We start from the raw sequence: 144,179 nt of genomic DNA on the forward strand, positions 1-144,179 counted from the left end.
TCTTTGCTGATAATTTTGCCAGGTCCAATAACGAACCAATCTCTGCCTTCAGGAGCTTATAATTTAGTAGTTTTTCTTGAATTAACACTCAGTAGGCAGATCACTTGAGGCTAGGAGTTCGAGACCAGTCTGACCAACATGGCAAAACCCTGTCTCTACTAAAAACACAAAAATTACCTGGGCGTGGTGGCGCATGCCTGTAATCCCAGCTACTCAGGAGGCTGAGGCATGAGAATCGCTTGAACCAGGGATATGGAGGTTGCAGTGAGCCCAGATTGAGCAACTGCACTCCAGCCTGGGCGACAGAGCAGAATCGCTTGCATCTGGGAGGTGGAGGTTGCAGTGAGCCAAGATCGCACCACTGCACTTCAGTCTGGGTTACTACAGAGCGAGATTGTCTCAAAAAAATAAAACAAACAAAAAACCCCACAAAACTCTCACTAGATAAAGATACATAAATGACCAGGACTGTCTGATTCATACATCTGTTTAATATTTACTGAACATCTATTATGTGCCAGGCCCTGATCTAGAATCCAGGGATGGCCAGGCACAGTGGCTCATGCTTATACCCCCAGAATTTTGGGAGGCCAAGGTGACAGGATCACTTGAACCTGGGAGTTCGAGGCAGCAGTGTGCTGTGATCATGCCACTGCACTCCAGTCTAGGAGACAGAGCAAGACCCTGTCTCAAAAAAATAAAATAGACTAGAATCCAGGGGTGCAATGCTTTTGGGGAACTTAGCAATATTCTTAGGTACTGAGAAAGAAGCCCAAGTGAATCTTTCAAGTTGTTCTTCCTACCTTTTATTCTCAAGCCCTTTGTCACTTAGAAAGGAAACATCTGGTCTTTCTGCCCTTATCTAAATACTGTTGAGAGAATAATTCATGTAGATTTTCTCACCTTTGGCCTTGTCAGTGTTGTCATAGATAATGTGGCTATTTGAACAAAGGGCTAGACTCAGCCAGAGAATGTCATTTTACAAACTTTATTTCTTGATGCAGCCTGCAGTTCACAAGCAAGGCAGGAAGTGCTGCTCACAATGAACTTGGCTGGCTGTGGCTGCAAATAAAATGGGAGTCTTCAAACATTGCTGACCCAACGGCCAGGTCCTCTCCCCTGGGACCCTGGCCCTACCAGGGCGTGAGAGACCGCAGAGGACTGGGCTCCGACTTAGGACTTTGTTCACTTTGGAAGTTGAGGGATAGAATATCACCCTTACAAATGGGAATTTAAGTGTAAACAGCTCTTTACTTTCCCAGGTGGCTCTGCTTTAAAAACAAGCATATAAACATTTCATTTTTAATGAAATAAAATTATAAGACTCTTTCTACCTTTGTAGGTTTGTCTAAATTAATACAATAAATGAGTTCCTTTCTTGGCTCAGAGGGACTAGGTTGGGGAAAAAATATCATTGCTCATAAAATTTTAGAGTTGGAAGGGCTCTTGGAAATCATCTAGTCTGATGACAGGGAAACCTGGAAATGGATGTTCAAGAACAGACATAGCTGGGCACGGTGGTGCATCTGTAATCCCAGCTACTCTGTAGGCTGATGCGGGAGGGTCCCTGGAGTCCAAGAGTTTGAGACCTGCCTGGGCAACACAGCAAGACCCCTATAAGAAATATTTCAGGACGCAGTGGCAGGCACCTGTAGTTGCAGCTAATCGGGAGGCTGAGGCAGGAAGATCACTAGAGCCTGGGAGGTTGAGGCTGCAGTGAGCTAGGTTCGCCACTGCACTCCAGCCTGACAAGAGAGCTAGACACTGTATCTGAAGACAAAACAAGGCAGAACCCCAGGCCCCACCTGGGCCAGCTGTAGGGGATTCCCAGGGTACTGGCATGACACATTTTATTTACTCAAACATCAACTTCTTTCTTTAGTTTATTACCCCCCAAAAAAGGTCAGTGAAGCTGGAGGAGAAGCACTGACTGCTGAGAACTGTTTGACTCTTCGGGGGAGATGAGAGTTCAGTAAATAGATAACGGAGGCAGAAACGGCAGGCGCGAGAAGAGTCCGTGGCATAGGAGCTCCTGGCCAGGACGCCAGGAGCAGAGCGCCAGGGTTTATCTGAGCAGTGTCTTCGCTTCCTGCATTTCTCAGAGTCCTGCCCCGGGAGGAGTCCGGGCGCTGCCCCTGCCCCCACAAGCCCATATTCCTCCTCTCCCGCACTGCATTGCAGAGCTAGGACCGCACTGAGAACCCACAGAGCCCTGCCGAGCCTTGATGCAGCAGCGGATCTGACAAATCCGCCCGGTGCACAGAGCACCTGACTCATCGTAATGTGTCAGTGACTCGGTGACTGGACGCGGTTCCGCACAGAGCTCCTAGCCCCATCCCTCCCCGAGGGCGATGACAGAGGTGTAGGCTCCTAGAAGCGGCCAGGCCTTGCAGCAACGCTGCTCGCAGGAGACGCACCTACGGCAGAAGCTCAGCCAGTAGCTTCGGGCTGGCTTTTCTGCTTCATGCAGGTGAATACAAAATGCCCTTGTTTCCTTCCCTCCGTCCCACCTCCAGTGTAGTAAAGCTGATTTTTCTTAGCAGAGAAAGAGCAAACGTTAATTTTGTAAAAAAAAAAAAAAAAAACATACATTTTTAAAAAGCAAACTTAAATCCAATTCAAAGAAAGATGCATTGCTGTGACTGAATTATCCAATAAGATGCATTTATTCAATGGATATATTGACTACCTACTAAGCACTAGACATCGTTTTAGGCATTGTGGAACAAAACAGGCAAATATTCTTGCTTTCTAAAACTTACATTCTTTTTTTTTGAGACAGAGGAGTCTTGCTGTGTCGCCCAGGCTGGAGTGCAGTGGTGCGATCTCGGCCCACTACAACCTCCACCTCCCGAGTTCAAGCAATTCTCCTACCTCAGCCTCCCTAGCAACTGCGATAACAGGTGGGCACTACCACGACTGGCTAATTTTTGTGTTTTTAGTAGAAATGGGGTTTCACCATGTTGGCCAAGCTGGTCTCGAACTCCTGGCCTCAAGTGAACAGCCCACCTCTGCCTCCCAAAGTGCTGAGACTACAGGCGTGAGCCAGGGTGCCTGGCCTGGAACTTACATTCTTAAAATGCAAATCATAAATCTTGGTAATCTTGATAATTAACGAAACACACATAAATGATGGTTTCCTTTCCCTGAATTAAGAGCTTCCTAATGTTTATTTAAGTCTTCATATTTTAATATTTAAAGGAGCAGCTATTTAATTAAGTGGGAATATTTGAAATAGTGTGGCATCACAGCAAATAGGAAGAATTAAGTTAATCTCACTCTTCCATAATATAATAGAACCCCTTAAAGTCACACATTAATGTGAAAAGCAAAGTTTAATAAAATCTATGATTGAGGATCAAAATCCACAAACTGTCAAACGTCACTTTTTTTTTTTTACTCTGGAGTTAACCTAAAAACTACTGATTTATTAATATTACCAGTAGCTACCATTTATGGAACACTATATGCCAAGCACTGTGCAAATATGCATTTTTAAAAATTAAATTATTGCCATGAACCTTTGAGGCTGGTCTTGTTCTGCCCATTTTACACTGATAACTGAAACACAGAGAGGTGAAGTAATAGGTCCAAGATCACACAGCTCTAGAATGAAATTCAAACCCGGCATCTGGGATTAATGAATAAATTCTAGTGCCTCGCCAAACCTTCTTGTGAATCTATCATGGATTATAGACAGGAGAATTATAACCTAGTGGTTAAGGGCTTGGTGTCAAGCACACTCGATTTGCATCCTGGCTCTGCTGCTACAAAGCCAAATCATAAATGCCTCGTTGGGTTATCCTGGGGATTATAGGATAATTCGTGTGAAGCACATGGGACAATTCTTGGGTCTTAGCTTCCAACTAATGTTAACCATGATAATGACGGTCGAAAAGATGTTGCAAATCAAAACCACAGTGAGATACTATCTCATACCAGTTAGAATGGTGATCATTAAAAAGTCAGGAAACAACAGATGCTGGAAAGGATGTGGAGAAATAGGAACGCTTTTACATTGTTGGTGGGGGTGTAAACTAGTTCAACCATTGTGGAAGACAGAGTGGTGATTCCTCAAGGATCTAGGACTAGAAATACCATTTGGCCCAGTGATCCCATTACAGGGTATATATCCAAAGGATTATAAATCATGCTACTATAAAGACACATGCACACATGTGTTTATTGCGGCACTATTCACAATAGCAAAGACTTGGAACCAACCCAAATGTTCATCAATGATAGGCTGGATTAAGAAAATGTGGCACGTATATACCATGGAATACTATGCAGCCATAAAAAAGCATGAGTTCATGTCCTTTGTAGGGACACAAATGAAGCTGGAAACCATCATTCTGAGCAAACTATCCCAAGGACAGAAAAACAAACACTGCATGTTCTCACTCATAGGTGGGAATTGAACAATGAGAACACCTGGACACAGGGCGGGGAACATCACACACTTGGGCCTGTCGTGGGGTGGAGGGCTGGGGGAGGGATAGCATTAGGAGAAATACCAAATGTAGATGACGAGTTAATGGGTGCAGCACACCAACATGGCACATGTACACCTATGTAACAAACCTGCACATTGTGCACATGTACCCTAGAACTTAAAGTATAATAATAAAATAAATAAATAAATAAATAATGATGTTGGTTGTAGGCCAGAATCTTGACTTAGGTATAAACTCTCTTCTTATTTTAGTCTCCCAAATTTTGAAGTTTGAGTTCCTGAATCTTTAGAGGATAATGATGGTCATCAAATTGCTGTTTTATTTCTTTCTTGACTTATCATCACTGTTATCAAGTAGGTAATAGAGTGGTATGCTAAAGAGCAAGGGCTTTGAAGCCAGAATAGGGTGTAAATCTTGGTTCTGGAATGTGCTTGATGTGCAACCTGGACTCATCATTAAAGGTTTAAGCCCCTGTTTCTCAAGCTGTCTACAGTGAGGGATCAGGGTTTTTTTTTCTTAACCTTTGCGCCTTGCTTTTTTCTCCTTCCTTCACTTCTTCTGTTCTTCCTTTCTTGCTATTTCCCATCTGTTAGGGACCAATACTTTTACAAAATGCAATAAAAATATCTTAGCAATGCCAAATTGCTATGCATATTCCTCAATACTAACTCTCAAGTTTTGTTCTAAATTCATTGTGGACTGTTAACAGTTTTTTGTTTTTTGTCTTTTTTTTATTTTTTCAGAAATAGAATGGGTGGGTCGGGTGTGGTGGCTCATGCCTGTAATCCCAGCACTTTGGGAGGCCAAGGTGGGTGGATCATGAGGTCAGGAGTTTGAGACCATTCTGGCCAACACGGTGAAACCCTGTCTCTACTAAAAATGAAAAAATTACCTGGACTTGGTGGCGCATGCCTGTAATCCCAGCTACTCGGGAGGCTAAGGCAGGAGAATCGCTTGAACCAGGGAGTCAGAGGTTGCAGTGAGCTGAGATCACGCCATTGCACTCCAGCCTGGCGACAGAGTGAGACTCCATCTCAAAAAAAAAAAAAAAAGAAAAGAAAGAAAGAGAATGGGTAGCATTTGTTTCCATGAATAAGTTTTTCAATGGTGATTTGTGAGATTTTGGTGCACCCATCACCCGAGCAGTATACACAGAACCCAATTTGTGGATTGTTAACAGCTTTTAGATCACACTTTGAATGTCATTACTCTAAGCTTTTGCTTCCTGTGTTTCCTAATTTATAATGTTGGACCCTAATATTTATTTCACGTGATGATTGTCAAAAATCAAGTGAAATAATATAAATAAATTGCTTATAACATTAAGTGTCTAGTATATTGTGAACACTGAGAAATTAGGAGCCCCCTATGATGCCTATGTCAGAAACAGGGACAAAGAGACAGATTTGTAAGAAGTAGACACTCAAGTATTCATAGATGAGTTCCATCTAGGTTAATTTTCTGCCCACCCCATTGGATGCTCAGTTGTTCCTTTGGGAGACATATCCCAGAACTCCTGTTTTTTTCAGTGATGTCTTAAAAGCGGTAAGTGACTAGCCTGGGCCAAGCCACGAGTCGTCCCAAAGCTCTGCACATTCTGAACTCTCAGCCTGCTGTTCTATTTTGCTCAGTATACACATGACCCTAGGATGACACTAAAAATAAGCAGCATAGACATTAATATGCCTATCTAAAAAAAGTGAGTACCTTATGATCAGGATTTTAATTGTGGCACAGGATTGTAACTCTCCCTGTAAAGCACAGTCAAATTAAATTGAGAAAATACCACTTAAATAGTCTATTTAATAACAGTGCTATTACTGCATTGGCATCCATTTGGTTTCAGGAGTGGGATGAATAGAGGTCCCTACAAGGCTAGAAGAGGGCACAGTGATGCCCTGTAATGACACCCATCGGAATGATTCATGTAATAGACAGTGATGGGTTGTCAGGAAGTGCAGCTGCATCACAGTGAATGTCAGCATCCTTCAGGCAATATACAAAGCTGTATGAGCATCTAAGTGTTTAAATCATGGTGCTGACATGAAACAGGAAGGGTTTCCCTGCTCATGGTATTTAATTGATTCTGGCATGAGCTGCAACTAAAGCACCAACAAAACATAAAAAAGGAAGATAGCAAATATCACTAAGATGTGTCTGATTACTGTAACCCTGAGTGATAGCCTCAAAATTCTCAGCAAAAATCACCTCATAGGCCGGGTGCGGTGCTCACACCTGTAATCCCAGCACTTTAGGAGGCCGAGGTGGGCAGATCACCTGAGGTCAGGAGTTTGAGACCAGCCTGGTCAAGATGGTGAAAGCCTGTCTCTACTAATAATACAAAAATTAGCTGGACATGGTGGCACACACCTGTAATACCAGCTACTCGGGAGGCTGAGGCAGGAGAATTGCTTGAACCTGGGAGGCAGAGGTTGCAGTGAGCTGAGATCATGCCATTGCACTCCAGCATGGGCGACAAGAGTGAAACTCTGTCTCAAAAAAAAAAAAAAAAAAAAAAAAACAAAAAAATCACCTCATAAAGACAGCATGAGGCGTGAGTAAAAGCTCTCAGAATTCAGATTCATACCAAATGTAAGTGTATATCAAAGTATACCCAATAATCAGTATTAAAAACACTTCCCATAAAGTATATCAGAGAACAACGAATCCTGTTGTAAATAGTATTTAACTTTTCAGCTGTGATAGGGAAAACTATAACACGGAAACATATCCGAAAGATAATATCTGTCAAATTTCAAGCACCTGAAAAAACTTCTATAGGAAATTGTTACCGAAACACCCAGGGTTTGGTCTAGGTCCTGCTGCTATCGGCACAGAAAGCCAATGACTGAGAGAAGAGTTGCCAAGGAAGAAGGCTTTAATTGGGTGCTGCAGTTGAGGAGATGGAAGCTCAGTCTCAAATCCATCTCCCCCACCAGCTAAAACTAGGTGTTTATATAGCAGAGAAGAAATGTGACAATGTATAAGAAAATAGGAACTCAGAAGGGACAAGGAAGCAATCATGATGAATGAGGGGTCGGCATCTATCCCATTGTCTGGATGTGGTGATCTGGGGAGTTCTAGTTCTTTGGTACTTTTTTTTTTCACCAGGCCTGATGGTCATTTCTTTTGGAAGGAACTCAGATAAAACAAATACAAGTTTCAAGCTTTAAGACCAGAGGGTCAATTTCTATGTTTATATTACAAAAAATAACAATAACAACTATCTGTGGGACTATGGGTGAATTTCAAAAGTCTCAAACGTAAATAAACTGTTAGAGGAAAAAGACGTGAAAGTCAAATAAAAAGTCAATACGAGTCAATTCAATGAGAAGAAATATCAACACATTGACAGGTTATGTGGTCTAAAACAATGAAGCATATCCTAGAATTGATCATTTTCTACTAGTTGAATTGGCAACATCAGTTTCATTATCAGAGGGTACATAAAAGTAGTGGTGTAGAGCTGGAAGAAGAAAAGTTCTAGCTTCTAAAGCAACTGGAACAGAGGAAAAAGAACATTAAAGAAACGACATGGAAGGTAGCACAAGAAGAGAATAAGGCAGGCTGCCCGTAAGCAGCTAAAGTGGTTATGAGTAGGAGCTTCCAGCCGCACATACGCGGGTTGAAATTTTTCTCTAAAATCGGGTTGGTGGCTGGGCGCAGTGGCTCATGCGTGTAATCCCAGCACTTTGGGAGGCCAAGGTGAGAGGATCACTTGAGCCCAGGAGTTCAAGACCTGCGTGGGTGAAATAGTGAAATCCTGTCTCCAAAAATAATAATAATAATAATTTAAAAATAATAAAGTAAAATGGGTTTGGCAAGGTCTACCTTGAAGATTTAATGAGATAATATATGGAAAGGACTTAGCACGATCCTAACATGTGCTTGGGTAGTTCTGAAGCCATAACCACAGACCTGAAGTCTAAATGACTCTTTAAAAACTCATGCTTTTCCTTTGGTCCTTTCTTGGAGAAAGATCTTCTGTTGTTTGGCTTTTGAGCCATCCTAGATGTCATCCCTGTCTTCAGTTTTGCCTGCCATTTTCATTTCCTCTCTTTGGGATGGCTCACATACTCATTTCCCCCTTTCCAGCCTCACTTTGGACAACTTCTGTGCCCTTCCAAGGTTCATAATCAGGAAACGGAAGAGTGATTAGTACATATTTCTAGTTCAGAAGTCCTCTCAAGAAGAAAAACAACTAGAATGATACCGATGATTACACTTTCCAAGTGAACAAACAATAATATCCATGAAAGATTTTAAAAATAATTTTATGCATAACTAGAAATGCTGGGGACTAATGAGCTAAAACAGTTTGAAATTGTATATCAATGTGTACAAGGAAAACACTACCCACAATAAAATATTTTTTAATGAAATTTGGATTTGAAATTTTTTTTTTTTGAGACGGAGTCTCGCTCTTGTTGCCCGGGCTGGAGTGCAATGGTGTGATCTCAGCTCACCGCAACCTCCGCCTCCCAGGTTCAAGCGATTCTCCTGCCTCAGCCTCCCGAGTAGCTGGGATTACAGGCATGCACCGCCACGCCTGGCTAATTTTGTATTTTTTTTAGTAGAGACAGGGTTTCTCCATATTGAGGCTGGTCTCGAACTCCTAAACTCAGGTTATTCACCTGCCTCGGCCTCCCAGAGTGCTGGGATTACAGGTGTGAGCCACTGCGCCTGGCCTGAAAAAATTTTTAATTCTACACTGATACCGTCGCAAGCTCAAACCCGAGCTGCAACTCTACTTGTAAATAGTGCAATACTGACTTTCTTTTCTTTTCTTTCTTTTTCTTTTTTTTTTTCTTCCAAGACAGGGTCTCCCTCTGTCACCCAGGTTGGAATGCAGTGGCACCATCATAGCTCACTGCAGTCCAGAGCTCCTGGGCTCAAAGGATCACCTCAGCCTCCTGAGTAGCTGGGATTGATGGCATGCAGCACCACACCCAGCTAATACTTAAATTTTTTTGCAGAGACGAGGTCTCACTATGTTGCCCCAAGTGGTCTGGAACTCCTAGGCTCAAGTAAGCCTCCCAACTCAGCCTCCCAAAGTGTTGGGATTACAGGTGTGAGCTGCTGCTCCTGGCCGATATTGTCTTATTATGTAAATGACAGTAAGATTTAGATATACAGGAAGAAAAGGAAAAATAAATTTATTTTCAATGAGTTATAGTAAGTTCAAAATTTCAAAATGAAGGGCAAGTATTCAACCTGACACTGGTAACATTAGAATCTAATCAAAATGGGATAACAGCAAAAGTTATTTCCTTTCCACCTATTTTTGCATATATCCTGATTGACCACCTGCAAGACTTTTACTATGCTTGAGGTGCTGCTACTAATTTACATTTCAGGCCTGTTTTAGATGAGTCATCCTGTGAAAAAAGCTGTGGCCTCAACTATATGTAATCTTTTATGCCAAGTAATATTAAGTGTTTCTTGGAACATCTGACAAAAGGTACATTCTGTTCTGCCAGCCTAGTGCTAGCAAAAATATTTCTCCTTAATAACCCAAGGTAAAGAGCATATATATTTCTGAAAATCATAAAGTCCTGGGCAGGACGAGAAATCATTTTACATGTTCCTCAGGCTTAAAGTTTGAATTAACTATTGAGAAGCAAATAAGACTCTAGCCTGTTTGTAAACATCTCCAGAGATGATTATTGCAAAACTTCAGAGACTCGTTGCTATTCAACAATTCTTTGTCTTCTTCAAAAAGAATTCAAGGGTTGGGTTTATCCTCATTTCCTCCACTGTGAAGCGGAAGAGCTGAACACTGGCCTCACCCTCACTGCAGATACTTGACGTTGACGAAGTGGTCTAAATGCATTTAATTTTCCTCAAGTGTCTGGCGTTTTCTGTACATAGACATACAATCGCCACCTGATGAACCATCCCTAAAGCTTTATCTCTCACTTGAACAATTTCACTCTCTTTTCCTTGCTTCCCTGCAGAATTACCTCTCTCCTTCGCACACACACTAACAATTTTACCTTTCGATATTTAATTTGCTGTAAACTTCCATTTTCTGTATCAGAACTATCATTTTTAAATTATTCTCATCACAGGCACCAAAATTCAACTTTTTTTCCTCTAGAGGTGGGAGATATTTCACAAGACAATAATGCTTTTTGCCTTTTATTCAAGTGGCTGTTTTCAGTGATTAAAGGAAAACATTCCGGCTGTTTTTAGATGTCTGCTTACTAACTCAATCCTGAGGACCCGTCTGCAGAACTCCTGATCATGCCTCAGCAAAGATACCAGTTACTCCAGTTTCTACTACAGTTGCTTAATACTAGTGAAAACTGTAGCTGCTAAACTGTGAATGTCAACCAGTGATTTCTAATTCCTCTGAAAATCAAATTTCCCTCATAACTTAGGCTGGCTTCAAACAGCAACAACTACTGTTAGACTCCTAATTTAATGTTTTCCTGTCTTCTATATTGCTCCTCTCTCCTATTTTTTAGCTTCTTGATTAAATTCAAGTGTAGTCTCTTTAAAGAACTGCTCCTCCCATGCCAATTTTAATCAGCAGGGTGTGGGTCCCCAGGTGCACCCTGGCAGATTGAATATTTTTCAGAGTGCCAAAGTGAAAACGGTTGAGTGGCTTTACTATACATAGTAATAGCCTAGTATAATGTGAAGGCTCTTATCAGTAACCAGCCCTCAACCCTCCTGGTTCAGTCAGTCCACTGGCTTTAGTTTTTTCTCTTACCTTTTACTCTTTTGCCATTTGATCTCTGTGGTTCTTCTCTGAACTCTCATCACCAAGTTAAACAGGTCTAACTCTTTTGAAGGGACGAGTGCTACAGACAGCATTCTTAGAAGGCTCCGACCAGCCTGTCAGTAATGACACAACAGAGAAAATAACAACGTCTTGAGTGTTAAGGTTACTGACCAAGGCCCCGGGTTAGTTGCCACTGCCCAATCAGGCCAGTGAGACTGACCCAAGGTGCTCAAGTCGGTGGTATCCCAAGGTATTTTAAAGGAAAGGAGCTAAAATATGTACCAGCACCATCATTTCATAACATCTAGTATTTCAGTTAATTTTTGCATTACATATATTGTCTCATTTAATTTACTATCCGTAAGAACCCTGAGAAAGAGGTTCTAACTATCTCCATTTAACAGATGAAAAACCTAAGGCCCCGAGAGGAAGTGTGAAAAATCAGAAAGAGATTCCAGGCTTGTCTGACTTCAGAGTACAAGCTTTTACATCAAATCATGCTGTTCTGCAAAATACGGTGGGCTGGGAAAGGCTTCTCAGCCCACCAGGGTGCTTTGGGGTCCTATTCAAATGGTCAAAATGGTGTATGAAAAAAAGAAATGGTATATAGCTTGTGGCACGGACTATGAGGTGTTTTCACACTTACTAGAAAATTGTCCTCTATAAATATTGAATTTTCTTCTTCAATGAGTGGTTCTGAGTCAACCAGAGAGATGTAAATGTTTTACAAATGTTTTGCAGTAGCATATGAAGCCTCATAACTTTGCAGAAACCAGTAGCTTCTATTTCACTTTCCTTACCCCAGTTTAATACTGCTTGGAAGGGTGGGAAAAGGTGACGAGGGATATAAGAAAAAATAGAGAGGAAATTGATATGGTGCCAAAGATATAACATAGAAATATTTTTCTAAAATAGACTTTGGGATGCTCGAACAGGATTTCTAGGAGGCTAGATTCAAGTTAGTGGTAAGTTGTCCACACAGTTTTAGGATCTGGGAATATGCTTGATTACTACAGAAAGTTTTGGGTGCAATTTTTATATTAATGGGGTCTACAAGCATGCCCTTTTCAGACTAACATTTGTCAATGGCTCTATACTGTCAGAGTTCACCTGTCTCTATCAAATCTGTGGACAGATGGTCCCTATTTTGAGTTTATGTAAATTATTTTAGGTTAATGTTATAGTTTATCGTTTCTGGGTTTTCCATTCTGCCTTTTTTCCCCCCGACTCACTTTCCAATATACCAACATGATTTTGATACTAATTCTGTTTTCCACAATGAACTATCCATGCAGATTATCTGTAAATGAGTGAGTCTCTCAGTATCAACTAGGACTCACTCTTGTAAAACGTTTACATCTCTCTGGTTGACTCAGAGCCACTCATTCAAGAGGAAAATTCAATGTTTCTAGAGGACAATTTTCTAGTGTGAACACAACTCATAGTCTGTGCCACACACCGTATCATTTCTTTTTTCAAAAAAGTAGATTTTATAAAGATATAATTATAATCACCAAGTATTATTTAACGTCCTTAAAAGTACTATCAATACTGTGCTACATTTGTTTCATACTGAAAGTCAGGGTTCTTGGTAAAATAAGCCTTTTCCTCTGAAACTCAGAAATTGCCATATAGGATAATAATATATTGTACATAAAAAAAATAAAAAATATATATTGCACATAAACTTCTAATGATAAGCATAAGAATTTGCTTCCTTGGAAAGGGGAGTTATATTGAGGTAGGTACATTTTTCAAATATAGCCCCTAATTCATTTTCTGCTACTAAAAGTTTATGTTTGGCAGGGGGAGAGATGAAGTGATGAATTTATATTTTCATTAATGTGTAATTTTGACAACTAAAGTTAAAGTTAGAGCATGTAAATTGCCCTTCTTGTTATTTTTATTAATGTTTGTATACTCCAATAATTGTTCAATTATAATTAAACTATGCAGTGTTTCCATCAATTTAAAGAAAAACAACAGAAAAGATTAAGTGGAGTGGGCAAATTTATTTAAAGCATAAAGTTAGAGTAAGATTAGAAGGAAATTCAGGAATATGAAGGGAATTTTATTTGTTGAAATGTTGACATTATGTAGTATGTATTAATTTCTGTACATTTATTTTTATTTTTATTTCTTTTTGAGACGGGGTCTCACTGTGTCACCCAGGCTGGAGTGCAGTGTGACTCGATCTCGGCTCACTGCAACCTCCACCTCCCGGGTTCAAGCAATTCTCCTACCTCAGCCTCCCGAGTAGCTGGGACTACAGGTGCCCGCCACCACGCCCAGCTAATTTTTGTATTTTTAGTAGAGACAGAGTTTTGCCGTGTTGGCCAGGCTAGTCTCAAACTACCGACCTAAGGTGATCCGCCCGCCTTGGCTTCCCAAAGTGCTGGGATTACAGGTGTGAGCCACTGCGTGCAGCCTAATTTTTGTACATTTAAAATGCAGCATGTGTAATATATAATTTTAACTCTATATTATGAAAATTTATAAATACACAAGTAGAGTCACATGTAATGAACCATGATATGTCTATCACCCGAGATCAACAATTATTAATGTTTTATCATGGTTACTTCATTCAACTTTTTCTTCTTATCTCTCTGAGATTTCTGGTTATTTTATCATTTTTCATGTCATTTTATCCTTATTTGTCTAAAAAACTGTGACATTTTCTTACATACTCATAATACCAGCAAAAAAGTGATGATTTCTTAATATGATGTAAAACTCAGTCCATTTCCAAAATTCCCCCAATTATCTCATAAATGTCTTTTTATACTTGGTTTGTTAAAATCAGGGTCTAAATAAGTTTCACTTATTCCATTTAATAGTTGTGTCTCTTAAATCCTTTTTTCTCTTCATATTTTCATTCCTTCATTCTTTTTTTTTTTTTTTTTTTTTGAGACAGAGTCTTGCTTTGTTGTCCAGGCTGGAGTGCAGTGGCATGATCTCAGCTCACTACAAACTTCACCTCCTGGGTTCAAGTGATTCTCCTGCCTCAGCCTCCCAAGTAGCTGGGATTACAGGCATGCACCACCATGCCCAGATAATTTTTGTATTTTTTCTAGAGATGGGGTTTTACCATATTGGCCAGGCTGGTCTTGAATTCCTGGCCTCAAGTGATCCACCCACCTCAGCCTCCCAAAGCACTGGGATTACAGGTGTGAGCCACCACACTCGGCCTGTTCATTGGTTTTTAAAAAACCTTTTCTATGTGTTTTTACTTTTTAAAAATAATAAACTCATGAGTTTTTATAAATTTAGTGTGCTTGAATAAATTGCAGTCATTTTTCCTCTTAGATGTTCCATTTCTCATCTTGGACAGTGGAAGTCTTTCAAGCTGGCCCCATGTTCTTCTAATATAACCAAACTAATCTTAAAGAGTCTCTTTGTTTTCTGGTGTGTGTGCACACACACACAGACACACACACACACACACACACAATCCATCTTATTCATTTCCTATTTCAAGTTTCAAATCCATGATTTTCAAAGCACCTGGTTGGTATTTCCAATGGACCACAATTTTGATACTAGATGTGCTCCTTGCTTCTGAGTTATTAATGTTTTTAAGACTTCTCAGTGTACCAAAGTAGGAAATGGTATTTTTTAAAATTGTGGCAAAATACACATAACAAAATTTATCAACTTAACCAGTTTTAAGTATAGTACAGTTCAGTAGTGTTAAGTACAGTCATGTTGTACAACCAATCTTCAGGATGCTTTACATATTTCAAAGCTCTGTACCCATCAAATAACATTCTCCAAGTCCCTCAGTCCATGGCAATCACAATTCCATCTTTTGCCGCTATGAATGCTCTACTCTAGGTGCCTCATATTAGTGGAATCATATAGTATTTATCTTTTTCTGTGGCTGGCTTATTTCACTTAGCATAATGTCCTCAAGTTCATCTATATTGTAGCATGTGTCAGAATTTCATTCCTTTTTAAGACTGAATAATATTCCATTGAATGTGTGTGCCACATTTTGTTTATTCCATTCATCCATCCATGGACACTTGTGCTGCTTCCACCCTTTGGCTGTTGTGTATAATGCTGCTATGAACATGGGTGAACAAATACCTCTTAGAGATCCAACTTTCAATTTGTTTATGTATATATCAGAAGTGGAATTTCTGGATCATATGGTAATTCTAGTTTCAATTATTCGAGGGACCACCGTATCGTTTTCCACAGCAGTTGAGCCATTTTACACTCCCACCAAGAGGGCACAAGGGTTCCAGTTTCTCCACATCCTCACCAATGCTGGTTATTTTCTGGAATTTTGTTGTGTTGTATTTTGTTTTAATAACAGCCATCTTTATGGGTGTAAGGTGGTATCTCACTGTGGTTTCAATTTGCATTTCTCTAATGATTAGTGATGCTGAGCATTTTTTTCATGTGTTTCTTGGCCATTTGTTTATCTTCTTTGAAGAAATGTTATTCAAGTCCTTTGCTCATTTTTAAATTGAGTTGTTAGTTTTTTTTGTTGTTGAGTTCTAGATCTTTGTGTATTCTGAACATCATGCCCTTATCAGTTATATGATTTGCAAGTATATTCTCCTATTCTGCATGTTGCACTTTTCAATATATGATTATGTCTTTTCAATGTACAGAACTTTTAAATTTTTATGAAGTCTAGGCCAGGTGTGGTGGCTCATGCCTGTAATCCCAGCACTTTGGGAGGCCAAGGTGGGAGGATCACTTGAGGTCAGGAGTTCAAGACTAGCCTGGCCAACATGGTGAAACCCCATCTCTACTAAAAATACAAAAATTAGCCAGGCATGGTGGTGGGCGCCTGTAATCCCAGCTACTCGGGAGGCTGAGGCAGGAGAATCGCTTAAACCCAGGAGGCAGAGATTGCAGTGATTCAAGATTGCACCACTGCACTCCAGCCTGGGTGACAAGAGTGAGACTCCATTGCAAAACAAAAACAAAAACAAAAACAAAAAACATAGTCTATAAAGTCTAATTTGTGTATTTTTCTTTTGGTGCCTGGTTTTTGTTTTTGTTTTTGGTGTCTAGGAAATCCTTGCCAAATCCTTGCTTCCTTGCCATGAAGCTTTCTCCCTATGTTGTTTTCTAAGAGTTTTATAGTTTTTATTTTAAGTTTAGGTCTTTGATCTGTTTTGAGTTGATGTTTGTACATGATGTAAGGCAACTCATTCAACTCTTTCTTTTGCATGTGAATATCCAATGTTCCCAGCACCATTTGTTGAGGGGACTAAAATGTCTTGGCACCCTTGTTGAAAACCATTTGACCATACCACACATGTGAGGGTTTATTTTTTGGTTCGCTATTTTGTTCTATTGGTCTATATATCTATCTCTATGCCACTATCACACTGTTTTGATTACTATAGCTTTGTAATAAGTTTTGCAATCAGGAAGTGTTTTTTCTTTTTCAAGATTGTTTTGGCTATTTAGGGTCCATTCAGATTAAATATGAATTGTAGAATAAATTTTTATATTTCTGCAAAAATGCCACTGGAATTTTGATAAGGATTGCATTGAATCTGTAGATTAGTGTCAGTAATACTGACATTTTAACATTAAGTCTTTCCATCCATCAGGACAGCTTTTCCTTACTTGTCTTCTTTAATTTCTTTCAGTGACGTTTTATAGTTTTCAGTGTACAAGTTTTTCACCTCTTTGGCCTAAATATTTTATTATTTTTGATGCTATTGTAAGTGGAATTGATTTCTGAATTTCCTTTTGGGATTGTTTATTATTAGTGTATAGAAACACAACTGATTTTTGTGTGTGTTGATTTTGTATCTTGCAACTTTGCTGAACTGATTTGTTAGTTCTGACAGCTTGCATATGTGTATATGTGTGATGTTCAGGGTGTCCTACATATAAGTCATGTTGTCTTCCAGCAGACATAATTTTACTTTTTCCTTTCCAGTTTGCATGCCTTTTATTTCTTCTTGCCTAATTGCTTTGTCTAGGAATTCTAGTACTATGTTGAATAACATTGGTGAGAGTGGGCATCCTTGTCTTGTTCTTGATCTTAGAAGAAAAGTTTTTAGTCTTTTACCATTGAGTATGAGGTTAACTGTGGGTTTTTCATATATGGATTGAGTAACAGGAGTTCTACAGAGGTAATAGTCAAGTTGAGATCTGATTGACAAGAAGTAGTCATGTAAAGTGCATTTCAGACAGGGGGAATGGCAAGGACAGAAACTCCAAGATAGGAATAAATTTAATGAGGTTATGGAATAAAAAGAAGGTCAGTGTGATTAAAATATAGTAGGCAAGGAGGAGATAGTTTTAGATGAGGTCAAAGAAGAAGAGAGGTGGTGATTTTATTTTAAATGCAAAGAAGAGCAATATAATTGTATACACAAAGCACTGTGTTAGGCATACAAACACATAAGATATAGCCATTGCCCTTAGGAAAGATAGAATTGTTAAGATCTCTGATAAAAAATAGGTAGTTGACAAATTTTGGAATGACAATTGAAAAATCTTAGCCATGCCTGTTTGTAATGATATATAACTTTGATAGTGTCATATTATCCTTTCCATGTATGTATACATAGTTGTTGAGCGATCAAGGGGGCCTAATAGCACTCCCACACTACCCATTTCTGTGTCAATTAAGAGACAGACAAGGAGTAACACAGAGATGAAAACACGTTATTACTATTGAAAATATCGATATTGGAGATCATGGCTCACATATGCAGATAGATTGCATTCTCATTCTTTAAAAACAATTTTTTGGCCAGGTGCGGTGGCTTATTCCTGTAATCCCAGCACTTTGGGAGACTAAGGTGGGCAGATCACTTGAGGTCAGGAGTTCAAGACCAGCCTGGCCAACATGGTGAAACCTCGTTTCTACTAAAAATACAAAACATTAGCTGGGCATGGTGGTGGGCGCCTGTAGTCTCAGCTACTCAGGAGGTTGAGGCAGAAGAATCGCTTGAATCCGGGAGGTGGAGGTTGCAGTGAGTCAAGATTGAATCACACTGCACTCCAGCCTGGGCAACAGAACAAGACTCCATCTGAAAAATAAAAAAATAAAAAATAAAAAAAACCATATTTTTCTTTAGAGACAGGATCTCATTCTGTCACTCAGACTGAAGTGCAGGTATGCATCATAGCCTTGAACTCCTGGGCTAAAGTGATCCCCCCCATTTCGGCCTCCCTAGTAGCTGGGATTACAAGCACAAGCCACTGTGCCTGGTTTGACTTCCTATTCTTGAAACATCAGAATTACAGACTTGCTTGCCTGGTCACAGTGGAGCTAGAACAGGACAGACACTGTCTCTGCAAAATTATACAAGAGATTGGAGACAGTAAAGTGGAGAGAACAGATTCCAGACTCTGGACCCAGACTGACTGGGTTCCAATCTTGGTTCTGCAACTTACCAGTTATGCAATTTAATATCTGTTGTCTCAGTTGCCTTGCTTATAAAATGTGGGTACCTTTTTTTTTTTTTTGAGATGGAGTCTCACTCTGTCACCCGAGATGGAGTGTAGCAGCACAATGTCGTCTCACTGCAACCTCTGCCTCCCAAGTTCAAGCGATTCTTGTGTCTCACCCCCCTAAGTAGCTGGGGCTGACTACAGGCACGAACCACCATGGCCAGCTAATTTTTTGTATTTTTAGTAGAGATGGGGTTTCACCATGTTGACCAGGCTGGTCTCAAACTCCTGACCTCAGGTGATCCGTCCGCCTCGGCCTCCCAAAGTGCTGGAATTACAGGGGTGAGCCACTATGTCTGGTCAAATGTGGATACTATTAAAAATACTTTGTTGACCAGCCTGGCCAACATGGCGAAAACCCATCTCTACTAAAAATACCAAAAAAAGCCAGGCATGGTGGCGGGCGCTTGTAATCCCAGCTATTCGGGAGGCCAAGGCAGGAGTATTGTTTGAACCTGGGAGGCAGAGTGACCTGAGATCACGCTCCAGCCTGGAAGTGCAGGTATGTTATTACACTCCAGCCTGGGTGACAAGAGCAAGACTTTGTCTCAAAAACAAAACAAAACACAAAAACTTCACAAAAAGGATTATATACTGCAACGCATTGTGCATCTTGTTAAACTTGTCTAATTTTTATTTAAAACTGATGATTATTCCATTTCTTAGATGTATTTGAATTTATTTAATCAGAGGATCATTGTTTAAATGTAAGAATGCAGTTCCATCTATCCTGTAAGCTAGAGATCACACATCAACAACATTTACTGGTGAAATTTCGAATGAAGTGCTTCATTTCCACAAGCCAGTGTTCTGACTATAAGAGAAAAATTGTTTGACGTTTTTGGCATGTGGAAGCCACTGGAAAATTATAGATAATGAAGTATGTATTTTTATCATAAAAGGAGAAGAGTAATTAAGGACTTCAGTGTAAACTTAGCTAAATGAAGAGTCAGGAATACAAAAATATTCTAATATTAACTATCAAAACTCTTCAGATTAAGATTATTTCAGTTTAGTACAATAACACAAAACGCAAAATTCTTTCAACTTGAAAGTTTACCCAACGGCAGCCATAAGCAGTTCTAAATAGGGAATTCTTGTGGTCATAAAGGGAACAGCCTATGACATCAGCCAACAACAATGCAGAAATCTTAAAGTAGAAGCGTCACAGGACTTGCTCTTCCAAATGCTGCATGACAAATATTACTAGGAAATATGCTTAACATTTATTTATTTTTATTCTCAATTTAAGTAAAAATTTACAATGGTTTTAGTTACGGTGATTTTTAGACATGATTTGAAGTCACTTAAGTCCTAATACGTAAGTTGGAATTTGAAATTAAAAGTTCGTTTCTCTTTGAAGTTTATCTTACCTTGAAAAGTAGACATAAACAGCATACTCTTTAGTTGTGCGGTTCGATCACAAAAGATTCTGCTTTTTCTGTTCTACCTCTTAAAGGTTAAATAACATGCAGTGACAATCATGTTATAAGAAAATATTTGGAAGTAATATCTGATGGTTTAAATATTGTTTTAGATAAGACTAATCAATATACAACTCACAGTTCCAGGGCAACCACAGAGACATTTGTTTAGGCATTTAGTCTCTAAAAGAACTAATGGTATAAGTGCTTAAAATAGTTATTCTTAATGTTTTGTTGTTAAGATCTCATTCAAACCACAACAATGCAGATATATAAGTAAAATTCTGTCTAGAATTTTAGGGGTTTCATAGTATCCCGTTCATAGGCATGAGGCAAGAACTCGGCCTAAGATAGTATGTTGTGGGGATTAATTTGTGTGTTCTAGGGGAAGAGGGTGGGAGGGAGGTGCAGGGAAGGTGTTCTTACTTACCCCAAATGCCTTTTTTTAAGTGAAAGGTATCCTTCCTACTCCCTAATGTACCTGGCCTGAAATTGAGCTGTTCCTAACTTAAAATTGCAACTGCTAACTTTCCTCAAGATGCAGTTAAATGAGAAAAGAAATAATATTTTTTATAGTCACTAGCTGTAACACATTGGCAACACAATCATTTCCTGTAATGAGTGACCCTGGTTCCTAAAAATAACTCCAGTGCTAGTCAATTGCTTATATTGGGCATTTTTTTAATTCTTATTTGGGAAGGACATTCCCTTCCACAGCTGAAGAAACTCAGTGTTTGAAAAGAGCTGCCTAAAAGACTGTTCCCCGTAGGCTATTAAAAATGTTCAGCATCTGAATGCTGGTAAGGAATGCTCACACCCATTGGAGGCAATGCTGTGTGGACTCGAAAAGGAAAAATGGGGCCCCTATATATGGAAAACAGGAAGCAGAACTAGTTGAGGAAGCCTTACTCATCTGTGACCCATATTCAAAGCCATAGTCCAGCCACTGTTAGTTACCTAGAAAAGGAAAAGGCTGAATGGCTAGCCTAAGCTCTAAAGGACACATTGCAAATCAGGTCAGACTGTTGTGCCATTTTCCACCTTATTTTCAAATAAGCAAAGAAATGAAGCCGCAGTACAGCCTGGTGGATACACTGACACATGCCATACCTAGTTAATTGCTGGTTGCCTGATAGCAAACTTAATTTTTTACAGTTCCTCTGGCAATACTCCGTTATGAGTATAGAAGAGTGCTCACTAAATTGAAGCCCTCAAGCAAAAAAAAAAAAAAAAAAAAAAAAAGTTGCAAATTCAATACACTTCCAGTTTCTCTGCATTATATGACTATTTGCATGTTATTTATACATATGGAGACTGAAAAAGGAGGAACTGGCAGGACTGTCTCACCCCTTCTTGTTTTTCAAAATGTCAATAATTCCCAGGGCTGCTTTACACCAATACACACAGATTCACATTTTTAGAGATGGGTCTCACTGTGTTGTCCAGGCTGGACTACAGTTGCATGATCATAGCTCCTGGGCTCAAGAGATCCTCCCACCTCAGCCTCCTGAGCAGCCGGGACTACACACATGCACCACCACACCTGGGTAATTTTATTCTTCATTTTTCAGTTGGGGCCTGGGGTCGGTGGGGGCAGTGGTCTCACTATGTTGCTCAGTCTGGTCTCGAACTCCTGGTCTCCAGCAATCCTCCTGCCTGAGCCTCCTGAGTAGCAGATTCACATTTTACAACAGTGATTTTAGTTTCTCAGGTAAAGGAATGGAGTTATTCATGATTCAGAAGCACTTCTATGTTAGTATTACAGGATGTTATCAGAGACCTCTATTCCTTCCATCCCTATTCCTTCATCTTTTTCTTTAATGTTTAAAGGAGTTACATTCAAAGAAACTGGAAGTGACAGATGAGAAAAAGATATCTAGCTTAGTCTACAGAAACAGTCCTTAGAAAAGTGGCTGAAGACTTACCTAGCCGTTGTCAATCAATTTGCTCCAAAGTCATCGCATACATTTATTATACAATGGTATTTAAAATCCAAGTCCCATTGATCAGCCAGGGGACTGTCAAGACTTTTTTCTTAACAAAATCTCCTAGTAGGGCATTTTCATCACACAGCAACTGCCTAATTCTTCATACTCACCCCCATGCTGCAACTCACATTTTCCCCTTACTATCACCAATGTTGAAATTAGTCTTCCCCTATAAACCTGGAACCTGATTTGCAATATATCATGAATCCCTTTTGAATTTCTAAAATTATTCTTCTTATTCCTTATTATCTGGACACTGTTCTTTATAGAATGATCATATAAGTTATCATCTATACTAGGACATACTTTTGAGAGGGAAAAGGGGTGCTAATCAATAATAATATAAGTCAAACTAATAAAAACCTAGGCATCCAATAATGTCTTTCTTGCTGAGCAACTTTGAAACTTTACTTTGGAAAATGTTAGGTGAATAAAGATACACTTTGAAGAGCAAGTAGTAATATCACCAGTGACAAAACTAAAGGAAACATCAACTTTAATTATTTGACGTAATAATGACTTAAAAGATGGCAGAAGACAATTGATAATAATTGGGAGACAATGTAGGTAAAGTATGGATTTGTCTTGAATTCAAGACACTAATGATATTTTATTAGGTTGGTGCATGCAGCCATCTGGTTGACCTTAGACATGGGAAGGCAAGAGCCCTCTGATTGACCTTAAACATGGAAAGGTGAGAGCTATCTGGTTGATCTTACACATGGGAAGGCAAGAGACATCTGGTAGACCTTGCACCAACCTAATATGATAAGATCTAGCAATGTGGCTTGCAGTATTCCTACTTACCAGGATTTCCTGTTTAGCACGTATGCTGACCAATCTTTGCTTATTCATAAATTTCATAGTTAGCTCACTGTCCACCCATTATTTGTATGAAATCACAAGTAGACTTGTACTCTTGACTGATCACTGCTTTTCTTAGAGAACGTGTTTAATTTCTTTTTCCTCAAAACTCATGACTTCTGTACACAGATTGCTACCTCACACATCAGTTTAGTCAAGTCCCGGGAGAGCAACAGGGAGCCCCTATTATGTGTCCTCACAACAGTGCTCGACAGTGGTGTTAAAAAGGTCAGTAAATTGCCCTGGAGGAACTAATTTAGTTTAGACTTGTGCATATGTAAACCTCATAATGTTCTTGTAGCAAAGATTAGCCAGTGCCTCCACCAGTCATGTACAGGGGAAAAAATTCTGAGAATTGTAGTGCAAATCAGGCATGGACCAATTATGCTTTTGAACTATACAGTTTTCTGTGCTGAGACTGGGCCAATTCTGATGAATTCTCAACAATGGTAAAATCCATACCTTTAAAACTCAAGAATGTTGTCTTCTAATGGCAGTTTGACCATTGAGATATTAACATAGGAACATCATTTAGCCTCTTAAGCTTGAACATCCATTAAGCGGGAAAAATAGTGCTTATTTCCTGGAGGTCTGCAGACATTGGCTAACCAATAGTTTTGATTTTGCTGGTAAGTAATGTGCAAATTTTCTTAGATGTGATCGCTTCATTTTCTCTTATATTTTAGATTGGCAGCAGCCAAATGGGCGTTCCAGCCCCTCATCTCCTGCAAGATTCTTCTCAGTTTCATAAATCTGGTAATTTTTGAGCTCTTTTCCCAACAGGGTGCTGCAGCTCACCAAGTGGAACCTACAACATTTTCTGCTACCAGGATAGCAGCTTGCCAGCAGCATATACTGAAATTACTGGGTTTCAGTATGATGTTGGCTGGTACGAACTTCAATCATCGAATCGACATGCGCCCAGCCATTCTCATAATGAATGTTTCCTTCTCTTTCAAACGTTCTGTTTCCAGCCCCCATCTCCTTTTTTTTTTCTTCTTTTTTAAAGAGGTTTGAAACAGAAACTCTACTCCTTAGGAAGAAACTTTTCCTTCTCATCCCTGTTCCCCATAAAGGGACCTCCAGATAAATCTATCAAAAGCAGGACCCAATTCACCAGGTTTTCTAAAACGTTCCCCAGTCCCACCACCCTTCGTGGCACCCACGGGTTTCCCAAGTCTTCACCTTTCTCTTAGACACACGCAAGCACATTATCACTCCAGAAAAGCAGTCCTGGCTTAGCCAGTTCCCTTCCAGAACGACCACGTGGTTTTTGGCCCCATGGAGTCCTGCAGGGTATGGGGGGTTCATGGTACCGATTTGCCTCGGGACTGAGGGGGCTTCCGGGATGCAGGACCTCCCGGGCTCTAAATGGGACATCAGTGGACAAACGGGAGGGAGGGTCGGACGCGCGGATCCGAGGAAGCGGAACTTAAAGAACACGGGCCCAGCAGGCTAAACCAGGAACGCGCGGGGCTTTAGGGCGCAACCGACCCCTCCCGCCCTTCACAGAGGAGGAAACTGAGGCATGGCGACTGTCTCAGCGGAGTCCCGGCCCTGCCCTCCACGGCCTCCCTCAGGCGCGCTCCCGAGCGGGCCGGTTCCTTTGTCCCGGTCGCCCTTCCTGCCTCCTCCTGCGCCTCCTCCTCGCCCCGGGGCCGGGCTGACGCGGCGGGAGAGGAATGCGTTTCCGGAGGGAGAGGGCGGCGGCGGCCTCCGGAGCGGGATCAGACGCGCAGAGGAGGCGGGGCCGCGGCTGGTTTCCTGCCGGGGGGCGGCTCTGGGCCGCTGAGTCCCCTCCTCCCGCCCCTGAGGAGGAGGAGCCGCCGCCACCCGCCGCGCCCGAGACTCGGGAGGCCCCGCCAACCCGCAGGAGAGGCCGAGCGGGAGTCGCGGAACAGCAGGCCGGAGCCCACCGCGCCGGGGCCCGGACGCCGCGCGGAGAAGGTAGGCGCCGGCGGGCCTCGGGTGTGGGGGTGCGGGCCGCGGCCTCGGGTCTGCTGTGCGCGACAGCGCTTAACAGCCGCCGGCCCGGGCCGCGCCGGGACCTTTGTGCCAGGCGTGGGGGCGGGGGCGGGGTCGGCCGCGGGTCGGTGGGGGCTGGGGCGGGATTCCAGGCTAGTCCGGGAGGAAGTCCGCACACCGCCACCCCCCTCGGGTCCCAGGCGCTGGCAGCGTCCGGGCGCCGAGTCGGCCCAGCCGCGTTCCGAGCGCTAGGGTCGCGGGCCTGGGCGCTGTCACGTCGGGGCTGCTGGAGCTGCGGAGGACCGGGCCTGAGCGGCTCCTGACACCTGCGGTCTCCCGCCAGGCTGGGCGAGCGCAGGTGGGAGCCAGCGAGGCCACCCGGGGCTCGGCGTTTGGGACTCAGCGCGCCCCTGGACTGGTCCTGCGCCTTTGTCTCTCGCTCCCTCGCTGGCTGCTGTCTTTGGAGCAGCGTCGAGCCGGCCGTCGGCGCCCGCTGTTGGGACTGGTCTTCTCCGACTGGAACCGGGATAGAAAGTGGCCTCGCGGAGCCGCTGGGGACCGGGGGCGCGGCGGCGGCAGTGCAGTCCACTTCCCGGTGTTTATAAACGGGAATGCCAGGAAGTCAAGAGTCGCCGGCCCCTGCCGGGCACCCCGGGACCAGGACACAGGGCCACGGCCACTTTGCGCTCAGACCCGGTCCGCGAGCCTGAGAGCCCGTCCTGTGTCTAGTATCATTTTTACCGCGTGTCATTTCTTAGGCTTCATAAATTGGATTTATGAGACTCCCACTCTCTAAGTAACTTTCATTTAATCACATTCGTGCTTTTAAGTCCAAAGCTTTGCACTCATTGGTATGATCATTAGTAAGTTGCATTCTCTAAGCTTCCGTTTCCTCATCTGTGAAATAGGAACAATACTACCTACACTAATAATTCATTTTTATAACAATGACAGCGAGGGCCAGGTTTAGCTCTAGGCATTTTATGTGTATTATTTAATTCTGGAACTGCTCTAATGAGATTGCTACTGTTTCTATTTCCATTTTCCGAGTGAAGAAACGGAGGCACAGGGAGCAAAAAGTAAGTTGCGTATGGTCATCGGGAGCTCCTGGAGAAGGCATGGGGTCTAGCTCCAGAGCCTACGTTTAAACCAAAAGTAACCTTCCTAACTATAGTCGTGAAAATCAAATGCAAAATGTAAAACACTTAGCTTGAGAGTAGATGCTCAATGAATATTGACTGCTTTTCAGCCCTTCTTTTATAGTAAAAAGATTTCTCGGAAGGTAATGGGTAACATCATTAGTAAGGTTTCTTTGGGCCAACATGCCACATGGGTAACAGGTGGATAGAATTGCTAGGTTATTTTGTTTTGTTTTGAGACAGGGTCTCTGTCGCCCAGGCTGGAGTGCAGAGGAGCTATCACAGCTCACTGCAGCCTCAGCCTCTCGTGCTTAAGTTATTTTTCCACCTCAGCCTCCAGAGTAGCTGGAACGACAGGCGCCTGCCACCATGCCCGGCTAATTTTTTAATTTTTTGTAGAGACAGGATTTCACTATGCTGCCCAGGCTGGCCTCAAACTCCTAGGCTCAAGCAGTCCTCTCTCCTAGAGCTCCCAAAGTGTTGGGATTACAGACTTGAGCCCCCTGAGCCTGGCCCTTAGGTTATTATTATTTTTCTTATTGTAGTTCTGATGCTACAAAAATAACGTTCTAGAGGAATTTAGACATCTTTCTTAAACCACATATGCCCTTTACGATAGGGTATACAATAGGCCACTTTTAGAAATGATTAAGGAACTTTAGTTGGCAGTTACCTGTTCATTTGTGGACATCAAGGCCCAGAGGGGTCAGGACTTAGAGTCTCACTGTAATTCTCATATTTTTAAATAATGTTGGCTCATTGATCAGTATTATATAAGTGACTGAAGATGGTGAAGTGTTAAATAAAAAACATTGGTATTTTGATTACAGGCATTTGGGGGGAAAGCCATTTTACTTACCCCAAAATTGAGTATGAAGGTGGAAGATGTTATTAGAATACTAGCTAAAAGGACAAAGAATGTGGTTAATAGTTTAATTCTGTAAAAAGGAAGCAAATAGACTGTTTAACTCATCTATGTTGACTTCAGACCTAGACCTACAATTTTATGTGATTTTCTTAACAATGTAAAGTTCTGTATTAAAGTTATTTTTGAATACCTTCAACATTCTGTACATGAAACGCATGGAATCAACAATTCTGAAAGTCACTGCATTTAGTAATTTTAACAATTAGGCAGCTTTCTTCTTAGCTTTCTGGTCAGTATAATTTAATTTAAATCAGCCCCAAATTACCATCACGAATGAAAATGTAGTTCTACATTGGTGTTCTTCCTAACTCTGGGAGTGACACTGGGGACAAATGGTCATACTATAGTAATGAAAAGTGGTCAAACAACATGGTGCCAGTTTTTCTAAGAGTGCTTGCCACTGATTTTAATGTCTTTATTGTTTGACTTCTTGATAAGTAAGTTGTGGCTTACAGCAGGGAGTAGTACAGTGTTCTGTCCGAAAAAAATATTCATTAATATTCTGTAGCTGCTCTGGTTTGCCCTTAACCATGCTGCTAGTGTGATAAGCTGAAACATCTTGTAAAAGTTTCAGAGAGCTTTCAAGTTCCGAGAACTTAACTTTCTGAGTATGTAACAAGCTACATATATCTGAAAGGATTCATTTGGACTTCTGTCAGATTTTAGCAGATTTTCTCACTCTACGAGAGAGTTAGGATTTGTTAGGTTGTGGGTGGAATCCTAGAGATTATGCCAGGTAAATATGTAAGTGTCTGTATTGTATTAGCAGTGTTTACTCTGACTTGGTTTTAGGTTCTGAGAATTTGGCTGGTTGTTTTTTCAGAGGTGGGAAGTGTGGAGTAGAGAGGTTAAGATACAGAAAGGTACATTCGTCTTCTGAATCCTGAAGTGTCATGCTAGGGGTATCTATAGCTGTGGAAAACTGAAAGAATATTATGGTATGTACCCAAGTTAAAGGGGGTACAGTCCGTAAAAGTCAGAATATTAGCAGCCTTCCAATATGTCTGTCGGTAGGTGAAAAAAAATTTCTCTCTTTCAGGAGCTGTGTACAAAAGGATCCAAACTATACTTTATACATGTATTACTGCTTTAAAAGTGGCTGTGAGTGTTTAGAGGTCAACTGACTTTAAACTTGCCATTTGATTTGTGACTTTAGAAAGTAGAGTTAACTATATTTAGCAATATGCTTAAACATGTGCATATCACCTCATGAAACGTGTGTGTGCATGAGAAAAGCTGCCTCCAGTACATATACATATGTATATAAACACACATACACACAAGCATATATATGTATGTATTTCTTGTAGGACCAGTCTCATTGTATATAATTTCAAAGTGCAGGTTCCTGATCTCCAGGGGTGCATAAAAAGACTCACTGAAGTATGGGAAGAAAATTTTAGGTCTACTATTATGTTTGTTGATCTCATCACTTCAAAGTTTAAAATTTTGATTATGATTTATATCTTACTGTATTGCTGTAGAAGTACACGTATTTGAATTTATAAATTACATGTATTTTGGGTACATGTATGCTTAGAATTTTTTTAGTGATAAAGGTGAGTGGTCAGAAACCTTTGCAGATCCCCTCTATGGAGGATGATTTGAGTGGAGTTCAAGAACTAGTATATTTAGGAGGGAGAATTGAAAAGACTTGATAAGAGAAATGAAAGAAACCCAGTGTGACACTGGTTTCTGGCTAGGAGGTGCTGTTCACTGAGGTGAGAGGGTGACCACAAGCCGGGGCTGCTGGTTGGCTGGAGCAGAGGGGAAATGATGACCTTATGAGGCTGAGTTTTATTTTTTTAAGGTGACCGGGGACATAGCTGGAGATGTCTAAATTGCAGTTGAATACACAGGGTGAGAGCTAAAAAAAACAAAAAACAAAAAAACTGAGATATTTCAATTTGGAAATTCTCAGTCTATTAAGTACTGGTTGAAGCTATAGGCTGTGCATGCAAACACCAAAGGAGGGTGTGGAGTGAAAAACGGGCTGAAGGAGGACCTGGGAACAGTCAAGGTGGGTAGAGGAAGAGGAATCCAGAAAAGCATTTACCTTCCCCAGTTTCTTCTCTGAACTTCTAATTCCTTTGAGTGACATTTTTGTGAGTGACAAAGGTATTTCTGGGTTTTTCCAGTGATTGGCATGTTTGAGTTAAAGACAAAAAGACTTCATTGGTCACATCCCTTTGTGGTAATTTATTTTCAGGTACCTGATCAGAGAAGCAGTTTGATGTAGTAAAGGCTTCTCGATTGGGAGGCAGGAAACCTGGGTGTCAGTGCAGGGTCTGCCACTGAATTTCTGTGTGACCTTTGTCAGAGTACTATACTTCCAGGGCATTGGTTTCCACATCTACCCTATAAAGCAGTCTGCATGTTTCTGTCGTTCTCTTGTTCCAGGAGTTGGAGAATAGCTGCTGCCTGATGTAAGTAGAATGCAGGTCTCTCACCCCATGAGCAACCTTTTTTTTTTTTTTGTATCACCAGAGAGTGTAGGCGCCGTGCCGCTTACTCCTTTAAGGATGCCTGCCAGCGCTGACCAGCAACATCTGTCACAACATCTGTCACAACAGCTCTGCATCAGGATGTAGCTCGGCTGTACATTACATTTTATTCTATCAGTACATTGAGTACCAGTTACCTGAAAAATGCTTTACTCAGTGGGCATGAATCAAGAAGTCGGCATGGTCTTTGATGTTGAGTCTGTTGTCTAGTTGGAACAAGTTGTGTTCGGTTCAGGAAAACATAAATACCAAAGAGTGTTTTATACAATGTACTGTACCATAAAATATTCCCTAACAGCGTTAGAAAAATCTCAGCATTGTCTTGTGTGGTTTCGGAACACGTTGTGTAGGAGATGAGGCCTGAGCTTGGAATGGTATGAGTGAAGGTTGGATGACAGATGGGTGGCACTTTCAAGGGACAGGATAGGAAGAATCCAGTCTAATTTCACAGATAGTACTTGGCCACTTTGTTACTTATTAGGAGTTATGTATAATATCATGTATGTATCACAATGATATATGAAGGCTATATTTTAAAATGAAAGCCTGGATTCTTGCCCTCCAACACTAGCCTGATGAGAGATACAGACATGAATAAAATTAGTTATAATAGAAGTTTGAGCAGAAATAACACTATATTATTGAGCATCACTGAAGGTTTGTCATTCACTGTGCTGGCCACTATCAAGGCTATTTTGGAACCGCAAAGAAGGAGTAATTAAGTTGATTGTGATTGGTGAGGAGATGAAGAGGCAATAAAGGCGGAAAGGAAGAAGAAAAATCAGCATTCTGTTTTGTGTAGGCGGAAAGGAAGAAGAAAAATCAGCATTGTGTTTTGTGTAGGGAGTAGTTTCAGTGGAGTGATGAGGAAAATATTTACATACAAAATTAGGTATGTACCATTTGAAGTATGGAAGTCACATTTTTCTGTATAAATGTTTATTGAATGAATATGTAAATAACTTAAGCTTTCATAATTTATGAAGTTAGGAATAGTAGATTATTCTTCCCCTATGCACAGTATTTTATGGTTTATGTATGATTTTCTTCATATGATTTCAGTGCTTCTTTTAAAGGGGTGGTACGGGGTCATGTTTGATTATTGGAGGAGGAAATTGGAGTTTGAAAAAGCATATTTGATAGTGTAATGTTATATTAGAAAAATGTTACAAAAAGTATAATAGGGAGTAAGATTTATGCTTATTAAAGAAGCATGGATTAAAAAGATTGAGAAACATTTGTTAAAGAGTCACTGAGGTTCTTTTTTAGAAGGCCATGATTAATGAGTTGGAGAACAAGAAGCAAATTTGGTAATCAAGTAAATTATGAGCTGTTGACCACTTAGAAAGGTATTTGCTGATAAAAGCTTTCATATAATGATCATATTTTATCTTTCCAACAATTCTATGGTAGATACTATTTACAGCTTACTGATGAGTAAATTGAGAAACTCTTTTCTTCCTATGTTTATCATTGTTTTAAAACATTTATCATATATTTAAAATACTGTATGCACTCCACCACAGACAGGATGGAGAGGAAGATGTGACAAAAGATGTGGTCAAAATTAGTTTTAATCAAGGAAGCATTTTGGAATGATCTGCTTAAAAAGGGGATATAATTATGCAGTTTGAGAACATAATTCTCCTTAATTGAAATTACGGGGAATAAGTCTTGCTGTCAGGTGCTTATTGATATCATTGATCATGATGGTTCTTTTGCTAGCTCCACTCACAATTATCTTTGTAAACTTGCCCCAGAGTAAACTTTCTCAACCAAAACCGTTTCCAACTTCTTTCCTCCTCACAGGGAAAGGCAAAAAAGTCCACAGACATAGAGAGTGAAAAGAAGGAACAGAATACTAAGCTGGTTTGAAAAACAATCAATTGCTAGGTAATAATGTCTTACCTTTTGAGTGGAAGGAGGAGCTGGGAAGAATTAAGTTCAGACAGGTTTTTTGCTCATTTTGGATCAGCCCTTCATATTATGGCTTAATAGCTTTGTTTAAAGTGTATTTTTCTGCTTTTATTTTAAGTTCATCCTCTGAAGTCTTGAGTTAATTTGTGCCCCTTTACCCCCATTTGAATTAAATGCTTCATTTTTTTCCCATTTCTCACATAAAGCTTTTTTTTTTTTTTCAGGGCAGGGAGGGGCTGGTGGTGGTGGTGCTATACCAGTTGTCTGTTTATGAGATCACCATTAGATGACGTTTCTAATTGGCTTGAATTATTTGAGTTTTGTGTGATTTTCCTGTTATGTTGATTCTGTTCTTCATGTTTAGGAGTTCTGTAGAGGATTCCAGCCTAAATATTTTTCCTTTTACTTTTTGTGGTTTTACTTTTTGACCACTGTCAAGATCTGTTTGAGATTTTCTGACTTTCTTAAAGAGCATAATGAGTTCTAGATTTTCTCTTATTTTTAAAGAAGATTCTTCACTGACTCCCTTTCACTTTTTGTTCTGTAGAAGTCTTTCCTGGGTGTTAAGTTTCCAGGCTTTACCTCCCCTTATGCCCAATATACTGTCTTTTAGGCATTTTGTTTGCCAAAGCGTACTACATCCATTATTTTATCTTTCCATTGCACTTGTAGATTGGGTGTTGCTAAAGATCTTCCGTATTTCATTTTCCTGGAGAAGGTGGGTAAAGTCACTAGTGATGAATTTTATCTTCAATCTGTTGTATAATTTTCTTGAGGTATCTAGCCCTATTGTGAGCTGTTCTCAGATTTCAAATTGTTTTGTGAACCTATAGCTTTGGAGCAGCCAAACCTTTGTTGTTAGAGCTTCTTAGCCCAAGCTGACATCATTATGTGAGAAGGGGTTAGTGTTCTTTAAAAAGCCATTTTTCTTCTGGGTGGGAGTAGTGCAGTTTAGACAGTTTTCTAATTCAGACTACTTTTCTATTTGTCAAGGAGAGGAGAAGAGGACTTCAAATGTGGTGTTACATCTTTGTCTGGGATTCCTTAGCCTCTTCTCTTTCATGTCTTCTATTTTTTTCTTCTCTATTCTTTCTGCTAAGTTTTGTTAATCATTAATGCTAGCTTATTAATACTTGGGCCATAAACATCTCTGTAGTCACCAACACACCTCTTCCTGCCAATGGAAGGAAAAAAAGTGTTGAGTTTTAATTGTTCTTCCGGTAAGGGGAAAGGTGCCCTTTTCATGGGAGGAACTTTTCTCCACATGTCACCCTCTCAGATGGTACAGAATTCAGAAAGATTTCTCAGTTTCTTCCATTCATGTTTTTCCCGTTTTTATTACTCTCTGTGTGGGATAAGTGGAAGGAACCTCATGTCTTTCAATTTGGCTCTGTGTTCTTTTTCTGGAGTAGATTGATTTTTAAATGCTAAAATCTGTTATTGACTATTTTCCCCCCTTTTAAAAGCAGATACAGAAAATAATGATGGTAGAACAGACTTGGGATGAATCCAACTTTATTATAATTTTTAGGGGACATTTATGATATACCTCTATAGGTATCAGAATCTTTTCTACTGTTAAGGTGAAAAGATTTGAGATTTTGTGAAATCCTTTGTGTATTCTTTTTATTTGAGTTGGTGTTTAGGTGGCTTATTTTTCAACTCTGAAATGAACATAACTTGTTACATTTTTTAAGGTAATTTCTTTCTAAAGTGTAAGTGTTTAATTTCTACAAATACAGTCCATATAAAGTTTCTAAAGATTGTATCTGTAAATTTAAAAGGAAATGCCAAATGAATTATTTGTGAAATTGTTTAAAACAGTTAATAAATAATGAGTGTGTATTTAAAAGTTTGAACATGATATAAAACCATACTTTTATGGATAAAGATTAGTTTACAGTGAAGATTAAAACAATTATGCACTATTTTTGACAATAGAAACAATTGCATATATTTCGGTTAAGCACTAAAATGAGATTATTTGTGGATGGTGTTTAAGATTGTTTATATTGTTCAGGGAATGAATTATGACCCCTTAGATAAAATTGCATATGGTAGAAAATGATCTTAAGGTGAAATGCTTTTATAGGAACAAGACACAAAACCTTTGTCTGTACTTATGAAATATGGCAATTAAAATAACTTTTCTTGGCCTCTATTAAGTTCAAATGCCCAAGAAATAAACTCATAGAACATTATAAGCCCTTTTCATTTCTGTGCTCTGAGTCAGTTCTAACACTAGAAGGATGTTCTTTATTTTAAAGTAGTGATTAAGTAGGCTTTCAAAAAATTATAGTTTAATGAAGTCAGGTCATAGCTTCTGGATACAGATGGTCAGGTTTCAATTCCACCTGTGCAACTTTTGATTCCACTATTGCAAGTTGTTTAATCTTGCTGTGCTTTTGTTTCCTCATCTGTAAAACAAAGACACTATTATTCTCCACCTCATAGAGTTACCTGGAGGAGATAGATGCTATTATTTTATTATTATTATCATATCCATTTGAAGGTGCTGAAATAAAATTCTAATTTTTCAAAGTTCTAAATGAAATAACTTTTTGTTACAAATTACTTTAAATCATCAAAACTTAGTGTATTCTACTCTTCTTGCCTGTACCTAGTCTGGCCCTCTCAATTGAGAAATCAGTCTTTTTTTTTTTTTTCAGTAATCCAAAGTGAGCAGCAGTCCCTGAACAGAATCATATTGCTAGTTGTGTTTGATTAATGAAACAGAATTCGTATTCTAGTCCTTTCAGGGGGGTTTCCTTTCTCGTGATGTAAGAACCTCGTCTTAGTCTTTGTGATGCTATAACAGAATGCCACAGACTGGGTAATTTATGTCAAGGTTCTGGGGACTGGGAAGTCCATTATCAAGGTGTTGGTATCTAGTGTCTTCCTGCTGTATCATCCCATGGTAGAAGGCGGAAGGGCAAGAGAGCGAGAGATGAGGAGGAGGCCAAACTCGGTCTTCTATCTGGAACCCATTCCCCACTCCTCTGGTAATAGCATTAATCCATTCATGTGGCAGAGCAGAGCCCTCATGACCTACTTACCTCTTAAAGGTCCCACTTCTCATCACTGTTGCTTCAGGGATTAAGTTTCCAACATGTGAACCTTGGGGACACTTTCAAAGCATAGCAAACCTCAAAGGTTCCTCCTTATTTCTATTCGTATTAGGTATGTTATTACCTCCCCTCAATCTTTTTTTTAAGGGTTTCTGTGATATTAGTGTTCAGAGTATTTGTATTTTGTCTACTATGTTAGTATAAAACATTTAAAGTTTTGCTGCTTTTATTACTTTATGAACACATTTGTCAGGAATCTGATTGTTAGAAAGCACATTAAATAGAATTCTACTTGGATGTGGAATCTGTAAAGAGTACAAAAAGGTTTTGACGTTGAGGATGTCAGTGTATGAATGGCTATAACAATCCACATTAATCTATTTTCTGTAGTTGTGTTACTTCTAACTTTCAAACTTTATCCTTTCTTTCATATCTTGTGTCTTCCCTAAAGTGGATCCAGTCAGTTTTCTGGTTATAATTACAACTGAAAAAAGCAAAGCATTCAACCGTGGTTACTTCTTTATTCAATTACATTGTTATTGAGCGCCTCCTATAACATTTGTTAATAATCATAACAAGTAACACCCAGGTACTTACAATTGGCCAGACATTGTTTTAAATGTTTTATGCTTATCGACTTATTTAAATTTCACAAAACCCCTACAAGGTAAATACTACTGTCCCCATTTTAAAGGTGAGGAAACTGAGACACAGATTAATTTGCCAGTATAACTCTGCACTACACAATGTTGTACAATGGTAGATGCCACAAATGTCTGCTGTCGTGAAGTTCAGTGTTTTATTTTTTGATACCTCAATGTATCTCCAGTTGTTTTTATCGTTAGTTTCTTCGTTTATTAAATATTAAGACATTGCGCTAGATACAGAAAACATGGAGAAATTTCTAGAAGATGACAATTTTTAAGGCAAGTCAACCATACATATCATTAGTAGATGTATAAAAGCTACATATGCCCCAAACAGGAAACCTTTTAAATGAAGATTATTATATATGTTTTAACATACATATGTGTATGTACACACACACACACACACACACACACGGCTATATGTGAATCACCTGACTTAGTCTTTCTTTCCTCCCCAGTTCTTGCCATGATTTGAGGGCTTCAAGAGTTCATGCAGATGATACTTCTCATACCTTAGTCAAGCAGTTTTCTTCCTTTTTTTTATTTAATGAAATTTCAGTTTATTCAGCTAAAGACTAATGTATGCCTGATAACCTAGTGGTAACCCATAAGTTATGATAACCCACAACCTTTTTATAAAGCACATAACATTAACATTCAGATGAGGCATTATAAAAAGTTCTTTAAAGAATGAAGTGGATCGGGCACGGTGCCTCATGACTGTAATCCCAGCACTTTGGGAGGCAGAGGTGGGTGGATTGCTTGAGGTCAGGAGTTTGAGACCAGCCTGGCCAACATAACAAAACCCCTTCTCTACTAAAAATACAAAAGTTAGCCAGCCGTGGTGGCACACGCCTGTAATCACAGCTACTCGGAGGCTGAGGCAGGAGAATTGCTTGAACCCAGGAGGCAGAGGTTGCAGTGAGCCAAGATCACGCCACCGCACTCCAGCCTGGGCGACCAAGAAGTGAAACTGTCTTAAAAAAAAAAAAAAAAAGGCTTTACTATAATTCTTTTAAAAAACCTTGGTTCGTCTTGAAAGGTTGATGAATTTTTTGAAATATCTGCAGAAAAGGAAAATAAATCCCCCCCCCAAAAAAAATACGTAAGAACCGCTTACTGGCACTTATGTTTTAAGTATCTGGAGAAAAACAGGATAGATTTTTAAAGGCAATTAATAACAGCTATACAAGGACTTGTTTCATTTGCTTTCGCACCAAGTAAAGTAAGAGCAAATATGCTGTGGAAGACAGAGTTGGGTTTTTCCTCCTTCTCTCATATGCCCCACTTCTCCTACCAGGTCACAGTACATCAGCAGCCATCCTTGTTGCCCCACTGAGCAATCACTTTAGATTCCAGTTTTTAAATGCCTGCTCAGATGAAACCAGTAGAGTTCTTTCCCCTTAAGATAAGGTGGCAGTGAATGTTAGCAGGTATCAATTTCTTTGATCAGGAACAAAGAACTCCTTCAGAAAACTCACTTTTTTGGTCTTTGTTAACCTATCATGTAAATTCTTTTTATTGGCACACCTTGTTTACTAATTGTGATTGATTGCTATTTATGCCAAGGGAACATTCCCCAGGCATGCCTGATCTGTTTACTAATGACAAAGTATGCTTACTTTACGTAATTCCATAGGTTTTCTCTTTTATTTTTGGGAGGAGGGGTATAATAACTTGTTATTTATCAGGGCAGATCATATATTTGGATAAAAAAGAGAAACTGGCAGGTAGATCCTAAAGTACATTTCTTAACCCAAGTAACATCTGAAAACATAGATTTCAATTATATTTTGTTGAAAATTCATTCAACTTTGATGCTTATCCAGGAACTTATAATGTCAATTTCTCACGAAAATTATAACCCTCAATACATATGTATTTTCAAAAGAAAAGTCATCTTAAAGTAATATTTTTCTGTATGTTAATTGATACATTTTTTATAGCAAATTGAAAATTCTGAGTAAATTGAAAGTATGTTTAACAACAAAATAAATACAGCATATATGTGTATGGTTAGCTTATACATTTATTAGTGTAAAGGCAGCAGTGAATTTGTATCTTACAACAAATCTGTAAATCCAGTTGCTTTTTTTCTGGAATTTTATGTAGTATCACTATGTTCCACAATGCTAGAAATGTCTTTTTTGGCATTAATCTATGCAGAAATTTCTGATGAGATATTTTCCCCAAATGACATGGAACGTTTTAAAACTTTTCCAAAATATATGGACATTTTATCAACCACTTATTCTTAATGAACAAAAAGTTAGATTACTACCAATTGTTCTTTTAATTTTACTCTAATGTGTTTTAAAAGTTTAGACATCTCTGATGGTTTTGCAGATAACTGGATAAAACACGCTAGATGATTTCAAAAGATTAATCTTAGTATCTGACTCGTTTGGCACATCCTCAGTATCCAGAATAAAATCAGTAGAAATAAGAGTAATATAATTTTCAAAGAATTCATACATACTGAAAGTCTTAGGAAAAGCAGTTTTTAAATGCAAGGACTAGGAGGTTTCCTCATCTTGCTAGTTACACGCATTTCTCCTCATGAAGTAATGGCAGCTTTCTGGCTTCTTTGTGGAACTTTAGTTTGCAGAAGAGCTAGGTAATATTCCAGGACTGGCTTTGTTTGGGCTTCATAAGCCTTTAGTCTTTTGATAACCGTCTCCGGTTTATCATCCTCACACTGAGTGAGAGGATCCCCAGTCACATCATCAGTGCCCACAGTTTTGGGAAGGTTGAATTCAATGTTGTAGACTCGGCCACTGGCAGGATGAATCTAGTGAGCAGTAAGGCATTGTTTAATGACCTCAAAGGGCACATTTGGGCTAATCACTGTGTCTGTCTAAGAAGCTCTATCTAGGGCTTCTGCCTGTGGAAGTGCCCTTGGAAAACCTTCCAGCAGCTAGCTATACTAGGTGAGATTTTTCAGCTCATGTAGGGCCAGCCGAATCATGAGATCATCTGGGATGAGTTTCCTTTGGTCAATGAAAGCGTTAGCTAACACATCAATTTCTGTGCCCCGCAGCATGCTGTCCCGGAGCAGGTCTCCACTGGAGAGGTGCTTCACAGTGTTTGACAACTAGTGCTGTTGCCTGAGCCCAGGGCCCCCATGATCATGGCTGCTGCCACGTGGACGCCCCCTTACAGACCAAGGTCCACACCGCGCCCACACAAGGGCTTTGGCCCAGCTTTCGAGCTTACCTGCTCTGCAGCCCAGACCCAGCTGGCTGGCAGCAGTGCTAGTGAGTGGGGACTGTGGCTCCCAGGCCTTCCCTGAACTCTGGTCTAGCAGTTTTCTTGTCTCTCAACTTTAGTGGCCATTGGCCACTGTACTGGAAACCTCGTGTGTCTTTCATCCTCTTGGCGTCCGCTCTGATTCCAGCTGGTGCTGCTGGGAACAGTCTGTGGCTCACTCCTGGCTGACTGCATGCTGCTTCAGGTGCCTCTCTTTTGCTTAACCCTGTAACTCCTCTAACCAGCTTTGTTGTCTGTTCCTTGTTGTCTGTTCCCTCTTCTCTGTCCCTGGGCACGTGCACTGTAGTTCTTAGAAGTGTTAGGGGAGTTAATGCCCCTTGAGGCGACCTTACCTGTGCAACTGGAGTTGATACATTTCCCTGTTGACTTTCATTGGACAGACTTTCTAAGTACTTCTCAAAAGTTTTCCACAAGATCAAGTCCTCAGGTACTCAGTATGTTAAAGATAGTATCTTTGTATTGGCTTTTTCTCTTTTTCTTGGTTCACCATGTTCAAAGTGTCTCTCTCTTTTCCTGGGGTCACCTTCCAGTAAACTGCCTGCACGCAAGTTCTGGTCCCAGGCTCTGCTTTGGCAGAACCCTAGCTAAAACAGTGACCTAGTACTGTATTTTTAATACAGGCTTCCCCCCTCCCCACAAGACTGCCTGTCTCTGAAATTGTAAATTCTTAACTGTCTTAGGTTCCAGCTCTTTTCACTTCCTTGTTTCCGTGGTCCCCTCTCCTCTCACCTCCCTGGTGTGATGTCTGGTCTTTTGACTTTTTCCTCTTATTTGTTAACTTTTTGTTAGCACCGCACCTTCTTTGCCCCCCACCCCTACCTTTCCTCTTGCACCTGCCCTGCAAACCAGGAAGTAAATTTAGTGATTCCAAATTGGAGTCTGAGGGACCATGGGAGGTATTCTCAGAGATTTGGGCATTTCTACAAGAATTGAAAACAAATTGTACTTTCATGTTAATAATAAACATGTAGTTTATCTGGTTGACCATCTTATAACCCAGTTAATATAACTTCAGCGTCTATGTTTGTACTTGGAAGTTAATTTTGGTTTCATAATGTATAAGAGCCATGAGCATGAGACATTTTATATCTATCTTTAAGTTGGCTTATATATTTGAAGTAATAGAAAATTTAAATTGTCATTTGGATATCTATAGTAACACTTTTCTGTTTAGAGAAGTTCTGCACATTAAGTAATTCTGAGACATTCTTCTGAGTAATGTCAGAGAAAAATGTCACACAATTCAGTATAGTTCAGCAAATATATTTTTACCTTTTAAAATCTTTTGAGACAGGGTCTCACTCCATTGCCCAGCCTGGAGTGCAGTGGTGTGATCATAGCTTACTGCAGCTTCCACTCCGGGACTCATGGCCCTCTCCCCTGGTCCCCACCCCCACCAAGTTTTGCTGTGTTGCCCAGGCTAATTTATTTTCTTATAGAGCCAGGATCTTTAGCTGGGCATGGTGGCTCATACCTGTAGTCCCAGTTACTTGGGAGGCTGAGGTGGGAGGATTGCCTGAGCCCAGGAGGTTGAGGCTGCAGTGAGATGTGATCACACCACACCACTGCATTCCAGCCGAGGCGACACAGCAAGATCCTGTCTCCAGAAAAAAAAAAAAAAAGAGAGAGAGACAGGGTCTCGCTCTGTAACCCAGGCTAGTCTTGAACTCCTGCCTCAGGCAGTCCTCTTACCTCAGCCGCTCAAAGTGCTGAGATTGCAGGCATGAGCCACCATGCCTAACAGCAGAGTTTTTGAGCATAGACTTTGTGCCAAGTATTTCTAGTTGTGATTGCTATAAATAAGATACACCCAGGCCCTATTTTCTTGGAGCCTAGAATCAGGGAAGACATGTTAGCAGATAGAAGTGAAATGAGTGTTACAAATATGCCTGTATAAATTAGGGTGTCCAATACCTGGTGGGCTTTCACCATTGCAGGCTCTCACTGTAATGCTATTGTGTTTTCCTAATTTTCTGCAACCCCTAAGCCCTACCTTTTTTCCTAGGAGTTGTTCTTCCTATTTCAGAAAAAAACAGTCATACATGAACGAACTCTGTTTGCTTTCTCACCTCCTGCTCTGCCTTAGAAGAAAGGCACCATGTCTCTGTTTAGGGTGATCCATCCCCTTGGGCTCCAGATGCCATCCCTCTTTGCTCCAAGGAGGTCTGGCTTCATCACTTTTCTCTTTCTTGTGTCTTCACCTCTTCAAGTTTGCCCCCAGCTCTCCTTTCTTCGTAAGTATTCTTTTCATCCCAATCGCATCCATGTTCATAAGTTCAGTTAGCACCTAGGTTATGACAACTCTGATGTCTGTGTCTCTAACTCTTGACTTATCTCCTGAGATCCATACTCATGTCCTAGCTTCCCAATAGGCATCTTCCCTAGATTTCACAGTAAACCTCATTTTCTCCCCTAACCCCATTCTCCCTCCTACATCTTCTTTATTTAAAAGTGACGATTATTCTAAATTCCTTTATTTCTCCCATCCTTTCTTCTCCAAGTAAACAGCAGATCCCTCATAGCTGCCTTCTAATCATTGTTCGTCTTCTTGTTTGTTGCTGTTATCTGAATTTAGACATTTGTCATCTCTCACTTGAACCTTTACAGTAAATTCTGTATTTGTCTTCCAACTCCTGTCTTGCCCCCTATCCTTTTCTCCACTGAGTTTCTGCCATGTATATGTAGACGTGTTACTAGCCTGCCCAAATTTTTTCGGTTCCCCTCCTATTTATAGAATGGAATCCAAACTCTTTTAGCATGGATGGTATTTGGCTCTCTGTAACGTAGCTCCTCCTGCCTGCTTGGTCTTCGTTCCTGTTATTTCTAACTCATAAGTCTCAGAAATATTTCAAAATTCCCTTTGGCCTTTTTGATATTTTAAGATTTTAATATAATATAATTTATACTTACAATAGAAAATTATAAGGAGAAAATAATAACTCATTCCACCAACAAGATATAGCTACAAAAACATACGTTTTTCTAGTCTTTTTTTCTATAAAGAGAGAAAAAGTGAGACAGTTCCAATTTTGGGTTGCAGGGAGCTGCCCAAATGCATATGCTTAGAAATAAGATTAAGAAGGAGTTTCGCCTTGGGACTGCATGGCTTTGCATGTGCAGACCTTTTGCCTGGAATATCTTCTCTCCACTTTTCTCCACATCCGTCTCCTGTGTGCCTTCAAGTCTAACTGAAACACTGCCATGTCCCTGACGCCTCTGAACTTGTCCAGGCAGATTTCGGTGTCCTCAGTGCACTGCGTCCCTGTTTATTACTGAAACCATCATATCATAATAATTTGTATTTTTGTCCTTGAACTGAAAGTTCCTTGAAACAGTGAGTCTTGTATTTCCTGATATGGCTCAAAACCTGACACAGCTGCCTGAAGAGGAACCTCCAGAAAGGCGGGGGAAACCAGTAGAGTTCAAGGGAGTAGAGTATGTTAAAGCATGGTGAATAGTCTTACATGTTGCTTTGTGTAAATTCTTTGGTAGTAAACTGATATACTTCTTCAAGTACATATTGTAGTGAGTCAAAAAACATGTGAATGAATGAATGAATGATGAATGAATGAATGCAGAGTAAGGTAAGGCCTGGAAAGAGTTATTTTGCAAGAGTAGTTTCACATATATGGTTGGGCATGGACATCAGTTATACAGTTATGTGCCACATAATGACGTTTTGGTCAATGATGGACCACATACACGGCAGTGGTCCTATAAGATTATAACGGAGCTGAAAAACACCTCTTGCCTAGTAATGTGGTGTCGTAGTACAACACATTTCTCACATGTTTGTGGTGATGCTGATGTAAACAAATCGACTATGCTGCCAGTCATGTAAAAGTATAGCATGTAAATTACAGTGCATAATACTTGATAATAAACAGCTGTGTTACTGCTTTATATATTTACTGCACTGTATTGTTCTTTGTTTTTTTTAAAGATGGAGTCTAGCTCTGTCGCCAGGCTGGAGTGCAGTGGCACAATCTCGGCTCGCTGTAACATCCGTCTCCTGGGTTCAAGCGATCCTCCTGCCTCAGCCTCTTGAGTAGCTGGGACTACAGGTGTGCGCCACCACACCCAGCTAATTTTTGTATTTTTTGTAGTGACGGGGTTTCACCACGTTGGCCAGAATGGTCTCGATTTCTTGACTTTGTGATCTGCCCATCTTGGCCTCCCAAAGTGCTGAGATTACAGGCGTGAGCCACCACCACCAGCCTGTTGTTATTTGAGAGAGTATTTCTCCTTATATAAAAAAAGTTAAAACAGCCTCAGGCAGGTCCAGGTCCTTCAGGAAGTAGTCCCGAAGAGGGAGATCTTTTAGGAGATGACAGCTCCATGTGTCATTGGAGACAGGATATGTAGGTGCAGGACAGCAACATTGATGATCCTGACCCACGCCACTGTGCAGGCCTATGCTAATGTAGTGTGTGTGTGTTTGTGTCCACAGTACCGTGTATAGTAATATCAGTGATGTCCTGTTCAGTGAGTGTTTTGTGCAGTGTACTCACTTGCCCCACTCACTCACCCAGCCACCCACCCAGCCACCCACCCAGAGCAGCTTCCAGTCCTGCAAGCTCTATTAATGGTAATAGTGGTGTATCAATTTTAAAATCTTTTGTACCATACTTTTGCTGTAGTTTTTCTGTGTCTAGCTGAGTGTAGATACACACATGCTTACTGCAGTATTCTAGTTGCCTGTAGTGTTCAGGACAGTTGTGTAGCCCAGGGGCAATAGGCTATACCGTAGAGCCTGGGTGTGTGGGAGACCACACCATCTCGGTTTGTGTAAGTGTACTCTGATGGTTGCACAAAGATGAAATTGCCTTCGCATTTCTCAGAGCTCTTTCTTCATTAAGTGACATGTGAAGGTACTGGCTTGAGGAGAGGGAAAGTAGGTAGGAAATGGAGACCAGTGTAGACAACTGTTTCTAGGTCTTTGACTGTGGAGAGGAGACAAGCATTAGAATTAGGCCAGCATCTGAAAGGCATCTTTCCCTGTTATGCCCTCATACTCTGTTTCATATGGAATGCCATTGGGAGGAAACCCCTTTGGGTCCTTTTCTCAGCATAAGAATCACCTGGAGTCCAGGCCCCATGCTCAGAGATTGTGGATTTTAGGCCTAGGGTGGGCATCCAGGTAAACCCAATGCGGTTGTTCCCTAGGCCAACTTAGAAAAGTGCTGTTCTGGGGGCTTTGTGGCATAGGACTTGGGTGCCTGTTCCGTCCCCTTCCACGCACATGTGCAGGGGGCACCCACTACTGGTAGAAGGGAAGACCAGCAGCGTTGAGAGACCAGCAGCGTTGAAAGCGAGGCTCCCTGGCCCTCTGCCTCTCGTTTCCTGTCCAGGTCTCTGTGGCTTGCCTCTCTCAGGCCACTTCTAACTGTGGTCTCCGCTCTACCTCCTGGTCCTGTAGGTCTTCAGGGTTCTTAATCGGCCTCATCCTCTAGCCTTTCCGTTTCCTGGAGAGAAAGCCTGGCCTTTTACAGACATCACTAGCCAATGGCAGTGCCTCTCTATTTCTTGCCAGTGCCCTGCCAGTCGCAGGATCGTTGACATCTGTCTTTAAACTGTTTCCAGCTGCTGGCCTTGTTCTCTCAGCTGTTCTTTAACACTGAAGCCTTGTTTTGCCTGCTTCTGGGTTTGGAGCTCTTCTGGAGGTATGAGGGTTTCAGATGGTTGATTTTTGCCTTGTCAAGGTTTATAGAACGAAAAGGACAGTGACATTTAAAGTAGTGTGGCTTTGAATATTAGGAATCATTTTTTGTTACCTAATAACTTCATCTTAGTGGTGATTGTCTGAATTGTATGATATGTTGACAGATTTCTCAAAGCAGTCTCTAGCGATCATTAAACAGCCTGAGTTGTATCCTGAAGAAACATGTATCTGTCCATATATGGAACAAATAGTTGTTCCATTCCCTTTGTGTGGAAACTGCCTGCATGCTTCATTCATCACAGTAATGCATTTCCTCAGGAACTTTTAATGTTCCAGGTGTCTGTTGTCATAGCTTTGGAATCATTGATAACATTATTTGACTTGCTTAGAATTATAGTCTCATGGATTTATTACACATTAAACCTTTTAGGCAGGCCTTGGAAGATGAATTTGGTAGGCATTTCACACTTTTGTGACACTGAGATTTTGCTGGTCTCTTGAATACAGTCACAAGTAATACGTAAGCAAAACTGCACACTCAGGCGTAACAACCTGCTGGGCTGAGTGCAATTGCAGAAGTGGATGACTTTTCACGTTACTCTTAACTCTTTTCTCTCGGGTGCTCAGAGCACAACTTAAAGCATTCTGTCTGAGCTAGGGGAATAACATTCTGGAATGTAAAGCCCTTGAAGATGGAGGTCTATAAAAGAAATATTCAGTGTTAACTTGGAATTCAGTGAACTTTTTTCATATTAAAGGAAATTTATCAAGAAAAAGAACTGCACAGTTAAACTGTGCTACAGTTGTTTTCATTTAAGAAAGTAGAAAGAAGACTCTTAACAGTTTAAAAAACAAATGACCCTCATTGTTTTTATATTGTGCATGTAACTCTTCAGATTATATGAAACTATTAGTATTTTTTTTTTATATTCCTCGCATCTTTTTTTCTTCTGCCTTGAGAAAGTCAGGTTCTTCTCATCTTATTGTGTACTTTATATCCAAAATTATTTTGTAACTCTTTTTTTTTTTGAGACAGAGTCTTGCTCTTTCGCCAGGCTAGAGTACAGTGGCGCGATCTCAGCTCACTGCAACCTCCGCCTCCGGGGTCCAAGTGATTCTCCTGCCTCAGCCTCCTGAGAAGCTGGGATTACAGGAGTGTGCCACCACGCCCAGCTAATTTTTGCATTTTTAGTAGAGACAGAGTTTCACTATGTTGGCTAGGATGGACCTCGTGATCCACCCGCCTTGGCCTCCCAAAGTGCTGGGATTACAGACGTAAGCCACTGCGCCTGGCCCTCTATAACTCTAAATGTTGCTGCATTTTATTATTGTAATGACTAATGGTCCATAAACTTGATGCAGTTAGATTTTCCTGTTATTGGATATAGGATATTTACATTTTTGCTCTTGTGAATATACTGGAGTACTATACTGAATGTGTGTGTGTATGTGTGTATCACCTTTTATGTATTTAATTATTTCCTTAGGGTAAATTCCGAGTAACTGGATTATTAGAGGGTAGAAATTTTCTTTATGGTTTTTGGTATAAATTGTCAAATTATTTCCCAAAAAGTTGTATCAGTTCACAGAGCTACCAGTTGGTTTCTCGCAGCCATCTGCTATAGGTTTGTTGGGTTGAAAAACTTTCCGTTTTTGCTAGTTCATCTTATGTTGCTTTAATGTACATTTTTCAATAATGATTAAACCTAAACTTTTTTTGTATAAATTTGCTTTTTTGAGTATTTCTTCTTGTGAAGGGACCGATATTTATATATAATTATTAGATTGGCTGCTAGTCCAAGAGCATTAAGTAGTTAAGGGATCAAGTGAGCAACCAGTGGCCATAGCCATCTTTGACCAATCAAAGATATAGATTCATATCGTCGTGAAAGCTTTGATTCTGAGAAAATAGTTTTATATGTGTGTATATATATACACACACACACACACCCACACACCCCCCTAATGGTAGGAGATTGGGGTAGTTGTATTTAATATATAGAATATTACCTAATTTTTTTGTTAGAGGTTCTAGAAGATGAGACTTTTTCAGTTTGTCTTATACCGTCCTTGTTTTAATAGGGGAGACGTGGGGGTTTTGGACACTCTAGGAAGTTAAAACTGAATATTTTACTAATTGCATGCATAGAAGTTGATTTTCTCTTCTTTTCTTTTCTTTTCTTTCTTTTTCTTTCTCTTTCTCTTTTTCTTTTTTTTTTTTTTTTTTGAGATGGAGTCCTGCTCTCACCCAGGCTGGAGTGCAGTGGCACGATTTTGGCTCACTGAAACCTTTGCCTCCCAGGTTCAAGTGATTCTCCTGCCTCAGCCTCCCGAGTAGCTGGGACTGCAGGCACCCACCACCAGGCCTGGCTAGTTTTTAGTAGAGCGGGGGTTTCTCCATGTTGGCTGGGTTGGTCTCAAACTCCTGACCTCAGGTGATCTGCCTGCCTCAGCCTCCCAAAGTGCTGGGATTCCAGGTGTGAGCCACCGCTCCTGGCAGAAGTTGATTTTCTTAAAAAAGAGAGATAATAGGAAAACAAGCTCAAAAATCTATTTGGAGCCTTATACAGGATGTTGGCCTTAGCTTGAGGAGAAATAAAAACTGGTGAAGCGCATTGTTAGCAGGGGGATGACTTGATCAGGTTTTTGAAAATGAATGTTCAGCATTGAGGTAACTGAGACATCTGGATATGCCGGTCTGGGCCCCTGGGAGTTGCAGGAGATAATGGAGATAGAGATTCCGTGAACTGAGTACTGTTGGTAGCTTTTATGGTGTTGAGGAATACCTAACACTGATTTTTTTTTCTTTTTTGAGCCCTGTTAATTAAATGTTAAAATATATTTAGTTTGCTTTAGAGAAAGGCACGAATGGATTCTGGGGCTCTGGTATGGAAGCTATTTTCGCAGCGTAGGTGCAAGGTGAGGGAACCAGCTAGGGAGGGAGATGGGTGAGGGTCTGTGGAGAGGGGCTGGAGTGAAATGGTTTGAGAGACAACATGTTTATAAAAGCAATAGAAGGTACAGTGGGGGAATACTTTCTATTTAATGCATTTTTCATTTTACTTCTTTCTAATTAATACAAGGCACATTTTACATTTCAGATGAATTTACAACTGATTTTCTGGATTGGACTGATCAGTTCAATTTGCTGTGTGTTTGGTCAAACAGGTAAAAAAAAAAAAAGTTTTCTTAGTTGTCCTTTCATTTCTGTATCTTGTATTGCTCTTTGACCAGTTAGGTTCATGTGAGAACCTAAGTCATAATCATGCTGCTCCTTCTGGAAGCCCTGCAGTTATCCCTCTCACTCAGAGAAAGGTCAAGATCCTTCATGGTCAGGCTCCCCTCACCCCTGTCACCCGGGATAATGGGAAACAGGTTGGCTGGTGAAGTACTAAAATGCTAGGGGTTGAACACACTGCAGGAAAATCTTTTGAGAACACGAGAGTGTATAAGTGAACAGAAGGCAAAGGCAAGTAGTATATTTAGAAGCAAATGAAGTAGATGTATAGAATGGAGGATTATGAACTATCCATTATTATCTACAAAGACTTTCTAGAAGACATTCTCACTCTTTGATAAAAAAGTCTTGCAAAATGTTGGCATCATCTAGGAGAGCAGTGAAAATAAAACTGAAAATGTATTTAACACTTCTATGAAGATATGGCTCCACATCTGGAATAATGGATATCCAGTTCTATCGTCTAAATCTTGAAAAACTACACTGCATAGAGCAGTTTGAGATCAGGATTGGAAGGTAGTAAAAATGAAGCAGGAGACCGTAAAAGTATCGATACATTTAAATTACATAAGATCAACAATAGCAAAAAAATTCTGTCAGAACACTGTAAACAAGATGAGAAACTAAACACAGGTTCAACTTCATTAATGTGTGTAGAAATCCAGTAAAAACTGAGGAACATAAAAAAATTTGCGAAAGACATATAAAAGACATGGTTAGTAAAAATATGAAACAATGTAAAACCTAAAATTGGTAGGCTTGACCACTGAATTGATATTCTATTTTACACTTATTAAATGAGCAACAGTTTTTGAATATTAAAGCACTTTGTTTTCTTGGGAATGTGATAAAATGGTATTTGTACACTGCCATTTTGTGGGAGCTTATATTAGTAGTGTTGCTCTATGGTATCCATGGGGAATTGGTTCCAGGACCTCCTTCAGATACCAAAATCCACAAATGCTCATTGACCCTGATATAAAATGGCATGATATTTGCATATACCCTACACATATCCTCCTGTATACTTTAAATCTTCTCTAGATTACCTATAATACCTAATATAATGTAAATACTATGTAAATAGCTTTTGTACTGTATTGTTTAGGGAATAATGACATGAAGAAAAGTCTGTACATGTTCAGTACAGACACTTTTTTCCCCCAAACATTTTTGATTTGTGGTTGCTTGAATCCACTGATTTGGAAACCACAGATACAGAGGGTCAACTGCATATTACTTTTGGGTAGAAATTAGTGTGTATAGAGAATTTTAGAAGTGTTAATATACTCTTCAACTTAGTAGTCAGTTATTCTTTTGGGATGTTTGAAAAGGAAATAGATGGGTACTAAGGTTTATATATAAGACTGGTCATCAGCATGTGTATATGCGTGTAGTACAGTATGTGTATATGTGTACTTGGGGTATTTATGTGTGCATGTGAGCAAGCATGTGTGAACTGTGCACACTTACATTTGGAAACAATCTAAATTTATCCGCATTAAATAGAGTACACTCATATTGAAATATTACATAATCATTAAAAGCTTTTTAATTCTTTTTAAAAAGAATTTGTAATAAGAATAAAGCACTTAGGATAAGGTATAAAAAACAGTATACAAAACTGTACAACTGTATATATAAAGTGTATCCTCAGTTTCATGTAAATAATACGTCTATTTATATATATATATATATGCTTGCTTCCCCTTGCTATTTATCTGCATAGGAAAAAGACTGGAAAGAAATAGGCAAAAATGTTAGCAACAGTCCTCTCTTAGTTAACAGATTCAGTGAGTTTTAGTTTTTTCTTTATGCTCTTATGTGTTTTCCAGATTTTCTGTAAGAAGCATGTGCTGGGTTTATAATCAGAAAAGATACATTGGAGACAGTCTGTATTAGTGCTTACCATGTAGAAGGCATACTCTTCCTTAGGTGGATGCAAAGAAACCTAAAACATACTTTGAACATAGGGCCTGAGAAATTCTGGGATTATGGATTAGATGAATATGGACTTTTCAGTTATTTAACATACTGAAAGCAAAGGGAAAGCCCTGAAGATTCTTGTGGGTATGGTAGTATGAGTTAAATAAAGAAATAATGCTTGACCCAGTTGTAAGAAAACTCATGAGATTTATGACAATCAAGAATGATAAATTCTGAATTACGCCTTTGAAAAAAAGAATGTTGTCTTTGATATAGAAGACAAGGAAGATAACTTATGTCTCTCTGTGGCTTTCAGGGTCAAGGTGATCAAAAATCATGGTCTTAAATTTCGCATTGTTCTCACTGGTTTGTGGGAGCTAAAAATTAAAACAATTGAACTCATGAAGATAGTAGAAGGATGGTTACCAGAGGCTGGGAAGGGTAGTGAGAGGATGGGGAAGTCTAGAGTGTTACTGGTTACAAAAAAATAGAAAGAATGAGTGACCTAGTATTTGGTAGCACAGCAGGGTGACTGTAGTCAATAATAATATAGTTGTATATTTTAAAGTAACTAAAAGAGTATAATTGGATTCTTTGTAACACAAAGGATAAAGCCTTGAGAGGATGAACACCCCGTTTACCACTATATGACTGTTATGCATTGTATGCCTGTATCAAAATATCTCATGTACCCCATACATGTGTACACCTACTATTTACCCACAAAAGTTAAAAATTAAATTTAAAAAATCCTGCTGTCTTTGGGGAAGGTCTAGTTTAGATGGTAACTACGTGATAGTATTTATATTTAACATATATATTGCATTGTCATTGTGATTTTGATTTTTCATTATTTTCTCTCTGACACTTGACATAAAATGTTCTTTCTTCTTTCTGACAGATGAAAATAGATGTTTAAAAGCAAATGCCAAATCATGTGGAGAATGTATACAAGCAGGGCCAAATTGTGGGTGGTGCACAAATTCAGTAAGTAAGGTTGCCCAAGTCCTTTCCATTTCTTCTCTGGTCATTTAGTGTGACTCAGTGCTATATCCTTGGGAAGCACATATTAATTTTTGTGTAAATCAATACTTATTGAATAACCTAATGGTCTGGAGCTATGTGGTTCAACACAGCAGCCACTAGGCATATGTGGCTATCGAGCACTTTCATACAGATTAGAATTGCTCTGAGTTTCAAAGATATGCACGATTTCAAGGACTTAGTATTAAATAAATAATAATGGTGAAATGATAATTTTTGTATATTTAAAAATAATGTTATACCTGTTAAAATTAATGTTCTCTTTTTCTTTTTTTAGTGTGGCTACTAAACTGTTTTAAAATACATTTATTCATAGCTCATCTTTGTGGCAAGTATTGTATTTTTACTGGAGAACCTTCAAAAAAATCCTAGTCATTTAGTTTGACTGTTTTAGATTTCCCCCTTTTTGATGGGGAGGTATGAATTAACCTTCCTAATTATATTTGAGTTAAAACTACTAGAATTGATTTGCATCCCAATATAAGCTCATTGAGGTCAATTAGGGTTTGGATTTTATTCACTTTTGTCATCTCTGTGCTTTTGCTAATACGGTACCTTCCACAAAGCCTACTAAACGTTCAATGAGTCAATGAATGAATGAATGAATAAATCAAAAGAGATGGTAAGGAGAAGTCATTTTGAGGTTGTATAATTTATTCACAGACTGAATAACTAATATCAGAAGGTCAAGGGGTTATTGATTGTGTTTTCATGCAGGCATTTGGGTCCAAATTTCAAGTACCTGTATTTGTACGCCTAAGTGGTCAAGTGTCAGATATGTCGTATGATTTGACCACATGAAAGAAAAAATGAGAAGTTTTGGGTTTTTTTTTTCAAAAATTTTCTAATGGTACTTTCAAAAAGTGGTGTGTTGGGATTACATTGGCAACAGTGGAGGAAATAAGGAGTGTTGTGAGTTTGTCTCAGGGAAGGCTTATGTAACTGAAGCTCTCGGTTTTCATACCTGAAAATGAGGGTGAAAATATCCGCTTTATCTATTGTTACAATAATTAGAATTGATGAACTTAAAGCAGTTTCACTTAAAAAGTTCTAAATAAGTGGTAGCTGCTATTATTGTTAACATATCCGTTTTATGGGGACTATAGTTTATCTGTAATTGAGGATTATCTTGGCTTTTGAACTTTGGAGCATAATTCTTAAAATTTTAAAGGCTTTCTGAATATATTCAGTGAAATTTTATTTGGGTGTCATGATTGTAAAGTTTCCTGGATTGATTAGTATTTAGAAATATGTAATTCACTAGGATCTTGTGCTTTGGTAGGTAGTAGTTTAGGTTTAATAAATGAAAGTAGTGCAGCTTTGAATTATCTGATTTTGGTATTCCCCTCCAGTTGTTGATTACGTAAATACTCTAATTACTGTGATGTTTCTCTTAAATATCCCTGTAAAAACCATTGTGTTCTTTAAATTTAAATATCTTCACTTACTATTCTTTATACAGCACCATTAAATTGATACTTGATAAATAAATACCATATATAATGTCACTGATCCCCCTCCCCATTTTCACATTTCATGAAACACCTCTATTCACAGTCTTTATATAGATCTTTAACAGCAGTGTTTTTGAATTCACTAAGGTACTTTTCAGTTATCTGATTAAATTTTTATTTGTGTCTAAGTTGTTTAAGGTATAGCACATTTAAAATCTTTGTCATTACTAGAAATTTTACTGCTGCAAATATCCATTCTCCTGCCATTAGGACCTTTTTTTCCTTTTTTGAAATTTACCTGGCATTAGGACCTTTACCGTTGTCATATACTTACTATTTTGCTTTTTAAAAAATTTTAAAAAATGTATTTACAGTAATAGCTAACACTTGAAGTTTTTTCAAACCTGTGGGAATACTTATTTAATCTGTGCTAAATTTCGTGTTCTCCTTTTAAAAAATGCCATAATTAATTGAGATGCTTTTAAGCTCATCTGTTTTCCCTAAACGTTGGGTCGTTCAGCATATTGTGGTGGGGAGAGTGCCACATGAGAGGCTTTGTAAGGACTTTTCAAAGGGAAATTTTGGAGAAATGATCTGATATTTGAGTGTATGTGTATACATTATTAGTAGCCATTAACCATGCTCAATTAGTGATTTCACTAAAGAAATTGTTTTTGATTAGATACTCTGAATTACAAGATAGAGCATTTACTATGTACACTTGGGTCAGTTCTGGGAAAGGTATTACTTTCTTGGAAATGATTGTTTTTTAACAAGAACCCTTACCACAGTTTGGATGAAGGGAGCATTTTGTTAAAAAGCCAGAATTGAGGTACAGTAGATGTGATTTGATGTTTTGCAACTTAATTGCTTATTTGCAATCATTGTGTAAAAAGGTTTGACCATTACACTTTTCATTTATACCTGTATTTTATGTCATTTAGACATTTTTACAGGAAGGAATGCCCACTTCTGCACGATGTGATGATTTAGAAGCCTTAAAAAAGAAGGGTTGCCCTCCAGATGACATAGAAAATCCCAGAGGCTCCAAAGATATAAAGAAAAATAAAAATGTAACCAACCGTAGCAAAGGAACAGCAGAGAAGCTCAAGCCAGAGGATATTACTCAGATCCAACCACAACAGTTGGTTTTGCGATTAAGATCAGGTATGGAATATGGAAGCCCAACTCTGTGAATACCGTGTGTTTACTTGAAGCATTTGACACCAGCTTTATGCAAACTCTGACCGTTTTCTGTTGAAGGCTCGTTTTTACATGTGGACTGGCACTCAAAAATGTGGAATTGGTTAAATTTTAGAAAAGTTTTGCAGATACAACAATTGTAAAACATATATACTTGGAATAATATTAAATGTTGCCTTATGTTCAAAGTAAATTTTGTTAAAGATTCAGAAAATATTAATTAGCTTTAGTGAGTTTTAAAAATGAAAGTGTTCATCCTCTGGTCTAATTATGTAATATATTATAAAAGCAACAATTTAACCTGTTCTTTTCCTTTGCATTTGTTTAGTATTATTAAACTGTGAAGGTTTTTGTAATTATGTCTGTCAGTCCCACATCTAAACATGAAGGAAAAGACAAGCCCTCTTTCTCCCTTTTCTGGTTTCCAACCTTCTTGTCAGGAGAATGGTAGAGTGGCCCTGTCCCCTGACTTCTCTCCCGGAGCCCTTCCTCCCCTCCCAGCGCCCTTCCTCAACCAGGTCAGCCCTCTCCTCATCCTGCTCTGGCAAAGCTCGACCATCGCATTCAGCCTGCAGACCCAGGGGACCCTTGTCAGGGCTTTTTTTTTTTTAAACACTTCTGTACCAAGTAACACTTTGTACTTTTTGAAATGCTCTCCCCTTGATCAGTGATACTACTCCTCGGTTTTTCCTTGTGTCTCTTACCTTTGCCTTCCAGGCCTCTTTTTGTGTCTTTTTTCTTCCTCCCTTTTTGTAGTCCACCTGAATGTCAGTTTTGCTCTCATGGCTTTAAAACCAGTTGTATGCTGCAGCAACAGAGACTTTTTTCTTGAGCTCCAAACCCATTTCTCCAACTGCCTATTAGAAATTTTTATAGAGAAAACTACAAGTTAAAATTTTAATTACATTTTCATCCAAACCTTCTTTCTCATGTATTTCCTAAGTAAATTACATTAACATCTCTTGCATCTCTCTCTTCTCCTCCTCCATCATCTCTCTCTGGGTTTGTTTTGTAGATTAGCTAGTCTCTTTGCCTCAGTAATTTATTTTTAAAGCTTTCTGCCAGGTTTTCTAAAGTAAAAATTGGATCATGTTATTCACTTGCAGGGAGTGGCTTCCCATTACACACAGAATGGAGTTCACAACTTCAGTGTCTAAAAAGTTGCACCCTATCACGTGTTCTGCCTTGCTCTCCCCAGACTAATTTATGGTGTTCTATTTGTTTCCTTCTCTTGTAAACTGACTTTTTGTCTGTTTTGTCCACTGTGGATTGGGAATGTCTTTTTTTATCGTTGCATCCTGAAGGCCTGGTGTTTTAAGTATTTGTTGAATGAAATTGAATTCATACCCATTGAGTTACTTATGGAATTCCCAGGTTTTTGTAAAAATTATGACAGCATGTTTTATTTTATTGTGTTTACCATGTAAATCACATTTATTTGTTTCTTCTCGTTTGCCAACAGGCAAGTTTCATTTTCTAATCTCTTGTCTAATTAGGGGAGCCACAGACATTTACATTAAAATTCAAGAGAGCTGAAGACTATCCCATTGACCTCTACTACCTTATGGACCTGTCTTACTCAATGAAAGACGATTTGGAGAATGTAAAAAGTCTTGGAACAGATCTGATGAATGAAATGAGGAGGATTACGTCTGACTTCAGAATTGGTAGGAATGTTGGAAACATTGATCATTTTCATTATAAAGTCTTGGCAATTCTCAAATGTTGTTTTATGTTTTCTTCCTTTGTTACTCTCTACATACTTGTGAGATAAACAGGCCAGTTTTTTAGCCTTTTCTGAGTGGAAATTGATATTCCAGTCACACGTTTAATAATCTTTTCTGCCACCTTGTTCCTCTGTCACTGGATGCTACTGTTTAACACAGATTGTACCTTATAATGACTTGCATGCTTGTTTTCACACTAACTTGATCATTTATCTTATGACTTATTTTATTTTATTTTTATTTTTATTTTAAGAGTTTCGCTCTTGTTGCCCAGGCTGGAGTGCAATGGTGTGATCTCGGTCACTGCAATCTCTGCCTCCTGGGTTCAAGTGATTCTCCTGCCGCAGCCCCCGGAGTAGCTGGGATTATAGGCGTCTGCCACCACGCCCAGCTAATTTTTTGTAACTTAGTAGAGATGGGGTTTCACCATGTTGGCCAGGCTGGTCTCGAACTCCTGACCTCAGGTAATCCACCTGCCTTGGCCTCCCAGAGTTTTGGGATTACAGGCGAGAGCCCCCACGCCTGGCCCTTAGGACTTATTTTATAAACATGTATTGAGTACCCAGATTTTATCTAATTACTAGTTAGTATGGCTGTACCTGCCTGTACAGCCTGATCTCACCTTAGACCTGGATTTTTCATATGGTGATGATCTGTTTTCCAAACCTTATTTTTCCCATTTCATACGTCCCCAGCTTAACCTCTTTTTTGCCTGCTTCTCTCCACTCCTGTTGCTGCAGAGGTTTAGCAACAGAAAATTAGAAAGATTTGACAATCATGAGGCCTAAGAGCTGCCTTTCAAAAATTAGCCCTATTTTAGTGGAAACTTTAAAAAAGAGCACTTGCTTAAAATGTTCTTTTATTCAGTAAGCATAATTCAAGGACCATGGCATTAGGGAACTCCTACCAAATTAGTCTTTTTTAAAATGGCCAGAATTCTAGAATAGTTATTCTTTTGTTCAGCATGCCATTATTGAGAGCTGGTGTGCCAAGAAAATGAATGTGAGTTATTTTTAAAGTAGGGAGGCAAAATAAAAAGATTGACTTAGGTCTTAGTCCATTTGCGCTGCTTTAAGAAAATACTATAAACTGGGTGGCTTATGAACAACAGAAATTTATTTCTCACAGCTCTGGAGGTGAGAAGTCCAAGATCAAGGCAGATTGAGCATCTGGTGAGGGCCCTCTTCTGGGTTCATAGATGATACCTTCTTGCCATGTACTCACATAGCAGCAGGGGACAGCAGCTCTCTGGGGCTTCTTTGATGAGGTCACTGTAGGAGTCTATTCTTACGTTGCTATAAAGAAATATCTGAGACTGGGTAATTTATAAAGAAAAGAGATTTAATTGGTTTACAGTCCTGCAGGCTCTACAGGAAGCATGGCGCTAGCATCAGCAAGGCCTCTGGGAGGCCTCAGGAAGCTTCCAATCATGGCAGAAGGCAAAGTGGGGAGCAGGCTTCTCACATGGTGGGAGCAGGAACAAGAGGTGGGGGGAGGTGCCACACAATTTTAAATACCAGATTTCATGAGAACTCCCTCACTATGTCACTCACTCACTATGTCTGACCATGGCTTGGTCAGAATAGCACCAAGCCATGAGGGATTGATCTGCCCCCTTGAGCCAAATACCTCCCACCAGGCCGCACCTTCAACATTGGGGATCACGTTTCAACATGAGACTTGGGTGGGGACAAATACCCAGACTGTGTCAGTCACTAATCCCATTCATGAGGGCTCTGCCTGAATGGACAGACATTCAGTCTGTAGTAACCAATATGTGGTAACATAGGTGAATTTTTTAAAGAATGCAAATCTCTGTCTTTCCATCTATCCTTCCATTCATTCATTTATATACCATTTTTTTCTTTACAGGATTTGGTTCATTTGTGGAAAAGACTGTGATGCCTTACATTAGCACAACACCAGCTAAGCTCAGGAACCCTTGCACAAGTGAACAGAACTGCACCAGCCCATTTAGCTACAAAAATGTGCTCAGTCTTACTAATAAAGGAGAAGTATTTAATGAACTTGTTGGAAAACAGCGCATATCTGGAAATTTGGATTCTCCAGAAGGTGGTTTTGATGCCATCATGCAAGTTGCAGTTTGTGGAGTAAGCACATTCATTTCCTATAAGGGGATATTGTTTCTATTATGTGTGTGAATTTTAAGTGTGATTTTACTATGTTAATAGAAAAATTGATCTTAATTTTCATACATTTGATTATCTTAGAGAAGTAATTTAAGTGAATCCTTAAATTGCCTGTATACAGGTGCCTTTATAAAAGCATATTTAATCTTTATGCAAACCAGGCAATTAGTTTATTCATGCACGCTTTTAAAAGCCAGAATGCTAACGATTTGAAACAGTGGGGCAACCTCCCTGTACTGTAGCTGGTGGTCTGGATTTTAGAAAAGCCCTTGTGTCTTAACTTTCTGGTTTTGTACCAGAGATAGAATTGATGGTATTACCTGAGGCATCACCAGGAACCTTGAAATTGCTCAAAGGGAGGGTGTCTTGTATCATTTTCCTTTGGTCAGTTTTCTTCTCACTGTCTTTGAAAGACACATCTTTCACATCTTTTGAATTAGTAATTCAAAAAGAAATAACTTTTTAAGCTCTAGTTTTTAAGCTATATGAATAGATGTATTTTGAGAAGTGGTATAGTATTTGTAATTTTAATTGTAAGATTTTTAGTAGCAAGCCCATCCCTATTGGATCAGTAATTGGCATTTTATGATCCATGTAGCAGCAGCATATTTTGAGATGACACTTTAATGGTGTGGCTGAGGCTGAAACTAGAAAACATTGTGAGGTCAGGTTTGTCCTGTGTACCTACTCTTGTCTCATTTTTGTTCCATCCAGTGCCCCCATTCTCTAGATGACCTTCTTTGATTTTAGAGGCCTCTTAATGGTTATTTTTCAGTCAATTTTTGCTAAGGTGCTAATTGATGCCCAAAATAATAAGTGAAGGAATATGGATAGGAATACAAATTTTTCTATCACCACTGATGCTGGGCAATTTACTTAGTCTCTCCAGGGCTGTTTTCTTTTCTTTAAGAAGGGATGATAATAGTTATCTACCTCATAGGGCTCTTGTGAAGTTAAAATGCATCAATCTCTAAAAGTACCAGTGAGCATTCGGCAAATACCAATTCCTATATTGTTGTTACTTTCGAGTTTTCACTAGAGTGTTTGCAATTTAAGGTTAGTCCCTGCTATTGTAGCCGAAGCAGGTAGCATTCCAGGTAGTGCCTAGCCTTACACCTCTTTTCTTGCTAGCCAGTGACATATGAACCTGTTAGCATCTCCTTGTGGAGAGAGCATTCTCTGGGCTGCCTCTAACTAGGCCTTAACCTGTGAGATTAAACAAGCCATAGCACCCTTGGTTGTGGCTATTTTTCTGTGTTGGTCATGCTGATCCACTCCTCTAGATGCAAAATGATTCATCACTCCACTTTTGAAAGATTGCCAGTATTAATTAATGTGATTACCACTTTAAAGGATTTTACAGTCTTATAAAGATCTAAACAGATGTATTAAATAAATTAACTAAGGCAAGTAAATTCCTGTAGTCATAAGATTTTATAATTATAAATTACCATAGTGACAAAAAGATTTTACAGTTACTTTAGATTCTTATTGGAAAGGTCAAGAATAAAGTAAATGAGCAGATAAACAGTACTGATTGAGGAGTTAGAATGGGTGAAATTATCCTTAAACAAGATAATTATTTCTGTTATAAAAAAGGGAAGCCTCATATGGTGGGCTGATAAGGTGTATGGCATAGAATATAGAGCAGATGGGTGGATGGGGACAAGACAGCAGCAGTGGGGTAAAGTAAGAATAGGCTGAGACACTTTCATTTATTCAGCAAATGTTCATCGAGCGCTTACTGCTTGCCAGGCAGTGTGCTGGCTTGCTAGCTGCTGGAGATACGATGATAAGCAGAACCAAACCAAACCAAACAACAACAACAAAAAAAAACAGTTTTTAAAAAGAACTGAGAGAGATGGATGGTCAGGCAAGATATGGTTGTACATGGGATGGAAGAGCTTCATTCACTGGGCTTTGTGCATTTCTCAGCAAGATAATTAGCATTGTATAAAGAGAAGACACAGAAAAAACAGAATTAGGTTAAAATACAATGGTGGCCTGTATGAAAATTAAAGGATTTTTGTTGAATTACTGTGAATAGTGTTTTAAAATTGAAATCCTTTTCTTTTCAAGTCACTGATTGGCTGGAGGAATGTTACACGGCTGCTGGTGTTTTCCACAGATGCCGGGTTTCACTTTGCTGGAGATGGGAAACTTGGTGGCATTGTTTTACCAAATGATGGACAGTGTCACCTGGAAAATAATATGTACACAATGAGTCATTATTATGTAAGTGCTTAGTTCCTTACATAGCAAATGTGTTTATGTTGGATTTTAATGTTTAATACTAAGAGTTTGTGGGTGACTGGCTTGGGGTTTCTCAGGGTTTGAGGTTTGCTATTTTGGTAAGTAGGGGTCCTGATTGAAAGTGCAGGAAAGCTAGTGTTGCTGTTTGTGAAGATGTGGCTTTGTATTTGCTTCCTTCTGCTCAGACAAGGGCCTCACTGGGGTGGGAAAGGGATGCCCAGATGCCACTTTCACTCTTTGCCTCAACTCCCTGCCTACAGCATTTGGTAGCACAGTCAGTACTATTTCTAAATAAATAATTTATCTAGTCTCATACTCTTTGTCTTATATGATTTTTAAAAGCGGTCACTCTGCCTTTATTGAAAAGAAATATTGGCAAAAGCATTCAGGTTCTAGAAGAAATCCAAATGGGAAATCTTGGTCTTTTTCTTAAGTTGTAGATAGTAGAATATTTGATTACTGACTATTCTTTAATTTCATTGTCCCTATATTTAATATACATAGATAATCTTACTATTTAAAACCTTTTGAATATGGAATTTTTTGTTCATACATGAAAGAGGATTAGCAATTCATGTATACACACTACTCACTTCAGCAGTTTATATTTGATACTATTATTTGAAAGCAGTCTTGTAATCTAGTTATATGTATGCAAGAGATTTACTCTAACTATATATAAATTACATATGTAATCTAGTTATCTAAAGCAGTCTTGTAATCGAGTTATGTATAATCTTGCATGTATGACTAGATTGAAAAATTAGAATAGATTATAAGGGTGTATTTACATACTAAAATATATTACTTGATTTCTTAGGATTATCCTTCTATTGCTCACCTTGTCCAGAAACTGAGTGAAAATAATATTCAGACAATTTTTGCAGTTACTGAAGAATTTCAGCCCGTTTACAAGGTAAATGTGTGAGATAAAAAGAACAAAATTCTAAATATTTTTGGTTGAGTTGTTAGAGGCAAATCATGTCTGAATTGAAATGTGGGAAAATGCCACCAGATAGGCAAACCAAATTTTACAAAAGTTGTTTATATTAACTTTTAATTACATATTATAAAACTGGTTTCTAGGTTTGACTCCTAAAGTTAGTTAGGCTGAGACATATGGGAACTGGCATTTAAAGATAAAAGTTGCTCAGTAGATGCTAATTGGTTGAATGAATAGTAGATGTATTTTACGTGTTTTATCTTTTAATTGCAGGAACTGAAAAACTTGATCCCTAAGTCAGCAGTAGGAACATTATCTGCAAATTCTAGTAATGTAATTCAGTTGATCATTGATGCATACAATGTGAGTACATCTTAAATAAGATCAGTTTTGGACAATACCCTGTTGAGAATACTTTGTTCAAAGAAAGTGAAACTTCCTTCATACACACTTTAGCGAGCCCAAAGTACTACAGAAATCTTAAATCTTAAAGGCATATTCTGATAGAATAGATGACTTTTCTGATAGAAAAGTTGTTTTTTTTTTTTTTTGGCCAATTCTTTTCCCATATATTCAGAGGATATAGGTTTCTATTCAGGAGGTATACATACACTCATATATACATATACCATAAAATACATAAAAATGTAAATATACGTGTGATTTGCCTATTTCAAAAAGATTTATAGTGTTGTTTTCTCCTCACAGATGGGAGGAAGTTGAATTGAAATTAAAGAGGAATTGGCTTCTCCTTTTTGAGCATAATTCAGTGTACTTCAGTCACACTGAGTTAGCCTTAATTAGTGATCATTTAAATAATCTGAAGGCAATTGTAATATTATGGTAACCCTTGTGTGCCTCGTGCACCGCTTTCAGCCCCCATCCCCCTAACCCTTTGGCAGCTTGAATTTTAGACAGTTTTACCTCATGTCATGGGGGTACCATAATACTTTGGAAAGGCCTGACTCGGAGGGGTTTTTACAAAGGTTTTTAAGGTTTTACTGGTTCCACAGCTTTTCCATTCTCCCCTGTTAGATAATTTTCCTAACCCCTGTTCTTTCAGGGGTGTGAACAAGAGATAGCTTGCCATTTTACCCTTCTCCATTTGTCCTGAATAGTCTCATAGGTTAAACAAGCACTGGTTTGAATCCTTGGGGGATTTTGGGTTTTTTTGTTTGTTTGTTTGTTTTGGCTGGGCTACAATGGTTCCTTAAGCAAATTTGTTCCTAGACTGCATAGTTGATTGTTTACCCTAGTCTGTAGTTAGCTGGAGAGGTAGAACTGCAGAAATGCCTTTTTGCCAATGGGGAAGACAGCATTTATTTCACTTTTTTTTTTTTTTTTTTTTTAGATGGAGTCTCGCTCCTGTCTCACCCTCCCGAGTAGTTGGGATTACAGGTGCATGCTGCCACGCCTGCTTATTATTTTTTTTTATTTTTTATTTTTGTATTTTGGCAGAGATGGGGTTTCACTGTGTTGGCCAGGCTGGTCTCCAACTCCTGAGCCCAGGCAGTCCACCTACCTCTGCCTCCCAAAGTGCTGGGATTATAGGCGTGAGTTACCACGCCCAGCCTGTTGCACATTCCTAAGACTTCTTCTGATCAGCAGCGGCCCTCCACACTGTGTGATCCTGAGTATTTTAACTCAGCGGTTAAAACACGAATACTCTTTTCAGTTGTGTATTTTATTTTACAGATTGGATCCTTATTAATTAAAACCTGTTTCTCTGGCCTCTGTGTTTTCTAGTTGCTCAATTGGATTTGGCTTGTAAATATTTTATTGAAATATATTTTTTTCTGAATAGTTTATTTATCCATTGGTTTTATGCATTCAAGTAGATTTTGTTTGACTTTTGCTGTGTATAATTAGGCATTCTTTTAGTCCCTTTCCTCAGAAGTCATTTTGGAAAATGGCAAATTGTCAGAAGGAGTAACAATAAGTTACAAATCTTACTGCAAGAACGGGGTGAATGGAACAGGGGAAAATGGAAGAAAATGTTCCAATATTTCCATTGGAGATGAGGTATGTTGTATTTCCATTGGAGATGAGGTATGTTGTATAATATAATGTACGAGGTATATATTTTCTGTAGAAAACATTGGTTATTTATAAGCAAAGTTAGTTTGTACTTTGAGAAACATTAAAATAAGTGAGCAACTTTTTGAAATATTTTTTAGTAGATTTAAATTGCTTAGTTGTTAATCTTTTTTTTCCCTTCAAGGTTCAATTTGAAATTAGCATAACTTCAAATAAGTGTCCAAAAAAGGATTCTGACAGCTTTAAAATTAGGCCTCTGGGCTTTACGGAGGAAGTAGAGGTTATTCTTCAGTACATCTGTGAATGTGAATGCCAAAGCGAAGGCATCCCTGAAAGTCCCAAGTGTCATGAAGGAAATGGGACGTTTGAGTGTGGCGCGTGCAGGTAAGCTGGGCATTGTCAGACAGTGACATAGCTACATTGGTTTAGAGAGTACAGGCAGGTCATATTTTGGGACATCCAGAGAATATCTCTCTATTTGGAGCAAATATTTTTTCCAACCACGGTTGCTCACCACAAGATCAGTTTGATGATCTTGTGTGTGATATTTATATAAAGTTCCTTCCTGCCTTTTTTTCTTAAAGTGATTACTCTTTAAAATAAAAGATTTTATAGCCATGAAAGAAGTATATTCAACAAGTTGTCAAGGTAGTGTTTCTCTCATGTGAGAGCAATCTGAATTTATTAGAACAAAATAAGCTTATGTAAAATATGTTTATAGAAAAATAAAAACATCAAACCGGTGATGGTGATTTTGTTGGGGAAATGGAATTATGAAGCAATAGAAGATGTTTGTCTTGTACTACATGTACTTCTGCATTGTTGGAATTTAAAAAAAAATAAATATGTGTTGTAAAATAAAAAAGAGAAAATGGTATTTTCAGCATGTAGTGTCTAATACTAAAAAACTAACAAAATTACTTCAGATTTTATTTTCACACTGTGGTTATTTTTTGTAATTGAAAATTAAAAACTGAGTATACTTTGAATACAGCTTTCTCCGTAAAAGAATAGGAAGAGGGGAGAGTGTTGAATCCAGTGTCAGCCCCAAATGACTAGGCTTAGAAGGCTGTTGACCGTGAAAGAAATACATGGCTGTAGCTCACTATCAGTTTTTAATTGTCTGTGCTAAGTAATAATTTTAAATGTTAGAATTTTTTTTATCTTCCATGTTGTACATATCCTGTTTTAATCATGTAGGCCCATTTTTAGTAAATGTCATTTAACCAAAAAGATTATCTTGAAAATACTTTGCCTTTCTTTCCTTTATATTTTTACCAGATACAGAATCAGTGCAGTCAGTGTCCGTGAGCATTATGTGTTCTAAAAATACACAGGGAACCTGAAAAGTCTGCACCTGTAGGATAAATTTGTTTTAAAATAGTATACTAGTTATATTTTTAAGTGGTATGCACGGTATGTTTTTCTTCAACTTCCATACACTTTTTTGCATGTGTAATTGTATTTTTTTAGGCTAACAGACCATTGCTTTAAATTTAGACAGTTCATCTGGAATAGTAAATGTAATAGCATATACTATTTGAAAATGTAACTAATGTACTCTTTAAGTTTATTCTGCCTTTCCACATGTGTCATTCACTATTTATTGCTAGATTACATTTTCATCTTGACCAAAATGGTTACTTTCCTGAATAAATTTTTTTCCTAGACTCTTGCACATATTCCGTATGAACTCAAGTTCATACGGAACTGAAATGTACATGTGTGCCTGTGTATATTTGTCCATGCTGGCACATGTGTGTACACTTTACTACATGTCTGTGACATGTGGCATGGACACTCCCACCTAATAGATTGGTAGCTTGAAGAGATTTTTTATAGTTTTATTTCCTTTCCCAGTTTTTCTCTTTTAAATTATTTTCCCCTCCAAGATTATTCTTCTTCTTCTTCTTCTTTTTTTTTTTATTATACTTTAAGTTCTAGGGTACATGTGCACAACTTGCAGGTTTGTTACATGTGTATACATATGCCATGTTGGTGTGCTGTACCCGTTAACTTGTCATTTACATTAGGTGTATCTCCTAATGCTATCCCTCCCCCCTCCCCCCTCCCCACCACAGGCCCTGGTGTGTGATGTTCCCCAGCCCATGTCCAAGTGTTCTCACTGTTCAATTCCCACCTATGAGTGAGAACATGCGGTGTTTGGTTTTCTGTTCTTGCGATAATAGTTTGCTGAGAGTGATGGTTTCCAGCTGCATCCATGTCCCTACAGAGGACATGAACTCATCCTTTTTTATGGCTGCATAGTATTCTATGGTGTATATGTGCCACATTTTCTTAATGCAGTCTGTCATTGATGGACATTTGGGTTGGTTCCAAGTCTTTGCTATTGTGAATAGTGCCGCAATAAACATACATGTGCATGTGTCTTTATAGCAGCATGATTTATAATCCTTTGGGTATATACCCAGTAATGGGATGGCTGAGTCAAATGGTATTTCTAGTTGTAGATCCTTGAGGAATCACCACACTGTCTTCCACAATGGTTGAACTAGTTTACAGTCCCACCAACAGTGTAAAAGTGTTCCTATTTCTCCACATCCTTTCTAGCACCTGTTGTTTCCTGACTTTTTAATGATCGCCATTCTAACTGGTGTGAGATGGTATCTCATTGTGATTTTGATTTGCGTTTCTCTGATGGTTAGTGATGATGAGCATTTTTTCATGTGTCTGTTGACTGCATGAATGTCTTCTTTTGAGAAGTGTCTGTTCATACCCTTTGCCCACTTTTTGATGGGGTTTTTTTTTCTTATAAATTTGTTTGAGTTCTTTGTAGGTTCTGGATATTAGCCCTTTGTCAGATGAGTATATTGCAATAATTTTCTCCCATTCTGTAGGTTGCCTGTTCACTCTAATGGCAGTTTCTTTTGCTGTGCTGAAGCTCTTTAGTTTAATTAGATCCCGTTTGTCAATTTTGGGTTTTGTTGCCATTGCTTTTGGTGTTTTAGTCATGAAGTCCTTGCCCATGCATGTGACCTGAATGGTATTACCTAGGTTTTCTTCTAGGGTTTTTATGGTTTTAGGTCTAACATTTAAGTCTCTAATCCATCTTGAATTAATTTTGTATAAGGTGTAAGGAATGGATCCAGTTTCAGCTTTCCATATATGTCTAGCCAGTTTTCCCAGCACCATTTATTAAATAGGGAATCCTTTCCCCACTTCTTGTTTTTGTCAGGTTTGTCAAAGATCAGATGGTTGTAGATGTGTGGTATTATTTCTGAGGGCTCTGTTCTGTTCCATTGGTCTATATCTCTGTTCTGGTACCAGTACCATGCTGTTTTGGTTACTGTAGCCTTGTAATATAGTTTGAAGTCAGGTAGTGTGATGCCTCCAGCTTTGTTCTTTTGGCTTAGGATTTTGGCAATGTGGGCTCTTTTTTGGTTCCATATGAACTTTAAAGTAGTTTTTTCCAATTCTGTGAAGAAAGTCGTTGGTAGCTAAATGGGGATGGCAGTGAATCTGTAAATTACCTTGGGCTGTATGGCCATTTTCACGATATTGATCCTACCCATGAGCATGGAATGTTCTTCCATTTGTTTATGTCCTCTTTTATTTCATAGAGCAGTTTGTAGTTCTCCTCGAAGAAGTCCTTATCCCTTGTAAGTTGGATTCCTAGGTATTTTATTCTCTTTGAAGCAATTGTGAATGGTAGTTCATTCATGATTTGGCTCTCTGTTTGTATGTTATTTGTGTATAAGAATGTTTGTGATTTTTGCACACTGATTTTGTATCCTGAGACTTTGCTGAAGTTGCTTATCAGCCTAAGGAGATTTTGGGCTGAGACAGTGGCGTTTTCTAAATACACAATCATGTCATCTGCAAACAGGGACAATTTGACTTCCTCTTTCCTAATTAAATACCTTTTATGTCTTTCTCCTGCCTGATTTCCCTGGCCAGAACTTCCAACACTGTGTTGAATAGGAGTGGTGAGAGAGTGCATCCCTGTCTTGTGCCAGTTTTCAAAGGGAATGCTTGTAGTTTTTGCCCATTCAGTGTGATATTGGCTGTGCATTTGTCATAAATAACTCTTATTATTTTGAGATACGTCCCATCAATACCTAGTTTATTGAGAGTTTTTAGCATGAAGGGCTGTTGAATTTTGTCAAAGGCCTTTTCTGTATCTATTGAGATAATCATGTGGGTTTTGTCTTAGGTTCTGTTTATATGATGGATTACATTTATTGATTTGCGTATGTTGAACCAGCCTTGCATCCCAGGGATGAAGCCAGCTTGATCATGGTGGATAAGTTTTTGATGTGCTACTGGATTCAGTTTGCCAGTATTTTATTGAGGATTTTCGCATCAATGTTCATTAGGGATATTGGTCTAATATTCTCTTTTTCTGTTGTGTCTCTGCCAGGCTTTGGTATCAGGATGATGCTGGCCTCATAAAATGAGTTAGGGAGGATTCCCTCTTTTTCTGTTGATTGGAATAGTTTCAGAAGGAATGGTACCAGCTCCTCTTTGTACCTCTGGTAGAATTTGACTGTGAATCCATCTGGTCCTGGACTTTTTTTGGTTGGTAGGCTATTAATTATTGCCTCAATTTCAGAGCCTGTGATTCGTCTATTCAGAGATTCAAGTTCTTCCTGGTTTAGTCTTGGGAGGGTGTATGTGTCCAGGAATTTATCCATTTCTTCTAGGTTTTCTAGTTTATTTGCATAGAGGTGTTTGTAGTATTCTCTGATGGTAGTTTGCATTTCTGTGGGGTCGGTGGTGACATACCCTTTATCATTTTTTATTGCATCTTTTTGATACTTCTCTCTTTTCTTCTTTATTAGTCTTGCTAGTGGTCTATCAATTTTGTTGATCTTTTCAAAAAACCAGCTGCTGGATTCATTGATTTTTTTTGGAGGTTTTTTTTTTGTCTGTCTCCTTCAGTTCTGCTCTGATCTTAGGTATTTCTTGCCTTCTACTAACTTTTGAATATGTTTGCTCTTGTTTCTCTAGTTTTAATTGTGATGTTAGGGTGTCAATTTTAGATCTTTCCTGCTTTCTCTTTTGGGCATTTAGTGCTATAAATTTCCCTCTACACACTGCTTTAAATGTGTCCCAGAGATTCTGGTATGTTGTGTCTTTGTTCTCGTTGGTTTCAAAGAATATCTTAATTTCTGCCTTCGTTTCGTTATGTACCCAGTAGCCATTCAGGAGCAGGTTGTTCAGTTTCCATGTAGTTGAGCGGTTTTGAGTATCTTAATCCTGAGTTCTAGTTTGATTGCACTGTGGTCTGAGAGACAGTTTGTTATGGTTTCTGTTCTTTTACATTTGCTGAGGAGTGCCGCACTTCCAAATATGTGGTCAATTTTGGAATAAGTGTGATGTGGTGCTGAGAAGAATGTATAGTCTGTTGACCTGGCGTGGAGAGTTCTGTAGATGTCTATTAGGTCTGCTTGGTGCAGAGCTGAGTTCATTTCCTGGATATCCTTTTTAACTTTCTGTCTCGTTGATCTGTCTAATGTTGACAGTGGAGTATTAAAGTCTCCCATTATTATTGTGTGGTGAGTCTAAGTCTTTTTGTAGGTTTCTAAGGACCTACTTTATGAATCTGGGTGCTCCTGTATTGGGTGCACATGTATTTAGGATAGTTAGCTCTTCCTGTTGAGTTGATCCCTTTTCCATTATGTAATGGCCTTCTTTGTCTCTTTTGATCTTTGTTGGTTTAAAGTCTGTTTTATCAGAGACTAGGATTGCAACCCCTGCTTTTTTTTGTTTTCCATTTGCTTGGTAGGTCTTCCTCCATCCCTTTGTTTTGAGCCTGTGTGTGCCTCTGCACGTGAGATGGGTCTCCTTTATACAGCACACTGATGGGTCTTGACTCTTTATCCAATTTGCTGATCTGTGTCTTTTAATTCGGGCGTTTCGCCCATTTACATTTAAGTTTAATATTGTTATGTGTGAGTTTGATCCTGTCATTATGATGTTAGCTGGTTATTTTGCTGGTTAGTTGATGCAGTTTCTTCCTAGCATCAATGGTGTTTCCAGTTTGGCATGTTTTTGCAGTGGCTGGTACCGGTTGTTCCTTTCCATGTTTAGTGCTTCCTTCAGTAGCTCTTGTAAGGCAGGCCCGGTGGTGACAAAATCTCTCAGCATTTGCTCGTCTGTAAAGAATTTTATTTCTCCTTCACTTATGAAGCTTTGTTTGGCTGGATATGAAATTCTGGGTTGAAAGTTCTTTTCTTTAAATATGTTGAATATTAGCCCCCACTCTCTTCTGGCTTGTAGAGTTTCTTCCGAGAGATCCGCTGTTAGTCTGATGGGCTTCCCTTTGTGGGTAACCCAACCTTTCTCTCTGGCTGCCCTTAACATTTTTTCCTTCATTTCAACTTTGATGAATGTGAAAATTGTGTGTCTTCAAGTTGCTCTTCTCGAGTATCTTTGTGGCATTCTCTGTATTTCCTGAATTTGAATGTTGGCCTGCTTTGCTGGGTTGGGGAAGTTCTCCTGGATAATGTCCTGAAGAGTGTTTTCCAACTTGGTTCCATTCTCCCCAACACTCTCAGGTACACCAATGAGACATAGATTTGTCTTTTTACATAGTCCCATATTTTTTGGAGGCTTTGTTCCTTTCTTTTTACTCTTTTTTCCTCTAAATTTCTCGCTTCATTTCATTCATTTGATCTTGAATCAATGATACCCTTTCTTCCACTTGGTCAAATCGGCTACTGATGGTTGTGCATGCGTCACGTAATTCTTGTGCCATGGTTTTCAGCTCCATCAGGTCATTTAAGGTCTTCTCTATGCTGTTTATTCTGGTTAGCCATTCGTCTAATCTTTTTTCAAAGTTTTTAGCGTCTTTGCGATGAGTTCAAACATCCTCCTTTAGCCCGGAGAAGTTTGTTATTACCGATCATTTGTAGCCTTCTCTCAACTTGTCAAAATCATTCTCCATCCAGGTTTGTTGCGTTGCTGTTGAGGAGCTGTGTCCCTTTGGAGGAGAAGAGGTGTCTGATTTTAGAATTTTCAGCGTTTCTGCTCTGGTTTCTCCCCATCTTTGTGGTTTTATCTACCATGGGTGTCTTTGATGATGGTGACGTACAAATGGGGTTTTGGTGTGGTTGTCCTTTTTGTTTGTTAGTTTTCCTTCTAACAGTCGGGACCCTCAGCTGCAGATGATGGTGACATACAAATGAGGTTTTGGTGTGGATGTCCTCTCTGTTTGTTAGTTTTCCTTCTTTGTTAGTTTTCCTTCTAACAGTCAGGACCCTCAGCTGCAGGTCTGTTGGAGTTTGCGGGAAGTCCACTCCAGATCCTGTTTGCCTGGGTGTCACCCGTGGAGGCTGCAGAACAGCAAATATTGCAGAACGGAAAATGTTGCTGCCTGATCCTTCCTCTGGAAGCTTCATCTCAGAGGGGCACCTGGCTGTATGAGGTGTCAGTCGGTCCCTACTGGGAGATGTCTCCCAGTTAGGCTACTTGGGGATCAGGGACCCACTTGAGCTGGCAGTCTGTCCGTTCTCAGATCTCAAGCTCCATGCTGGGAGAACCACTATTCTCTTCAAAGCTGTCAGACAGGGATGTTTAAGTTTGCAGAAGTTTCTGCTGCCTTTTGTTCAGCTCTGCCCTGCCTCCAGAGGTGGAGTATACAGAGGCAGGCAGGCTTCTTTGAGCCACGTTCAAGCTTCCCGGCCGCTTTCTTTGCCTAGTCAAGCCTCAGCAATGGTGGACACCCCTCCCCCAGCCTCACTGCCACCTTGCAGTTCGATCTCACTGCTGTGCTAGCAGTGAGTGAGGCTCCGTGGGCGTGGGACCCTCCAAGCCAGGCGCGGGATATAATCTCCTGGTGTGCCATTTGCTAAGATTATTGGAAAAGCACAGTATTAGGGTGGGAGTGTCCTGATTTTCCAGGTACTGTCACAGCTTCCCTTGGCTAGGAAAGGGAATTCCCCAACCCCTTGCACTTCCCTGGTGAGGCGATGCCGTACCCTCATTCGACTCACAGTCTGTGGGCTGCACCCACTGTCCGACAAGCCCCAATGAGATGAACCCAGTACCTCAGCTAGAAATGCAGAAATCACCTATCTTCTGCATTGCTCATGCTGGGAGCTGTAGACTGGAGCTCTTCCTATTCAGCCATCTTGGAACCTCTTAAATTATTTTTGTTTTGTGTGATTGCAATTTTGGAATGTTTCTTCAGGTGCAACGAAGGGCGTGTTGGTAGACATTGTGAATGCAGCACAGATGAAGTTAACAGTGAAGACATGGACGCTTACTGCAGAAAAGAAAACAGTTCAGAAATCTGCAGTAACAATGGAGAGTGCGTTTGTGGACAGTGTGTTTGTAGGAAGAGGGATAATACAAATGAAATTTATTCTGGCAAATTCTGCGAGTGTGATAATTTCAACTGTGATAGATCCAATGGCTTAATTTGTGGAGGTAAGTAAAGGACCTGAAGTGGTTGTAAGACGTGATCTCATCTAATGCCACAAAAAATCTAGAGTTTACTTGGTGCATAAGTAGAAAAGGGGTAGCTCGAGGGTCAGTTCTGCCCCAGGTATACTTTCTCACACGTTGTTGCTTATTTTACTTTTCAGTCAATACTGTGATTGTATATTTTTACCATTAGTTTGAGAAATGGTATGCTTAATTGCAGGAAATGGTGTTTGCAAGTGTCGTGTGTGTGAGTGCAACCCCAACTACACTGGCAGTGCATGTGACTGTTCTTTGGATACTAGTACTTGTGAAGCCAGCAACGGACAGATCTGTAATGGCCGGGGCATCTGCGAATGTGGTGTCTGTAAGTGTACAGATCCGAAGTTCCAAGGGCAAACATGTGAGATGTGTCAGACCTGCCTTGGTGTCTGTGCTGAGCATAAGTAAGTATTTCCTAATTGCTTGAAATAGTTGATACTTCCTCTTGGCTCTCCTAAGCCTGTATTGTTACTAGAACCGGAACAGTACCAGTATTAGAATATACTATAAATAAAATGCCTGCCACGTGGAAGCCTACTCTTTAATTCCTAAAAGTTTTTTCTCAACAGTTAGTATGTATTACATGGTATGAAGTGTGTCATGTGAGAGTTGTACTATTATTTTGATCTGAATGTGGTAGATAATTGAATTTACATGATAACCTTTATTTTGGCAATTAAGATTTAATTTAGTTTGTCATTACCAATTTCTTAATTTCTATCTTCTGACAAAACTAAGCCAAATTAAAGATTTTTCCTCTTGAAGGATTATTATACTAGTAACATATTTAAATTATTTAAATATTATGATTTTGGCCGAGGACAGTGGCTCACACCTATAATCCCAGCACTTTGGAAGGCCGAGGCAGGTGGATCACTTAAGGTCAGGAGTTTGAGACCAGTCTGGCCAATGTGGTGAAACCCCATCTCTACTAAAAATACAAAAATTAGCCAGATATGGTGGTGTGTGCCTATAATCTCAGCTACTTGGGAGGCTGAGGCATGAGAATTGCTTGAACCCGGGAGGCAGAGGTTATAGTGAGCCAAGGTTGTGCACTGCCTGGACGACAGAGCAAGACTCCATGGCAAAAAAAAATTATTATGATTTTATGTTACATATTTAATATGTGATAGGGCTAATTTATTTTACTATCTTTTATTAATAGCGTTTTAATTTGAACTGTAATAAATCTTTTATTATGGAAATTAGCATCTTTTTACATAATTTTTCTATCCACAAATGTAATGCACCTCTTCATTTATTCAGATCCTCCTTCATAGCTGTTTGTTCAATTTGGTCACAAGAGTTTAGCATGGGAAATATGTTTAAGCAAATATTTATTGAAATAATAAAATTTAAATATAATAATATGGTTTTTTTTTAACAGAGAATGTGTTCAGTGCAGAGCCTTCAATAAAGGAGAAAAGAAAGACACATGCGCACAGGAATGTTCCTATTTTAACATTACCAAGGTAGAAAGTCGGGACAAATTACCCCAGCCAGTCCAACCTGATCCTGTGTCCCATTGTAAGGAGAAGGATGTTGACGACTGTTGGTTCTATTTTACATATTCAGTGAATGGGAACAATGAGGTCATGGTTCATGTTGTGGAGAATCCAGGTAGAAATGCGATGATTGCAAACATTCTTTTCATATCTTGTATGTCTTGTTTCTGCTTATTTAGGCCTAACATCCAGAAACAGTCTCCAGCTGGAATATTTTAGGTCAAGTTGGGAAATTTTTCATCTTTCAAAGCTTTAAATATTACCTAATTAACTGTATAAGAAATAAGGAAAACAGAGTTCCACTTTTAAGTTTTCTAAGTGGAGAGTTTGAAGATTAAATGCAGTGATTTATATAAGACACTTAGAACGATGCCTGACACCAAGTGCGTAGTAAGAGTTTTTTTTTATGATTGATGATTTTAAAATTAGAGCTTGATTTAAGTTTGAATACTAGGAAAGATAATTTGTTAAAGGATATTAATATAAAGTGTTGATTTTGTTCAACTTCTCTGAAGGTGAAACTTTTTTTTTTTAAATCTTAGTTTTCTTGGTAGCCTTTTTGTAGATTCTTTAGAATTTTCTACCTTAGTGTACATGTTTTTGTGTAAACATAAGCTTTCATTTCTCTTGGGTAAATAGTAAGAATGGCATTTTGGAGCATATGGTAAGCATATGTTTAACTTTGTAAGAAGCTGCCAGGTTCTTAGAGTCCTGTAGTGTTTTAAATTATCATCTAGGTGTTTTGCAAATATTGTCTCCCAGCCTGTGCCTCCTTATCGTTTCATTTTTTTAAGTGTCTTTTGAACACCACAGGTTTTAATTTTGATTAAGTACAGTTTACCAAGTTTTTCTTTTGTGGCTCTTATTTTTACATTGTCTTTCAGAACTCTGCCTAACCCAAGATTTTAAGGATTTTTCTCCTGTGTTTTTTTCTAGAAGTTTTATAGTTTCTGGGGTTTCACATTTAGATCTGTAACTCATCTTTAGTTATTCTTAGTGTGTAACAAAATGCTCAGTTTTTTTCATATCAGTGTCCACTTGTTCTAGGGGCATTTGTTGAAAAAAGACTGTCCTTTCTCCACCTTTGTTGAAAATCAGGTGACCTTACATGTGTAGGCCTATTTCTGACTCTATTCTGTTCCATGTATCTGAGTGTCTATCTGTTAGCTATACCACGTGGTCTTGTAGCTTTCTTTATAGCTAGCCCTGAAAGCAGGTAATGAGAGTCTTCCAACTTTATTGTTTTACAAAAGTGTTTTTGAGACACTTCCCCTAGTTCACTGCCTTCCACATTAATTTTAAAATTGGCTTGCTGATTGCTACAGAAGTTCTGCTAGGAGTTTGAGTGGGATACTATTGAGTTTATAGATCAAACTGGGAAGAACTGACATCTTAACAGTATTAGGTTTTGTAACTCCTGCACATGGAGTATCTCTCCATTTATTCAGTCTGAAAGATTTCTTTTTATCAGTGTTTAGTAATTCTTAACATGCAAATTTTGCATATATTTTGTTAGACTTATATGTAAGTTTTTCATGCTTTTTCATTCTATAGTAAATATTACTGTTTAAAAATTTCTGTTTTCAATATGTGGAAATAAATTATATATATAGAAAAGTACATGATTTTTGTTCATTGATTATGTATCCTGCAAGCTTGTAAACTCACTTGTTAGTTCTAAAAGCTATTTTATAGATTCTTTGGGATAGTGTGCGTTCACTCTCTTGGGTGTTTATTCCTGTATTTTTTTTTAATAAGATATTGCCCAGCTTTGTGGTACTTATTATAACCTTCTTATTTTCCAGAGTGTCCCACTGGTCCAGACATCATTCCAATTGTAGCTGGTGTGGTTGCTGGAATTGTTCTTATTGGCCTTGCATTACTGCTGATATGGAAGCTTTTAATGATAATTCATGACAGAAGGGAGTTTGCTAAATTTGAAAAGGAGAAAATGAATGCCAAATGGGACACGGTAAGTTACAAAACATCTAAAAAGCAAAGTGGCTCATAAAGTAAATGTAATACTCCTAAGACTTATATATTAACTGTCAGGGTGATCATTAAAGTCATTTTTAAGTGTTTTATTCCCCCAAAAGTTACTCAAGGAATTTGCATTTAGTGAAAAACAGAAAGCATCCTAAATATATCCCATTGAAACAAAACATTGATTATAAGCATGCATATTCTGGTTACTGTGGCCAGTATTTTTATTTCTTTAATAGTTTTGATCCTAAATCTGCCTTTTCATCTAATGTGGGGCAGAATCCTAAATAATGTTATCTGTGTAGCAAGCTATTCAATGGAAAGCTGTTTCTTTCTTTAAAAAAAGAAACAAAAAAACAAAGAACCTTCAATGAAAGCCAGATTCAAAAGGTTGTATACCAAGTTTGACCAACTTGCAGCTTGTGGGCCAGGACATGCAGAGCAGAACAGCTTTGAATGTGGCCCCAACACAAATTTGTAAACTTTCTTAGAAATTGTAAGTTTTTTTTTTTTTTTTTTTTTTTTTGGTGACTTTTTTTTAAGCTTATCGGCTATCGTTAGTGTATTTTATGTGTGGCCCAAGACAATCATTCTTCTTCCAATGTGGCCCAGGGAAGCCAAAAGATTGGACACCCCTGCTGTATACAATATGATTCCATTTAGAAGATATTCTGGAAAAGCAAAACTGTAGGGGCAAAAATCAGTAGTTGCTAGGGGCTGGAACGGGGGAAAGGGTTGACCACAACAGGGCGTAAGGAATCTTCCTGGGGATGATCTTGATTGTGGGTAGATTTATGTATTTGAAAACTCACAGAACTATGTACTTTAAAAAGATGTGTGTTCCTCTATGAAAATTGTATCTCAGTAAACCTTAGCTTATAAAAATCTTAAAAGCCCTAAGTGACTGAAAGTTTATGTTAGCATTTTTAGAGCTTTGAAATAAGGAGTCAGAGGGTGGGGTAACCAAATGTTGGCCTTTGTGTATCCATCTTTTGATACAAGAAAGCAATGACAATCTTCAGTATTTTTAAATTGTAAATGAATTGTAGTTAGTTGCACTTTACTACAATTTCCTTGGGTTTTTTAAAATTATCAATTTTTTAAATTATAAATTGCAGAAGGGTAGAAATAGAAAAAAAATTCCCTTTATAGTGTTTGAACACTATAAATGTCCTTTTTTTTTCTGATGAAATCATTAGAAACTATTTCTTTTACTTTAGCAAGAAAATCCGATTTACAAGAGTCCTATTAATAATTTCAAGAATCCAAACTACGGACGTAAAGCTGGTCTCTAAATTGCCGTTCGTATTTTCCTTCACTTTCTGCCTTTGCATGTGAACTTTTATCTTTTTTACTGCACTGTGTGTCCTTATCACTATTGCTGGTCTTTTTTTAAGTCTGGCTTTAAATATCGCTATTGTGGCTTTTCTTTTTGTGTGTTAACTTCGCGTTTTTCTTAGAAAGACTGTAAAATAAGTCATGTGATATAGAACAGCAGCTATGTTGTAGTGAAAAGAGAATGTGCTTTGCAATTAGTTAGACATTAGGTCAAATCCCACCTCTTCCACTTAGTAAGCAGAACAGCATTGAGCCACTTCACTTCTCATCTATCACAGGGAGTCAGTACTCTGTATTGTATGGGGTGGTTGTATTTGGCAGATGCACTCCAGTATATGAAATCAGCCTGTCAGCTCTAATCCTCACAACAGTCCTATGCCTAGAATAATATTATCCTTTTTTCTTTTTCTTTTTCTTTTTTTTTGAGACAGAGTCTTGCTCTGTCGCCCAACCTGGAGTGCAGTGGTGTGATGACAGCTCACTGCAACCTCTGCTTTCCAGATTCCAGCGATTCTCCTGCCTCAGCCTCCCGAGTATCTGGGATTACAGGTGCCTGCCACCACGCTAGGCTAATATTTTTATTTTTAGTAGAGACGGGGTTTCACCATGTTGGCTGGGCTGGCCTTGAAGTCCTGACCTCTGGTGTTCCACCTGCCTTGGCCTCCCAAAGTGCTGGGATTACAAGTGTGAGCCACTGTGCCCCACCAGTATTATCCTTAAATAACAAATTTGTTATGAGTAAATTTTAGGGTCGGATAGTGAAAATTGATCATGAAATCCAAATTGCAGAATAGAAAATTAAATGTAACCTAGTGTGATATTTGTATGGTATGCAACTACAGTATCATTATTGGCTCTCAAAAGATTTGAGATCAGTTTCTTGAATATAACTTGAAATTTCATTAAAAGCCAGAAGACCATATATATGTATGTGTATTATATATATATGTGTGTGTGTCTGTGTATGTGAGAATGATTCTAATTTTCAAATGTAAGTTTATAACTTCATACCTGAATTTTCATGAAATGTTTCCAGCATATTCTAATATAATCATGCAAGCCCCTAAAACTCTGATAACAAAGGTTAACTGTGATTAGAACTAAATTCTCCTGACTGGTGATTGAGAACTCTTCCTCCTTTTCCCAACTGTCTGACTATAATAGGGCCTGGAAGATTTCCACTTTTCTCACTGCCTACCTTATTGTGCAGATAAAGACAGTGTTGGTGACACATACAGATCATTGCGTCTCAGGCATGATTCTAAACTCTTAATCTATATTTAATCTTCATAGTGAAAGTTGTAGGAATGTTTTACATATGAGAAAACTGAGACACATAAGGGTTATGTAACTTGACCAAGTTCCCATGGCTAGTCAGTCAGAGAGCTGAAATTTGAACCCAGGCAGTTGGGCTCCAGAGTCCATGTTCTTGTCTACGGCATTGTACTTCGTGGCAGTTATGTATCTTCAGAAGTCCCTGTTACCTGGTTAGGAAGAGGTAGATCACTCTTTATAGAGATTTATAGCCTTTTTACAATTTGTTGTTACTCTGTCAGAGTTAACACTGCTGCCGTTGGCAAACATCATATTAGGGACATCACTTTAATACATGGAACCCAGTGCTGCAGTTGTGCTTATTGACTGTTGAGAGAGTGCTTACAAACTGATCATGAATAAGAGCTTAAAAGACAGGAATGTTTAATAGTTACAAGTGATATGGGAAGTACTGATAACATTAGAAATCATTAACTTGTCAGATTTTTATTTCTAAGTAGATCGTAAGACTTTTTAAACTTAAATTTGTTGGCAGAAAATTATATTCAAATTTAACATACGAGCAGGTTGGTACAAATTTGTGTTAGTCTGAGACAACACATTTTTCTCGTTCTCACTTAGTACTTTACAGAAAGTCATTTTTAGAGGAAAACTGATTAGCCAATGACATTGCCAGGCTTTTTTTTTTTTTTAATAGATATTATTTTCTTTAGTTGTAGGTCAAAAATAGGCAAATGTTGACAATTTCGTGTGGTTATTTCTCACAGGAGAAAAAGTTTCTGACCTACTGAGGTGAAATTTTCACCCTTGCTGTACCTTTAATTGTATTTTGAAGGAAATAATGAGTAAATGTTACTTAAACTTAATGTTTATAATGTATATATGGCTAAAATGTTGCTAAAATAAGCATTTTATGTAATTCAAGAAGCAAAAGTTTGGTAAACATTTCTCTATGCATTATTGAAGTCCAGGCAATTTGATGGCTACAGATTATTTTAAGAGATGTTTTCTCAAGAAAAAGTAGAAATTAACAATTGAAATAAATGAAGGAGCATCAAGAAATTACATCACGGATTGTAAAAAACTTTTCTGATACGGACCAAGGTTTGCCAGTCAATTACATCATTAAACTTTTTGAAATAATGGGTAGGCACTAATTACTTTGGCACCAGACTACCATGTAGGAACATTAAAAAGAACATGTCACATTACCAGCTTCTAACTGTTGGAGTGGGTTAAAAAAAATGGTCTGTCCTCATCTGCTCTATGCAGGTTTAAATGTGGATCCCAAATCTCCCACAGTTCTGCATTACAGATTTAATACATTATAGAAATGGTTCTTTAGCTACCACTGTCAGCCATTCCAGAGTGAGCACAAAGATGACATTTTATTGAGCTTGAGGGCTTCCTTTCATAATATAACCCTGTTCTCTTGATGTGGATTTTATTGGGGTGGGGGGGTGATGCACTCTGAATGATGGAAACTAATCTGAATTATTTTAGTTCACCTTCATTTAAAATGATGCCTAATGCAGATAGTGAGCTTAATTTTACCTCTAACCTTGCATGTTAAACTTTTGTTTGAATGGACTTTGAAATAATAAATACAAATGTTTGTGTATATGACAAGACAGATTTTTCTCCAAAGGTAAGTTCTTCCATACAAATTACACTTTGGACTCATCTGTATAGGGCTTTTTTTATTTTCTGTTTTCTTTTTTTTTTTGTCCTTCCCTTATAATTCTTGAGTATTAAATACTAGATTTAGCAAATATATTATTTTAAAGAAACTTAGATGGTAATTTATTTTCCCAACATATTTGAAGGAATGCGTAGCACTTAGCCTCAAATCAGATAGGATATAAATGCGGAGTGTAATTTATTTGCACTCTGGCTTTTTAAGATGGTAGTTGCTAGAATCCAGTTTCCTGACCCCCATTTTGAAATGTCTGCTCTCAAAACTGTATAATGTATTAGCTTCAGTTGGGACTAGAGCTGAGAGTTTGATGTACACAGTTTTGTCATACACATCATATGCTGTTTGAGGGATCCTGAGCTTGTCCATGTTTCTGCAGCAACCATTCAAGGTGTATTTTGAGGAGGGGGAGTGATGAGGACTGAGGCATGTTGTCAGGTTCTGATTGGTATCACATGAGCTGCTGAGCTGAAATCACAGAGGTTTATTTGGTGTCTTGTGGGACCCAGCCTTTTATATGCTACATTTTTCCCTTGGTGGTATGGGATACCTACAGGATGAAGGTCAGACTTCATAGCAAGGCTTCTAGGGCCGTTCTTCCTTTGTCTCCTCACCTCAAAACATATGCCCCCTTAACTCTTTTTTTTTTTTTTTGAGATGGAATCTTGCTCTTTTGGCCAGGCTGGAGTGCAGTGCTGCGATCTTGGCTCACTGCAATCTCTGCCTCCGGGGTTCAAGTGATTCCCCTATCCCAGCCTCCCGAGTAGCTGGGATTACAGGCACACGCCACCACACCCAGCTAAGTTTTGTACTTTTGGTAGAGACAGGGTTTCACCATGTTGTCCCGGCTGATCTCAAACTCCTGACCTCAAGTGATCCACCCCTCGGCCTCTCACAGTTCTGGGATTACAGGCATGAGCCACTGCGCCTGCCCTCCTCTAACTCTAAAAGCTTCTGAACTATATATATTTCTATTTAAATGTCCCATTCTTTTCCCTACACCTTGACCTTGCATAGATTTCTGTTTACCAGCCAATAATTTATCTATAGTCAATTTCACAATGAAAATCTCCTTAATCTTCTTAAAGTTGATAACTTTTTTCTTATACCATTCCCAGATTATGTTCATAACTCTATTGTAAACTTTATCAGAGTGCCTTATTTTCATGTCTCTCACCCACCAAACTATACCTTCCTTGAGGGCAGAAATCGTGGCACCAAAAGGCAGATCCAAATACAGTCTGCAATGAAGTGTGAATAAAATTTAAAAACAAAATTTACTTTTAGATCAAAAAATGTTTTTAGATGCTTTCTATTTTTCAAATTTAGATCAAAAAATGTTTTTAGATGCTTTCTCTTTTTCAAAAAATCACCTGCAGTTGGTTCTATAGTGAGATACAAAACTGAACAACATTCCAAAATCTTAATTTTTTCCTGAAAAAAAAAAATTTCCTGGTAGTTAACAAGTATTTTTGATTTGTACTCACTGTAATTTGCTCTGCTAAAGTGTTATTTGGTCACACTTCTCACTTGGCTTTCAAGCCTGCTTTCAATTTATAAGAACAGGAGAAAAAAGAATGCTATAGCAAGTATTTACATGTAGCACTTGCAGTGTAAGAGAATTTTTAAGGAAAATGGTGATACAGTGATATGTTTTTTTCTGCTGAAAACATCACTGTCAGTATATTTTTGGATCTTGAAAGATCTCTTGTGTTTATGGCTTGGAGCCTGCTTACTAGCCTTGATTTCATACTGTTTACTAAATTATAACATTGCAATAGGACATTTCACCAATATGATATTGAAGAATAACAACTATTTCATAAGGAATGGTAATTATCTAACATTCTAAGCAAATTTGGCAGTGTGACTTGGTGGGGCACAGTGCTGTCCATGACACAATGGCAGCCTTACCCTCTAAATTAGTAACTTCTGTAGGAGACCCCAGAAGCACACCTCCCTCCCAGCAGTGAAAGCCAAGGATTCCCGTTTTGATTAGCAGGCGCCTTCTGTTCACAATAAAGGGATACGAATCAGGCAGTGATGGCAGCAGAGTTCAGGCTTCCTTAAGGCAGGCATTACAGACTAATTCAAAGGAGAGAATCCACGATGACAGTACATTCTGTGCCATGGAGAACATTCTTAAGCCTTCAATGGAGGGAAGGACTCAAGAATGAAATAGCACCAGATAGGGGCATCATTAGACTTGTAAAGCAAAGCTTCCATTTTCTATTTTTATATAAGCCATTATTAATACCTTTAAAACTGTGATATCTGGACAAATAAAATAGAAATGACTTCTTAAGATGATTACAACACTCAGTCTTGATTTATAAAAATTATTCTATATAATTTTAGTAGAGTGATAATTTTTCTTTTTTTTTTTTTTTAGGGTGAAAATCCTATTTATAAGAGTGCCGTGACAACTGTGGTCAATCCGAAGTATGAGGGAAAATGAGTACCGCCTGTGCAAATCCCACAACACTGAATGCAAAGTAGCAATTTCCATAGTCACAGTTAGGTAGCTTTAGGGCAATATTGCCATGGTTTGGCTCATGTGCAGGTTTTGAAAATGTACAATATGTATAATTTTTAAAATGTTTTATTATTTTGAAAATAATGTAATTCATGCCAGGGACTGACAAAAGACTTGAGACAGGATGGTTATTCTTGTCAGCTAAGGTCACATTGTGCCTTTTTGACCTTTTCTTCCTGGACTATTGAAATCAAGCTTACTGGATTAAGTGATATTTCTACAGTGATTGAAAGGGCAATAGTTAATGAGCATGATGAGAGTTTCTGTTAATCATGTATTAAAACTGATTTTTAGCTTTACAAATATGTCAGTTTGCAGTTACGCAGAATCCAAAGTAAATGTCCTGCTAGCTAGTTAAGGATTGTTTTAAATCTGTTATTTTGCTATTTGCCTGTTAGACATGACTGATGACATATCTGAAAGACAAGTACATTTAGAGTTGCTGGTGTAAAATAGGTTTGAAATAGTTGATCTCCACAGGCCATGGGAAAAATTCAGAGAGTTAGGAAGGAAGAACCAATAGCTTTAAAACCTGTGTGCCATTTTAAGAGTTACTTAATGTTTGGTAACTTTTTTGCCTTCACTTTACAAATTCAAGCCTTAGGTATAAGAACCGAGCAATTTTCTGCTAAAAAGTCCTTGATTTAGCACTATTTACATAAAGGCCATACTTTGCAAAGTATTTGCTGAATGGGGACCTTTCAAGTTGAATTTATTTTATTTTATTATTTTTATTTTGTTTAATGTCTGGTGCTTTTTATCACCTCTTCTAATCTTTTAATGTATTTGTTTGCAATTTTGGGTAAGACTTTTTTTATGAGTACTTTTTCTTTGAAGTTTTAGCAGTCAATTTGCCTTTTTAATGAACATGTGAATTTGTACCGTGGCTATGCAGCAGCTCTCACCTATGCGAGTCTTCCTTCGAATTAGTGCCATAGCAGACCACTGTATGTTTACTTCTCACCATTTGAGTTGCCCATCTTGTTTCATACTAGTCACATTCTTGTTTTAAGTGCCTTTAGTTTTAACAGTTCACTTTTTACAGTGCTATTTACTGAAGTTATTTATTAAATATGCCTAAAATACTTCAATCGGATGTCTTGACTCTGATGTATTTTATCAGGTTGTGTGCATGAAATTTTTATAGATTAAAGAAGTTGAGGAAAAGCATTTCTGGTTGGTGGGTAGTTCACTTATGAAGCTAAAACATAATTCTTTAAAAAAATGTACTAGGAACATAAGGAGAATGGTATGGTAAAATAGAGACTTGAAGACTGTCCTTGGGCTCTCTGAATAATGGTGGATAGATCCTTATGCTGCTGTGCTGGGAGACAGAGTTCATCCCAACATTAAGCAGAATTAAATTTATGAACATCTTAGAGCCATTAGTAGGTGCTGGAAACTGTATCAGTTTATTTAAGATAGGGGATTGTTAACTTTTCTGAAAAGAAAAATTAGGAAAAATTTTACTTTTATTTGGCTTTGGTTTATGTTTGAAAGGATATATCCATAAGAACTACTTGTGTAAAGCTTATTAGAAGAAATATATGCTCCTTTCTTAAGCATACAACAAATGTCAGAAATATTTGGAGGAGAAAAGGTTTCAGCCTTGCTAGCCTCTCACGTTTATACAATCCCTTCACATCCTGTTAATTGATCTTCTTTTAGTTACTCCATTTAAATGTGTTTCATAGCTTAAAGCATCTTTGAGGTGAGAATTACACATTTTTACTAATAGTTTGTAAGATCCATCAAAAAATTATATTTATTATTCTCTGTCACCCTGTTTCATCTTGTTTACCACCATCCATAATTCCACTTAATTCATTTCCCTATGCCTTAGGCATAATCAATAAAGTTGAATTGCATATTTCTGCTCCAGAACTCTGCTCTTACAATGGTATTTTAAAACTATATTAGAACAAAGTAACAAAGCATATCTTCTATATGTACATATTTTTTTTTCCCCAAACACGTGCTGGAGGCTGGAAGATGGTGAATTTTTAGATTTTATATTATAATGTATAGCAGACAAAAATATTTTCTAACTATAGGAATCCCTTTGTTGGAAGTTGGAGGAATTGCGTACAAGTTTATTTCTCATGCTGACCGTAAGATCCTAAAATACTTAAATTGGATGACTCAGTTTGACATTTGAGTAATTCTAGGCTTGAAACTGGCAATTTCAAAATATAGTCTGAGAAATTGATAATAGTATATCTATCTATATGTAGATATACACACCACACATTGAGATGCTTTGACTGAAGCCACATAGAACTTCATCACTAAAATATTTATTTTCCCAGCAACAGTACTTTTTGATCTCCAGTGAAACACTTTCCAAAAAGCAAGAGTCCAGGAAGCAAAATAACAATCAGAATTTTTTTCCATTTATACTATAGAAATTTACAAAATATTAAGTATCATGAGTACATTATTTGGCTAATGTCAAATAGTGGCATATTTTACAGTGATTCCATGACATTTTACAAAGTTTTCTTACTCTTTTCCAGTCTTACTTTATGAATTTCCTTAATACAGACACCCAGGTAAGACCTTGAGCCACAAGAACAGTTCATAATACCACTTAAAAAGTCACCTGTGGTCAGCTTTTTGTTTTTACCTGGAATTTTTCCTTTCTGTTGCCCACTGCAGTTTGAGAGAGAACCTGAAGTAGAAGCCATTTGTCTTTATCCCTTGGAGGCTTAATGTTTACATTTTTTAAACGTTCATTTTTATAGATTCCAGGGGTACATGTGCAGGTGTGTTAACATGGACATGCTGCATAATGGCTACTAGTGTACCCATCACCTTAGTAGTGGACATTATAGTCAATAGGTAATTTTCCACCTTTCACCCTCTTACTACCCTCTCTCTTTTGGAGTCCCGGGAGTCTCTTCTTTCCCTCTATATGTCCATGTGTACCCATTGTTTAGCTTCCACTTACGAGTGAGAACGTGTGATAGTTGATTTTCTGTTTCTGAATTACTTCACTTAGGGTGATGGCCTCCAGCTCCATCCGTGTCACTGCGAAAGACATGACTTCATTAAGGCCTAGATATTTCTGATCTGATATGCTCAAAGAAGTTCAGAAACAAAATGAGTATCTCCTCAGGACTCCTTTTCAACCTGTAAAGATCCTTCACTGGCTCTTTAGAATTTCTCTCATGACTCAGGATTCTTCTGAGAATTTAGGGATAGGTGGAAGTGACTTCTGAGTGATGAGTGGGAGCAGATTTTCAAGGTGGTTTAGGTCTAGATTAAGTAGCCCATCAAATCTCCACTGCTCTGAGGGTGGTATGTCATCTAAGTGTGAACCTTTAGAGTACAAAAATGGTAGGAGAACCATGAGACAAGTATTAAGTTCACTGATACGGCAATTCTTATCTTCATTTGCTTCTACAGTTAAGTCTTCACTAGACTTTTAATTAAGATTTTAAATTTTTGAGGGTATAGAGTTTCCATAAAAAGTCATCAGTGATAATAAATTTTATTTGACTTTCTACTTATTCTGGATTCTAAAACAGATGGACATATAAACAATATACTTATGGATCAGTTTGAGAGAGGAAACACTATTCAGAAGATTTAAATCCCAGAATTTAATCCATTGCTTTACTGCAAGTTTACAGAAGACACATTTGTCTTCACTTTTATCTGCAGTAGTTGATATATTGACTTTAGATGTGAAAACTTACACTAATGTTGCTTACTGACCAAAATTATTCCTGGGAGGTAAAGAAACCTTCAGATTTTCTACAGTAACCACTGACGGGCCCCCTAGCAGCCATTTTAAACATAAATTTGATGGTGTTGCCCAAACATCCACAGTCCAGTTCAACTTTCAGATCCTCAAGCCTGCCATAGTCCTTTGTGTTTGGTATTGCTTTCTTATCCTTAAATGTGGTAGCTCCATGAGCACAGGGACTTGTGTTTTGATTCACTGTGTCTGCATACTTCACTTCGCAGAACATTTTCAAGGTCCATTCATGTTGTAGCATGTATCAGAACTACACTCCTTTTGTGGCTAAATATTCCATTTCCTGTGTATAGCATATTTATCCATTCATTTTTCAGTGGACACTTGGGGTGTTTCCACCTTTTGGCTCTTACGAATAATATTGCAATAAATATTGGCATATAAGTATCTGTTCAAGTTCATACCTTCAGTTCTTTATATGCCTAAAAGTAGATTCACTGGATCATACAGTAATCGTGTTTTACTCTTTGAGGAACTGCCAAACTGTTTTCCACAGTGGCTGCACCATTTTACATTCCCACCAGCAATGTATAAGGGTTCACCAGAGAACCCTCAGAACAGAACAGATACTTCACCAGAGAAGATCAATGGCAAAAAAATCAGAAAAGAAAAAAATTGAAATGCAAATTAAAGTCACAGTGAGATATCATTAGATACCAATTAGAATGGCTAAAGTTTAAATGGCTGAAAATACCAATTGTATCCTTAGAACAATATCTGGCACAAAGTAAGGTGTAAGCAACCAATAAGTATTTGTTGAGTAGATGGATTCATTTCTGTAATTTGCTACCGTGCCCACCTACCTATTAGCATCTGCAGTGACATACTGGCCTTCCTGCCAGTTCTTCTAGATAAATTCTCCAAGGCCAGACCTTCCACTTGTATTCCTCTTCCAAACTCCATCACCTATTGCCTGCTAAGACAAGCAGTTCTCTCCTCTCCTGCATCATCAATTTTCCCCTCTTCTGGGTCATTCCCCTCAGTAACAAACATACTATAGTTACCATCTCTGTTTCTCTCTTTCCTTTTACAACTCAGGAGTTGTCTAAACCATACATCTGTGACCAAATGATTTTTGACAAGGTTTCCAAGTTTGTTCAATGAGGAAAGAAAAATCTTTTCAACAGATGATGCTGGAATAACTGGATTTCCACAAGCAAAAGAGTGAATTCAGAGCCCTAACTCACACCATATACAAATATTTACTCCAAATAGATCAGTGACATATCTAAATGTAAGAGCTGAAACCATCAGACTTTTAGAAGAAACATAGGGGTGTACTTCATGACCTTTAATTTGCCAAAGGGTTCTTAAGACACCAAAAGCATGAATAACAAAAGATAAATTGGACTTCATCAAAATTAAAATTAAAAAATTTTTATGCACAAAATTAAAAATATTTGTGCATCAAAGGACATTATCAAAAAAAGTAAGGCAACCTACAGAATGGGAGAAAATACTTGTAAGTTATATCTGATAAGGGATTAATACCAGAATATATAAAGGACTACAATTTAACAAAAAGTCCAATTAAAAATGGGCACAGCATTACTAATTTCTCTAATGAAGATACATGAATGGCTAACATATTTTGAAAAGAGACTCAGAATCGTTAGTCATCAGGGCAATGCAAATTAAAACCGTAATGAGGTACCACTTCACACTTACTAGGATGGCTCCACTTTTTAAAAAGTGGAAAGTAAGTGTTGGCAAGCATAGAACTCAGAAACCAGAATGCACTGCTGGTGGGAATGTAAAGTGGTACAACCACTGTGGAAAACAGTTCAGCACTCCCTCAGAGCTAAACATAAAATTACCATATGACCCTTCATTTATACTTTTAGATGTATAGTCAAAAGAAAGTAGGGGCTTGAACAGATACTTATATGCTCGTATTAATTGCAGCATTATTCACAGTAGCTAAAACTTGGAAACAACCTAGCTATCCATTGAAAAGTGAATGGATGAAGAAAATGCATCATATATGGGACAGTGGCATATTATACAGCCATAAAAGGAATAGAGTTTTGATACATACAACATGATGAACCTTGCAGATGTTATGCTAAGTGAAATAAATAGACACAAAAGGACAAATACGTGTTCCACTTACATGAAATACTTTGAATAGGTAAGTTCCCTACAGACAGAACAGCAGTTACTAGGTGCTGGGGGGTGGTGGAAGTGGGAAGTTACTGCTAATGGCTGTAGAGTTCTGTTTGGGATGGTTTACAATTTTGGAAATAGTGGCGATGGTCACATAACATTGTGAAGGTAATTAATGCCACTGAAACAAAGTGGCTTTAATTGCAAAAAAAAAAAAAAAAAATGAAAAGGCAAGACATAGTGGGGAAAATATTAGCAAAACGTATTGTCTGATAAAGGACTTCTAGAACACATAAAGATCACTTAAGAGTCTAAAACAAGAGTAAGAAGACCCCCCTAAAAGATTTAAACTGGGCAAAATATTTGAACAGATGCTCCACCAGAGAAGATGAATGGCAAAAAAGCAAATGGAAAGACAAAATCATGAGATGCCATTAGACACTCACTAGAGTGGCTGTAATTTAAATGGTTTCCAAGGACATGGAACAACTGGCACTGTGATTTAGCGTTACTGAGAATGTGGACTAGTGCAACCACTTTGGAAAACAAGTTGGCAGTTCTTGAAAAGTTAAACATATGACTTAACATTTGAGTCAGCCATTCTACTTTTGAGCATTTACCCAAGTGAAGTGAAAACAAGTGTCCACACAAAGAATTGTTACACAGTGTTCCTAGCAAGTCTGTTTATAATAGCCAATAATTGGAAACAACCCAATGTCCATCGACAAGTGAATGCACAGATTGTATATTCAAACAATTTAATACAACTCAACACCAAAAACTAATAAACTGGATACATGCAACAGGCTCCAGGGGAGTCAAGATTTCCCCTTAGTTATGGTTGGAGAGGGTGTTACTGGGCTTCACTGTTCACTGTAGGGGTGACTTGGGAGCAGTGAAAGGATCCAGTTGCCCAGCCCTGACTCAGACACCTGAATCCTCATGGTGCCCTGGAGGAGGCAGTGCTGAGGTAGGCACTTCCCTCGCTGCCACATTCCTTCTGCTCCTCTTCCCTCTGACCCTCAGAGGTCAAGTGGGACACCCTGGAAAGGGAAGCAGCTGCCCGCAAGGCCAGTACCCTCCCTAGTTTTTTTTAGGTAACAATCTGAAAGGACAAAGCAACAGGGGGCTACTTGGTCCTGCAGGGGCTTGTCAGGTAAAACATCCAAAGAGAGGAAAAGGACCAAAAGTTTGTAGTCACCTAGATTGCAATTTATTCTAAAGATTTTACTTAAAAGGAAAAAAAGGGACTGATTATCTTGGGGTCAGAGCAGCCATACCAGAGAGTACCCACTTCCCGCCTCCCTCGGTTGCTCTTATCAACCAGAGACTAAGAAAACTTCAGCTTCAGGAGGCTAGAAACCTAAAACAAATGAAAGAAAAATAGGAAAGAAAAAAATGGGAAAGAAAAGGAGAATGTCGGATTAGGCAGCTAGCTACAAGTCAAAAGTGGGAAAAAGAGAGGAACTTCAAGGACTAAGCAAACACCAGTGTAGCAAACATAATGCTAGCCTCAGATCACCTATTGATTTACGAACAAACCTCTGGACACAGGAGAAAGTAAAAAATAATATGTTTATAGATAATATTTTGATGTAAATATATAATAAACTAAACTACATTCCCACCAGCAGTGCATTCTGGTTTCTGATTTCTATGCTTGCCAACACTTACTTTCCGCTTTTTAAAAATTAGAACCATCCTAGTAAGTGTGAAGTGGTACCTCATTACGGTTTTAATCAAATCCAGTTAGAAATTTAAAATTAATATATTTATATACTGAAGAATTTAACAAAGGGCACTGATTGACTTTTATACTTCTACAACATAGGTTCTAACTTTAACAATGTTAATATGCACTAATTGAAAATAATTCATGAACTTAATGAGCTGGACGCTCAAATTATAAGCCGGGGGATTCCACTAAATTCCACTGCTCCCATAAGCCTGAGAAGATAACTACATATGATATTTTAAAAAATGACTATGCCTCACTTTAACTGTAGCCTTGCCTAAGTTTTCCATAGTCATATATCTATTGATGTAAAATATACTACATTGGGAATAGATGGAAGGTCTGACACAATAAATAATAATTAAGTCTTCGGCACTTAAAAACTTGGTTAAAATGCGACCCTGTGAACCTCCAGTTAAGGTAATTTATGTGACCCAATGTAAGTTGAAACAAGGCATTCAATGATTAATTCTATAAAACCTAATAAAGAGGTGATTATCCTCGCTGCTGCTTTCAACAGCCCAATTTTTCTGTTCCCAAATCTGAAAAAAATACATACATATATACAAACACACACACACACACACACATACATACAGAAAGGGCACCTCATGATGATGGATTACTGCAACCTTAATGCTGTGGTCCCATCCATTAGGCCTGCCATAGTCAATACCTAATTCATTTAAATTGCTGATTTTATTCAGTTACCTGGTAAATCCTTTGCTCTTAAGGGTTTGGCTGACGGTTCTGTTTAGTGCTCATTTCCATTGCCTCTCAGCTTCAGTTTACCTCCCCTTCTGCAGGGACCCAGTGCAGCTTTTCAGACCGCCTAGGAGGTCTCCCTGGCTCTGTTATCGCACATGACCTTTGCAGACGAGATCTTAGCATCATCCCCCTTCTCCAGGAGTGCAGGGAGGATGTCCTCCTCCAGGAGATTCATGTAATACTTTAAAGTACTTTAGTACTTTTGAGTTCTGGTGGAAATGTATTCCTCATTTACAAATTTTACTTTAAAGTCATTAGACACTCCTGTGAATGGCCTCAAAAAACTCCACTGGAGAAGCTTTGGCAGCCTTTTGCAATGCCTCCTGGAGCCTTTGGACTATTTAGGATGGCCATTAGTTGCCTGGAGCTTCTGATATAAGATATTACCCCCTTAGCCCCCTGGTATCCACCATTGGAACAACAAAGGACCGCTGCCTACTGGGCTGTCTTGGAAATGGGAGACTCTGAGAGTCCTTGAGCCTTTCACCCTCCAGATGCAGCTGCCCCTTATGCTTTGGGTCATGGAAACTGCAGCCCACAAGGTTGGCACAGCTACCTAGGCCTCCTTAAGGCAGGATGGAGCAAAACCTGGGCCCCCTGATACTTCCACCTGCCAGCGTGGGCAGCTTCCTCTGGCCCAAGTCCCTTGCCAAATACCAGGAGCTCATTCCTCCCCTAGACTCCCTGACTGCCTGGGAAGCCCCATGGGGTTAACGGAGTGAACAGTAATGGGAGTCGTAGACCATGCAAACGTCACCGCTAATCATCCTTGGTGAAGCTTATGGAAAGCTGTTGTTTTCCATCCCTTAGCCAGGATATCCCTAAAAAAGGACAGGACCCCAAAACCACCACTGGTCGAAACTTCAGGCAGTCATCTTAGCACGGGATGTCCTGGTCAACAACTGGCTTCATCTTCATATTTATTGTAAATCTGAAAACTGTCCCCTTCACATCAAACAAACCCTCCAGGAATCTCTTGCATCACAGACCCCCAAAGCATTAAATCAAAATCACATATCTCCACACAGACTAAGGTCAAAATTTAAGACCTTGCTAGGATATTCCTTGTTCCCTTCAGAGTTAACATGTTACTAATAACACCCAAGGCATATGTTTTACTTCTTAGAATACACCACCTTGGCTCTCGAAAAAGACACTGAATAGAACTTTCATGTCCCCGATAGGTCCCAAGTAACTAGTTTAATTGAAAGATGTAATGATGTCCTCAACTCCTTGAAATTCCAGTGCCACAAATACACTCCTGAAGTTTTCTAGTTTGTCCTGGGCTTTATCTATTATTATACTTTTTTTTTTTTTTAATCTTGTCCCCATCCGGTAAGGGCTGGAAGCCAGGTTGAGGATGTGTCCTGTCCTGGGGCTCGTTAACCACAGATTGTCCTGCAGGCCGGGCAGCTGCTCATTGGATATGGAATGCATTTTGGGTGATGGCAGAGCCCTCAGGAATGGGATTAATGCCCTTATTAAAGAGGGCTGAGGGAGCTTGTTTGTCCCTTCCATCATCTGAGGACACAGCAAGGAAACAGAGGATCACAGTGTCTATGAACCTGGAAATGGGTCCTTGGCAGACACCCAATGTGACAGTGCCTTGATCTTGGACTTCTCAGCCTCCAGAACTGTGAGAAATACATTTCTGTTGTTTATAGGCCACCCACTTCATGGCATTTTGTTATAGCAGCCTGAATGGCCCAAGACAGGTGTTTAGGTCAAGGTTTGGTTATTTGGCTTTTGTTTATTTTGCCTATGGATGTCCAGTTGCCCATTTGAGGGAGAGGCTGGCTTTCCTCTCATGAATTGTTTTTGTGTATTTTCAAACATCAGTTGGGCATATTTGTTTGATTGAGACAGTTCTGTCCCATTGAATAATAAGTCTATCCATTTGCCAATACCATGTGGAATTTATTAGGTATGTAGTAAGTGTTAAAGTAGAGATAGCATTCTTGTTTTTCAAAATTGCTTTAGCTGTCCTAGTTCCCTTGCTGTCCATATACATTTTTATTACAAGAGAAACGTGCACTTCTTATTATTTCAAAGTATAGTAGTAAGAAAACCTCAGAGTAGCTTCATCACAAATACCGAACTGTCGTTACTGGGAAATCCAAACAGTCCTGCATCAGAACCTGTTTTCCTGATTAACCCAATAATAAAATAGAGCAAAGGCTGGCTTTCTTGCTAAACAGGTTTCACTTTCTTATTTTCATCCTAGTCTCTGTGGCTTGGTAACAAGAAACCTTAATGTGTTCACATTTATCTCTTCATAACAAGTGTCTATGACATAGTTTGGTGGGGAGGAAATGAAAACACAAGCACAGAAATCAGGGCTTGGTGAGGTTCAAAAACTCCAAAATTTTCATTCTAACTAAATGAGTTGGGTATATATTTCCATTATCAATGAAAGGGGAAGGGATATTTTAAATGAATCATATTGGAGAAAGAATGAATGGACACAGATGCACTTATGCTTGCCTAGTTCTTGGAAATAATATTTTTGTATACAAAGAATTAGGATCATCAAATCACTATCTTCACTTTAATTTTTTTAATTTTAAACATGATGGCAGCCTCATCACTCTCCTTTAATTTGAAATTTGTTAACTGTCCTCTAATTTGAAATTCGTTAAGCATGAGCATATGCTTAAGTGGTGATATCTTTCATTTGAAATTTGTAAAATTATAACTGAGATGAGGAGGTCTTTAGAAAATACTGTAAGACTGTTAGATATTTTGTAGGAATGTGAGATTAAATTCTCTAACACAGGTGTTGAGTTAAAGAAAAAAATCCTCATTTCTTACTGAAGAATTTAAAACTAGTTTATGTATTTACATATATATATATATTTTTTTAAATTACCTACACTATGAAAAGTTACCTTTAAACTAGTAGTTAGGCATTGTTTTATGAACATAAAACAAGCAAAACTGAGTACATTGAATGAAAATTTAGAAATAAAACATCCTATTCCTGAGGAATATGAATTACTAAAGTTTTGGTCTAAAATGACTAGATGATATAATGATATATAGCTTGAGAACTGATAATAGCAAGTAAATGAAAGTCAATTTATTCAGAGAATTGAATGGGAAACTAATATTTAATCCTTTTCTATAAAAAACCATCAGCTTTATGAATCACAAAATTAAAGAATAAATAATACTAAGATAAAAGTTTCCCCATTATATTACAGAGAAAACCATGTTCTGAGCTATGGACTTTTATACCTGGATGTCTACTCTGAGGACATCAAAAGAACTCACCCATAGATCAGTGTGCCTCATTTCATGGTCTGCCTTGGATTCCCACACACCCACTGATCAAAGTCTGTGGAATAAGGAGGTATCTTTCAGCAAAGAAGGCAGACATGAAAGTGCACATTGTGATCTCTCTAATTGTTACGAAGTTGAAGAACTGGCCAAACTGATGTATGTTGACAGGAATCAAAAACAGGGGCCGCTGTGGAGGGGTGGACAGTGTTATCTGAAAAGTTGCAAGGGAGATTATCTGTGTTAATGGACATGAGTCATACATTGAGAGGGCTGCTGGCTACTGAAAGGAATATAAAATTTTAAAAATTTGTGAAATCATGCAGTTAACATCTGCACACTTCACTATATTTTAAGTTTTTATTAATATAAAAGAATAAGAAAACAGAATAGTATTCCTGTTAAACAATAATAGAGAAAAGTATGCTTTATTTACAAATTTCTCCCTCTAGCCGATCATACAATTGACCAATTCAGGGTGCCCGCTGCTGGTTGGATGCCAGGTGGAATGTCAGGGTGTTCTCTGGTGTCTGTTGTGGCTGTGGGATCCACGGTTACTGGGCGGAGCCCTATGGTGCCTGTGGTGCCATGGAGGAGCTGCGATCTTCTGTGGAGCTGGACCCTGCGCTGACTCCTGGGAAGCTGGATGAGGAGATGGTGGGGCTGCCACCCCGTGACCCGAGTCCTCAAGTCGCTTTCCACAGCCTCGATCGGAAGACAGTGGTGTGTCCACACCTCATGGGTTTACTGCTGAGTCTCTTACTTTTATTGACTTTGTCTGTCTCTTAGGAACCGACTCTGTGTAAGAGGTGAAAGGCAACTTGCAGAAACACTGCATTCACAGGTGAAGGAGGAATGCCAGCTCACTGGCAAGAAAACAGATTGTAGAGACTGAGGCATCTTTAAAAGATGTCAGGGTACAGAAAAAGTCTTTCAACACCCCCGGCTTTGTAGATGCTTACAAGAAGGTGAATAGCACCAATGCGATGCTGATGGAGAAATTCACATCCCTGATTTAAGAACTGAAAGAAGAGAGATCCAGACTCTCCAGGAAACAAGAGGAGCTGGTAGAGATGCTAACAACACTGGAGGCCCTGGGAGAGGCCATGAGAGCCACCCAGTCACAAGGAGCTTTTCCACACCTGCCAGGCAGCTGAGAGCCAAGACCTGCTGCTCCCTCCCCCATGAGGGGGCTGGGTCTTAGAGCAGCACTGTTCTCTCCCCTCCACTCAGGCCTCCCGAGCTGCCAGGCTCTGTTGCCACACTGACTCCATCTGAGCAGTCCTTGAGGTCACTGGATCCGGGGTACCCCGCCCCTGGCCTAGAGTTCCTCCTCTTCCTCCTCACTGTATAACACCGCAGCCAGCTCCTCAATGGGCGGTGCCTCCAAATCTAAAGAATACGGAGGTCCTGAAGCACACCAAGAAATGGGGGGACTTTCTCTTCACAGAAAGTTTGAATTCTGTCTTAATGAGACAGAATGCCATACTTGAGCACCTCATCTTTAGCTCAAATTGAAATGTCATCAAACTGTATTTCTCAAATCAATGATCTGTAAATATGATTTATGTATTAATCTCCTAAGTGAACAATTTATATTTTACCATCTACATAATTATTGTATTCTGCTTTAAAAATATATTTAGTTTATCAATAAAGACATTCAGTACTCAATAGCAATTTTTTTTCTGGAGTTTTATTCCCAACAGTTCTAAGTCATAAGTTAAAGTGCCAGTTTTTGGCCTGAGTATCTGGTGAAAATGTTATGCAAAGGGAGATTTATTTGGGGGATAAAGTGAAAGGAATGTTTAGAGAAAAGATTTTTTTTTTTTTTTTTTTTTGGAGATGGAGTCTTGCTCTGTCGCCCAGGCTAGAGTGCAGTACCGTGATCTCAACTCACTGCAACCTCTGCCTCCTGGGTTCAAGCAATTCTCCTGCCTCAACCTCCCGAGTAGCTGGGATTACAGGTGCACACTGCCACATCCAGCTAATTTTTTGTATTTTAGTAGAGATGGGCTTTCACCATGTTGGCCAGGCTGGCCTTGAACTCCTGAGCTCAGGTAATCCACTTGCCTTGGCCTCCCAAAGTGCTAGGATTACAGGCGTGAGCCACCGCACCCAGCCAAGAGATTTTTTTTTAAACTTTTATTTTAGGTTTGGGGGTACAGGTGAAGTTTTGTGACACAGGTAAACAGGTAACATGTGGGTTTGTTTCCTCACCAGGTATTAAGCCTAGTATCATATAGTTATTTTTTCTGCCTCTCTCCCTCCTCCCACCTTCCCCCATCAAGTAGACCCCTAGAAATTGAAAGCCTTCTAATGGACTCCAAAGTTAAAAACAGTAACATCAGGTAACTTCTTCCAGTACAATTGCTGTGTAGGTGGAGAGATGGATTTCTGGTATTTCCTACTTCTCCATCTTCACAGAATCTTTATTTCATTCTTTTAAATAATTTCTGTCTCATTGTTGATGATGCATTTTGTTCATATGTCATTTTCCCTATTTTTGTCAGTTCTTTGTGTTTTACTTTAGGTCTTAGAGCATATTTCAGATAATTGCTTTAATGTCTTCATCTAGTGAGTCCAATACTGAAAGCTAGTAGGAATTTACTTCATTCTTTTGAAGGGATGATAGTTTTTTTTGTTTTTTGTTTTAAATGCTTTGTGGTATTCATTTGAAAACTGGGCATGTGAAAAAACAAACGCCTCTCCCAGTCTTTGAAGACTGGTGTAGAAGATCTTCACTAATTAGCAGGCCCCTGAGTTTTGGGATCAGCTTGTCTTCGTGGGTATTTTCTGAGAATGTGTCCTGCTGGGGCCTTACTATGCCTTTTCCTCCCCAGTTTCTCTCATATAGATGACTGCTTAGATGTCTTAATTTTCCAGAGTCTCACCCCAGCTTCTTTTTAGGTCTCATGTTCTATTATATCCTTCTGCCCATAATTTCTGTGCCTAGACATATATATATCTGCTTTCCCCCTGCAGTTTCCATGTGGCATGGTGCCTACCACTGCCTTTCACTGTTTCCACAGCTTAAGATCCACACTGAGCCCTGAGTCCAACAAGACAGAAACCAGTCCCTGTGGGAGCCCACAAATAGGTTTGAATGTGACAAATATTCTCTATTCTGCTTCTTCTGGTTTGAAGGAGAAGACTGGGAATTGGGCTGCTTACTCCTAACTGCCTCATGCCTCATTGGTGGGGTAAGGGCAAGTGAAAATGCCATAAAATTTCCTATGTATATATTTAATGTTTCCATTAGGGAACAAGGGCTGAAGCTTCCTAGTCTTCCATCTTCTTTATGTCATTCCTCAAAACCAATGTAAATCTTGTAACTTTGTATAAAGTGTTTATTATCAAATACTACTAGTTTTCCCTTAAATCTTATCAATGGAAAGTACCTCTATAAATTCCTTAGCTTTATTTCTTGCTTCTAAGTAAGACTGTACATGATAATGATGCCTGTTAAATTAAAATCTTGGAAATCTTTGAGCAAGGGTATACAAGCATGACCCTAGGCTCTCTGAAACTTTTCTCTCTTCTTTCCAGACCTATTTGAAACCTTGTTTCTCCATACTAGTGGTGCTAACTCTAAAGGTAACCAGATGCAAATAAGAGTTTACAACCCAGCTCATAATCCACATCCATTAATCAGGACCATGCCCTATTTGGTGTTTTTCTCTATATATCTTTTAACCCCTTTAATTTCTGCTTTGAACAACTCTCTGAAGTTACACCTGTGTGGTGCATTCTTCCCTTGCCAGTAAGCAATAAATTCAGTTTGTTTTAAAACTGCTGTTTGGCCACCCTTTTTATATTGCTTCTTACGTGCCTCATATCTTCATAGCACTTTTACAATTACTCTCCAATTGATCTTATAACTGGTGGTTATAATGCTTTTTCCAAGACCTTTAGGTCAATTATCCTTCCCCTAGGAGACAAATACAGTGTGTTCTGCCAACTTTGGAAATAGAAAACCTAATCTGGCAGTACAATGGTTAAATTATAAAATCCAACATATACCCTCAAAACAGAAGCTGTTCTTCTGTCCACATCTAAAATTTAGGGCTTCTTATTCATCTTCTCATTTTGTTCTGCAAATGCTCTGTGGTTGATTAGCTTAAATGTACAGACAAGTTGCTAAAATAATTCAAAGACTTTCCACATGCCCATTACCTTGGAGCTCAATCCAGGTTTTCCATCTTGCTTATCTATACCTATTTCACACTCCAAACATGTAAAACCCTGCTCCCACTCTTCATCATACCTTTAACTTACTTATTCAACCTCAGTATATACATAAAGTGTTTTCAGAATTGTTAACCTGGACTCCTACAAGAAACAAATTTAATGACTAGAGTTCAGTTTTTACATAGAGGGTTTTTGTTTTGAATATTATAGTTTCTCATGTGATTTCAATTTTGCAGTCAATATTATGTTGTTAAAACATTTGAGGATTATTCTTAATTAAGCACATATTGATATAATATTAGGAATATGTTCTGTAATGGAATAGGATATAATATATCTCTATTCTGTCTCTTGAGTCTAAGTAGAACTTTCCTTAATGATCCCACTCAGCAACACCACTTTCAAATATACTATTTAATCTTTACAGCCGTAGAGATCATTCTCATAAAGCATTTTCAATGGATCTGTTGAAAATAAACAGATAATGTTTTTGGTGCCAAGCATTGATGCAAAGGCTACACTTTTATTATCTCATTTAATCTCCTTTAAAATTTTTTAAAGTTTCATTCTAGCTTCATCACTGTGTATAACTTATACGATGGCAGAATTAACCTCAATGTTATGAACCATTTCTAACAGTGAGAGACTTCCTACAATTGAGAGAGTAAGATCTCTGTAACCAGATATATAATTAAGTAGAGGCTGAATGATCATCTTTCAAATATTAAGTTGTAAAAAGAATCCTACAGGAAGTAGAAAATTATACATCATATATGATTTGTTATAAAGCAAACTCTGAGCTCTAGAGTTGCTTAAAGAAATATACGGAACAGAGGTAGGTGAAATGGGATAAACTGTTATCCTTTACTTAAGTCTCAAATTAAAGCCTCTCATTTTTCAAGACTAACTTGCTATCTTGATGGAGAATATATCTGTTTTTCTTTAAAATGTGTCTGTGTACTCCTGAGAGGTACCACAGATATGACAAAGAACCCATTTCGAATCTATCTCTGGGATCCACAACTACTGTCTATTATATATTGAGCTCCTCTAATAACATGTGAAAGAGTTAAACTATTAAACACAGAAATTGAAATACTTACTGGTTTTTTTTCACTGAAGCAGTAGCCTACCAATATAAGCAGGTTTTGAAATGGTGTGATAACTTTTGGATTCTGAATAAGATCTAATTAAATATATAATACTGTTCTTTCATTTTGTCGTACTCATTTGGGTTACTCAAGTAAGAAAGAAACCAAAATATTAATGCTATTTAGAAATATTAGAAGCTGATACAAATTCTAAAAATAAGACAAATTGTCACATAAAAAGAGGCATATGATTAGAGATGATGGTGACTATAATGAAAATTCATCAGTCTCAGGGCCAAAAGAGAAAATAAGACAATATGAAGATACTGGATTCCTAACATTTAATATTTATAAGAAATTTTTCGCATAATACTTTTCAATGTTCCTCTTAACTAGTGTTAGTGAAGTAATTATCATTTTAACTAGTATCAGTTAAACTTAATATTCATGAAAACATTCCCAAACAGCATAGTTGAGTTTATAAACAATATCTTTCATAGTTCACCTAAATCTGGTAAATTGCTTTGTAGCCTCACTAGGTTTAATAAATGTTATATAAATAAATACTTTGTTCTGATTTCTTCAATACATTTCTAGTTTTAATATGAAAAAAAGTAAAGCAAGATATTCTCTTTTTAAAATTAAATTCCTTTAACTGGAAGTGTAAGAAATGTATGGAGGTGACTTTTCTCTATTAGAGGATCATACAGAATAGACTTGCAAATAATATGACACTTAAAGAACCATACATTTTCAAAACATGCAGAGCACAAGTTTTGTTTAATTGATTTTACATCACACCAGAAAGCACTACAGGGACACTGGCGAATAGAAGCAAGCTGGAACCTCAACACAGAGCTCCTTTCTTACTCTCAGCCACAGAAAGGCTTGATCTTAGAAGTTCAAAATTGTTCCATATGGTAAAGAGACGTTCTGAAAATAAACCAACAAGTAATTGTAATTTTTTATGTAATTCAACTTCTAATATATACACATACAAACCTTTCTGAAATGTTCAGTCTTGTACATGTCTTGATGTTGAGGCATATTTTCCACTAATTGAAAGGCATTTTTCAAAATATTATCTAGAGCTCTTTTCAAAAGTCAATGATCTTTCAATGCTAAAATATTCTTTTTAGCTGAACATTGACAATGACTCCCTCCTTGTTCAAATTTTAGTTAGGCTTCTCTAAGCCCTCTTCTCAACTAGGCCTCATCCTTGGCCTTGGCCTTGGCCTTGGCCTGCCTTAAGCAAAAAATCCTGCTAAGTCAGTTTAGTGAGAATCTCCCATGCTTGATATCTAACCAAGTTTCTCATCCCTTGCCCTTAATGTCTAAGTCCTTAATATGCCTCTAAGAAGAATCTTGTTAGGCCAGTTAAGCGAGAATCCCTCTACACTTGATGTCTCCTCTTAATAATTTTCCATCTGCTGACCCCTTCACTCTGCTCTTTGTCTACAAATTCTTAGCTTTCTTTGTTGTGGAGTTGAGTTTCCCTCTTCTATTGCAATGGTCTTTAATAAAGTCTTCCTTACCATGTTTATCAAATGTCAAAAATTTAACAACATTATGAGACTGGCTCTTATGGACTTTGTCCTTGTGATGGAGTATATGCTAGAGGTTAAACTCATTGTCTGTAGAGTCCACTCGTCTCGTTACACATCCTTTATCTGTTACTTATGAGCTTTATGTCCTTAAGCAAGGACATAAACTTGTGTCATTGATCCTCAATGATGAATGTGTGCTCCAAACTGATAGGCTTAACTATGAGATGAGATCTCACAGGTGAGACTGTATCCACACATACCTTTTACCACTGTGACCTCTGCTCAGACTGAAGGGTTTGAGAATTCTGTGCTCTTTGCAAGCAAATTATGCCTCTAATTGTGGGGTATAAGGGGTGGGTAAAGACATGTTGACCATGAGCACCCATCCTGTAAGCTTACCATCTGCAATTTTGGTACATGACTGGCTGTCTAGGAAGGTGATAAAAGGGTTAGGAAAAGACAACAATCAAAAAACCTTCTCTAAGTTTGAATCTGTGAATTCAGAGACTGCAGTCTTTGTCTCAGTGAAACGCTGAGTGGGAGTTCCTGCCTTTAGATTTAAACAATGATAAAGAAAGTTTCAGGCTTCGTGCACCAAGATCTCACTCAGTTAAAAGTTATGAGTTCCCTCAATTTTAGTGATCAACACCACTTATTCCTTGGCCCAATGGCTCAATAATTTTGTTGAAAATTAATATCCTATAAGTTATAATTAATGCCCACAACATATTAAAAATTTAATTTTATTTGCCACCCCAGCGCTCATTGACTTAGATAAGAACACAACATATTGAGAACCGTTTTTAAAATCAGAAGTAGGGCAGTTGCCCCTGCATCATAACTATAACTCTATAATCAACTGGTACCTAGGAACTCCCCAGTGAACATACCTTTTGTCTTTGCACCTGGAATCATAGCCCCTGTGCAAAATGTTAGCCACCAACTTATAAAGGGAGAAAAGAAGTTCCTCAAACCCTCCCCAAAAGTAATCACATGCTCTTCTTGAAAAAGAAAATGGGATTTTTGTCTCTAAAAAAGTACTATGGCATCAAATGGTAACATTATCTTACTAGTCACTTCTGTTGATATCTGATCTCCTGAATGTTTAGGACACTAACAATTTGATTTAAATTAGAGATAGTGTAGCCTTAACCAAAACAGCTGGTATTGGTACAAAAATAGACACATAGACAAATGGAATAGAATAGAGAGCTCAGAACTAAGACTGCACATCTACAGCCATCTAATCTTCAGCAAACCTGACAAAAACAAGCAATGGGGAAAGGATGCCCTGTTTAATAAATGGTGCTATGATGACTGGCTAGCCATATGCAGAAAATTGAAGCGGGACTCCTTCCTTGCACCTTATACAAAAATTAACTCAAGATGGATTAAAGACTTAGATGTAAAACCCAAAACTATGCAAATCCTAGAAGAAAATCTAGGCAATACCATTCATGATATAGGCATGGGCAAAGATTTCCTGATGAAAATGTCAAAAGCAATTGCAACAAAAGCAAAAATTGATAAATGAGATCTAATTAAACTAAAGAGCTTCTGCACAGCAAAGGAAACTATTATCAGAGTGAACAGACAATCTACAGAATGGCAGAAAATTTTTGCCATCTATCCATCTGACAAAGGTCTAATACACAGAATCTACAAGGAACTTAAACAAATTTAAAGAAAAAAAAAACAACCCCATTAAAAAGCAGGCAAAAGACATGAACAGACACTTCTCAAAAGAAGACATTTATGCAGCCAACAAACATATGAAGAAAAGCTCCACATCACTAATCATTAGAGAAATGCAAATCAAACCCACAATGAGATACCATCTCACACCAGTCAGAATGGTGATTATTAAAATGTCAAGAAACAACAGATGCTGGAGATGCTATGGAGAAATAGGAACGCTTTTATACTGTTGGTGGGAGTGTAAATTAGTTCAACCATTGTGGAAGACAGTATGGCCATTCCTCAAAGATCTAGAACCAGAAATACCATTTGACCCAGCAATCCCATTACTGGGTATATACCCAAAGGAATGTAAATCATTCTATTATAAATATACATGCACATGTATGTTCATTTCAGCACTATTTATAATAGCAAAGACATGGAATCAACCCAAATGCCCATCAATGATAGGCTGGAGAAAGAAAATGTACATATACACCATGGAATACTATGTAGCCATAAAAAGGAATGAGATCATGTCGTTTGCGGGGACATGGATGGAGCTGGAAGCCATTATCCTCAGCAAACTAACGCAGGAACAGAAAACCAATCACCACAGGTTCTCACTTATAAGTGAGAGCTGAACAATGAGAACGCATGGACCACAGGGAGGGCAACAACACACACTTGGGCCTATGGGGGGTGGAGGAGGGAGAGCATCAGGAAAAATAGCTAATGCATGCGAGGCTTAATACCTAGGTATTAAGGTATTATCCTCATTCCAAAGTCTGTTAATGTACCTTCTAACCAGCAGTCCTTGCTGAGCCTCCATTAGATCAAGAAGAACTCAAAGGAGACAACTGTTTGATGTTTGTGTGGTTGGTTGGTTGATTCACTGTTTCAGGTTTGGAAGTGTTTGCACTGGGGCCACGCACTGAGCCACCCCCAAGCCCTTCCTTAAGGCTGTAGGTCTAAGAACATGCACATCGCCCTGAACAATGACCTCCAGCAGAAGAAAGCAAATGCTGTTTTACTTCAAATCATGGATGCTGCAATCATATGATATTTGCTAAGCTGCGAAACATGTTTATTTAGCAGATACTGTAAGGAATTTTCTGAACACCTCTTTAATGTATGAGGAAGGTTGTCTTGCTACGGATGCAATTCAATTGTTCGTTTTTTATTACTATTTCAAACATATATATTTATATTAAGCTTAGATGATAATAAAAATTTTAAAAGGATAAGGATGAGGATAAGGTTGATGGGTGCAGCAAACCACCATGGCACACGTTTACCTATGTAACAAACCTGCACGTCCTACACATGTATCCCAGAACTTAAAATAAATTTAAAAAAACAGAGCGACAAGTAAAGAATGGTTTGCGAGAGGGACCGTTGCCAATTTGAATGGCCTTAACAGCATGAATGGCCCCATACATTTTATGAATAAAATACTATTCTTCCACTGCTTTCTTTCTGGACAGCGCTTGTTGATAAAGATAATATCCTAATTTATATACCAAAACAGACTTCCCATTAATTTTTGGCTTCAGCAGTTCAGATTTGTCTTTAGCAGCACCATCATTAGATCAATCAAAAGAAAAATACATTCAAAAGACTAGAGAAATACTCCCTGTTGTCATTCAGTTTATTGAAAGCATTCATATGATCTCCAACAGGTTGTCAGCTATTGGGTTTCTCACAATAGAACCAAAGGAATTTTTGAATTTCCAGGGTTCATTAAGTATTCATTCTTAGATCTGACTACCTCATAATCTGGGACTAGCCTTATCTTTGATGGCAGCCAAAGTCTTCCAAAGACCCTAGACCATATTCACATTTGCCCTGATTCTGGCCTAATTTGAGCTAATTAGAGTTATTGGTTGAAACTGGCATCCCCTGCTCAATATTAAGGGTTATCCTGCTATCCTGGAAAAGTATTACATTTTTCCCCAAAGCTCAGTTGAAAGACTATTCCTGCTTCTACTTCTCCAGGAAGCTATATTTAGCTATTTCTGCTAATGACATCAGGAAGATTTCTTGTATATCCCTCTGAATAGCTCACTGTCTTCCCAGGTCCTGGTGGCTATTGGATCACTGGTAATTCTGGAGTTGCATAGTTCAATATGGGAGCCAGAAGCCACATAGGATTATTTACATTTAAACTAACAAATATATGTAAAATTAAAAATCTAGATTCCCCGTCACACTAGCCACATATGAAGAGCCCAAGAACCACATATGACTCATACCTCCCATACTGTAGGGCACAGGTGTGGAACATTTTTATATCACAAAACATTCTACTGAAAAGTGCTGCCAAGAGGAGTCATAATTGCCATGAAAAAGAGGGTCTAGGAGGAGGAATATTTAAATGAAGCCAAGATAGCTTGAATCTATTAACTGGGTCTCCTCTACCAGTAGGTACAGGACCTGGATTTAAAAAAAAAAAATCAACTGCAAACATTTGCATATGGGCTTGGGCATTAGTTTATTTCCCTTGTATCCTCTTCAAACAATAAGCTCCATGGTACTCAACTCTGGCTGCGTATTAGAATCACACAGCAAATCTGGTTTAATAGGTCTGGGGATGCGAGGCAGAAAATTGGTAGGTTTTAAAAGCCCCAGGTGAATTCTCTTTTGTATTTAGGCTTGAAAAGTACCGATTTAGAAAATACATTACCTCATTTAATCAAATAAGTATTCTATAAAGGCAGTGCTTCAGTCAAAATAAAATTTATTCAATGTTTTATAGAAAAGCCTGCTGAATCCCAGACTTAACTAATGGGAATTAAGATACAGCTGGTATTGTTATCCGGGTAGTTCATAGGGGCAAACTGAGAAGCTGGATTGGATCTAGTTTAGATAACCCTAATAATCACCATCCATTGCAGGTAGTCTTCTATACTAAACTAAAATGTACGTTGGAAAAATAATTATAGAAAGAAACATAAAATCCACTTCATTCGTACCTCATTTATCGGCAACTTGCAGTAACAATTCTGCTATTCATATTCTGCATATATTCTCTCCCAAACCCTCACTAGAGTTATTAATATAGTTCACATTCATGTTACCTCTGGGATCTTTCACAGTTTTAGAGAATAAGTGATCATTAGGGAATAATTCCTCCTTTATTTTCTCTTGACAGTTTCATTATGCTGAATTCATGAGTTTTTCTTACCATATAAATTGTTCATTTTTTGTTACTATATAAAATGTAAATAATATCTTTAAAATGGGAGATTATAAAGGATGGAAACTATTTCAGTCATTTTATTTCACTTTATTTTGTTTGAGTAGAAATCCAATTTTCTTTATTATTTTTGGCAGAAACATAACTCTAGAATATTTAGATTAATATTACTCCTCATTCCTCTGATTCTTGCTGGGGAAAAATAGGAAAATTTAATGCATAAAAGAATATTCTGCAAGTCTAAATATCTATGTCAGTGATAACCCAGATTGGGTTTAGGACAGTTTTGTAGCCAATAATATTTATGCTCTTCAGGGGATAGTAAAAATGCAGCTACAAATAATATTTTAGTGTTATAAAACATTTGATTGGTAAGAATCACATCTTTAAAATTATTAGCAGTTGTATTTTGTGCCATTACAAATTCTACAGAATATGCTTTAACACATATCAGGTTATTGTCATACATTTTTTACATCTTTTTCTTTTTCTAAGTTGGTTATGCATTGTTTAAAAAAATTAATATTTTGAATAGGGTGAGTATTTTTATTATTTGTGATTTAAAAGATAATTGCATAACTTTTTTAAATTGAAAAGAAAAGTAATAAAGTAATTTGAAACTTTCAAACTCACCACTGCCTTGTCAGGCCTCTATGATCTGGGCCTACCCTGTTTATCCACTGTATTTCCAGCTGTTTTTCAATAAGCACCATCCACACGAGTCAGTGTTATTTTCAAAAGGCTTCTATACTTGCAGTTTTCTTTCCTGCATTTCCAAATTTGTCATGTTGCTTATCTTGCTCAGAATTTCCTTCATTCTCAAAAGTATGGGTGTGGTACAGATTTTCGGGCAGCAGCATGTAACACTTTAAAGAAAAGTTATGTGTTAATTGAAAGAAAGTTTAATTTTACTTTAGTTGATATAATTTTTATTGTATATGAGCAGAAGGAAGGAAGAAAAAGAAGGAAGAAGAGGAGGTAGTGGTGAGGAAAGGAGAGAAGAAAGGGAGAAGAAAGCAGAGGGAGGAAAAAGGAAAATCTATTTTTAAAAAATAGAATGGCAGCTGATAAAGGTAAAAAGAATGATCATATTAGAAAATTGCAATAGATTTTTAAAAAAATTAATGGGTGAGTTTATGAGAAACTCACCCATAGATAAACTCACCCATAAACAGTCTCAACTTTAGAATAGTCTCACTCTTAAAGACTATTCACATGGTCTCTAAGTATCTGCCCCAAATTACCTATTACTTATAAAAGTTAAAAAATGTACTTTACAGTAGAGAAAGAAACATAATAGACACCATTACAATCTAATGATCAAAATTGCCATCACAATATTTTGAAACAATATTATCCATTGAGAAGGACACAACATTACATCTGGAATACTCCTCCCAAAGATGTATAACTTAAGCTGAAAGTAACCATGAGAAAACTTCAGATAAAACCAAATTGAAAAAATATTCTACAAACTAACTGGTGTTAAAAATATGGAGGTCAAGACACAAAAAAGAAATATAAATTAACTATTCCAGATTAAGAGATACTAAAAAAACACCACAAATTTAGAGCATGGTCCTAGATTCAATCTTAGTACAAAAAAAATCTATAAAGGACATTATTATGACAAATGTAACTTGAATATGGATTATGGAGTAGATGATAAGTTGAGTCAATGTTAAATTTCCTATTTTTGATAATTGTGTTGTGATGATATATTATCATTTCTTAAGAAATACTAAAGTTTCATGGGTAAAGAGACATTATGTCTCCAAGTTATCCCTCTACAGTTCAGAAAAAATAATATTTTATGTATTAAACATTTATAATGTTTATAAATATATGTACCTAATGTTTATAATACATACATATACATATGAAGATGAAGAACATTATAAAGCAAAAAGGACAGAATAAAACTGAATAAATTCTAGAATAGACGGGAATCCCTTCTAGAATTCTTTCAGTTTCTCTGTAAACATGAATTGATAGAAAAATCAAAATATTTTTAAAACCCTATTACACAAAAAGCTTCTATGAAACAAAAAAGATAACTAACAGGAAAATGGGCAAAGAATATAAAAGGCAATTCACAGAAGAAATTAAAATAGAAATAATAGTAAGTTTATTGTTACTAAATATAAATAATTCTCATTAAAGATAAAACTATATTGTGTTTATTTTTATTTTTAAAATTATTTAAAAATTTTTAGTAAAGCATACATTACATAAAATTTACCATTTTAACCATTTTTGAGTGTACAAGTTTAGTCATATTAAATCCATTCACACTGCTGTGCAACTATCACTACCATCTACCTCCAGAATGTTTTTTATCTTGCAAAACTGAAACTCTCCCCATTAAACATTCATTCCTTATCTCCTATCCCCAGTTCCTGGCAGCCATCATTCTACTTTAAAGACACAGGTACATGTATGTTTATTGCAGCACTACTTACAATAACAAAGACTTGGAACCAACCCAAATGCCCATCAATGACAGACTGGATAAAGAAAATGTGGCACATGTACACCATGGAATACTATGCAGCCATAAAAAAGGATAAGTTCATGTCCTTTGCAGGGACATGGATGATGCTGGAAACCATCATTCACAGCAAACTAACCCAAGAACAGAAAACCAAACACTGCATGTTCTCACTCATAAGTGGGAGCTGAACAATGAGAACACATGGACACATGGAGGGGAACACACACTGGGGCTTGTCAGGGGTTGGGGGGTTAGGGGAGGGATAGCATTAGGAGAAATACCTAATGTAGATGATGAGTTGATGGGTGCAGCAAACCACATGTATACCTATGTGACAAACCTGCACATTCTACACATGTATGACGCTGGCCTCATAAAATGAGTTAGGGAGGATTCTCTCTTTTTCTGTTGATTGGAATAGTTTCAGAAGGAATGGTATCAACTCCTCTTTGTACCTCTGGTAGAATTCGGCTGTGAATCTGTCTGGTCCTGGACTTTTTTTGGTTGGTAGGCTATTAATTGCTGCCTCAATTTCAGAACTTGTTATTGGTCTATTCAGGGATTTGACCTCTTCCTGGTTTAGTCTTGGGAGGGTGTATGTGCCCAAGAATTTATCAATTTCTTCTAGATTTTCTAATTAATTTGTGTAGAGGTGTTTGTAGTATTCTCCAATGGTAGTTTGTATTTCTGAGGGATCAGTGGTGATATCCCCTTTATCATTTTTATTGCATCTGTTTGATTCTTCTCTCTTTCCTTTTGTATTAGTCTGGCTAGTGGTCTATTTATTTTGTTGATCTTTTCAAGAAAACCAACTCCTGGATTCGTTGATTTTTTGAAGGGTTTTTCGTGTCTCTCTCTCCTTCAGTTCTGCTCTGATCTTAGTTATTTCTTGCCTTCTGCTAGCTTTTGGATTTGTTCACTCTTGCTTCTCTAGTTATTTTAATCGTGATGATAGAGTGTCATTTTAGATCTTCTCTGCCTTCTCTTGTGGGCATTTAGTGCTATACATTTTCTTCTACACACTGCTTAAATGTGTCCCAGAGGTTCTGATATGCTGTGTCTTTGTTCTCATTGGTTTCAAATAACATCTTTATTTCTGCCTTCATTTCGTTATTTACCCAATAGTCATTCAGGAGGAGGTTGTTCAGTTTCCATGTAGTTGTGCAGTTTTGAGTGAGTTTCTTAATCCTGAGTTCTAATTTGATTGCACTGTGGTCTGAGAGACTGTTATAATTTCCATTATTTTGCATTTGCTAAGGAGTGTTTTACTTCCAATTAAGTGGTCAATTTTAGAATAACTGCAGTGTGGTGCTGAGAAAATTGTATGTTCTGTTGCTTTGGGGTGGAGAGTTCTGTAGATGTCTGTTAGGTCTGCTTGGTCCAGAGCTGAGTTCAAGTCCTGGATATCCTTGTTAATTTTCCGTCTCATTGATCTGTCTAATATTGACAGTGGGATGTTAAAGTCTCCTACTATTATTGTGTGGGGAGTCCAAGTCTCTTTGTAGGTCTCTAAGAACTTGCTTTATGAATCTGGGTGCTCCTGTATTGGGTGCATATATATTTAGGATAGTTAGCTCTTCTTGTTGCATTGATCCCTTTACCATTATATAATGCCCTTGTCTCTTTTGACCTTTGTTGGTTTAAAGTCTGTTTTATCAGAGACTAAGATTGCAATCCCTGCTTTTTATTATTATTATTATTATTTGCTTTCCATTTGCTTGGAAAATATTCCTCCATCAGCTGTGGATTTTTCATAAATGGCCTTTGTTATGTTGAGGAACTTTCCTTCTATACCTAAACTATTAAAAGTTTCAGTAAAGAATGCTGAACTTTGTCAAACGCTTTTTTGTGTCAATTGAGATCATCATGGGGGATCATCTGAGATTATCCTGTGAATGTGATGTATCACATTGACTCATTTACCCATGTTCAACCAGCCCTGCATGTCAGCAATAGATTCCACTTGCTCATGATGTTCAATTTTGTTGTTGTTTTGAATTACGTTTGATAACGTTTAATTGTTATTAACACAGAGATATTGCTGTGTAGTTTTCTTCTCGTATTGTGTCTTTCTTTGGCTTACGTCTTGAGGTGATGCTGGCCTCATAAAATGTGTTTGAAAATATTCCTTCTAGTGCTATTTTTTTGGGAGAGTTTAAGAAGCATTGATAATTCTTCTGTGAATGTTTCATAGGATCCAAATGTGAAGGTGTGAAACTGTGAGGCCACCTCGAAAGGTCTGACCTTTTTTGTTGAAACGTTTTTAATTACTTCTTCAACCTTTTTATTTGGTATTGGTTTTTCTAAGCTTTCTATCTCTTCCTGATTGAATCTTGGTAGCTTATATTTTTTGAGGAATTTATTCATTTCCTTTAGGTTATCCAATTTGTTGGCATATAGTTTTTCATATTAGTCTCTTATGATCCTTTTACTTTCTTTGGTATCTACTATAATGTCTTCATTTTCATTTCTGATTTTATTTGAGTTTTTCTCTACTTTTCTTAGTTTGCCTAGCAAGGATTTTATCTATTTTTTTTTTCAAAAAAAACAACTCTTAGTTTTATTGATTTTTTTCTATAGTTTTTCTATTCTCTATTCGATTTAATTCTGGTCTAATCTTTATTATTTCTTTCCTTCTGTCAACTTTGGCTTGTTTTTCTTTTTCCAACTCCTTGAAGCATAACATTAGACTATTTATTTGGAATCTTTCTTCTTTTATAATGTGGTCATTTATTGGTGTAATCTTCCCTCTTAGAATTACTTTTGCTGCTTCCCATAGATTTTGATACATTGTGATTCTATTGTCATTTGTCTCAACATATTTTTAAGTATTGCTTTTGATTTCTTTTTTGACCTACTGGTTGGTTGTTCAGGAGCAAGTTTTTAAATTTCTACATATTTGTAAATTTTTAAGGTTCCTTTCGTTTTTAACTTCTAACTTCATACCCATTGTTTTCAGAAATAGTCTTAGGTATATTCTTGATCTTCTTGAATTTGTTGAGACTTGTTTTATGGCCTAATATGTTGTCTATCCTTAAGAATGTTCCATGTGCACTAGAAAAAAAAAAAATGTATGTTCTGCTGCTGTTGGATGGAAAGTGCTGAAGGTATTTAGTTTAATTAAGTTCCATTTGCTAATTTTTGTTTTTATAGTGGCTTCCTTGGGGAGACTGTTACCTGCAGATATTGTCTGCAGGTTTTAGCTGGGCAACGTGCAGTGGCTCTGGTTCTGGGTAGGCACAGTAGTGGAATCCATTTCTCACTGTAAAGGACTTTAAAGATCGTTCTGTTCTAATTTCCCCATAGTGGGAGATTTACCTGAAGGCATCTCTCTTGGTGTTGAGCCTGACACAGGCCAGAGGCAGCCAAGCAGTGCTGTGTTTATTACAGGGAACAGGTGCTCAGAGTGGCTGTGGAGCTGGGGTCTGGGGCTCAGTGTCTTGTTGAACTGCCATGGCACCTGTGGTGTAGGTCCAGGTTTATTCTTTCAGGTGTGGATGGTGCAGCTCTCCCACAAGGCCAAGTACTGTGACTCTGAGGCACTTCCCAGTATCTTAGGCCCAGGATCAGGCATGTTGCTGACTCATCCTGGGTGTTAGGGTGCAGCAATGGCATGGCTCTGGGAAGGAAGAGGTTTTCCAGAGGTTCAGGCCCCAATGAGCAGAGTACAGTTGCAATTCAGGTTACAGAACCAATAGCACACAGTGGCAATTCATGCACCAAGAACTCTAAGCCCCGGAGTAATGGGACACAGCAGTGACTCAGGCTCTGTGAGGTCAGGCGCAGTGACAGCAAGGGTCCAAGAATGATGGGGGCACATCTGTGGCTTTGGCCCTGGGGTGTGTGCAGCAGTGCAATGTTGGCTTCACTCCTAGGGAGGTGGGGAACCTCAGCAACTCAGGCTCTAGGGGACTATCCCGATCCAGGGAGGCAGGGTGCTGTGGGTGTTCAGTCCAGAGGGTAGGGTGATCAGATCAGACCAGTGTTTCTGTAGGAGGCTGGCCTATGCCCATTTTAAAATTGAGCTCTGTTGTTGTGGTTGAGTTGTAGGAGGTCTCCACATATTCTGGATTATTAATACCTTATCAGATATGTGATTTAAATATATTTTCTCCCATTCTGTGGTTTGCCTTTTTACTCTTGATATTTTCCATTGATGACTGGAAGTTTTTAATTTTGATAAATTCTAACATATCTATTTTTTGGACAGTGTGTTTTGTATCATCTAAGAAGTCATTGCCAAATCCAATATGAGGTTTTCTCCTATGTTTTCTTCTAAGAGTTTTAAAGTGTAGCTCTTAGTTTTAGGTTTTTGGTCCACTTTGAGTTAATTTTTGTATGTGTAAGATAAGGGTGCAACATCATTATTTTGCATGTGGATATCTAGTTTTCTCAGCATTGTATGTTGTAAAGACTATTTTTTCCATACTGATTGGTCTTAGCACTCTTGTAAAAAATCATTTGACCATATATGTGAGGGTTTATTTCTTAGCTCTCTATCCTATTCCATCAAAATATGTGTTTGTCTTTAGACCAATACCATATCATTTTGGTTATTGTAGCTTTGCAGTAAGTTTTGAAATTATGAAGTGTAAGTCTTTCAATTTTGTCCTTTATCAAGATTATTCTGACTATCAGGTCCCTTATAGGGACAGGGTCTCTAACCCCTAGTCCGTGGCCTGTTAGGAACTGGGCCACACAGCAGGAGACGAGCAGTGGGTGAGCAAGGGAAGCTTCATCTGTATTTACAGCTGTTCCTCATTGCTGGCATTACCACTGGAGCTCTGCCTCCTGTCAGATCAGTGGCAGCATTAGATTCTCATAGGAGTGCAAACCCTATTGTGAACTGTACATGTGAGGGATCTAGATTGTGTGCTTCTTATGAGAATCTAATACCTGATAATCTACCACTGTCTCCCATCACCCCCAGATGGGACTACCTAGTTGCAGAAAAACAAGCTTAGGGCTACCACTGATTCTACATTATGGTGAATTGTATAATTATTTCATTATATATTACAGTGTAATAATAATAGAAATAAAGTACACAATAAATGTAATGCACCTGAATCATCCTAAAATAATTCCCCCACCACCATTCTGTGGAAAAATTGTCTTCCATGAAACCGGTCCCTGCTGCCAAAAAGGTTGGAGACTGCTGCCCTAAGATTCTGTATGAATTAAAAAAAAAAAAAAAAACTTACTTTTTTCTGTAAAAAAAAGCATTTGGGATTTCGATAGAGATTGCACTGAATCCTTAGATCACTTTGAGTGGTACTGACATCTTAACAATATTACTTAATATTCTTAATATTTCCAATGCATGAAAAGTCTAGTTCTGGCTTAGGTGCTTGGAAATAGGCATTTCATGCATTTACTAGCAGAACTACTAGCTATAGTAATTTGAAAAGTTTCCTAATATCTATTAAAATTAAAATGATATATACCTTTAATGCACCAACCTCACTTACATGTTCTTTTTTATAGAAATGCAATCACTGTGATATAAATATATGTGAACAATGGTATTTATTGCACCATTGCTTGTAGTGGCAAAAAACGATAATAAAATGTTATTCAGTAGAAGAATCATTGAATAAATTAGGACACATTCACATTGTAGAATATCATGCAGCAGCTTAAAAAGTGACAGATGAAAGAAATTTCTATCAATTTAAAAGTGAGGAGGATATAAGCATATAAGCCTGTTGTTATTCAGAACCACAAACCACTGTTTACATATATATTTTTACATGTTTGAAGAAAGGTTTGGGAAATGATACCTTACTCATAAGATTGGTTGTTTGGAGGAAGAAGCCTAGAGGTTTGAGGTTGGTAAAGAGAGACAACGAGAATATAGCATAAAGTTTTATTTCATATGTCTGTATTGTAGTGATTCTTTTACCTTTATAGGTAGGTTTTCCAATTGTGTTGGTCACAGAAGGCAGAGTAAATTCAACAGTTTTTGGGTTTAAGGTAACAACTTTCGAATGCCCTAAAAAAATGAGAACAGTATTATTAAATTATGTGGAGAATTAAGTAATTTCAACTTTTAAAAAGTTAAGATAAATCTTAGTCTTCTAAAACACAGTTTCCTTACAACTTTTTTTCAGTAATTTAACTTTTAACTTTATTTTGTATCCACTGAAGCCCAGGATTTTGCTTATTATTTTAATATATATAATTGTCATATATAATTTCTGACCATTTTTTCTTCTAGCTCACTGGGAAAGAAAATGGATTTCACTTTCTTTGCTTACATTCATTTGCTTCCCCAAAAGCAAGCCCAAATATCTTTTTATTGTTTTCTTTTTCCTTTTATATTGCATGTAGTAAAAAAATAAAACAAAAGTAATAGTCAACTTTCTGCATTTCCTGTTAATTTTTTACTTAGAACTTTTATGAATAGAAAGTGCCATGGATATTTATTTTAGAGCACAGAATAAATCAAAGAAAAATCATTTACATTTTTTAAAAAGTTCAAACTCTCAGGAGGCTGAGGCAGGAGAATTACTTGAACCCAGGAGGCGGAGGTTGCAGTGAGCCGAGATCATGCCACTGCACTCCAGCCTGGGCGACAGAGCAAGACTCCGTTTCTAAATAAAATAAAATAAAATAAAATTCAAACTTAGTTAACTGTAGAAAATGTACCAGGGTGATAATTACATAATGATGCCTCCGGAGTGACAGATAAGAATCAAATCTTAGTTCTCAGATATTAATGGAGTTAGAAGCCTAGGAAGATGATAATGAAGGGAAAAACTAAACATATGATTTATTTTTCTTCTCACCTATCCTTATGTTGTATTTCTATTGTGTGCTCTCCCTGGGGTTGAATAAAAGAGGGACATATAAATATAAGAAAGAGATTATAAAATGAGTTTATCTCAGTCATCCACAAAATCTATAGTAGTGAACAAGACAAAAAGGTGGAGAACCAAAATGGAGCTCCAAGTTAGTCACAATGGAGAAGGGGAAGAGAAATGCCAGGGACACTACTCATCGCTAAGAATGAACAAATGTTAGATAAACTTAACTCACAACTTACTTTCATTTATGTTTTGCTAAACTGTTATATGACTGAAGCTATTACAACTTGGTTATTTACATTTAGTTATAGCTTTATTTTAAAAATCATACTGTACACTAAAAATATTAAAAGTTACCTGAAGGGAGTTGATTCAGTAAAGGAAGATGGATGTCTTTAGAAAAGCTTGAACTAGCCCTATATGTTCTATAAACTGCTTTTGAAGGTGCAATCGCATAGGGTGAAGAGTACTCATAAGTTTCCTCTAGAAAAATTTAGAAAATATGTTAGCCATACAATAGATGACATTTGTAATTATTTTTAATACTCACACAGTATATATGCACACAACATCAAAGCATCTAAATATATAAAGCAAACGTTTAAAAAAACCTGAAAGGATACATAGACTGCAACAAAATAATAGTAGGGAATTTCAATATCCCCAACTATTGAACAAGAGACAGGTCATCCAGACAGAAAATAAATAACCACTGGACTTGAACTACACATAAGATAAAGCATGTTTATCAGACAATTACACAATGTTCTATCCAACAGTAACGGGATACACATTCTTCTCAAGTGCACAAAGAACATTCTCCAGAATAGATCATATGTTAGGCCACAAAAGAGGTCTTAACAATGTAAGATCAAAATTACATCAAATATTAACTACATGTCAGTAACAGGAGAATAAAAAGAAACTTAATAGATCTTTGAAACATTAAACAATATGCTCCTGAAGAACTATTGTGTCAAGGAGGAAATTAAAAAGGGAAATTTAAATATATCTACAGACAAAAGAAAATAAAAACATAACATACAAAAACTTATGGGATGCAGAAAATGTAGTCCTAAGAGGAAAGTGTATAGCATTAAATGTCTATATCATAAAAGAAGAATCAAATAAACAACCTAAAATTACATTTTACAGAAGTAGTAAAAGCAGAACTAAGCATAAATCTAACAGAAGAAAAAAAATGAAGATCAAAGCAGAAATAAAGAAAACAGAGACTAGAAATAATCGATTCCATTTTCCCCAGTCTGCATTCCATTCTGGTATCCTCCAACATCCTGGTTCATTTATTTTTTCATGTATGTTTTTACTGAGAAAATTATAATGCTATTGAATGGTGAAATAGGTGACCTTATTGTATGGATCACTGACTGCCATATTTGCCTTCGTTTCTCCCCGCTTTTTGTTAATGGGAATGTATTCTGCGGTCTGTCCCTGTCTCACCACTGTTACATTGCGTGTGTGTGAGCAGAGACTTCAAAACTGCTTATACATTGAGGCTTGCCTGCATGCTGCTCTTAGAACTTGAAGACTCCTAGCTAGTTGGTTGGATGATGAGAAACATGCAGCCAACTCACCTCCTGGGTCAGTTATTAAGTTCAGTCGCCAAACCACCCTTCTAAACTCTGCTTTATGATACGGGATCTGGGATTCTGCAGACCACATTTTTGCTTTGCAAAGTAGCTCCAAGGCAGGCTGTACAAGATAGGCTAGATAGAGGAAAACTGCAAATTTGGAGGAAAAAGGACAGACTTGTTCTTCTCATTTTGTTCCTAGTGGGCTTTGAGAGCTTCCTGTCTCTTTTCAGTTTCTGTGAAGAACATCTCAGTATTGTTTCCTTATCCCAGAAGTAGCAATTCCTCCCATAGCAACAAAGAGTTTGCATTTTTTTCCCAATATTTGCAGAACCAGTTTTATTATTCCTCCCTGCTTAGAAACTAGCAGTAGATGGCCAGGGCACCTCCTTCAGAAGTATGGATCCAAGGTCCTACCACAGAATCAGGGACACTAGCACCATCCAATCTACACCTTATGCAGAGATCTCCTTCAGTTCTGGGTATGGCAATTCCTTTCTGTAATTGCTTCCTCCATGTAACCTTAGAATTCTTTTAATACTTTCAGTTACCAAGTTAACAACTTTATACTTAGTCATCTACTTTTTACATTCTTGCTTTTTTTTTTTTTTTTTTTTTTTTTTGAGATGGAGTCTTGCTCTGTCGCTAGGCTGGAGTGCAGTGGTGTGATCTCGGCTCACTGCAACCTCCACCTCCTGGATTCAAGCGATTCTCCTGCCTCAGCCTCCCAAGTAGCTGGGACTACAGGCACGTGCCACCATGCCCAGCTAATTTCTGTATTTTTAGTAGAGACAGGGTTTCACCATGTTGGCCAGGATGGTCTCTTGACCTCATGATCTGTCTGCCTCAGCTTCCCAAAGTGCTGGGATTACAGGCGTGAGCCACCGCACCTGGCCCTCTTGCTTTCTTTTTGAACAACCAGTGAAGTTTCTATTTACTGAATGGGCCCACTCTATACATCATTGTCTCAAACAACAGCCAGTCAACTGCTATACATGTGGGTGAATTGATAATTTGACCAAAAATGCATGCTAGCCTAGCCAAGACAATCATCAGTTACCTAAGCAGTTACTGTTTTATGCTTTTTAAAGTTTTAGGGTAGATATGGAGTAGTAAAACACTAACAAATATGGAAATAAAAATTAAAATAAGAGTGAGATATAATTTAGTAACTTTCAGATGGGTATAAATGAGAAAAAAACTCAGCAATCCGTATTGCAGATGGTTATGCAGAGAAAAGAATTTTCCCTAAAGATTGCCAAATGAAAATGTTAATTTATTAGCCCTTTAGGAAAGCAATCTGGAAATATCATTTAACGTTAAAAATCCATGTGTACTTTAATAAGAAATCTCAACCCTAAAATGTCATTGCTCTTTAATAGAATGATTGAATAAAATGTTCTTACTATGAAGTATCATGCTGCCAATAAAAAGGATGGATTAAAACAATTTTATTTTTACGCTTGTAAGAATTTTCCTAAGATATTTCTGAAAAAAAGTAAGATGCATAAAGAGTAAATGAAAAGGCATACTTTAAAACTATTCTAGGTAATTAGATACTGAATTCATATCTTCATACATAATTCTTTACCTTTATTTTCAAAGGGTGATAAATTGATCACTTTTGTTGGGAATTTACTTGGTGTAATGCTCCTATTGAAGATACCTTCTTGACGTTGTATGGACATATCTTTGTTTTTAAATAAATTCACATCTAAAATAAAATTTTAAAAGAAAAAGTGTATGAGTACTCCTGATTATTCACACACTAATCCCCAACTCCACGTATTTGTCTCTATTTCTGCACTGGTAATTTTTCTTCCCACATTTTATTAAATGGCCACTTGTCTATTACGTAAATTTCTGTGTAGTCTCTCATCATTTTCTCTTTCTCGTCTTTGTTCTGCATTCTGTGATAGTATCTTCCTTAATTTCAACCTTTATCCCAAGTTCATTTTAGTTTGACCAAATGTTCATTTCTATAATTGATCCATAGTCTACATTTGAAAGGATACATTTAGAAAGATAGTTTTGGAGGTCAGAGGTCTATGCATAAGCTACTTGATCCCTCCCTGTCCCAATTCAACCAATGTTTATTAGATTTATTTTTCATTAATCCTATTGTTATAAAAGTAACATGGATTATTGTAGAAAACATTTATTTAAACAGAGAATTATAAACCTCATATTTTTAAAAAATCATTGTCTAGAGGTTTTAAAACTTTCTAGCTAATTTCCCATTGATAATATGAGAGTTTAATTATAAGAGAAAATTCATGAAGACATTTGCCCATGAAATATAGGTACTGTTATCATTAAAGATTCACTCTAAAACCCCAGAGAAGATAACTAAACTGTAAATATTAGACTTAAAATTATTATTCTTACCATAGTGAGTCCTTAGTTGTGTCTTTATCTCACCAATTGTTTTACTTGAACCAATAGCATTTGTCAAGGGTTCTACATCAGTCTCTATAGACATAAAATAAATTTCAAAACACTTTGTAAGGTAACCATTTATGTTACATATGTATTTTAGTTCTTTTTTCTTTTGAAATTTTTTTCTTTTCTTTTCCTTTTTTTTTTTTTTATTTAGAAACAGGATCTCGTTCTGTCACTCGGGCTGGGGCGCAGAGGTGTGAACATGGCTCACTGCAGCTTCAACCTCCTGGGCTCAAGTGGTCCTCCTGCCTCAGCCTCTCCAAGTAGCTGGGACGACAGGTGTGCACCACCACACCTGGCTAATTTTTGTATTTTTTGTAGAGACAGGGCTTTGCCATGTTATCTTTTGAAATTTCCATCTTATTTGATATCAATCTCCATTATCTTCCTTTTCTTCCTTAAGAATAATTTCCTTTAACTCTAAGAACATACTTGTAATAAGTGCTTTGAGGTTTCGCTGGCTAGGTCCAACACCTGGGACTCTCACAAACAGTTACTGTGGCATGCCCTTTTCCTTGGTGTAGGTCACACTTCACTATTTCTTTACATATTAATAATTTTTGCTAAAGATTTGACAGTTTCCATAATATACTGTAGCATCTCCAGATTTCCTCCTCCTCTATCTGGGGCTTGTCGTTCTCTCCTTATTATTTGCATAGCGCTGTGACTGGGCCATTCTACTAAAGTCTCTTGCCTATAGTGTGAAGTGCTACTGCTGCTCTCCAAGGGGCAGAACCTTGCACATGCATCCAGTACCTTGGATAACATTGGTTTTAGAGGGCCGGCTTTGAATGTGTCTCTTTACATTGTTTCTCTGTTAGCTGTCTGCCTCTTTTTGTGTCACACCAGAGATCAAAGAAAATTGTATAACTACATAACAATCTTACACCAAGATGAAAGTCAGTAGTGTAATCTCTGAATTACCTAACACAAATAAAGTACTGTATTGTAGGTGAGACTTTATAAATTTGCCTGACATTTTTATCAAATAGAGGGAATGGATAACCAGTGAAATAGTTACGTGTTGTACTCCTCTTGTCATCACAGTCTTCAGCTAGCCTTTCTGCTTTTGCCTTTCTGCTTTTGCTAATTAAACATCACTTTTCAGAAACAAAAAGTAAGTAGAATAGCTTTGGAAATGCCTACACTGAGACTACTCTAAGGTAACTGTAACACTGAATTTTTATGCATTACTTTTCAAATGGATGAGTTTTAAAATCAATAATATGCTAATGTTCCACTGATAGTAAATGCTAGAGCTTAATTAAAGGATACTCATGATGAATTTTACCTATGTAACACTAACATGTAGGCACTATTGTCATGAAATGTCTATACTTAATTTAACTCAGGGAACATAAATAGGTCACAAATATTAGACTCAAAAATTCTTTTTCTTACCCTGGTGACTCTTTAATTGTGCATTGATTGGTCCCTTTATTATATCTCTTCCAATAGCATCTTTTGCTATGGAAAGTACTATGATATAGGTACTGTTGTCATTAAAGGTCTACACTTAATTTAACTCAGGGAATATAAATAAGCCTAAATATTAGACTTGAAAAATTCTTTCTCTTACCTTGGTGACTCTTCAGTTGTCTAATGATTGGCCCTATTATTATACCTCTTCCAATAGCATCTGCCAAGAATTCCTTATCAGTCTCTATTGAAATAAAACAGATTTCAATATATTTTATAAGGTAAACATTACCATACCTCTGTGTGTGTGTGTGTGTGTGTGTGTGTTTAATTATGGGAGGATATTCATGAAGAATTTTACCTGTGTAATAACAAATAGGTACTATTGTCATTAAATGTCCACACTTAATTTAACTCCAGGAATATAAATAAACCATAAATATTAGCCTTGAAATTGCTTTTTCTTACCTGGGTGACTTTTTAATTGTGTCTTGATTGACTCCTTCCTTACACCTCTTCCAATAGCATATGCAAAGAAGTTCTTATCAGTCTCTATAGAAATAAAACAGATTTCAGTATATTTTGTAAGGTTATCATTACCATACTTGTGTGTGTTTGTGTGTTTAATTATAGGAAGGTATTCATGAATAATTTTACTTATGTAACACTATAATATAGATATTTTGTTATTAAAGGTCTATACTTAATTTAACTCAGGGAATATAAATCAGCCGTAAATATTAGATGTAAGAAATTCTTTTTCTTACCCTGGTGACCTTTTAGTTGTGCATTGATTGATCCCTTTATTATAACTCTTCCAATAGCATCTGCCAAGTGTTCCTTATCAGTCTCTGTAGAAATAAAACAGATATCAATATATTTTGTAAGATAAACATTACCATATCTCTGAGTATATGTGTGTGTTTAATTATAGGAGGATATTCATTTAGAATTTCACCTATATAATACTAACATATTGGTACTATTGTCATTAAAGGGTCATACTTAATTTAACTCCAGGGATATGAATAAACCATAAATATTAGTCTTGAATTTTTTTTTTACCTGGGTGACATTTAAATTGTGTTTTAATTGACCCCTTTATTATACCTCGTCCAATAGTCCAATAGCATCTGCTAAGAGATCCTTATTAGTCTCTATAGAAATAAAGCAGATTTCAATATATTTTATAAGGTAAACATTTTATGTGTGTGTATGCATGTGTAGTGAGTATTTATTATTATAGTAGAAGAGTTGCAATATAATGTCTTATTGCAGTAAGCATCACAAAACAGAATTTGAAGGGCTATTAGCAATCATATAAGCCTATTATATTGAAGTTCAGAGATGTTTCATGATTTGAACAAGACCACATCAAGATAATGACAAAACTGATGCACAAACCAACACTTTGTAATTCCTTAACCAGTGACTTTACTATATAATGGCATCTCTTATGCAAACTAAAATTATCCTAGAAAGTTTATGATGATAATATAACTTTAAATTTTACACCAGTAGCACTATCTACTGTGGGATGTACCTGGTGAGATAAAAGATAACATTTTCAAGAATAGGTCAATTTGCAAATCATGGTCTCCACAGTCACAGAGAGTTATTGTGGGGCAAAGTGCTTTGATTTGTTCATAAAGACTTCATGTCATTTCTAAGATTTGTAACTGTAAATCAAGTATGGATAAATAATGTAGAAAAATAATTAGATATTTTGTGGAATATGAAAATGTGACTTTCATATCTTCTTGAGTTTGTAGACTTTGTAGCTGGGGAGGATAAAGTAAGTAAACTTGTAGTAGCAGAAGCATGGAGATTGCATTCCTTTCCACTGGAGTTTTTATGTGATTTGAATCTTTTGCTAGATTTGAAAACTACTGACTAGGTCATATAAAAGGAAAAATACATGAAAGTTATGAAAGGTGAGTTCATATTGAAAAGGGAAAATTAGAATGGGTGACTTGGGTCAACTGGTGGACCTAATATTTTGTGAGAGAAAGTTGTTTATAGCAGACTATATGCTAAAGTTGGAAACCTATAATGACCCAGATACCACAGAGTAAAGTTTTGCTCTGAAGAAATGTCTGAGCTCTTGAATAAATGTTAAGTTTTACAGTGTAACATCTGAAGCCCAAATATAACACCAGTGAAATCTAAACCAAAGTATGGACCAGCTGAGGCACCATTACCAAAATGAACCGAGACACATAAGAACGTATTTTCCATAAGTACACAGCTATATTTTGTGAACATAAGCAGATCTATAGAAACATAAAAATAGGGAATACGAGCAGTCATATTTTAGCCTCTCCGATTATTACTCTAACTAGTACACATAAGAAGGAATGGTTCATTTCAAGTGAGTATGCAAAGATTCTTAGATAATAAGAAGGAAGGCAATGAGAAGAGCATTTTAGGGGAGATAAGGTTAAGCATTTAGGAAGAGAATCTATGTACTAAAGTAATTTGCAATCCAGTAACATTCATGTTTCCTCCCTTACCGTATCCTCTCATTGCCTTAATTCTTTTTAAATATGATCCTGCCTGGAATTCACTGAGATATTTTTACAAAATAAATAACATATCATGCTATATGCTTATGTAAAATGTTCAATTCAATGTTTTTTAAGATGTTGACATATTTGTGTAGTTTTGACTACAGTCAATTTTAGATTCTACTGGAGTTTATACTAATCAAATTCCAGTGAAGTACAGAAATATTACTCCCATATAGCGTTATTCCTTCTTCAACATTTTTGCACTATTATGTGTATTACAACTACATATATTAAAGACATTGTTATAATTGATGTTATGATTGATTATTTATATAATACTGTGCATTTTAATTAAGCTAAGAAAGATGAGCAAGTACATATTTATAGTATTTACTATACTAACCTTCTTGTTTATATATTTTTTGCATTTGTTCCTGTGGATTTGAGTTACTATCCAGTGTTATTGTATTTTTTAAACTGTTTAAAAATTTTTATTTTTTTATTTCAGTAAGTTTTTGGGGAACAGGTGGTGTTTGGTTTCATGAATGTTCTTTAGTGGTGATTTGTGAGATTTTGGAGCATCCATCACCCAAGCAGTGTACACTGTACCCAATGCGTAGTCTTTTGTCCCTTGACACCTCCTACTCTTTCCCCAAGTCCCCAAAGTCCAACATACCATTCTTATGCCTTTGCATCCTCATAGCTTAGTTCCCACATGAGTGAGAACATATAACGTTTGATTTTCCATTCCTGAGTTACTTCACTTATAATAATAGTCTCTAATTCCATTCAGGTTGCTGTGAATGCCATTATTTTGTTCCTTTTTATGGCTGAGTAGTATTCCATGGTATATACACACCACATTTTCTTTATCCATTCGTTGATTGATGGGCATGTGGGCTGATTCCATATTTTTGCAATGGCAAATTGTACTGCTATAAACATACGTGTGCAAGTACCTTTTTGTACAATGATTTCCTTTCCTCTGGGTAGATACCTAGAAGTGGGATTTCTGGATCAAAGGGTAGATCTACTTTTAGTTCTTTAAGGACTCTCCACACTGTTTTCCACAGTAAAAGTGTTTCCTTTTCACTGCATCCATGCCAACATCTATTATTTTTTGATTTTTTGATGATGGCCATTCTTGCAGGAATGAGGTGGTATTGCATTATGGTTTTCATTTGTGTATCCCTGATAATTAGTGATGTTGAGCATTTTTCCATATGCTTGTTGGCCATTTGTACATCTTCTTTTGAGAATTGTCTATTCATGCCCTTAGCCCACGTTTTTATGGGATTTTTTTTTCTTGCTGATTTGAGTTCTTTGTGGATTCTGGATATTAGTTCTTTGTTGGATATATAGATTGTGAAGATTTTCTACCGCTCTGAGGGTTGTCTGTTAACTCTGCTGATAATTTCTTTTGCTGTGTAGAAGCTTTTTAATTTAATTAAGTCCCATCTATTTATCTTTGTTTTTGTTGCATTTGCTTTTGGGTTCTTGGTCATGAAGTCTTTGCTTAAGCCAATGTCTAGAAGGGATTTTCCAATGTCATCTTCTAGAAATTTATAGTTTCAAGTCTTAGATTTAAGTCTTTGATCCATCTCGAGTTGATTTTTGTATAAGGTGAGAGATGAGGATCCAGTTTCATTTTTCTACATGTGGCTTGACAATTATCCCAGCACCATTTGTTGAATATGGTGTTCTTTCCCACTTCATGTTTTTGTTTGTTCTGTCGAAGATCCGTTGGCTGTAAGTATTTGGCTTTATTTCTGGGTTCTCTATTCTGTTCCATTGGTCTATGTGTTTATTTTTATACCAATACCATACTGTTTTGGTGACTATGGCCTTATAGTATAGTTTGAAGTCAGGTAATATGATCCCTTCAGATTTATTCTTTTTGCTTAGTCTTGCTTTGGCTATGTGGGCTCTTTTTTGGTTCCATATGAATTTTAGGATTTTTTTTCTAGTTCTCTAAAGAATGATGGGAATTGCATTGAATTTGTAGATTGCTTTTGAGAATATGGTCATTTGTTTGTGTTGTCTAGGATTTCTTTCAGCAGTGTTTTGTAGTTTTCCTTGTAGAGGTCTTTCAAGTCCTTGATTAAGTATATTCCTACCTTTGTTTGTTTGTTTGTTTTGGCAGCTATTGTGAAAGGAGTTGAGTTCTTGATTTGATTCTCAGCTTGGTCACTGTTGGTGTAGAGCAGCACTACTGATTTGTGTATGTTAAGTTTGTATCCTGAAACTTTGCTGAATTCATTTACGAGTTCTAGGAGCTTTTTGGATAAGTCTTTAGTGCTTTCTAGGTATATGATCATATCATCAGCAAACAGCAACAGTTTGATTTCCTCTTTACTGATTTGGATGCCCTTTACTTCTTTTCCTTGTCTGATTGCTCTGGCTAGGACTTCCAGTACTATGTTGAATAGACGTGGTGAGGTTGGGCATCCTTGTCTTGTTCCAGTTCTCAGGGGGAATGCTTTCAAAACCCCTTCGGTATAATGTTGGCTGTGGGTTTGTCATAGATAGCTTTTATTACCTTAAATTATGTTCCTTTTATGCCAGTTTTGCTGAGGGTTTTAATCATAAAGGGATGCTGGATTTTGTCAAGTGCTTCTTCTGCATCTATTGAGATGATCATGTGATTGATCGTTGTTTTTAATTCTGTTTATGTGGTGTATCACATTTATTGACTTGCATATGTTAAACCATCCCTGCATATCTGGTACGAAACCCACTAGATAGTGGTGGATTATCTTTTTGATATGCTCTTGGATTTGGTTTGCTAGTATTTTGTTGAGGATTTTTTCATCTATGTTCATCAGGGATATTGGTCTGTAGTTTTCTCTTTTTTTTTGTTATGTCCTTCTCTGGTTTTGGTATTAGGGTGATACTGGCTTCATAGAACGATTTAGGGAGGATTCCTTCTTCTGTATCTTTTGGAATAATGTCAATAGGATTGGTACCAATTCTTCTTTGAATGTTGGATAGTTCAGCTGTGAATTCATTTGATCCTGAACTTTTTTGTTGTTGGCAATTTTTAAATTACCATTTCAATCTTGCTGCTTGTTATTGATCTGTTCAGAGATTCTATACCTTCCTGGTTTAATCTAAGGGGATTGTATATTTCCATGAATTTATCCATCTCCTGTAGATTTTCTAGTTTATATGGGTAAATGTGTTCAGAGTAGACTTGAATAATGTTTTCTATTTCTGTGGTATCAGTTGTAATAACTCCTGTTTCATTTCTAATTGAGCTTATTTGGATCTTCTCTCTTCTTTCCTTGGTTAATCTTGCTAATGGTCTATCAATTTTATTTATCTTTTCAAATAATCAGCTTTTTGTTTCATTTATCTTTTGTATTTTTTTGTTTGCTTGTTTCATTCTTGTTTAGTTCTGCTCTGATCTTTGTTATTTCTTTTCTTCTGCTGGGTTTGGGTCTGGATTGTTCTTGTTTCTCCAATTCCATGAGGTGTGACCTTAGATTGTCTCTTTGTGCTCTTTCAGACTTTTTGATTTAGGCATTTAATGCTGTGAACTTTCCTCTTAGCAATGTTTTTGCTGTATCCCAGAGATTTTGATTGGTTGTGTCACTATTATTGTTCAGTTCAAATAATTTTTAAATTTCCATCTTGATTTCCCCCTTGACCCAGTGATCATTCAGGAGCAGGTTATTTAATTTCTTTGTATTTGCATGATTTTTAGGGTTCCTTTTGGATTTGATTTACAATTTTATTCCACTGTGGTCTGAGAGAGTACTTGATATAATTTCGATTTTCTTAAATTTACTGAGACTTGTTTTGTGGCCTGTCATATGGTCTGTCTTGGAGAATGTTCAATGTGCTGATGAATAGAATGTATATTCTGCAGTTTTTGAGTAGAATGCTCTGTAGATATCTGTTAAGTCCATTTGTTGTTGGGTAGAGTTCAAGTTCATTGTTTCTTTGTTGACTTTCTGTCCTGATGACTTGTCTAGTGCTGTCAGTGGAGTATTAAAGTCCCCCACTATTATTGTGTCATCTCATTTCTTAGCTCTGGTAGTAATTGTTTTATAAACTTGACATATCCAGTATTAGGTGCATATATATTTAGAATTGTGACATTTTCCTGTTGGATTAGCTGTTTTATCATTCTATAATGTCCTTCTTTGTCATTTTTAACTGCTGTTGGTTTAAGGTTTGTTTTGTCCAATATAAGAATAGCTACTCCTGTTTGCTTTTGATGTCCATTTGCACAGAACATCTTTTTCCACACCTTTACCTTAAGTTTATGTGAGTCCTTTTGTGTTGAGTCTCCTGAAGACAGCAGAAACTTGGTTGGTGAATTCTTATCTATTCTGCAATTCTGTATCTTTTAAGTGGAGCATTTAGGTCATTTACATTCAATGTTAGTATTGAGATGTGAGGTACTATTCCATTCATCATACCATTTGTAGCCTGAATACTTCCCACCCCACCCCACTGTGTTAATGTTATATGGGTCCTGTGAGATTTATGTTTTAAGGAGGTTCTATTTTGGTGTATTTTGAGTGTTTGAAGATTTAGAGCTCCTTTTAGCAGTTCTTATAGTACTGGCTAGGTAGTTGCAAATTATCTCAGCATTTGCTTATCTGGAAAAGACTGTATCTTTCCTTCATTTATGAAGCTCAATTTCACTGGATACAAAATTTTTGAGTGATTATTGTTTCATTTAAGGAGGCTAAAAATAGGACCCCAATTCCTTCTAACATGTAGGGTTTCTGCTGAGAAACCTGGTGTTAATATGACAGGTTTTCCTTTATAGGTTACCTGATGCTTTTGCCTCACAGCTCTTAAGATTCTTTTCTTTATCTTGACTTTAGATAACCTGATGACTATATGCCTACATGATGATCTTTTTGCAATGAATTTCCCAGGTGTTCTTTGATCTTCTCGTGTTTAGATGTCTAGATCTCTAGCAAGGTTGGAGAAGTTTTTCTTGATTATTCTCTCAAATATGTTTTCCAAACTTTTAGATTTCTCTTCTTCTCAGGAACTCCAATTATTCTCAGGTTTGAACATTTAACATAGTCCCAAACTTCTTGGAGTCTTTGTTCATTTTTCAAAATTCTTGTTTCTTTGTGTGTGATGGATTGAGTTAATTCAAAAGCCTTGTCATTGAGCTCTGAAGTTCTTTCTTCTGCTTGTTCAATTCTATTGTGGAGACTTCCCAGTGCACTTAGCATTTCTCTAAGTGTGTCGTTGAGCCAGGAAGAGAGGCATCACCAGAAATCAACCTTGGCAGCCCTTTGATTTTGAAGTTTTAGTGTTCAGAACTGTGAGAAAATCAATTTCTGATGTTTAAGGTACCCAGTTCAGTATTTTGTTCTGGCAATCTGGGCAGTGAATACACACATTGTCACCATACCCCCTTTTATGCTTTAATTATGGTTTCCTTGAATTCTGTGAACCTATTTATAATAACTGCTTTGTAGTCTTTGCCAAGTCTAACATCTTGCACTCCCACAGAATTTTTTGTTGCCTACTTTTCTTCCCCCTGTGTATGGGTTATGCTTTACTGTTTCTTTGAATGGCTCATAATTTTAAACTAAAAACTAGGCATTTTAGTTTTATTTATTTATAATGTATTTATGTTAAAATTTCAACTTTCTTTGATTCAGGGGTGACATGTGCAGGTTTGTTACCTGGGCATATTGCATGTCACTGAGGCTTGGAGTATGAATGATCCTGTCACCAAGGTAGTGAGCACAGTACCCCATAGGTAGTTTTTTACCTCCTGCCCCCTGACTACCTCTCTACCAGTAGTCCCTGGTGTCTATTTTTACCATATTTATGTCCATATCTACCCAATGCTTAGCTTCCACTTATAAGTGAGGACACACTGTATTTGGTTTACTGTTCCCAGGGTTAATTTGCATAGGTTAATGGCCTCTGGCTGCATCCATGTTGCTGCAACAGACATGATTTCACTCTTTTTTATGGCTGTATAGTATTCCATTACATATATATGTACCAGATTTTCTTTATCCAATCCCCCACTGATGGGCACTTAGGTTGATTCCATGTCTTTGTGATTGTGAATAGTGTTGCAATGAACATATAAGTGCATGTGTCGTTTTAGCAGAATCATTTATTTTCTTTTGGATACATATCCAGTAACGGGATTGCTGGATAGGATGGCAGTTCTGTTTTAAGTTCTTTGGGAAATCTCCACACTACTTTCCACAGTGGCTGAACTAATGTACATTCCCACCTAGAGCCTTTCCAGCATCTGTTTTTTATTTTTATTTTTAAATAATAGCCATTCTGACTGGTGTTAGATGGTGGTTTTGATTCGCATTTCTCTGATGATTAGTGATGTGGAGCATTTTCTCATGTTTGTTGGCAGCTTGTATATCTTCTTTTGAGAAGTGTCTGTTCATGTCTTTTGCTCACTCTTTAATGGGGCTGTTTTTTGCTTGCTGAACTGTTTATGTTCCTTACAGATTCTGGATATAGACCTTTGTCTTAACCATAGTTTGTGAATATTTTCTCCCATTATGTTGGTTGTCTGTTTACTCTGTTAGTAGTTTCTTTTGCTCTGCAGAAGCTCTTTCGTTTAATTAGGTCCCACTTGTCAATTTTTGGTTTTGTGGAAATTGCTTTTGAGGACTTAGTCATAAATTATTTTCCAAGGCCAATGTCCAGAATGGTGTTTCCTAATTTTTCTTTTAGGATTCTTATAGTTTGAAGACTTACATTTAAATTTGTAATCTATCCTGAGTTAATTTTTGTATATGGTGAAAGGTAGGGGTCTAGTTTCATCTACATATGGCTAGCCAGCTATCTCAGCACCGTTTATTGCATAGGGAATCCTTTCTCCATTGCTTATTTTTGTTGACTTTGTCAAATATCAGATAGCTGTAGGTGTGTGGCTTTCTTTCTGGGTTCTGTATTCTGTTCCACTGGTCTACACGTCCGTTTTTGTATCAGTATCACACTGTTTTGGTTACTGTAGCCTTATAGTATAGTTTGAAGTCAGGTAATGTGATACTACAAGCTTTGTTCTTTTTGCTTATGATTGCTTTGGGTATTCAGGCTCTTTTTTTTTTTTTGGTTCCTATGAATTTTAGAATAAAAACTGGATATTTTGGATATTTTGGATGATATTATAGACAAATCTAGATATTGATTTATTCATCATATTTCAAAACTTGCTGTTTGCTTTTTACTGATTTCTTTTGACTATTTTACATTATTTTTCTCTACTACAAGAAGATTCTAATATTGTTCCTCCAGGAGCACTGCTTTTGGTATGCACACTGCCACTTTTGAATGATAGTGGTTTCAGGGGGACTCTCTTTAATGGCCTCTTTCCCTTATTTCTCTGTTAAGCTCCCTGCCTCTTTCAGTATCTCACCAAAGATCAAGGAAAAATATGCCTAACACTATTATTCCAGAAGTAAATTTAGTTGTTTAATCACTAAATCATGGAACACAATTAAATAACTTTACTGTAGCTGAGAGATTGTAAATTTACCTGATATTTTTATCAAATAGAGAGGATGGGTAGCCAATAAAATGACTATCTGTTATATTCCTCTTCTTATCACATTCACAAGTTAGTCTGTATGCTTTTACAAATTTAAGGCAACTTTCCTTTCTAGGCCAGAAATATAAAATGATAAGTACAGCATCTGTTTTCATTTTTTTCAACTTTCATTTTAAGTTCAGGGTACAAGCGCAAGTTTGTTACATAGGTAAACTTGTGTCATGGGGTTTTGTTGTATAGATTATTTCATCACCCAAGTATTAATCCTAGTACCCATTAGTTATTTTTCCTGATCCTGTCCCTTTTTCATCCTCCACTCTCCAAAAGGCCCCAGTGTGTGTTGTTCCCCTCTGTGTGTCCATATGTTCTCATCATTTAGCTCCCATTTATAGGTGAGGACATGCAGTATTTGGTTTACTATTCCTGTGTTAGTTTGCTAAGGATAATGGCCTCCAGCTCCATCAATGTCCCTGCAAAGGACATGATCTTGTTTCTTTTTTATGTCTGCATAGTATTCCATGGTGTATATGTACCAACTTTTCTTTAGCTAGTCTATTACTGATGGGCATTTGGGTTGATTTCATGTCTTTGCTATTGTGAATAGTGCTGCATTACTAAGGGTAAAGGTTCAATTCAGCCAGAAGATCTAACTATCCTAAATATAAGCATCTAACACATGAGCACCCAGATTCATAAAGCAAGTTCTTAGAGACCTTCAAAGAGACTTAGGCTCTAATACAATAATAGTGGGAGACTTCAACACCCCACTGAGAATATTAGACAGATAATTAAGACAGAAAATTGTTTCAGAGATATTCAGGACCTGAAGTCAGCATTGAATTACAGTATAGCATTTGAAATGATAGCATCAAGCATATATTTGGGTCACAACAGCCTTGCATTTTTATGGATTCTTTACCAATAAATAAGTTCTAAAACTAATTATATCTAACTAATGTTCCATTGATAGCAAATACTAGAGTTCCACAAATTACAGGAAGAAATTTATGAAGATATTTTCTCATGTAATGATGACTTACAGCTACAGTCATCATCAAAGAACCATATTTAATTTAACTTCAGAGCTAAATAAGCCATTAACAGGAGGCTTGAAAAATTCTTGTTCTTACCTGCATGCCTCTTTGACTGTATGTTGATTAGATCTTTTATTATATCTTTTTCATTAACACCTTTCAAGTGTTTTAGGCCAGTCTCTATAAAAACAAAACAGATTTTCAAAATGCTTTGAAAGGTAAATTGTAACATATGTCTGTGTCTGTGTGTATGTGATGGTATATTTGTACATATAAATAGTAATAACTTAATTAGCATCAGTCATTAAAGAAGATGAATTAGTAAAAAAAAAAAAAAGCTCTGGACTGCAGAATTACAAAGCTTTAGAACTGGAAGCATTCTTAGCAATCATATAAGCCTAGAGAAGTTTAGTGATTTGAACAAAATCAGATATATAGTTAACTCAAAAACTTATACAGAAATAGATGTTCGTTACTCCTAATCAGTGCTTTCTTCCATACAATGCTGCCTCTTCTGCAAACTGAAATCATCCTAGAGAGTTTATGATAAGAATATAATTTTTAAGCATCTTCATACTTCATACAAGCATATCCATACACCAGGTATGGATATACCTTGTGAGGTGGAATATAATTTTATTCACAAGTCAACTTGTGAACTATGGTCTTTATAGTCACAGAAAGTTAACCATCAGGGAGAAATTCTCTGATTCTTCTAAGAATATTTTAGACCCTTTTTATGTCATGTAACTATAAGTTATGTGACAGCAGTGATTATTGTGGACTGGTAGAAAGTGCCCTCTCAGGTCCATTTAGAATGTAGACTTTGTAGATGGGGAGGAAGAAATGGGTGATTTTGCATTCGTATCAGCACTGAGATTAGATTCCTTTCCCTTTGAGTTTTGATATGATTTGAACTTTTTGCTTGCTTTTGAAACAACTACTAGGGTCAATGACAGAAAAATAAAATCAAAATTAATAAAGGGAATTCATATTAAAAATTGAATAATCTGGATTTATGAAGCTGGGTCATCTACTGGGCCTCAAGTTTTGTGGGTGAACTTGGGTCTTAGCAGAGCATGTGACTGTAGGGTGAAAACTGCAATGACTCAGACATCATAGAGTAGAAGTTTTGCTCTGGAGAAATGGTTGAGTCCATGAATAAATTTTAAAGCTGCACAATGACCTTTGCATCCCATATGTACCACCATTACAATCTGTATAGAAATAGGAACAATTTAGGGTATCATCTCCAAAATGAAAAGATGCATCAGATTGACAGAACAAGTCATTAATTTAATTAAAATATTTTGTGAAAATGATGACCTATAGCAATAACAACAACAACAAAAAACCTGGGGAACATTAGCAGACATATTTTAACCTTTTTAGTTATTTCCCTGACTTGTATAAGCAAGGAGTATTGATTCATTTGAGTTGATAAGCAAAAGTTTCTTAGATCAGTAATGAGTATTTGAGGACAGATAGGTTTAAGCACTAATACAAAATTATGTGCTAGAGAAATATAATTTAGTAAGAGTCACAATTTTCCTTCTTCATAACATCCTCCCAGTACTTTACATCTCTTTTTAAAAGTGTTACACATGGATTTTATTGAGCTTTCTTTTTAAAAAAGTGTAATATATCATACGATTTGCCCTTGTAAAGCATCTAATTCAAATATTTTAATATATTCACAGAGTTGTTAAACCATCACCACAGTCATTTTTAGAATCTACTTCAGATTTATTCTAATTAATTTCTGTAAACTATACAAGCATTTCTGCCAAATTTTCTATTCCCTCTTCCTGACATTTATACTGTAGTTAGACCTATAAATATTAAAACCATTGTTATAATTATTTATCTATATAACTTTATGCCTTTTAAAGAACTGAGAAAAGAAAGAAGAACAAGTACATATTTATGTTTATTATATGAACATTCTTGTTTATAGTTTCTGGTTCTTTTTATTATTTCCTGTGAATTTGAGTTACCATCTATTGTCATTTTCTTCCTCTAGCATACTATTGCTCCCAGCCATTTCCTTTGTGCTGCTATTGTCAAACATATTGCATGTCTATTACATGTCTTTTATGTGATAGGCCTCAAAATACAGTTACATATCAATTTTATGTATCTATGTATGGTACCACACAATTACATTTTAAATCAATTAAGAGAAGAAAAAACAAAATAAGCATTTATAGAATATTATGTAATAGAATTATTTCACTAATGCATTTGTTGAAAAATTACGATGTGAGGAAATTGTTGTCAGCCTGAGGAACTTTCTTAAGTATTTTTCTATAGCATGGCCTGATACCAACTAACCCTGCAAATTTTTATTTATTTGATATTCTTTTTATTTGAGTTTCATTTTTAAAAATAATTTTGCAAAACATAAGATTATTGGTTGATATTTTTTTCTTGCAGCCCTTTGAAAATGCCATCCCACTGCCTTCTGGCCTCCATCATTTTTTTTTTTCCCCAAGATGGAGTCTCTCTCTGTCACCCAGACTGGAGTGCAGTGGCACGATCTTGGCTCACTGCAACCTCCACCTCCTGGGTTCAAGTGATTCTCCTGCCTCAGCCTCACGAGTAGTTGGGATTACAGGCCCGTACCACCATGCCCAGCTAATTTTTGTATTTTAGTAGAAACTGGGTTTCACCAGGTTGGCCAGGCTGGTCTCAAGCTGCTGACCTCAAGTGATCCAACCTGCCTCAGCCTCCCAAAGTGCTGGGATTACAAGCGTGAGCCACCGTGCCTGGCCTTGGCCTCCATAGTTTCTGATGCTATGTCACCTATTAATCTTACTAAAATTAACTTTTGTATAGTTACAGTCATGTGACTATACAAAATGATGTTTGGACCACGTATAAGATGGTGATTCCAAAAGATTGTAATGGAGCTGGAAATTTCTATCATGTAGTGATGTAACCATTGTAACATCTTAATGCAATGAATTACTCACATGCCTGTGATGATGCTGGTGTAAACAAACCTACTCTGTTGCCAGATATATAAAAATATAGCACATAGAATTATGTACAGTACGTAACACTTGATGATAACAATAAAAAGCTATGTTACTGGTTTATATATTTACTAGACTTGTTTATTTTTATTTGAGTATGTATACTGCTACTTACAAAAAATGTTAATTGTGAAACAGCCTCAGACAGGTCCCTCAGGATGTATTCCAGAAGAAGGCATCGTTATCATAGGAGATGAAAGCTTCATGTGTGTTATTTCCCCTGAAGACTTTCCACTGGGGCAAGATTTGGAGGTAGAAGAGAGTGATGATATTGATGATCCTGATTCTGTGTAGGTCTAGGCTAATGTGTGTATTTGTGTTTCAGTTTTTAACAAAAATACTTTAAAAGTAAAATAAAAAAAATTAAACAGAAAGCATCTTATTGAATAGGCATATAGAAAAAGAAAATATTTTGGTACAACTGTACAATGTGTTTGTGTTTTAAGTTAAATGTTATTATAAGAGTTCAAAAATTAAAAAAATTAAAAAGTTTATAAAGTTAAGAAGTTACAGTAAGCTAAGGTTATTTTTAAGGAAAGATTTTTAAAAATAAATTTCATGTAGCCTAAGTGTACACACAGTGTTTATAAAGTCTACTGTAGTGTATAATAATGTCCTAGACCTTTGCATTCACTCACTGCTCATTCACTGACACACCCAGAGCAACATTCAGTCTTGCAAGCTCTATTCATGGTAAGTGCCCTATACAGGTGTACCACTTTTTATCTTTTATATGGTATTTTTACTGTATCTTTTCTATGTTTAGATACAGAATTGCTTACTCTTGTGTTACCATTGCCTGCAGAATTCAGTCCAGTAACATGCTTTACAAGTTCGTAGCCTAGGAGCAATAGGCTATACAACATAGCCTAGGCGTGTAGAAAGCTATACCACCTAGGTTTGTGTAAGTATGTAACTTTATGATGTCTGCATGATGATGAAGTTGCCTAACTATGTATTTCTCATGACACATTTCCATCATTAGACAACACATGACTGTAGTTGTTCTCTTGACACTTTAAGGTTTTCACTTTGTCTCTTAACGTTTTTACTATGTTGGATCTGGTTGTGAATTTTATTGTGTTTATATAACTGGATTTAATTGAGCTTGGATAGGTGGACTAGTATTTTACATCAAATACTTGTCAAAATTTTCAGCCATAATTTCTTTAAATTATTTTGTTCTTTCTCTCCTAGTAATCCTATTACTTTAAATTTACAGATTATTTATTCTGTTAAAACTACTCTTGAGCCCCTCTAGTGAATTTTTCTTCAGTTTTTGTACTATCAACTCTAGAATTTACTTTTTATGTGCACTAAAACATCATATTGAATCCCATAAATATGCTCAATTATAAATCAAAATACTTTCAATCTTAATATTAATATTCTCTATTTGGTGAGACATTCTCATCATATCTTCCTTTCATGCTTAAGCATAGATTTTATGAATTCTTTTAAATATTTATAAGAATTGTTTTGTGGTCTTTCCCTGCTATGCCAAACATTTGGCATCCTCATAAAAGTTTCTGTTGCATTTTTCCTTTGTATGGGACACATCTTCTTGTTTTTTTTTTTTCTTTTTTGCTTGCCTATCATATTTTGCTAAAATTTGGCTTTTTAGATAGCAAACCTACATACAAATTTCTTGTTTACTTTTTGGAATCTTGTTGTGTACATGTTTCCTTATTTAGCTATGTGGGTGGACTATTTTCTATTTTACTGAAGTCTTCTCCTGCAACATGAAGCTTCTAATGTTATTCCTTTGTGGGCACAGATGTGTATACACATGTATTAGGATTCTCTAGAGGGAAAGAATAGGATATATATATATATCATGTATATATATATTATATATATATCCATATATAAGAACTAATAGGATATATATATTTATTAAGTATTGACTCACATGATCACAAGGTCCCACAATAGGTCAGCTCCTGCAAGCTGAGGAGCAAGGAGAGCCAGTCAAGTCCCAAAACTGAAGAACCTGGAGTCCAATGTTTGAGGTCAGGAAGCATCCAGCACAGGAGAAAGATGTAGGCTGGGAGGCTAGGCCAGTCTAGTCTTTTTACATTTTTCTGCCTGCTTTATATTCTAGCCACACTGGTAGCTGATTAGATGGTGCCCACCCAGATTAAGGGTAGGTCTGCCTTTCCAGTCCACTGACTCAAATGTTAATCCCCTTTGGCAACACCCTCACAGACACACCAGGATCAGTACTTTGAATCCTTCAATCCAATCAAATTAACAGTATTAATCATCATAACACACAATCACTTTTGGATGAGAGTTGTTTTAACAGGGCTCTCTTCATCTGTCTCTTTCCCTTATGTCTCTGTTAAGCTCTCTGCCTCTTTGGGTACAGCACCAAAAATTAAGGAGAACTGTGTCACTGTTTCACCACTAAAAATGCAGTAGTATAGTTTTTGAACTATATAACAAAACTAAAGCAGTTGAAACATTGTCAATTTGCCTGATAACATAATGATATAAGAGGGAATAGGTAACCAATGAAATAATTATCAGTTATATTCATCTTGTTATCATGTTCATAAGCTAGCAATTCTGCTTTTGCAAATACAAAGCAACTTTCTTAATTAGCCATAAATAGAAAGTAAATTGAAGAGCATTTGAAATATTTCTGCAAGCATATTCTAAGGTCATTATAGCATTAGACTTTTATGGATAACTTTTTAAATAAATGAGCCCTAAAGTTAATTTTCTATTGAGAATAAATACTAGAGTTCAACTAATTATAGGAGGAAATTCATGAAGACTTTTTCTCATGTAATAATTACATATAGGTACTGTTGTCATTAGAGATACATACTTAAACTCCAGAGAAGATAGTAAACCTTAAGTAGATTTAAAAATTCTTATTCTTACCAGGGTGACTCTTTCTCTTTAACTGTGTCTTCATTGCATTATTTATTGTACCTCTCTCAGTTGCACGACGTAATCGTTCATCAGTCTCTATAAAAGCAAACAGATTTCAAAACACTTTTCTAACATAAATATTAACGTGTGTGTGCATGTGTCTAATACTATCCTAATTAATACTCTTCATTAGAGTAGAAGAATTATAATAAAATGTCCAGATTGTAGCAACATAGGAACTTAAATTGAAAGGACAATTAACAATCATATAAACCTCATTATATGTATACCATATAGCAAGTAATAACAAAATTGAGGCACAGACTTATGCTACCTTATTTCTTAACTATTTTTTCCATATAATGCAATCTCATAGGCAAATTTAAATCACACTAGTTTGTGGTAATAACGTAACTTTCAAGGATATATTAAGAACATATGCATGTTGTAGGGGTATATCTGGTGAGGTGGAACATAAATTTTTTTTTCATAATTGACCTATCTGTACACAACGGTCATCACAACTCACAAAATGTGATAAAACAGAAGTTCCTTGACTCATCCAGAAATATTTTAATAGTTTATTTTAGGTGGTGTAACTATAATTCAATTAGGCATCAGTGATAAAAAAAAAGAATAAGAAATAACGCATGTAATGAGAAAAAGTCTCTTCTCTCTGGTTCTCTTAGCAGGTAGACTTTGTAGCTGGAAAGAAGAAAACAGGAATATTTGCAGTAGTACCAGCATTAGGATTGTATTCCTTTTCATTTGAGTTTTATGTGATTTATACACTTTGTTGGATTTAGAAACTAGTATCTAGGTATAATGATGGAAAAACTAAAAAATCTAGTAAAAAGAGTTTCATATTGAAAAAGGGATAATTAGAATTGGTAAACCTGGTTTATTAAACCTAAAGTTTTTTTGTGTCAAAGTTGGTTCTAGCAGAGCATGTAATGGTAGTTGGACACCTGTAATGATCCTGAACAATAGAGTAGAAGTCTTGCTTTGGAATATTGGCCGAGCCTATGATTAATGTTAAAATTTGCACTATTATCATGTCAGCCCAAATAAACCACCAATATAATTCAAATAGAGGCAGAAACCAGATTACGCATCATTGTAAAAATGCATCATATTGGCCAGGTCAGTGGCTCATGCCTGTAATCCCAGCACTTTGGGAGGCTGAGGTGGGCGGATCTCGAGGTCACGAGTTCGAGACCAGCCTGGCCAACATAGTGAAACTTTGTCTCTACTAAAAATACAAAAATTAGCAGGGCATGGTGGCAGGCACCTGTAGTCCTAGCTACTCAGGAGGCTGAGGCAGGAGAATCACTTGAACTCAGGAGGCGGAGGTTGTGGTAAGCTGATATCGTATCACTGTACTCCAGCCTGGGCAACAGAGTGAGACACTGTCTCAAAAAACAAACAAACAAACAAACAAAACAAACAAAAAAAAACCATCATATTGGACAAAATGAGTTTTCAATAATTCAGTAACAACATTTTGTAAAAGTAAAGCTATATGCAACAGAAAACTGAGGAACATTAACAGGTGCATTTCAGCTCTTTTATCTTTCTCCTACAGATACAAGTAAGAAAGGCTGATTCATTTGAATTAAGAAATCAGAGGATTTTTAGATAAGCAAGGAATCAATGAGGAGAGCATTTTAGAGTTAAACACTAGGAATACAAAGTTATGTGCTGGAGAAATTTATCAACTAGTAAAAGTCACAATTTTCCTTCCTTACATTATTATCTTGTTGCTTTAAATTTTACAAAATCTTATCCTGCTTAGAGTTCCTGAGCTTTTAAAAATGTGTATATTTTTAAATTTGTAAATTTAAACCAAAATAAAACCATACTATTTTTCCATTTAAAGTGTCCAATTCAATGCTTATTACAGAAATGTGTAATTATTGCCTCAGTCAACTTTATAATCTTTTTCACATTTACACAAATTGCATTCTACTGAGATACAGAAACACTACTCCTTTATATATAGCTTTATTCTCTTTCCCCAGTATTTGTGCTATTGTTATACATATTATACCTGTAAATATTAAGGACAATGTACTAATTATTGTTATAATTATTTCTTTGTATAACTTTATACCTTTTAAATAAACTGAGAAAAGAAACAAGACCAAGTACATGTTTATAGTATTTGTTATATGAACACACTTATTTACATTTTTTGGTTCTTTTTATTGTTGCTCTGTATTTATCATCCAGTGTTATTTTCTTACAGTGCTACATCACTTCTCTCTCCTATCACCTTTGTGCTGCTATTGTGAATATATTACAAGTTGATATGTTATATGCCCAATGATACAATTATATAAATATTTTTATACAGTGGTCTTTTATATAAATTAAGGAAAGAAAGGAGGTGGAATATATATTTATACATACTGTCTTTTGCAATTATAACATTTAACTCATACCTTTTTTAGGGGGATTCAAATTACTGTCAAGAGGTCAATTCCTTTTAGCCTAAACAAATTTCTTTAGAATTTCTTGGAAAACAGTTCTGCTAGAAATGAAATCTCTCAATTTTTATTTATTTAGCAATTTCATTTTTCACCTTTTCTGAAAAATAGTTTTGCTAGCAATAAAATTATTGCTTGGTAGATTTTTTTTTTCTTTCAGCACTTTTAATATACAACACCATGGCCTTCTGGACTTCATAAGTTTCTAATGCTAAGACAGATGTTAATCTTACTGGGGTTACCTTCTATGGGATGAATTGTTTTTCTCTTGATGCGTTTTACATTTTCTCTTTGTCCTTCAACATTTTTACAATGATTACTTTGGTCATGGATTGATTTGTGTTTGTTCTACTTAGATTTAATAGAACTTGGATGTATAGATTAATATGACCCAGTAAATATTTTTCAAAGTATTCAGCCATTTTTCTTCAAATATTTTTTCTTATTCTCTCTCTACTTGGAATACTCTCATTCTGGTATTCGCATTATATTAAGTTTGCTTACTCCTTCTGACAGTTCAAATCTTTCCTTGACCCTCTAATGAATTTTCCCTTGCAGTTATTTTACCTTTCAATTCCAGATATTAATTTGGTTCTTTTTTTTTTTTTTTTTTTTTGAGACAGAGTCTCGCTGTGTCACCCAGGCTGGAGTGCAGTGGCGCGATCTCGGCTCACTGCAAGCTCCGCCTCCCGGGTTTACGCCATTCTCCTGCCTCAGCCTCCGAGTAGCTGGGACTACAGGCGCCCGCCACCACGCCCGGCTAGTTTTTTGTATTTTTAGTAGAGACGGGGTTTCACCATGTTAGCCAGGATGGTCTCGATCTCCTGACCTCGTGATCCACCCGCCTCGGCCTCCCAAAGTGCTGGGATTACAGGGTTGAGCCACCGCGCCCGGCCCTATTTGGTTCTTTAAAAAGTTTAATTTGTATCACAATGTTGACATCTATTTGATAAAAGAGTGTCATTATACCTTCTTTTTCTTCTTTCAGAAGAGTTTTAATTATTTGATGATATTATTATTATTATTATTTGACTACTTTGTAGTCATTGTCTGCTAAATCTAACATGTAGGACTCTCACAGGCAGTTTTCCTTGCCTTTTTCCTGGTGTTTGTGTTACAGAGTACTGTTTCTGTGCATGTCTTAACTTTTTTGCTAAAATCTGGACATTTTAGATAACGTATTATAGCAAATCTGTATGTTGGTTGACTCTTCCTTTTTGGGGGGCTTGTTGTTCTTGTTTTCTTGTTTCTTGTTGTTGTTGTTGGTGGTGGTGGGGTGTGTGTGTGTGTTTGTGTATGTGTGTGATTTGACAGAAGTATTTTCCTAAAGTCTCTATCCTTTACAGTGTAAAATCTCTTATGTTGCTCTTTAAGGGCATCTCCTTGGGCATCAAACAGTCTCCCTTGGATGACAGTGGTTTTAGCAGGGCACTCTTTGAATGTCTCTTTCCATTATTTATTTGCTAAGGTGTCTTCTTTTGGTATCACACCAATGGTCACAGAGAAGTGTGTCTAACCCTGTAACCCCGGGACTAAATTCAGTTGTGTAATCTCTGAAAAATATAACTAAATAACTTTATTGCAGCTGAGATGTTACAAACTTGACTGATATTTTTACCATATAGAGTGAACTGGTAACCAATAAAATTATTATCTGTTATATTCATCTTCTTATCACATCTATCATCTGGCCTTTCTGCTTTTGAAAAGCTAATTTTACATTGCTAGTTGAAACTAGAGTTGAAATATTATAGAGGGGAATTCACGAAGACTTTTGCCTATGTAATAATGTATAGGCACTGTTCTCCTTGAAGATGCACACTTAGTTACACTCCAGAGAACAAAACTAACCAGAAATACTAAATATGTAAAGTTTTTGTTCCTACCAGGGAGACTCTTTGATCGTGTCTTGAATTCATCCTTTAGTATATCTCTTCCAAATGCATCTGTCAATTGTTCTATTTCAGACCCTATAGAAATAAACAGATATCAAAACACTGTAAGGTAATCATTTATATACAAATGTGACCGTGTGTGCATGTGCATATATGTGCGTGTGTTACTAACTTAAAATATTTGTGGCTGGGCGCAGTGGCTCATGCCTGTAATCCCAGCACTTTGGGAGGCCAAAGTGCAGGTGGATCATGAGGTCAAGAGATTGAGACCATCCTGGCCAACACGGTGAAACCCCATCTGTACTAAAAATACAAAAATTAGCTGGGTGTAGTGGCACATGCCTGTAGTTCCAGCTACTCGGGAGGCTGAGGCAGAAGAATTGCTTGAACCTGGGAGTCGGAGGTTGCAGTGAGCTGAGATTGTGCCACTGCACTCCAGCCTGGTGACACAGCAAGACTCTGTCACCAAAAAAAAAAATATATATATATATATACACACACACACACACACGTATATATATAAAATAAAAATAAAAATTGTATTTATAGAATAATTAAAATGAAATGTCTTCATTGGAAAATAACAAAAACCTTAAAAAGGAATGGATGTTAACAATTATATAAGCCAGACTATATTCAGGCTTAGATATGTTTAATGAATTGGAATATCATATTGCCAGGGAAAGGCACCACTCATGCACAACCCGATGCTGTATACTTTCTTAACCAGTAATTGTTCTATACAATTCTATCTCTTATGCAAATTGAAATTATCCTAGGGACATTATGATGATAATGTATCTTTCCAGTTTACACTAAAAGCATACTCAACCTGTAGGTATGTACTATGTGAGGGGGAACATTTTTTTCCATAGGTCAAGCCGCAAACCATGGCCTCATTAGTCACAGAAACTTATCATGAGGCAGAAATTATTTGACTCATTGAGGAATATTTCTTTCCCCTTTTTACATTAGGGAATTGTAAATTCTTTAGATATTAGTTATGAAAAAATTACAAGATATTTGTCAAACTGAGAAAACCTGCCCTCTGAGGTCCCTTAAACGAGAATCAAGGAGGTAATGGTCAGATTTGCAGCACTACCAGAATTGTTATTGGATCCATTTCCATTTAAGTTTTTATGTGGTTTGATATTTTCTAGGAATTAGAAACTACTAAGTTCAATGAGATAAAAATGTATAAAAATTATTAAAAAGAAATTTATATTGAAAAGGGGATAATGAGGATTGGTGACATAAGGTCAACATTGGGCTTAAGATTGTGTGGGTAGAATTGGCTCTAGCAGAGTATGTAACTATGATTGGACACCTGTCATAATCCTTCCATTGTATTCTAGAGTGGTTTGTTGTTGTTGTTGCTGTTTTGGAAAAATTGGTGAATACATGAATAATGTAAATGGTTGCATTATGACACCAGCTGCTCAAATATGTCACAACTGCATTCCATACTGAGCACTGCCTCATTACCAAAGTAAAAGGTGATCCATAAGATTGAGCAGAACAAGTTTTCAGTAATTAAGTAACAATATAAGAGATACAGCAACTCAAAACTGGAAACATCAGCAGACGTGTTTTTTTCTTCCTTCTTTCTTCAACTGATATATCAAAGAAAGACCGGTTCATTTGAAATGAGCAAGCAAATGATCCGTACACAATCAGGGAAAAAATGAGACCATCTGAGGAAAGATTGGGTTAAATACTACAAATTAAAAGGTATGTGCTGGAGACACTTATAATTTAGTAAGATTTACAATTTTTCTCCTTTCCAATATTCTCACTTTGCTTTAAATCTTTTAAAAATCTTTTTCTGCTTAAAGGTCACTGAGTATTTTAAGCGGTCTAAAATCTTAAATTCTATGGATTTTAATACATTCAGTAATGTCTGTCACCATCATCACAGTCCATTTTAAAAAGTACTTTAAATTTATACTAAATTCCAGTGAAATATAGAAAAGCTACTCTTAGATAGCTGTATTCCCTGTTCCCCATTTTTGTGCTATTGTTATACACAGTACATTTGTAAATAATAAAGACATGGTTATAGTTGTTGTTATAATTATTTATTTATATAATTTTATGCTTTTTTAAAAAGTTGAGGGAAGAAAGAAGTATATATTTCCAGTGTTTATTATATTAACCTTCTTATTTATAATTTCTGGTTCTATTAATTTGTTTCTGTGGTTTCAGATTATCATATGTTGTCATTTTCTTTTTTTGTTAATACATAATATTTGTGCAAATTTATGGGGTACATGTGATATTTGGTTATATGGATAGTGCACATAAAACTCAAGTCAGATTATTTAGAATATCTATCACCTCAACGATTTCTCATCATTCAGTATCATGTTAGCTGTGGGTTTGTCATATATGGACTTTATTAGTTTGAGGTACGTTCCTTTTATGCCTAAGTTGTTGAGAGTTTTATCATGAAGGAATGTTGAATTTTATCAAATTTTTTTTCTGCATCTACTGAGATGATTATATGGTTTTGTCCTTCTTTTTGTTGATGTACCTTGTTTATTGATTTGCATATGTTAAACCACCCTTACATCTGTGGGATAGATCCAACTTGATCACAATGCATTATCTTTCTGATAGGTTGTTGAATTTGGTTTGCTAGCATTTTGTTGGGGATTTTTATGTTTATATTCAACAGAGATATTGACTTGTACTTTTATTTTTTTATGTCCTTGTCTGGTTTTCGTATCAGAATAAATGCTGGCCTTGTAGATTGAGTTACAGAGAATTCCATTCTCTTCAATTTTTTGGAATAGTTTGAGGGGAATTGGTGTTAATTCTTTAAAGGTTTGGAAAAAATTGGCAGTGAGGCCACCTGGTTGTGTTGGGAACATTTCTAGACCTCTCCCTAGCTATTTTGAAATACAAAATCATTGTTATTAACTATAATCAACCTCCTCTGCTACTTCTTAATTCAATCTTGGTAGGTTATATGTGTTCAGAAATCTGTCAGTTTCCTCTAGATTTTCCAATTTATCAGCATATAGTTGTTCATAATATTTTCTGATTATTTTTTGTAACTCTGTGGTATCAGTTCTATTTCATTTCTGATTTTGTTAATTTGTATCTTCTATCTTTTTTAAGTTAGTCTACCTACTGTTTTTTTTTTATCTTTATCTTTTTAAAACACCAAGTTTTGATTTGGTCGATCCTTTGCTTAAGTATCTATTTCACTTAGTTCTGCTCTGATCCTTATTTCTTTCCTTCTATTAATTTTTGTTGATTGGTTTGTTTTTGCTTTTCTAGTCTCTTGAGGTGCATTGTTTATTTGAAACATTTCTACTGTTTTGATGGAGGTGTTTATTGCTATCAACTTCCATTTTTAGCATTGCTTTTGTTATATCCCAGAGGTTTTTTTTTTTTCATTTTCATTTGTTTCAAGAATTTTTTATTTCCTTTTTAATTTCTTCATTGATTCAGTGATTATTCATGAGCATTTTGCTTAATTTCCATGTTTTGCACAGTTCCCAAAGTTCCTCTAGTTACTGATTTCTAGTTTTAATCTATCATGGTCTGACAAGATACATGATATGATTTTGACTTGTAAAAATGTGTTAAGACTTCTTTTGTGGCTTAACATATGGTCTAGCCTGGAGAATGTTCCATGTGCTCACAAGAAGAATGTGTGTTCTGCAGCTATTGAAAAAAATACTTTGTAATTATCTGTTAGGGCCATTTGGTTTAAAATGATGTTTAAACTCAATGTTTCTTCATTGATTTTCTGTCTAGACGATCTGTCTAATGCTGAGAATGAGGTGTTGAAGCCTCTAGCTATTATTTTATTGGAATCTCTCTGTCCCTTTAGATTTAATATGAGCTTTATATATTTGCATACTTCAATGTTGGGTGAGTATAAGTTTAAAATTGGTATATCCTCTTTCTGAATTGATCCTTTTATCATTATATAATAATTATCCTT

General features: G+C 37.3%; 2 protein-coding genes and 1 long non-coding RNA gene across 8 annotated transcripts in view; 2 read left to right on the forward strand and 1 right to left on the reverse strand.

Moving 5' to 3' along the window:
• The first annotated feature begins 24,629 nt into the window (after window positions 1-24,629).
• ITGB1 (integrin subunit beta 1) lies at window positions 24,630-81,843 on the forward strand. Of its 6 annotated transcripts, none has more exons than XM_009214220.3 (17): window positions 24,630-24,853; window positions 47,111-47,177; window positions 50,075-50,160; window positions 52,616-52,838; window positions 54,371-54,541; window positions 56,474-56,712; window positions 58,831-58,986; window positions 59,825-59,920; window positions 60,221-60,310; window positions 61,829-61,969; window positions 62,169-62,368; window positions 70,140-70,378; window positions 70,596-70,818; window positions 71,802-72,034; window positions 73,725-73,891; window positions 75,123-75,203; window positions 80,604-81,843. In XM_009214220.3, the coding sequence occupies exons 2-16, from the start codon at window positions 47,111-47,113 to the stop codon at window positions 75,195-75,197; spliced, it is 2,406 nt and encodes an 801-aa protein (XP_009212484.1). In that variant the 5' UTR covers window positions 24,630-24,853; the 3' UTR covers window positions 75,198-75,203; window positions 80,604-81,843. The 6 variants fall into 6 exon arrangements, 4 of the variants coding, with proteins under 4 accessions (XP_009212484.1, XP_003903581.1, XP_021798857.1 ...); XM_021943165.2 differs by lacking the exon at window positions 24,630-24,853 and adding an exon at window positions 31,257-31,335; XM_021943164.2 differs by lacking the exon at window positions 24,630-24,853 and adding an exon at window positions 45,267-45,284.
• A 16,585-nt stretch (window positions 81,844-98,428) lies between these two features.
• Window positions 98,429-144,179, reverse strand: part of CCDC7 (coiled-coil domain containing 7) — a 408,075-nt gene continuing 362,324 nt past the window's right edge. The window contains exons 32-44 of the mRNA XM_031652409.1: window positions 140,213-140,296; window positions 135,847-135,933; window positions 130,013-130,096; window positions 119,630-119,713; window positions 119,331-119,414; window positions 119,002-119,106; window positions 118,845-118,910; window positions 117,390-117,473; window positions 116,593-116,715; window positions 113,767-113,892; window positions 112,506-112,595; window positions 104,740-104,972; window positions 98,429-98,613 (exon numbers count right to left, since the gene is read on the reverse strand). Of these exons, the coding sequence (XP_031508269.1) occupies window positions 104,926-104,972; window positions 112,506-112,595; window positions 113,767-113,892; window positions 116,593-116,715; window positions 117,390-117,473; window positions 118,845-118,910; window positions 119,002-119,106; window positions 119,331-119,414; window positions 119,630-119,713; window positions 130,013-130,096; window positions 135,847-135,933; window positions 140,213-140,296 (1,064 nt within the window). The 3' untranslated portion in view covers window positions 98,429-98,613; window positions 104,740-104,925. The remainder of the gene's footprint in view (window positions 98,614-104,739; window positions 104,973-112,505; window positions 112,596-113,766; window positions 113,893-116,592; window positions 116,716-117,389; window positions 117,474-118,844; window positions 118,911-119,001; window positions 119,107-119,330; window positions 119,415-119,629; window positions 119,714-130,012; window positions 130,097-135,846; window positions 135,934-140,212; window positions 140,297-144,179) is intronic.
• LOC108587568 overlaps window positions 141,759-144,179 on the forward strand; it is a 73,577-nt gene continuing 71,156 nt past the window's right edge. Inside the window, exon 1 of the long non-coding RNA XR_004177055.1 lies at window positions 141,759-141,952. This is a non-coding gene — a long non-coding RNA (uncharacterized LOC108587568). The remainder of the gene's footprint in view (window positions 141,953-144,179) is intronic.

This window comes from Papio anubis, chromosome 11, assembly GCF_008728515.1.
Source record: "Papio anubis isolate 15944 chromosome 11, Panubis1.0, whole genome shotgun sequence".
NCBI lineage: Eukaryota > Metazoa > Chordata > Mammalia > Primates > Cercopithecidae > Papio > Papio anubis.

Bases quoted from the DNA above. Each gene is read 5' to 3' on its own strand.
- ITGB1 (XM_009214220.3), top strand. From the start codon at position 47,111: ATGAATTTACAACTGATTTTCTGGATTGGACTGATCAGTTCAATTTGC. The intron at 58,987-59,824 runs GTAAGTGCTTAG...TTGATTTCTTAG, and splicing joins ACACAATGAGTCATTATTAT to GATTATCCTTCTATTGCTCA. The intron at 61,970-62,168 runs GTATGTTGTATT...TTTCCCTTCAAG, and splicing joins ATATTTCCATTGGAGATGAG to GTTCAATTTGAAATTAGCAT.